Genomic DNA, 139,093 nt, shown 5'->3' with positions numbered 1-139,093 from the left:
GTGATCTAATTCTGTTCCTGTCCAGGTATTTTTAGAACTTGCAAGCAAAGAAGTAGATTTTTAGCAGAAGATATGACTGAGCACCATGTTGCAGGTGTGGGTTAGTGCTTCTGAATGCTTATAACAGAATGGAGGAAGGAGAACTGATTCCACAGTAAAATGTTTAAGCAAAAGGGAGGCAGAAAATTCTCCACCTACTTATTGGAGGAATGGGAAAGCCTGCTCAGGGAGGTGAAGAGTGTGAGGCCTGATGGCCTTGAGGCTGTCAGCCAGATCCCCTCTGTTCCCAAGAAGGAAGAATGAGCACAAAAGCATTGGCAAGCTTACCCAACAGTCTCTCCTGTCACAGGCCTACAGTTTCCAGGACCTTGAGGACAAAATTCTTTCAAATGTGGGGGCCCACCCATCCCACATGACACAGCTGGCCCACCACTCCACCACTGCACTCCTCAGCCGCCTTGGTGGTCTTCCCACGCCTCTGTGCTGTGTGCTCAGCAGCGCCGTAAGGGCAGGGGTGTCTAAGCCTACACTTCAGAGGGTCCCTGTGAGCTTTTAAAGCCAGGCACACCCGCTGCAGGAACCAATGCAGAAGGTCCCCATTAAAGCAACGCCCTACACAGCTGGATGGTAGCTGCATCTCAGACCGCAGACCATTGTCGCTGCTTACACAACATTTCAGGTCGAATGTAGACAGTCTGAGCCTCAAGTATAGACCTACTGTAGAGCTGGGGGTCCTCAGAGAACAGCCATACAGCAAGGCCTGGAACAGAGCAGTGGAGATATCCCGACACCTTCCCTTGCCCTGGGATATCAGCAACCCTACAATCAGAACAACGGGATATTGGTATATGGAGCCCTGGTCCAGTTCTAGTCTTCACCCAGAAGAGCTCAGGGCTGGGTTAACAAAGTGAGCTTGCAGTTCCCGCTAGGAGTTTTGATCACATTCATTTTCTCAGCCAATTAGAAAGTTTAAAGACAGAAGAAAATCTCCGACACAGTGGACAGCAGCGGGCACCGAGTGTTCCCACAAAGAGGGGACTCGGATTCTGAAATCTAGCCCCTGGGAGGGCGTGGGTCTTTTCAGTGGTTTTGGTGGTACAGGGTGGGTTCCCCTCTCTAATTTTGTATTGGTCAAGCTAAACAAGGAAAGACTCACAAGAGGTCTAGAGGGCTGACTCAGCAGGGAAGTGCCCTGGCTGGCTTCTCTGGCCGAGGACCTGGGTTCGATCCTTTGCTGGTCTTGCCCAGGTCATTTGTTCCATCTGCTAAAGTTAGGGTATAAGAATTATGTCATGTGTTGGAATACCCTCCTCTAGGCATGAGGAGGGCATTCCAACACTCTGCCCCTTCCTTTCGTTCTCTCATTCTTTCTGCCTCCTCCTCCCGGTGTTCTCTGAGTTGGATGCAGGGGTAGAGATGCTTCTTTTAGGGCAGAACATACAACAGTTACTTGTTCTCAGCACTTTGGCTAGCTATGAGTGCCTTGCTCTGGGGATGGAAGTTTCAATCCACTGCACCTGGGCTGAGGGGAAGCCTTTCCTTCCCAGGTCCTCAGTTTCCCACCTCTTGCCAGAACTTGTCTGAGAACCCATGTGTGGCAAGCCAGAATCCCCCTGCAATAAATCCCACCAAACAGCTTGTGAGCTTTTTCCCATTGTTACCGAGAGTTCTGTGTACTTTTAAGGGTCCTACGTCACTGGAAGAATGGCTCAGCAGTCAAAGAGCACCAGATGCTCTTCCAGAGGACCTGAATTTGATTCCCAGCATCCCCACAGTGGCTCACAACCCTCTCTAACTCCAGGTCCAGGGGATCCAACACCCTCTTCTAACCTCTGTGGGTACTATGTGCAGGTGGGGCACAGACACACAGGCAGGCAAACACCCATACACATAAAAATAAAGATAAAAATGAAACAGTTTTAAAGTCTTACACCTCAGGCTGGGGCTATAGCCCAGTGGTAGAGCACTTGCCTAGAATGTGCCAGCATCCGGCTATACAAAACACCTCAAAATTTGGGGAAAGAGTGGAATCGGGAGAAAGGAGCTCTGGACAGCTTTATTTTTGTTCAAAACATCAGTCTCAAACTTTCCCCTTGTTTTCTATTTCAAATGACATTCTTTAAATGCTGCAGGAAAGATAATATGCATAGCTTCCTTGGTTTCTCTGCCCTCTGCTGGTGAGGTCTCACCCTTGAACAGTTTGGAAGCCTGGTTCCCTCCCCATCAAGGTCTGAGAAAGAGTTTGCACAGAGGGCACTCCCCTGGGAATGGTAGTGTGCCCATAGTCTTCATCCCCGGCAGCCAGGGTCTCGCTGGTCTGTGTGGGACAGAGAGAAAACACATCTATGTTCCTAGTGATGACTTTACAGACAAGCCACTGTGCAAAAAGTGTGGGAGTGCCAGGAAAGACAGAAAGAGGCAGCTTGAGCTGCCCTTGCTGGCCGAGCACAGCCTGCAGCTGCCCAAGCATTCTGACCACATGCAGCCCAGCTCACCCTGTAAGTAATAGAGCCTATACCTGCTGTCGTAGTTAGGCTTACTGTCGCTGTGAGGAAACACCGTGACTAAAAGCAACTTGGGGAAGAAAACAGGTGTCTTTCACTTCCACTTGCACATGAAGAAAGTCAGGGCAGGAACTCAAACAGGAATTTCTTTCTCTTCCCACTGTGGTCGTGCTAAATACATCAGCTTTCTCTTTTCACTGCTCTTGTCTCTTTGTTGGTGTGAGAACCAAGGCTTGGGCTCTGTCCCTAACAGCTCTGCAACTGAGGGAGCACAGAGAGAAAGTAAATACAGGAGAAGGCTAGCAAGACCCAGGGCCCCAGGGGACAACCCCAGTGGCTCACTGTCTTCAGTCTTCTGCCACCCACCATGTCCCACCAACACCATCAGACTATGAACCCATCAAGAGAAGAAGCCATTGATTACATCAGGAACCTTGGAGTCTAACTGTTTGCAAACAGCACTATAGAGACACCCCCAAGGTGAGCTTTCCTAACCTCCAGGGCATTTCCTAATCTAATTAGGTTGACAATCAAAATCAACCATCACACACACTAAAACTTGTTTGGGAGAGAAATTCCAATGTTGATATTCATTCTTGTATCCAGGAAGCGCTTATTAGATAATTGTGACATCCAAATTGTCCAAACAGGGCCTTTGAGTGACTCAGCAGAGAACGGCACTCACCAAGCAAGTCTGGGCATCTCATTTCCATTCCAGGAGCCCACATAAAGATGAAAAGACAGAGCCAGCTCCGCAAAGTTGTCCTCTGACCTCCACATGGGCTGTGGCAATGCCCAGGATTGTGGAAGCTGTGTTTTTTATTTGAGGGAGGGCCAATTTAACATAAGATTTTTTTTTAAGAAAGCCAGTTCTTCTATATTTTCAAAGTTGCTATTATGAAGTTAAGAATGTTCCCTTATTAAGTGCTGTGTGTCCATTGATGGTTAGGGCTCCTTTTACTTACAAGGTGACTTTATGTGCTCCCCAAAACCCCCACCACTCATTTCAATACAAATAGGCAGACCACTACCAGAAGACTGCTCCCTTTGAGTATAGTTTTGAACTGCCAGATTTATCACGAATGAAATTCACACACAAGCCACAGTATCCAGAGACATAGTTGGTCCCTCCCTTTGGGACTTGCCACTACAGATGAGCCTCCCACCCTCAGATTTCCAGGGGAAGCAGCATTGCCTTAGAGGTGATGAAGTGACAGCCTTGTGGGACCCATGACCAAGGAGTGGGCCATGGAGAACCGTGAAGGACCACTGAGCATTCAAAGCCAGACATACTCCACCTGTTTTAACATAAGTTCGACTCTGGGCGATTTTACCCTGTGTCAGTCAGTGTGTGCCCTGCTCTGAGTCACTCCATATTATGTGAACAGTGGCATTCAGATCACACCATGTCCTTGCTGACTCCAATATACAAATAGCACTTGGTCCAACTTTGACTGAAACAGAGAGGCAGGTGTATTAAAAACCACACCAAAAACCAGGACTCAGAACTTACCCAACACATCAGACTGAGGGAGGGTACAGCAGTTTCACCCAGACCCCATAAAGAGGACGACTCCCATCCTGCCAGGTGACAGCCCTAACTGACCTGTCCTCGGACTACTGGGTGTGTGTACCAAAGCAGCAGCAGCCAGAGGCTGTCTCCAGGACTTTAGCTCAATGCCTGAAGCTAGTCTGGGGTCTCCTCACAGTGCCACTCGCCTGTCTATCTGTCCACCCTAACAGACCTGGTCCTGTACCTCACCTCCAGGTCCTACAACACTGGTTCTGCAGCCTCCATATGGGTTTGTTAATCCATCCATCTGCAGTCTTCTCTACTTCCGCTTCCAGGGAGCCCTCCTTGATTTCTTAGAACTCTTCATCACTTAACCCTTCTGGAGCTATTCTGTTCTTCTATAGGCAGATAGAGGGTAATTAGATAGATAGATAGATAGATAGATAGATAGATAGATAGATAGATAGATTAGACAGATAGATGATTAGTGTGGGAGACCAGTTGGGCGACCAGCTCCCACAGTTATGACAGTGTACTCTTGAGGAGTGAGGGATAAGAAATATTAAATAAAAGGATAGAGGAGAGAGAAACAGATAGAAACCTAGGATAGCCTCGGGAGGGCCTGGATTATTATCCACCAGCCCCCTTCTGTCTCTTCTAAAGGGCTATTTATAGGAATGCCAAGGGGTGGAACAAAAGACCTCCCCTCAGCATAGCTAAGTACAGACCCTTCCAATCACCTAGTAACCATGCACATGGTCAAACAATCCTCTAATGCAGCTCTGCTGGGTAAAGCAAGCTCAGATCTCACTAGGAAACCTCGGTGGGCTTCCACAGATTAGATAGATAGATAAATAGATGGATAGATAGATAGATAGATGATTAAATAGATAGATGATAAACAGACAGACAGACAGACAGATAGATAGATGTGGTATGTGATACTTGATCTGAGAATTGATATTAGTGATAGGTTAGAATGAAAGAGTCTGTGCTTGTTTCTGCCAGCTACCAAGGGAAGTCAGGACTACTTGGTAAATTATGGCTAACAAAGCTTACTTACCTTGTGAACCTTCTGTCATTCAATAAATTCTGACCTTGAATAAAGATACCACACATCATCTGTTTCTGGCATGGCACTATGTGTCATCTTTTCGACGCCTTGTCCGTTGTCCTGGCCAATGCTGAGATGGACAGTGAGGTTCATACATGACTACCCATGACAACGGGGTGGGGGTGGGGAGACAGAAGCAGCAGAACAGCTTGGCTGGGTGGAGTTTTCCCTTCACAGTAGCTGGCTGCCCACACCCACGCCTTCCCACCCCATGCCCCACTGAATACCCCATCAGCTTTACCTTCTGTCCCACTGGGAGCTCCTTCAGGAAAGCTCTGATTGCAACATCCTGAATTCCATCTTTCTTTCTCCTGTAGCCCTGGGCTGATAGAAGGCAAGCCAGCCACATGGCGTGACTCACAAGCCTGACATCTACTAATCATGGTCTTAGGTAACATTTTATTATCTGCCCTTGTTATGTGAAGTTTTGTTTTACTGTCTTTATTCCTTATATTATTTACCTTAAACCCAATTGCCGAAAATGCCTTGCTGGTTCCAAGAGGCTGCAAGACTGCTCTGGGGTCTTTGGTGGATTTTGTTTTGTTTTTCTTTGTTGTTGTTATTGTTTACCATGAGACAGAGTCTCACCATGTAGCTCTGTCTATCCTGGAACTTGCTATATAGACCAGCCTGGCCTCAAACTCATAGAGATTCGCCTGCCTCTGCCTCCCAAGAGCTTAGCGATATATTTGTCTTTTAAAGATAAAATGTTTACATTTGAGTAGGAGATTTCATGACAAGTGGCTGGTGTCAGCAAAATAAATAGTGCTCCCCTCCGAGGAACAAAAGAGATGGCTTATTCTGGAGCCAAATACAAGCAGTGATGGCCCCAGAACACAGATTTGCGTCTCCCCAAATGTCATATTCCAATGAGGTAAGAGAGAGGAAGTCATTAAAGAACACACTTTTTGCCGGGCAGTGACGGAAACAGCCAGGCATGGTGATGCATGCCTTTAATCCCAGCACTCGTGAAGCAGAGCCAGGCAGATCTCTGTGAGTTCGAGGCCAGCCTGGTGTACAGAGTGAGTTCCAGGAAAGGCACCAAAACTACATGGAGAAACCCTGTCTGGAAAAACCAAACCAAACCAAACCAAAACAAAACAAAAAGACAAACATAAAAAATAAAAAATAAACAAACAAAAACAAAAAAAACACTTTTCAAATACACTTGTGGTCCATCAGGCGGGCAGTTACAGAAACACGGGGAGAGCTCTGCTCCAGGCCTTAGGAGCTACCTGACAGCATTCTTAGCCTCTTGGTGGGGGAAACTGGGGTCTGTTCATACATCCCAAAGGATTTCCCTAATGGCCACAAAAGATGTTAGGCCATTTCAGCAAGAAATGGTTACTAAAGAAACCAGAGCTGCTTCGGGATAATTTGGCTCTAAACTTGCACTCTTCCAACCTTTCCACATTACTGCCTTTCTGGTCAGTCTGCCTTTGCAGACACAGCTTCTTTCCAGGAATTCTCATCCACACTGCTCAGTCTCTTCCTCCCATCTTTGGGATTAACAACCCTTATGCCTGTTGAGTGAGGTGGGGGCCACAGACCTGCCCATAGAAGAAAATAGAATAGGGCCTGCTTCTGCTTCTCTCTCCCTCTCTCTCTGAGCCTCAGTTTCCCCATCTGAATATGTTCTGGTAACTCCCTCATGTTCAGAAGCTTCTGCAGCAATGGGGGACACAGAGAGGCAGGACTCAGTGCAGAGCAGGAAGTGCTGTCTACACAGTCCTCGGTGTCTATCCAGTCCTTTGAACCAAGCTTCTGCCCCTCCTGCTTCATTGGGTCTGATGACGGACAGAATACGAAATGGCTCTTGTTAGAGTTCTTGAGTAAGGTTCCACAGCACTTGCCTTATCCACATTTCAAGTTCTGTTACTTGCATCCAACCACAGTCTCAAAGTATCAATTAGAAAATTCCAGAAATAATTCTGGGGATTCTGGCTAAACCACCCTAGACATAGTCTCATACCCTGGCCAGCGAGGTCTTCATCGGGGACCTGAATGGAGGACCGGTGAATGAGAGGGACAAGAGACACAAAGAATGAGAGCAAGACAGGATGTCTGATAAAGCTCCAAAATTTTATTTTCCTCTTAAGGCATATATAGGCAAGGGCAAAAAGGGGGGGTGCAGGAAAGGAGGGGACTTTAATCATGGGTTGTTCAGCCAACAGGGAATGTTGCTAGGGGGATTATCTATTCTTGCTTAACTGCCTAACTGCAGCACGGTCACCTGATTTCTGAGAAGAGGTTCTGGTATTTGTGAGAAGAGGTTCTGGTGCTACGGAGACTTAAGCAAGGCCTAGATCTAGAAAAAGAGGAGAGAAGCCCAAATATGGCGGCATGTGTGTCAAGGGTCGCTTAGGCTTATGGTTCCTGTCAGTCTCAGAAAAGGTAAGCCCGAGAGCTCAGGCCAGATGAGAGCTGGGGTTTTGGAGGACTGGGATATGACTCCATCAGATCTGGAGAGTGGTCAGGGCAATCAGGTGTGGGGGGTGAGCAGGGCAGGCCTTGACATACTGACTAGGTAAGGATCTAAGGGAATCTTAAAGGAAGTGCCCTGATAGACCCAGGAGAAAACTTGGAAGTAAGGCCATTGGGATTTTGACCACACACCTGCAACTCTCTTGATAAGGAAGAGCAGTTTGCCCTGCTGGGTGCTCATTAAAGGCTGCCTCAGCACTGGGCGGGGGTCAGCTGAAGAGGAACAAGTGGGTAGAGAGCCCCAGCCAGTGTCCTGCCCTCTGCTTCAGAGTCACTGTGAATCCATTTCCAAACTGGCACCAGGAACCCACAGTGGCAATCATTCTCAAAGTGGTGAGAGGGTGGCCTGGATAGGGAGGCAAGAGGGTCACTGAGACTTGTGATATGGAAGAACTGGAAAGCGACGGACCCCATCCCTTCTTCCTGTGACTATGACATCATGCTTTAAGGCTCTTTGTCACAACAACACCCCACCCACCCACCCCACACTGCTGCCATGCTTCTAAGGGACAGTTCACTGGTAGGCAGACAGTTGTGGGAGAGGCATGACTAGGTAATAAAGGCGATGGTTTTCCCAAATGGCTGCCTTCTTCCTCACCTCCTGACCTGAGACAAAAACCTCATGGCTTAAAACAAAGGCCTTGCAGGTTTTTGTGTCCCACCAACAGGCCCCCTGCTGATGAACTGGCTCAACAAGTCCCAGGCAAGGTCAAGACATCAGTGTGCAGTTGTGGGGCAATCAACCACCCTATCTTTCTTCAAAGCAACAAATCCTAAAATAGGGGAGGAATCTTTTCAGAGACATCCAAAACCAGCCCACTCTGCAAAGCAGAGGGTCTTTCTCTGTGTCTCTGCTACATGCATTGTCTCCTCACCCCTGGTAAACTCTTTCCTGCAACTCCTGAGCTGTTCCCTCCCTTTGCAGTATTCTGGGATTTCTCTGCTGCCTACCTGGTGTACTTGAGAGTTTCCCGCCTTTCTGTTCTTTAATAGGCAGAGAAAAGGAAACTCATCAAGACCCCTAGACTGTATCATTTCATGTAAAGTACACACAAGAGACTTGTACTGATGGGCCCTAACACCAATGGGAGGTGAGACAAGGAACTCAGATCAACATCATATAACAAGAGGTGATTTCAGTACCCCAATTTCATCTGGACAAAAAGTAAACAGAAAAACACCAGAATTAAATGGCATTATACATCAAATGAACCTAACATTTATCTACAGAATACTACACACACACACACACACACACACACACACACACACACACACACACACACACGAAACACCCTACTCAGCAGCACATGAAAGCTTCTCTAAAATAGACTTCATCTTAGGACACAAACAAATTTTAACGAGTTCAGAAAGACTGATGACACCAAGTACCCTATTTGATCACAATGCAGCAAAGCTTAAACCTGACAGCAAACCAATCTCTAGTAAACACACAAACTCATGGAGGTTAAACAGCTCATTACTGAATGATTAATGGGTCACAGAGAAATCAAGAAAGACAGAAAAAATTTTTCTGGAACTAACTGAAAATCAAAAAGAAAACAGCAAAACCTCTGGACACATTAAAAGCAGTTAGTCCTATGAGGACCTAACTTGACTTTTTCCTGTAAAATCATTCCTCATTCTCTTTTTTATATAAACAAAAGGCTGAGAACATTAAAATGTGATGCTAGAGTCCAGCTGCTGCTGAGGTCCCAGGTGCATACCCAGAGAAGCCCTTCTCCTCTCACAGGTATGACAGGCAGCCTAGAGACACTGTCTGTGGTCCCTAACAGACTTCCAGGTGCCAGTATTTATGACTTGCAGAAGTGAGTTTGCAAGAAAGCAGTCATTGGCAGCTACACCTCCAACAGGTGAACCTTGAAAACATTATGTCACTTCAAAGAGGTTGCATGTATGTGTGTGGGGGGGGGGGGATGTTATATAATACATGTAATATATATATCAATGAAATCAGTTATCAAAGACCAAGCGTCATTCAAGCCCAATCTAAGATAATGACCAGAACATAAAAATCTATAGCAACAGGAAGTGCAGTAGTGTACGGACAGCCTGGACAGTGCAGGACAGGGGTCATGAATGGCTGTAGTGAGAGGTCCTCCAGAGCATTGCATCTGGCTTGAATTCTGGAGTATTAGCACCTAGACTTTGAACTGCCTTTTGTGATGCTACCTTTGGTGATTTGCTACCTTTTATTTGAATCGTTTGATTCTTCTCTGAGTTCTTTCTGAAGGATTCAGAGCCTTTGCAAAACTTGGTTATGAGAGGACTTGGAAAACCAAGATGTGTCATGGCTGAGAATTGCTTGGGCAAATGGTTCCTCAACCAGCTTCAGATAAGAGGTCTTGAAGGCATCCAGGCAGTGGGACCCAGTCCTGTCCTCAGTGCATGAGTTGGCTGTTTGAAACCTGGGGCTTATACAGGGACACTTGGCTCAGCCTGGGAGGAGAGGACTGGACCAGCCTGGACTGATTCTACCAGGTTGAACTCAATCCTCAGGGGAGTCTTTGCCCTGGAGGAGATGGGAATGGGGGGTGGGCTGGGGGGAAGGTGGGGGGGGCGGAAGGGGGAAGAACAAGGGAATCCGTGGCTGATATGTAAATTTAATTAAATTATAAAATAAAAATAAAGATTAAAAAAAGAAATTGACTTGCTAACAGGTGTAAATTTTCTAACAGTAAAAAAGGTTTTCTTTTTTTTCTTCTTTCTTTCTTTTTTTTTTTTTTTTTTTTTTGTTTTTCGAGACAGGGTTTCTCTGTGTAGCTTTGCGCCTTTCCTGGAACTCGCTTTGGAGACCAGGCTGGCCTTGAACTCACAGAGATCCGCCTGGCTCTGTCTCCCGAGTGCTGGGATTAAAAGCGTGGGCCACCACCGCCCGGCGTCTTCTTTCTTTCTTAATTTATTTATTTTTATTTTATTTATTTTTGAGGAACAAAGAGCAGTCAGTTCACCAGAAGCTGATTCCCCCGATGTTTTGCTAAACCTAAACTTCATCTTGGAGTGACACTTTTCTTCCACAAACCTGCAAAATAGAACAACACTTGGCACCCAACCTCATGGGGCTGGGAGAAAGAAAGGATCCGGACACTCCAGAACTGGAGGTATGAAGTGTGCTCTCAGGTAAGAGGACTCCAGGAGTTGTCAGGGAAATGGGGAATTTAATTCCCCATATCAGGAGAGGCAGCAAGTAAAAAGGCTCCTGAGACAAAGAATAAATCAAGGAAAAAGGCCCTTCTCTATAGAAAAAGGGGAGATGCTTAATCAAGAAAAGAGAAATATTCCTGGTAGAAAAAGTGTTTATGTTCAGATTAGTTGGAAACCTCCAGACATGATCAGTCTGACGTGATGTAAAGAAGCAATGGTGGCATATGAAATGCATTCACCCTACATAAGACAGAATTGAAATAACTGGGCTACTCAGAACAGAATCATTCTGAAGGATTGGAAGAAATCAGTGAGAGCTGAAACTCAGAGCTCTCTGGTTGCAAACTGCCTGTCAGCTCTTTTAGGCCAGGGCTGACCAGCCCAGAGTGGCAGCACCACAATTCCAAAGAGGGAGAGCGGGGCTTCACTGAGGCAGCATGAGCTAGCACAGCCTGCCCAGAACTTAGAATTTGCTTGTTTGTTTGCTTAATTTTGGTTTAAATGTGTTCTGTTTTTCCCTCAGAGTGGGAATAACTCATTATCAATGGTCCCTTCCTGGGAGAAAGGAAAAATCGAAACAAGCCTGACTTCTAAGACAAAAGCAATCACAATCAGGGCACCAAGTTCTAAGCTAATGCTGTTTAAATTTCCAGAGGTTTTAGTCATTCATCATATGGAGGATGTTCTTTTCTCCTGATCATCTAGTGGATGCTCAAATTAATGCTTAATTTTCATGGCAAATAAACTCAAAGGCAAAATTCATAATTTTAAATTGTATCATTGGGTATGCTCTTATCTATCATTACTGAGGATTTGGCTCTGCTCTTTAAGTTGCTTTCTGGAGGCTCTTGCTTAAATTCTATACAAATGTAACACCTGAAAGAGAATGGGTTATTGACCCATTGGGTCAATTGCCTCTTGGGCTATTTGGCTGCTAAGGCAAAAGCTCATGGAAATAATCTCTTACTGATGGAGAGCCTACATGAATTATTTTTCTACTAAGTAAGATGCAGGTAAATTGTGTTAGACCCTAGGTTAACCTGTAAACCCCACCTGCCCAAGGACCAGTAACTTCCTGGGGTTCTGGGAATTGTGATTCTTAACAACAAAGCATCATGGGAAAGTACAGTGGCCTATGAGTTTTATTCACAAAAGACCTGACAGCACATGTCTGGGGGCCATTCAGGAGGAAAAGATTACAGATGATAGTCCTGACCAAATTCCATCTTGGTCAGTATTTAACATTTTGAATACAAGTTTGCTTCAATTCAGCCAAAATGGTGGAGCTAGTTTTTCTGGCAAATTTCAGGATTAACAATTGCTGTTCCACACTGTTAATAATTGACAGCTGGCATTAATAGGTCGCTTGGGATCTATAAAGAGGATCCTCTTTTTAAGATTTTATAAAAAATATCCTATGGGTATTGCCTAAAGTTACGTGTTAATATCCCATATAGAAGCTGGGTGGTGGTGGTGCACACCTTTAATCCCAGTCCCTCCAGGACAGGCACCAAAACTACACAGAGAAACCTTGTCCTGAAAAACCAAAAAAAAAATCCTAGATAGATTGCCTTTGATGGTTTTATGGGTGGCTTGTGTAAAAAGAACTATGCAGATTAAAAACTGGTGATTAAATTTCTCAATTGCTATTACTCCCATATCTTAAAGGAAATGCAGCTCCAATATGTAGGACAGAAGATTTTGGAAGTACTGGAAAGAAAGTATTTTGACAAACTGTTACTAATGATGAGAGGTCAAAGTGGAAATTACAAATAAATGGCATTGAGATTGGAGGTTTAATGGACACTGGTGATGATGTAGCTATAATTTCTCAAGAATCTTGGAATTCCAACTGGTCTTTACAAGAAGTCTCCATTCATGTTTTAGGCACTAAGACAACATCTCAGATGAAAAAAAGTGTATAGTGGATTAAATGCATAGGATCTGAAAGACCAGTAGGGATATTAAAGTCTTATGTGGCTGATATAGCCATGAATTTATGAGGGAGAGATTGGTTACAACATTGGGGAGCTCAGATTAATGTTTCTACAATTTCAGAAACAGCTCATAAAATGATGTTTAAAATGAGTTATATCTTGGAAAAGGTATTGGAAAGAATTATCCAGGAAAGTCACAGACTATACAGGTTGTCCAACAACAGGACAAGGCACAAATTGGTTATCCCAATTTGGAGTAGGGGCCACTGCCAGAAGCCCAACTGCTCTGCCTTTAAATGGTTAACTAAGAAGCCTGTATGGGTGGAGCAATGGCCCGTAACTGAAGAAAACTTGCAGGCATTTTGAGCAGCTAGTAAAAGAACAGTTAGATGTTAAGCACACAGAGGAAACTACTAGTCCTTGGAATTCTCCTGTATTTAAAAAAAAAAATCTGGAAAATGGAGATTGTTAACTGATTTGAGAGTTGTAAATAAAGTAATTCAACCAATGGGATATTTTCAGCCTGGAATTCCTTTACCTTCTTTATTACCTGTAGATGTAACCAACCGTCTTATTAAATAAGAAACACAGAACCAATACAAAGAAGAAAGCCAAGAGGTCAGAGCTAAGAGCTAAAACCTTACCCTTTCTCCTGTGGTGGTCCTATCTCTCCGAAAGAGAGCTCCTTCCTGTGTTAAAGTCTTTATAAAGACTTTCGTTTCTGCCTTCTCATTGGTTGTAAACTAAACCACAAGACCGCCTCATCTCTGCCTGTCTGTATAGACCTCCAGGTCTTCTATGGTTGGTATTGAGATTGAAGGTGTGTGTCTCCAATACTGGCTGTATTCCTAAACACACAGAGATCTACCTAGCTCTGCCTACCAAGTGCTGGGATTACAAGCGTACACCACCACCGCCCGCCCGGCTTTCCTATGGCTTGCTAATAGCTCTGACCCCCAGGCAACTTTATTTATTAACATACAAATAACATTTTAGTACAAAATAAAATATCACCATAATTACCTAAGACTAGCCTATTACAATTATTGATCTACAAAATTGTTTCTTCACTATCCGTTTACAAGAACAAGATAGAGAGAAATTTGCTTTTATAGTGCCTACCTATAATAATGCCCAGCCTGCAAAGAACTATCAATGGAAGGTCCTTCAAAATATTGACAGTCCAGTTTTGTGTCAATATTTTGTACTTCAACTACTAAATATGGTTCAAATAATTTCTTCAATCCATTATTTACCATCATATGGAAAACATTTTTATTGCTTGCTTCTGATACAGATACCTTAGAAAAAAAGTTTAATATAGTACAAAGGGTTTTACCTTGTTGGGGATTACAGATTGCTACTGAAAAATTACAAAGAGGACAGTCTCTTAATTCTTTAAGATTTAAATCAAGTAAACAGAATGCAGCCAGGAAGATTAGAAGGCATCAATTACATACTCTTAATGTGTTCAAATTTTATTGGGTGATATTAACTGGTTGTGGCCTACTATGGGACTAACTACTCAAAACTTAATTAATTTGTTTCAAATTTTGTAAGGTGACTCAGATTTAAACAGCTCAAGGCAATTGACAACTGAAACAGAAAGGAATTGGCTCAAGTAGAACAGCAATCTCAAAATGCCTATGTAGATAGATTAGATCTTACAAGTGAGTGTATTCTAGTTATTTTACCTTCTACCCATTCCCCTACAGGACTCATTATGCAAAGGGAGGATAATATTTTAGAATACATTTTTTTTTAGCTCATAAACAGAATAAAAAGTTCAAAACCTACATAAATAATATTTCTGAATTAATTATAAAGGGAAGAATGAGACTTTGTTAATTGTCAAGAATGGATCCAGCTGAGATTGTAGTACCCTATACTAATGCTGAAATTATGCAATTGTGGATGATTAATGGTGATTGGCAAAGAGCTCATAGCAATTTCTTAGGAGAAATTAACAACAAATATCCCCAAAGCAAGTGACTTGAATTTATGGAAAGAATAGAATGCATTCTTCCCCACATAGTCAAAAAACAAAAACAGCCGGGCGGCGGTGGCGCACGCCTTTAATCCCAGCACTCGGGAGACAGAGCCAGGCGGATCTCTGTGAGTTCGAGGCCAGCCTGGTCTACAAGAGCGAGATCCAGGAAAGGCACAAAGCTACACAGAGAAACCCTGTCTCGAAAAACCAAAACCAAAACCAAAACAAACCAAAACCAAAACCAAAACCAAAACCAAAACAAAACCCAAAAACCAAAACTTTCATTTCTGGGGCTCTTGCATTTTATACTGACCCAAATGAATTAGAAATGGCTGGCTATAAAGCAGGAGACATAGGTAAGGTAATTCAAAGTCCATATACTTCAGTTCAAAAATCAGAGTTATATGCCATTTTAGTGGGTTTTTTAGACTTTAATAAATCTCTTAATATAATGACTGGTTCTTAACACACAGAAGGGGTCGTGTTACATATAGAAACTGCAAAACTTATGCCTGATAATTCAAAATTAACTTCGCTATTCATGCAACTGCAATAAGCAATCCAGGACAGAAATTATTCGCAACATGTCCCACATATCCATCCTCATCCTGGATTTTCTGGGCCATTAGCAAACGGAAATGAAGAAGTGGATCAATTATTGATAGGAAAATTTAAAAATTTCATAAAAACATTCATGTTAATAGTAAAGGCTGGTGCCAGGCAGTGGCAGCGCTTGCTTTTAATCCCAGCAGTTGGGAGACAGAGGCAGGCAGATCTCTGTGAGTTCGAGGCTAGCCTGGTCTACAGAGCAAGTTCCAGGACAGCTAAGGCTACACAGAGAAACCCTGTCTCAAAACAAAAACAAACAAAGAAAACAACAAAAAGAAATAGTAAATGCTTAAATTTTGTTTCATTTACCGGGCAACAAGCTAAAGAAATTATAAAAAACTCTCCTACTTGTTCTTTGCATAAGCAAGTTCCTTTCCCCTGCAGAGAGTAATCCTAAAGGTACACAAAAGATAAAAATTTGTAAATGGATGCATTTCATTGAACAAAATTTTAAAAATTAAAATGTATTCATCATGTCATTGATAAATATTCTGGATTTCAAGGGCATCTGCTTTGAGCTCTGAAAAGGCTCATTATATGATTACAAATTTATTAGAGGCAATGGCTATAATGGGTATACCAACACAAATTAAAACTGATAATGTCCCTGCTTATGTTTTCAATAAATAAAACAATGTTTTTTGCATGATATAACATAAAACACATTACAGAGATACTGTATAATCCTACAGGACAAGCAGTTGTTGAAAGATCTAGTCACACTCCACCAGAGATTGTTTTTCATATTTATTTGTTTGTTTGTTTTTTCAAGACATGTTTTCTCTGTGAAGCAGTCCTGGCTATCCTGGAACTCATTCTGTAGACCAGGCTGGCCTCGAACTCACAGAGATCAGCCTGCCTCTGTCTCCCCAGTGCTGGAATTAAAGCTGTGCACCACCACCATCTGGCAAGAGATCCTTTTTAAACAGAAGGGGGATATGAGGACCCCCAGAGATAGATTGCATAATGATTTACTAATTTAAATTTTTTAAATGCTAATTAAACAGGGAGAAGAGCTGCTGAAAGTATTGGATTGTGGAATAAACTGCTGAATTCGGTCAGCCTGTGTATTGCAAGGATGTTTTAACATCAGAATGGAAACCAGAAAGGTGTTGTGCTGAGGCCGAGGATATGCTCATGTTTCTGCAGGAGACAAAAAGGTTGTGGTTATCATCAACATTGATAAAAATTTGACACGAGCGAGGGAAGTCTCTTGGATGTTTGGCCGCTGACATGGGTGAGGTGATTCTGGGGAAAAAGAGATGCAAAGCCTTTAAAATGGATGGCTGATCCTCCCACCTGTTTAAGAATTTGTGTGACAAAGGGGATGTGATAGTTCAACTTCCTGAGAAATCTTTAAATGCCACAACTTTGTTCCTTGATGTACTGTCTCTGGTAACTGTACAGGTTCTGGGAACGGACCATATATATTGGGCATATATTCCTAATCCTCCAATTAACATAGGAGTAAGTTGGAGAAATATGGATATTCTTGTGGTACTTAGTGAATTTTCTTGGCTTCCTAGTCCTTATGGCAACCAAGGACCTATTAAGCCTATGAAGGAGGGTAAGGAAATCACAAATTATACTGTAGGGTGCAAGAAATTCCTATTTGTATGGGTAATGGAATTCAATGTCTAAATATAACTTTCAAGTGTGGTTATCTGTAGTTGGTACTATCATAATAAGTTCTATATGCTTCATACATCTGGTTTCAGAGGACAGGAGATTAATGCCACTAGTTCTATAAATCTGCCATTTTGTGAGATGTGGACAAGGAATCCGACTGGGTACACATTGGCAACAGTGTACGAGTAAGAACCCTGGAGTGGTTACTAATATCTCCCATGGATACATTGTTGATTGGAGCCTGTATGGCTTCCTGGAGGAAAGTATTTTTCCTCAGAATTGAAACGGCACAGATATAGTTCGAATGGAATTATTGGAATTAGTTTTACTGTGAATGAACCTATCCAATGATATGGAGTTGGAATGTCAAGTCCTCTCCTGCAATTTGGCAATTCAGTTCAGACTAACTTGTGAAAATTAGCAAGTACCATCTGCCCTCTTAAAACATGGGAAAGAAGCTGGGCGGTGGTGGCACATGCCTTTAATCCCAGCACTTGGGAGGCAGAGGCAGGCGTATCTCTGTGAGTTCGAGGCCCGCCTGGTCTACAAAGCAAGTGCCAAGAAAGGCGCAAAGCTACACAGAGAAACCCTGTCTCAAAAAACAAAACAAAACAAAAAAACAAACAAACAAAATGGAAAAGAAAGTTAAACATCAAGTACGGTAAGTATTCTTTGTCTTTTAGATGAAATAAAGTTGCCTTTTTATAGCATGTATATCATTACTTTATTTGTTACTGAAAAGGTCTGTAAAATGGCAACCTAATAATTATAGTATCACTTGTGAGTGCTGACTCTTCATACCCATGTTAATTCTAGTAAGTCTGTAAATGTAATCTCTGTATGTTCAGACATTCTTAGAGCAAGGCTGGCAATCTGGTTAGTAGTGAAGTTGTCGAGGCCATGGCAAGACTCACCTGTGATGATCCTGGTACAGAAGCCCGCTGAAAGATTAAGAAGAACTCATCAGATGACTGGATTGATTATTGCACTGACTGCTTCTGCCGCTATGGCTGGACTGGCACCTCATGAGGAAATTCAAACTGCTGAGTTCGTTAGAGATGGCATAAGCATTCTACAGAACTTTGGACTCAACAAAATAACATAGTGAGATAGTTAATGAAATACCTGATTTGATACAAGCCGTTATACTATTGAGAGATCAGTTAGAAATATTGGGGGAACAGATGAAATAAAAATGTGATTGGACTGCTACATTCTATTATATTACATTTAAGGTTCATAATAGCAAGCAAGACTGGGAAAAGGTTAAGATGTGTTTGATGGGTCACTCCACTTCTTCTCAAATGATTTACGATTTACAACAAGAAATTAAGGAAACTTTTTCAAAAACTTTCCTTATCCGATGTGACAGGAAGGGATGTTCTGGAAAGGCTTATACATCAGCCTCATTCAATCCTGTACATCACTTTAATAGAGCTCTTGTTCTAGCAGATGTTACCCTTGTTCTAGCAGTAATGACTTTATTGGTTTTAAAATGTACTTTTGCTTATTTGTATAAGATTGTAAGACAAAAACTATAGAGAAAAGGCTGTGTTTACTGTACAGCTACATAACCTCCAACATAATTAATTGCAGTTTAAACAGAAGGGGGAGATGTAACTAGAGATCCCACAGAGCATTGCATCTGGCTTGAATTCCTCAGTATTAGTACCTAGACTTTGAACTGCCTTTTGTGCTTCTTTCCTTTTGTTTGAAATAGTTGATTCTTGTCTGAGTCCTTCCTGAAGGATTCAGAGAGTTTCCAAAACTTAGTTTTAAGAGGACTTGGAAAACAAGATGTCTCATGGCTGAGAATTCCTTGGGCAAATGATTCTGTCAAACAACTCCAGATAGGAGGTTTTGACTTGCTAAGAGGTGTAAACTGTATAACAATAAAGAAGGATTTTTTGCAAAGCTGTGGGCAACCATTTCACCAGAAGCTGAGTCCGCTGCTGATTGCTAAGCCAAAATTCATCTTGGAGTGATCCTTTTCTTCAACAAACCCACAAAAAACAGAACACCAACAAATGGCCGGGAAGTTTATTTTGAGGAGAAAGCATTTGAAAATTGACTATGGTGATGATAGGCATATCCATATACACAATATACAAAACACTTATACTTGCATATTAAGTGGGTGAGTTGTGCATTATGTGATTTGTAGCTTATAAAAAGCCATCAAACACAATGATTAAGTTGCACAAAACAGGCACAGAGCCCTTATCTGTGTTATGACATGGACGGTGCCACTCCAAAAAAAAAAAGGCTGACTGAGAGGCCCACAAGATCCTCAGTGTGATAACTGATAGTTCTTGTGCATGTCCACTTAGGTGTGGTACTAAGCATGTGAGGCACCTCAGTCAAAATGCTCTTGCAATGGTAACATGGAAATATGATTGACCTTTACATCTGTAGACTTCCTGACTATGGGTACCTCAGCCCAGTCTGTTGAGGGCCTTGTAAGCAAAGACTGAGGAACGTTGAAATGAGATTCACATCTGCACACTGCAACCTAGACAGTCTGTGCTTCTAGCCTGTGGGTTGAAGAATTTGAACTCACAGCTGCCTTGTCAGACCAGACCTAAACCCAAGCCTGATGCCCTGGTCCACAGGTTTAAAAAGAGCCAGACCTATCAGAGCCAATTCTTTTTTTTTCTTTCTTTTTGATTTGGAGACAGGGTTTCTCTGTGTAACTCTGGCTGTCCTGGAACTTGTTCTGTAGACAAAGTTGACCTCCAACTCACAGAGATCCGCCTTCCTCTGTCTCCCAAGTGCTAGAATTAAAGCCATGTACCACCTCCACCTTCAGAGGCGATTCTTTCAGGCAAATCTCTCCATCTATCTCGCTGGTTCTCTCTGCCTCTCTCTGCCATACTCTGTAGCTGTGCTGGTGTGCATGCATTGGCACTATTCCTGAGCACTTTAGACGTGAAGAGAACCCACACCCAAATAGGACCACATGCATGCACACATATACATAAAATATAAATGTAATAGAAATTTGAAAATTAGTGGCGACTGCCAGGGGTTAGCTATGGGTAACATCTTGTCACCTCACTGAAAGCAGGTGGTGTGGGAGAGACAAGCCAGGAATTTGTCAGTTCCAATTCTCTTAGTGCCCTTCCCTAGGGTTCTGAGCTCCTCTTCTAACCTCTCAGATTTTCAACGGTCTTTTGGTGCACTTCCGTTGAGCTCCGACTCTGTTTTGGTTTGAACCTTCCCACAAGGTTCCGACCTTCTTTGGTGCAGTTCCATCAGGATTCTGCCTCTCTTGGTGCTTTTTCCTTACGGTTCTAACACCTCACTACTCCATCTTTCTTTTGTTCACTGTGCTCCACAGCACTCCATCCCTGTCTTGGTGTGCTTCTCTCTAGTCTTCAACTGTTTGTTGGTGCCTTTCTATCAAAGTTCAGAACCTTTTGGTGAACTTCCCCTCGGGGATGGACCCTCTCTTGAAGTGCTTCCCTCTAGGCTGCGACCCTCTCTTATACTTCCTTGAGGGTTCTGACCCACTTCAGGGGCCCCACATTGAGGCGCTCCTTTTCTTTGCCGGTCCCTCAGGACTATGAATCTCTTCAGGCACTCCTCTCTTGAGACTTGGACTCTTCTTTTGTGCCCGTATTTCAGGGATTTACCTCTCTTGACACCCGTCCCTCAGTTTTCAGAGCCTCTCTGGGCGTCCTCCCTTGAGAAGATTGGAGCTTTGAAGGAAGAGCACAGAGAGTCGGAACCATGAGGGAAGAGCACCAAAGCAGGGTCAGAGGTCTAACGGAAGTGCACCAAAAGACCGTTGGCGATCTGAGGGATTAGAAGAGGGACTCAGAACCCTGAGGGAAGGGCACCAAGAGAGCTAGAAATCTGAAGGAGAGGCGCCAAGTCAAAGTTAGAGCCCTGAGGTAGGAGCATCAAGAGAGGTCTTAAGAGAGAGACTTAAAAGAAGTGCCCAAAGAGATGATTGGAACTCAGAGGCAAGGTTGACAAAGGAAGATCTGAACCCTGAGGAAAGGGAGCCAGGTACCCTGAAGGAGGGACATCAGAAGATGGTTAGAGCCTTGAGTGAGGAATGTGCCAATGGAGACTGGGGTTGGGGGCCGAGAAAGAGGCACCAAGACAAAGGTGGATCCCGTGGGGAGGGGCTCCAGAAAAGGTTTTAGGTCCTCCAGGGGGCAACCCCAGAGAGTTGAAGCCCTAAAAGAAGAGCTCCAAAGACTTTTGTAGGCCCGAGGAAGGGCATTAAGAGAGGTTGAGAGAGAGTTGGAGCTTTTAAGGAAGTGCATCAAGACATTGTAAGAGCCCTGAGGGATAAAGAGAGAGCCTTGATAGAGGGTCCCAAATAACAGCGTTCTGAGGGGTCAGAAGAGAGGGTCAGAACCCCGAGGGAAGTGTATCAAAGGAGTCCAGCCTTAAAGAAAGGACTCCAAAGACTGAAGAATCCCAAGAGTGGGTCAAAGTCTTGAGAGAGGGGTGCTTAGAGATCCTCAGTGCCATGAGGGAGCAGGAGCTATGCCAAGAAAGGGAGAGACTTAAAGGTAGGACCCCCATGACAGTCAGATTCCTGAGGGAGGAACTGCAAGAGAAGATCAGAGCCTTGAGAGAGTTTTGAAAACTTTTGAGGTCCTGCCTTTAGATAGTCTCCTTCCCAGGGCCCCAGAAGAGACGCTACCAACGGCAGCAATAATCTGCGGGAAGTGAGTCTGAGTACACCATGCTCTTATGTCCGTCCTTTAACTTTATTCCTTTAAGACAAAATTCTATCTACACAGCTTCAGTTCTGGTCTCACATTCAGCTCCTCTCTGTGATTTTTCTCCCTGTCCTCTCATTGTCCTAGATCGAAGCTCTTTTGCTCTCCACCTCATCTTAGAACTCTGATCCTCCATCCATTTTGTCCTTTTCTCTCCTACTCTCCTGATCCAACTCAATTCACCTGCAATCTACAAAAACTCTGCCTCTTCCTGGTCAGGTGGGGCAACCCTGCTGGGAGCTAGGAATTCTGCCTCAGTACTTCACTGCACCTGGTGTGCAAAAAACCCTTTTGCTCTAGAATGCCACTTGGTCTGTGAGAGGGGGAGGGTCTGAGCTTCATCTGCGCAAGAAACAAAGCTATGCACCTTGTCTCCAAGGCAGTGTCTCCAGAAGGATGTTTACCCCAATTCAGGAAACCTTTTGCCATCATGGCCTAGGATGCTTGAGAAGTATTTCAGATAAATACATTGTTAGGAGTTCTTGGAAGCATACACAGCATACAAGAAAATCATTGCAGGAACTGGCTAATATGTATACAAAAGCTAAAATATCACCCAGACTCTTTAAGCCATGGCTTGACCTTCAGAAAAGTCATTGGCCTTCCAAGTAGTAGCTTGTGTGACAGTAGCTGGATTCCATTCCATTTTCCTGCAGCTTGCAGAAAGAGAGAGTTGCCAAGAGAGCTTGAGAGCCCTAGGGAGAGGTGCAAAAGAGGAAGAAAACAGAAGGTGGGGCTGAGAGTTGATCAGAACACAAATGGAAGGGCACCAAGAGAGACTGATAGAGGGAGAGAGAGGGAGAGAGAAGGAGAGGAGAAAGAGACAGAAACAGAGAGAGAGAGAGAGAGAGAGAGAGAGAGAGAGAGACAGAGACAGAGACAGAGACAGAGACAGAGAGACAGAGAGAGTCAGTTGAAGCCTTGAGGGAAGGGCACCTGAGGGAGTTGGTCAGAGGCTTGAAAGAAGGACACCACTATGTCCAGAGACCTGAGGAAAGGGCACCAGGAGATGGTCAGGGATCAGAGCCTAGGAGCAGAGCTCCAATAGAAGGTCATCTGGAAGCAGAGGCACCAAGGTAGAGCTCCTGAGGGAGGAGCACCAGGAGAGTGCCAGGGTCTGAGGGGTGGCAACAATAAAGATTCACAGCCCTGCAGGGGGAATGCCAGGTGAGGGTTTTCAGTCTTGGGTGAATCACTCCAATGATGTGAGTGAAGGAATGATGCTCCAGAGCTTGGAGCCTGAAGGAAGGAGTGAAGGTACAGAGGCCCTTGTGTGGGGACAGTCTCCAGGATGGTCTCCAGAAAGAGGATGTTGCTCATCTTCCTCATACAGGCCCTTCTAGAACATTCCCCTGAGTACAGACAAGTCCAGTGGGGCCAGTGGCTGAGAGATGCTAGCAGAACTTGAGTAACTAACCTGGAACATTCCAGAAGGGCATATTAGATTCCAAGCAAGCATCCATGTTCCAGATATGAGATGATAAGATCCAGCCCAGTGGGACAATTCCATAAGGAAACCCCAGAGGATTCTGCAGGATGATTCTAGAATGGAAAAGCAAGAAGATGAGGAAAGGTTTCTAGCAAGGGTAGGATAACCTTAAATCCAATGTTAGGGTAGAGACCAGGTGGGAGGGGAGGATATGGACTATGCCCATGAGAGGAAGAAGGTCTAGAAGGGGGAAGATGGCAGACCCATCAGGACAGTTTTACAAGCGGGAAGCAGATTCTGAGTATGGAGCAGAGCAGGATGGAGGAGACAAGGACCTGAAGCTCCTGGGGTAGGAGCAGTAGGACAAGGTTGCCAAGGCCATGACCCGGGATGACTCCTCTGTGCCTTGATCCTCAGGACATGGACCTGGAGCAAGGAGCCTTGCCCTCACTGATGGACATGGCTCTCTTCACTTTCAGGTTCACCTGGTTAGAGATGATGCACCCCTTCTTCTTGATAATTCTCCTGGGACTCCCATGGGTGCACACCACTGTCAACAATACCAGTGGGTTGGACAACAGTACCAGTGGGTTAGACATGGTCATCAAACCTAGGCAAGGTCAGTATGATCTCAAGACTCCCAGTGTGTTGGATGGAAGGAAGCTCCACCTAGAGCTGAATAGGGTTATAAGAAGGCTTGTTTGGGATTGGGCTCACCAGAACCAGGTGGCATGAGTATTGTTAGGTTAACTTGAGACTCAAAGATACTCCTGAGATTGAACAGGTCTGAGGAGACTGAAGACTGCCACAGAGAGCTGCTGACTAGGAGACCCCAGGGAGCATCTGTCCATAGCACTTCCCAGCAGGGACAGCAGGTGCTGAGTCCAGAGAAACACTGGAGGATTGTGGTGTCCTGGGTGGTCACTGTTCCATGGAGGGATGGACTTCTTTGAAGTGCTCAGCTGTTTACATGTGGCCAGCCTTTTAGAAAAAGGAAAGGTTCCTAATGAGTCTGCTGCTATTCTGCTGATGGTCTGGCCTTGCCTTAGACTATGGCAGGATCTGAGCTCTTCAGGCATTGGGTGGCTTATACAGAGAACAGTATTGGGAAGCAGCTATGAGCAGAGGGGAGATGGGCGTATAATGGTGAAAAAACTTCTTGGGGGAAAAACCCAACAGTAGTTTTTTTTTTTCCATCTTCAGAAGTATTTCAATGCCATATGTGTGCAGCCACAAACACCTTCAATTGCCCATATATGTATACCTGTGAGGGTAATAACCGACGCTGTGCAATAATTGCCATACGTAAGTATCTGTATTCTGGTCATAGGGTGAGTAAGCCTACCTGCACAAGTTTGGGGGACAGGCTCAGTCTGTCCTCTCTGCAGCCAGATCCACCACTCTCCTGGCAGCTCCTTGAACTGAGAACCTGTTTACAGGTGCTGGGTTCAGCCCACTGATAGGGCAATGTATATCTGCTCATGGAGCCAAGAGCCTGTGGTTGATGGTAGGCTGACAGTCTACACATCCTGAGTATCCAGGGAATGAGACTACTGTGGCCCATCCATGACTTTGTCGCAGGGAGTCTCTCTATTCATATGGGCAGACACCTTGGTTCAGCTTTTGTGAATCTTTGCATACATGTTAGTTTCTGATTTTGTGCATTAGCATCCTGTATTAGTTACTTTCCATTGCTCTGATAAAACGGCCTGAACAAGAAAACATCTAAAATGAGGCATTTGATTGGGCTTCTGTCTTCAGAGGGTTGGAGTCTATAAGGGTGTAGGAAAGGCATGGTGGCAGGAACAGCTAAGAGCTCACACCTGGATTTACAAGCAGGAGACAGAACTAACTGTGAAAGGTGCTAGACTTTTGAAATCCCGAAGCCTGTCCTACACCCCCCCATGATACACCTCCAATATGGCCACACCTTCTGGTCCTTCCCAAATGGTTCTACCAACTGGGTAACAAATATTCAAACATATGAGCCCATGGGGGCCATTTTCATTCACATCACCATACACCCCAACTAGCCAGATTCAAGCAGTGAGATGCCCAGTTTATCAGGGTGATGCCTGCCATCTGAGATGGAAAAACTAGGGTTGAATCAGGGCACACAACAGGCAAAATAAATATTACTTACATGAGCAGTGATCTTTTGTGGAGGAGACAGGATAGATTGCAAAGAAGCTGTAATAATCTTCAGTCATGTACATCAAGTAACACATGATGAAAATAGCCACTGGGCTGAGGAATGGGCAGGGAATGGGATGGTATTTCTAAAATGTAGGCAATCAGGCAGCTCTGAAGTTCCCACTTAAATGCCCCCTGCCATGGTGTCTAGACTCAACAGCACAAAGGCTAAACTCATTACAGCTCTAGATGGAGGATAGAAGAACTTTGTCTGGAAAGAGCAGACAGCAATGGTCTTAATACTGCTGCCTCTGTCTAGGGGGAAGTAGCCCTAGTTAACACATCGCTGATTTGTTCCAACAGTGGTTTGTTTCCAGAGGCAGCTGAGGGACTGGACTTGCCCCTTAGGCTTTACTTTGCCAACATCCACCACAGGCAACCTGATAATACCATTAACAAATGGAAGTCACCATATGAGACCAAGGCAGAAACGGCCAAGTGCATACATTTTCCATGGTTCCCCACACGAGCTCATGGAATTAATGGAAGTATGTGATGTTGAGCATTGACAAGGTCCTCATAAATGGAGCTATGTGGAGTTATTTCTCCATCACAGTGCAATTGAGCTGTGAATTATTGTGAGGGAAGGACTTGCTGGCTCCTTGACAGGAAGGAACCTTTCTAAGCAGCCCAGTAGGCAGGGAGGCCACCTTGGAATGAGGAAATATTGGGAGTTGGATGATTTGTGAAGAGATGACTCATCAAAATTGAGTAGACATCCCTGACAGAGAGCTGAAGCTTAACTATGGATTGACACAGAGTTTATGTGGGGGAGGGGGCTGCTTGGGTCTTGATCACAAGGTCCTTCTGTTGTTGTACAGCAGACAAGTCTCAGGGCTGTGGATGGTAAAGCAGTCAGGGTGAGTCCCACATCAGAAGAACTAAATAATGGCTCAGGCTCCAAGGGGAACAAGCAGTAGCAAAGCCTCAAGCCTTCAGCCCAGGGATTCTGGCAGGGTGTTGCCAGTGGGGCTCACTTTACACAACTCCAGTTGGCTGAAACCAGAGCAGATGGCAGTCTCGTTCTCTATGGAGTCTTGCTTGGAATGGGCCATCTAGTCTGTGCTGGAGAACATGCCATCAAGGGTCCCTATGCTCTGTACATAGATGCCAAAGCTTGGAAAGCCAGGTGGGGGGTTAGGAAAGAATTTATCCTGAAGTCGTGAATGTGGGCACTTCTTTGTGCCCTTAATCCTCTCTGAAGTCTCAAAGAGCATAGCTTCTGGTCAGTGTTTCGTTCTAGACCTTGGTAACACTTAGGGTAATATTAGAACCAGAACTGAACAGGATATTTCATTTGCATAGCTGTGTGTCCTGAGACTAAAGTGTCAACTGGGGAGGGACAGTGACAGATGTAAAGATGGTAGCAATGCATAGAAAGGTAAGTGTAGAAGTTGGTACTGGAGCAATCAGGCCCTCTTGTGTACTTGTGTGATTTCTCTCAAGCATTCTTCACAATGTCTAGTTGTGAAATAATCATTTTGTACACTGTTTAAAAGTGTCACTCTGATTGGTGGAGTCACCAGCCAGAGGCAGAGAAAGCATGACATGTAGGATATGAGGTAAGAAGCCATGAGCCATGTAGCAGCAGGTAAATAATAGAAATGGTTTAAATTAAGTTATAAGAACTAGTTAGAAACAAGCCTAAGCTATCTGCTGAGCTTTCATAATTAATAAGTCTCCATGTGGTTTATTTGGGAGCTGGCTGGTGGGACAGAAATATCTGCCTACAATGTCTCAATTTAAGGTTATGGAGCCAGTTGTGGTTGACTGTGGTGGTGGATTTACAATGAAGATGTGAAGCTGGTAATTTTCCTCCTCTTTTCTTCTAGGTATGGACTCTCGTCAGCTCCTAGTCTACAAGAACTGTGTAGAGGAATGCTCGTTTGCACTTATTCAGCCTCCACCAACCCCTAGAAAGCTTCCACCAACCACTTACTTCTACTATACCCTGTGCTGCTCTGGTTATCTTTGCAATGAAGGAGGACCTTCTAATATAGAGAGGGACTTGTCACCCCCTGTTGTGATTGAGGAAGGGCTAATTGCAAGAGCTGTGTGTCGGGGCGAGTTCAACCTTCTCCTGAACATTTCCTTAATCCTCTCCAGCAGCATACTGATCTGAGAGCCCCTCCTTGGGGTAAACCCATCTTCCCACAGCTGAAAGCAACTTTGTTCTTTGTTGCTTCCTTGTGAAGCAGAGACTGTGTTCAGGGCATCTGATGGGCCCCTTCATAGCTTGTTGTAGGAAAGAAATAAAGACATTGTTGAAAATGTCCCTTGTTTTCTTGTTTTCTTGCTGTGTGAGAGCATTTAGCCTGGGTTCTCTACTCAGACAAGCTCGTTCCCCTTCTATATCCTTAGGAGTTCTTTTGTGGGATCATGGTTTCAGCTACTTGGCACCCTTTCAACACTGTAGGCTAAATACTCATCTCACTAGAAATAGCCAAAGCATTGGGCAGCCTTGGTTTATGAGTGTTTTGAACAGAAGTGTTCTGAGGTCAGTATGTAGGCTAATAAGTCAGGTCCCAGCTAAGCTGGGATGCCTAAGTCCTTGCCAGATCCTTTCAGTCCTCAGGTCAAGGGAGAAGGGAACAGGGAAGGTACCTGGCATGCAATGGCACCTGGACTGCTGGGCCTGACAGTCACCTCTGTGTTTTCCCTGTGCTGTGGGACAAATTCCTCTACAACTGACTTGTCTCTTCCACACCACCTGCTTTCAGTGAGGTGACAGGATATTATCCATGGCTAAGCACTGGCAGTCTCCACTAATTTTCAAATTTCTATTACATTTATATTTTATGTATATGTGTGCATGCATGTGGCCCTATTTGGGTGTGGGTTCTCTTCATGTCTAAAGTGCTCAGGAATAGTGCCAATGCATGCACACCAGCACAGCTACAGAGTATGGCAGGGAGAGGCAGAGAATCAGCGAGATAGATGGAGAGATTTGCCTGAAAGAATCGCCTCTGAAGGTGGAGGTGGTGCCTGGCACTTGGAAGACAGAGGCAGGTGGATCTCTGTGAGTTGGAGGTCAGCTTTGTCTACAGAACAAGTTCCAGGACAGCCAGAGTTACACAGAGAAACCCTGCCTCCAAATCAAAAAAAAAGAAAAAAAGAAAAAGAAAGAAAGAAAAAAAAAGGAATTGGCTCTGATAGGTCTGGCTCTTTTTAAACCTGTGGACCAGGGCATCAGGCTTGGGTTTAGGTCTGGTCTGACAAGGCAGCTGTGAGTTCAAATTCTTCAACCCACAGGCTAGAAGCACAGACTGTCTAGGTTGCAGTGTGCAGATGTGAATCTCATTTCAACGTTCCTCAGTCTTTGCTTACAAGGCCCTCAACAGACTGGGCTGAGGTACCCATAGTCAGGAAGTCTACAGATGTAAAGGTCAATCATATTTCCATGTTACCATTGCAAGAGCATTTTGACTGAGGTGCCTCACATGCTTAGTACCACACCTAAGTGGACATGCACAAAAACTATCTGTAATGATACAGTGGAGAGGCTTTGGTGGGTTTGGACCAAGGTGTCCTTCAACAGGTTGGCCACACCATGCAGACATGGCAGATGATGGCGTGATGGAGTGGAAAGTTACTCACACAGCAGACATGACATCTCCATGGATGATTTATTTTGGGGGGGATTGTACTGGTATTTGCTCCACCATGACCTTGAGGTATAGGGCCTGAAGGAGGAGGTGCTTCCTGCCATTGTATGTGACCTCTTAAAAGCAGAGGGAGAAGGGTCACATGCCCCTTTTCCAAGCTTCTGCCTAGGAGGCAGATTCGCTCCTGTTCAGATGTCTACTCTGTTCTATATTCACGAGTGTATTTCCTCAATTTACTTTAATAAATTTCCCTAATACTTCTTTAACAGACTCCTGTGGATTTATTGCTTTATCTGGTGCCCAACCACATGGATCTGAACCCCACACATCCCTACTGGGGTTACTCATGTGATCAAACCCTAAGGTATGTAGGTGGCTCCTGGTGAGTTTTCCCACCATGCAGAGCCTGCAGGAACCCCTGGGACCTGCATGACCTCTGCTCAGGTGACCATACGCATATAGTCATTGTGAGTGGAGCCTGTAGGCCAGGCAGCTCATGTGGCAGTGGTTCTCGTTACCACTGCCAGAAGCACAAGCGTTCTGCAGCCCATAAAGCACTGCATCAGAGAGAAAGGTGTCTATGCTAGGCACCTTTCTAGTTCCGTATTTGTAGTGGCCAGATTGGGTCACAGACCCCTACCTGGGTAGAGACTACCAGCAGACTGTTCCTTTACTTTTAAAACTGTTCCATGTAGCTGCTGTCAACTCCATCTTTTGAAATTCCCACTGCCACCACCACTTTGCGCGCAGCCACCACAGAGTGCATGTGTTGTACTCGTTTCTCGAAACCCCCAGAGACCACCAAGGAGCCGGTTTCCCATGCAAGCACATAAGGGTCCTTTTATTCAGGTTCAACCTGGGCCACCGCACAGCAGATGCAAGGAAATGTGGCGGCCCCCACGAGCCCAGGTGTAGAGAGTTTTTATAGGGAAAGACCAAAAGCCAGGAATTGGCAGCTTGGGATTGGGTAAAAGGAATATGGGGTGACGTGATTTTTTGAAACTATTGATCTAGACTTTGGGGCAAAACCACATTTGAAACCATTGGGTTAGACTTTTGGCGGGGAACTACAACCTGCTGAATAGGATTATCTGGACTGCTCAGCAGGGTTATCTAGATATCTTCAAGGGCCATAAACCACAAACAGGATGTCTGCAGGAGAATACTGCTCTGTATCCATTCAAGTTGCCATGGCACATTCCCAAGGTCCTTCCTGGAACCGAGTACAGCAGGTGGTCTGAGATGGTGGACCTTTCCCTAAAATGGAGCATGTAAAGTTAAGTCTAGGCCTTCACAGCACACACAGTCTGTCCTGCAGAGTGTCTGCAGGTGTCCCAGGCAGCACTTCTAATTGTTCATTTGGTGTATTGCCTCATCTGTTATGATCCCAGCAGCTCTGGCTGGTACTCAGAGGTACTAGGTGGGGCTTGCCTGGGTGACTGCTTAATTCACAGGAGCCCATTCAAGGATCCTGAGTCAGCTTGCACCTGACCTGTTTTGGTGTTACACCTGAGACACTTACTGGCCAAGCAATATACTACATCCAAAAACCAGCCATTCATCTAAGCTGATTAATTACACCTGGAACATCTGGACTCAAAAGATAATCTTTTGAGGATTTTTTGTAAGGAAATTATTTGATAATTTTACACTTTAAACTGATTAATAAATAAATTAATAAAAATTTTCTTTACACATTTTGAGTATTTCTCAAAAAGTGGCAGATAATTTCACCATTCAGGAATTTAAGACCTTTTTTTGCTTGTACTATGAATGAAATATTACAGGATATATATGACCTTCCTGGGATGTATATAATGTTCACCATAATAGCAATTAGCACAGTGATTCATCTCATATCATTGAAAAATTGGCTTAATAATAACAGCAAAAGTGAGACATTAATGGGACTGATAATGCTAATACAGAATGCAAAAGAATACTTACACCTTTAAAGTTCAGGTCAGCACCCTTAGAAGAATAGATTCAATATATAAATGGTGTTGAGTCTCTTAACTATGGTAATGAGACTTGTATAGAAGAGGCGATTTCCAAAGGTGAGAGGAAGCATCAAGGTAACAAATGTTTTAACTGTGGTACACCAGGTCATATAAGAAGAAATTGTACACAGGGTGCTCCTAGAAGCAATTCTTCTTATAGAAATAACCCAAAGAGAAGACCCCATCCTTCTGGATTATGCAGAAGATGTGGCAAAGTCTGACATTGGACCAATGAATGCAGATCAATAAGAGGCATACGAGGCAACCCTTTACCATGGGGAAGTGCCTCAGGGGGCCTCTTGTAGGCCCCCAAATCTAACATTGTCCTAACATTTCTAGTCACTGCAGAAGAAATTCCTCCTGAGGAAAATTAAATAACCCAGTGACTAATGTAAAGAACGATACTGCACTGGACGATACAGCAACTTTGATAGATGAGCCAAAAATACCATAAAATGAATATTTTGACAGATTTCCATAAATGAACAAAGACCAAAGCTTAAAGTGTGAATTAATAACATTGTCCTTGAAGAATTAGTGGACACAGGTGTGGATATGGCTGGAGTTATACCAAAATCATGGCATCCGAATTGGCCTCTTCAAGAGGTAGATGTCCAATTTCTAGGGATTGGAACCCTATCTCAGGTAAAGCAAAGTTTGAGATGGGTTCATTGCATAGGGCCAGAAGGACAAAGAGGAAGGCTGAAGCCATGTGTGGCAAATGTAGCAGTGAATCTTTGGGGCCGATATCTGTTATAGCAATGGAATACCCAGATTAAAATTCCTCCAATCTCAGGAGTAGAATATAGACCAATTCATGTTTCTTGGAATAATATTATAAGATACTATAAGAAACAGCCACCAACCATTCAGGCTGTACATAAGCAGAGCACAACTGCCATTGAACTCTCAGAATTACCAATGGCCCTATCTTTAAAATGGTTAACTGATAAGCCTGTCTGGGTTGGACAATGGCCTATGACACACAAGAGAAGCTACAAGCTTTAGAATAGCTGGTTCAGGAGCAGTTAAATGCTCAACACGTTGAAGAATCTACCATCCCTTGGGATTCTCATGTATTTGTTATTAAAAAGAAATCTGGTAATTGGAGAATGCTGACAGATCTGAGAGTCATAAATAAAGTAATACAGCCTATGAGCTCCTTACAAAATGGGATGCCCTTGTCCTCTCTGTTACCTAAAGAATAGCCTATTATAGTTATTGACTTAAAAGACTGTTTCTTCACTGTACCTATACGAGAAAAGAATAGAGAAAAATTTGACTTCATAGTACCTACTTATAATAATTCCCAGCCAGTCAAGAGATATCAATGGAAGGTCCTCCCACGGGGAATGTTAAATAGCCCTACTCTGTGCCAATATTTTGTGCAAAAACCATTGGAAATAATTCATGCAAAATTTCCACAGTCCATAATCTACCATTATATGGATGATATCTTATTAGCTGATCCAAAGTTAGGTACCTTAGAAGACATGTTTGAAGAAGTAAAGCAAGTTTTGCCTCATTGGGGATTACAAATTGCTTCTGAAAAAATACAAAGAGTAAATTCTATTACTTACTTAGGATATAAGATAGATCTACAAAAAGTTAGACCCCAGAAGGTAAAACTCAGGAGAGATGTTTGTGGACTCTTAATAATTTTCAAAAATTGTTAGGAAGCATTTTCAACTTACAGACTATCATTGGAATACCTAAAGATGGACTAGTAAATTTGGCCAATGCCCTAAAAAGGGACAAGGATTTAAACAGTCCAAGAAAATTATCAGCTGAAGTTGAGAAGGAATTGGCTTTAGTAGAAAAGAAAATATGAGAAGCACACGTGGATTGTGTGAATCCAGAACTTAACTGCATTCTGGTCATATTCCCTTTTAGACACTCCCCTGGAGGGATTTTGATGGAGAGGGAAGATATTGCATTGGAATGGATATTTCTACCATGTAAACTGCGTAAGAAGTTAAAGACTTATGTAGAAAAGATGTCTGATTTGATTCTAAAAGGAAAATTAAGACTTTGTCAGTTGACAGGAATGGACCCAGCAGAAACTGTAGTCCCTTTAACTAAGGAGAAAATTTCCTTTTTATGGAAAGAATGAATACTGGCAAAGAGCCTGAAGTAACTTTTTGGGAGAGATTAACAATTACTATCCCAAAACCAAGAGAATAGAATTCATAAAAAGAACTGAATGGGTCCTTTCTTACATTGTACAATAAAAACCAATCTCTGGAGTCCCCACATTCTATACTGAGGCAAATAAATCATGAAAGGTAGGATATAATTCTGGAGACTTAAGTAAAGTGATGTAAAGCCCCTACAATTCTACATAAAAGGCAGAACTGTATGCTGTTCTTATAGTACTGATGGACTTCAAAAAAACCTCTCAATATAGTTTCTGACTCTCAATTTGCAGGGAGAGTTGTTTTACATATTGAAACTGCTGAATTTATTCCTCATAATACAGAATTAACTTCACTATTTATTCAATTACAGGAAATCATCAGAAGTAGGGAACATCCTATACACATACTTATATGCATATGCATACATATACACATACATATGCATATACATACATATGTTACACATCAGATCCCATATGGGTCTTCCAGGTCCTCTAGCACAAGGTAATGATGAGATTTATCAGTTATTAATAGGTAATATACTACAAGCCTCATAATTTCATAAGAGATACCATGTAAATAGCAAAGGTTTGAAAAAGGACTTTTCCATCACTTGGGAACAATCCAAGGAAATTGTAAAAAAAAAAAAAGTCCTACTTGTTCTTTCTTTAGCCGAAACTCCATTACCTGCAGGAAGTAATCCTAATGATATACAAAAAAAATGAAATTTGGCAGATGGATGTGTTTCATTTTGTAGAATTTGGAAGATTAAAGTATGTACACCATACCATTGACACCTACTCAGGATTTCAGTTGGCAACTCCTATGAATTCTGAAAAGACTGACTCTGTGATTACACACCTATTAGAAGTTATGGCCATCATGGGAATAACTGTATAAATTAAGACTGACAATGCTTCAGAATATGTCCCAAATAAAATGAGAGGTTTTTTTGCTTATTACAATATAAAGCATGATACAGTTATACCACACAATCCCACAGGCCAAGTGGTCATAGAAAAATCCAACCAAATTTTAATGGATATGCTAAATAAATCTGTGTTGCTCCTGGCAACACAGATCTGATCCTGAAAGAATGTTGGGCTTCTAGAAATTTCTATTTGGAAGTTTGTCTTATTCTTAGCACAAAATAGCCTATTGGGCAAAGAAATGCCCTTGCCTCGACTGCTGACATTATGAACGCTGTCCTTTCCAGACGAGCAGGACACAAGGAAAAGTGACTACTGAACTCTGCCCAGACAGGGTGAGATGGTCTTTCAAAATTTCTGCTTCTGAAAATGGTCTGTCAGATATTCTAGGCCTGTAGCTAAATTGGATGCCCCAATGATGCTGAGAAACTTTAGGTTACTGTCCAGGCTGCCAGCTGTCTATGTCTATTTTCACAAGAATTTTGGAAATTGCTTGTTTGCATTTTCCATATTCTCAGGTATTATTACTTTCCTTCTCAGGTCTTTGATGTAGTTGAAGACTAGATAGTTACAGTTACAGTCTTCTTGTATCTTAGCTAGAACATATTTATACTAGAGTTAGAATCTTCAAGATAGGACAGCTATTGGAGTAATCTTGGTAATTTGCCATTTACCCATATTCTGGACATTTCTGGACATTTAGCATGTCTTTCTTGTTTGATGTTATTCTTGTTGGTTATAGTTCCATTTTTGTTTATGTTCTTACCATTTGTTTTTTGTGGACAGTACTTGACAATCATTCTTATTGTATATAGTTTGCATTAAGTTAAGAACCTTCAGCCAGGCGGTGGTGGCGCACGCCTATAATCCCAGCACTTGGGAGGCAGAGGCAGGCAGATCTCTGTGAGTTTGAGGCCAGCCTGGTCTACAGAGTTAGTCCAGGACAGGCTCCAAAGCTACAGAGAAACCCTGTCTCGAAAAAAAAAAAAAAGAACCTTCTTATTTAGACAAAAAGGGGAAATGTAGTGATATTCAGTAGTATTTGCTCTTCCCATGACCTTGAGCTATAGGGCCTGAAGGAGACAGTGCTTCCTGTCATTGTATGTGATCTCTTAAAAGGAGAGGGGTAAGGGTCACATGCCCCTTCTTGCTGCTCCTGCCTGCTAGGTCGATTCACTCCTGGTCAGATTAGAGGACAACTTCAGTTGTCTACTTCATTCTGTATTCATGAGTGTATTTCCTCAATTTACTTTAATAAATTTTCTTAATACTACTTAAACAGACTGTCATAGATTTTTCACTTTAGGGGAGAGGAGAGGGGATGGAGGGAAGGAGAAAGGAGAGAGAGAGAGAGATAAAGACTGACAGACAGACAGACAGACAGATGATAGATAGATAGAGGTGCACCCTACCTCTGGCAAAAAGAGGAAGAGAGAGAGCGGGGGGGGGAGTTTTTTCCTTAAAGGGGACTTCATATAGGATTATGTGAGGATGCTGGGTGGGTCCTAAGGGTGAGTACAGAATCCCAGAATTCCTCTATTTTGATTATTATAAAAAGTTGAGTTATGGATAGCAAGTCAGGGGGATGAGGGCATTGAATTCTTGAGACTGCTTCCTGCTGACAAGGGGCAAAGTGGGGGGGGGTTGGGAGTTGGGGTCAAGCAGGGTGGGAGGTGTGAGTGAAGAAGCATTCAGTTGGCTGTCATCGTATAGTCCTCAGTGTCTGTTCCTTGAGGGAGCAGAGAAGGCAGGTTGCAGGATTTGCTCACTTGGCATCCTCAGTTGGTGATTGGCATCTTTGGAGCTGGTACAGGGGTTTGCATATCCCCTGTGGATTGGCCTCGACACCAATCAGGCAGGAGGAGGGAAACTGCAAAAAAAATGTGCTCAAAATGGGTGGGGTCAAAATGGGCTCTGAAGACTGTTCATTTTCATCAGACCAGATTTCCTGATACAGCAGCAGAACTTTTTCTGGGAACCTGCAAGATAACTGGAACAGATTTACATCTTGGTGTCATAGCAAAAGGCTACAGCTCCGGGTGAAAAGGCATGAACATTTTCTGGCTTCAGTCCAGTGAAATATATCTTTAAATCTATAATCAGAGGAAATTTACTGGATGGAAGTGGTTGAGTGAGTGAAGGAGAAGGGAGGCTTTCCTAAACATTAGAGTGAATAGAAGTGAGACAGTTTTCCTATCTTCATATAAACAAACTTTAAAGCTGTTTTTTTTTTTTAAATCTCATTCTCCAGGAAATACTGAGAGCAGTCAATAATAAAATATTACATTGAAATCTGTTCTGTGAGTTTATCTGATCTGGTAACAAGGTAAATTGTGTCTAGACCTAGTAGTAGCCCTAGGAGAGGGGGACCTGTGAATTTTATATAGAGAACTGAGAAGGCAGCCGAAGTAAAGCCTGGTTGTTAAATGGAATCAGAGATCTGGGAAGGATAAATCATATCTGAGTGCAGACCAAGCAGCCTTGGAATCTACTAAAAATGACAGGGACCAGTCCATACTCAGTTAGCCATACTCAGGTCTCCACATCGTTGGAGGCAGAAGTATCAGAACAGCATCAATCTTCGGCTGCCTGGCCCAAAAAGTGGGAGTTTTTCAGATGTAAGAGGGACATAGGGAAGACTGACTTTACTTTGTATAAGCAAAAGGGATGCAACCAATTCTCTGATGTCTTGCTGTTTGTCCACAGTCTTAGCTGGATCCTGGTGGCAGGTGTGACATTGGGGTTTTTTGCCTAGAGGCCAGTGTTGCTATAATCCAGGGGGAGACATTGTAGTGCCTTGCAATCTTCTTTGGAGACCTTGGATCACTGCTAGGATCTAGGAGTCTCTGTCTGATATAATAAGCTTTTTAAATCAACATTTTAAATGATGTATTCTGCAGATCTCTGAGCATTTGAGGACTGCCTGTATGAATGGATTACTATCAGCTTATAGTCTCCAATATGTTAGCAGCTTCCATAAGGCTAGGACCTACTATCTCCTGAGAAGGCAAAGAAGATTGACAGGGGAAAGATCCCAGGGCTGAATGGGAACAGGAGAAAGGGGGCTTGTGAGTCAAGGTGTGACCCAACTCTGAGAAAAGAACCCACTGAGAAAAACCCTCTCGGGGTATCAGAAACTCCATCATAGAATATACACACATACATATATATATAATATTTAAATATAATATTTATATTCTCAGATCTTTAAAGGTGTTTGAGGACCAGAGGAAACAAAATCTGTTGGCTATAGGCTTAACTTTGAAAGCATATATAAATTACATCTGGGTATACAGTTTTCCCAATTAGTTACAGCTTACCAATGATAACAAAACCAAGAAGATTTAGTCTCCAGTTTTAAGCTGTGGTCCTAAGATATATAAGGCAAAATTAAGGTTTAATATTGTAAACAGCTTAGTTTTAATATAACAGAAAGGTGTACAAACTTTTCCTGGGAAACCATGTCAGAAAACAAACTTAAAATAAAATTCATTTTCCAGCTATAATGCAGCTTCTACCAAGTCATGAGGCTCACTGTCCAGAGAGGGCACTGTAGCTGCCAGACACATGGCTGTCTACTTCATGATGAGGTCATCAGCCAAGATGGAGGAGAGTCATGTGATTGCTGCTCAAAACATGTTTTTTTTTTTAATCTTTTAAATAGGTAAATCTAAGTCATAAGGAAGAGAGAAGGAAGAAAGTGGGGATTTTTTTCTCAGTTCCTTGACTATCTGGTCCAAGAAATACTGAGGCCAGTCTCACATCCAGGGGGATGGTCAGAGGCAGGAAGCTCTGCCAGAGACCTGAGTAGTGGTATTAAATGGAAGGCGAAGCTGCTGGTGAATGAGAAAGCAGACTTGTTACAGGCAAGAAGGAGCAGATCTGCCATGGGTAGAGGCAAGTCATCATTAAAAAACAAATTTCTCTCTATCTTGTTCTTGTAAAGGCATAGTGAAGAAACAATCTTTTAGATCAATAATTTTAACAGGCTCTTAGGTAATAAAGAAGGTAAAGGAATTCCAGGCTGTAAATATCCCATTGGTTGAACTACTTTTGCAACTCTCGAATCAGTTAACAATCTCCATTTTCCAGATTTTTTTTTAAATACAGGAGAATTCCAAGGACTAATAGTTTCCTCTATGTGCTTAACATCTAACAGTTCTCTTACTAGCTGCTCAAAGTGATTGCAAGTTTTCTTTAGTTAAGGGCCATTGCTCCACCCATACAGGCTTCTTAGTTAACCATTTAAAGGCAGAGCAGTTGGGCTTCTGGTAGTGGCCCCTACTCCAAATTGGGATAACCAATTTGTGCCTTGTCCTGTTGTTGGACAACCTGTATAGTCTGTGACTTTCCTGGATAATTCTTTCCAATACCTTTTCCAAGAATATAATCTATTTTTAACATCATTTTATGAGCTGTTTCTAAAATTGTAGAAACATTAATCTGAGCTCCCCAATGTTGTAACCAATCTCTCCCTCATAAATTCATGGCTATATCAGCCACATAAGGCTTTAAAATCCCTACTGGTCTTTCAGGTCATATACATTTAATCCATTCTACACTTTTTTTCCTCTAAGATGTTGTCCCAGTGCTTAAAACATGAATGGAGACTTCTTGTAAAGACCAGTTGGGATTCCAAGATTCTTGAGAAATTATAGCTACATCATCACCAGTGTCCATTAAACCTCCAATCTCAATGCCATTTATTTGTAATTTCCACTTTGACCTCTCATCATTAGTAACAGTTTGTCAAAATACTTTCTTTCCAGTACTTCCAAAATCTTCTGTCCTACATACTGGAGCTGCATTTCCTTTAAGATATGGGAGTAATAGCAATTGAGAAATTTAATCACCAGTTTTTAATCTGCATAGTTCTTTTTACACGAGCCACCCATGAAAGCATCAAAAGTAATCTGTCTAGGATTTTTTTTTGGTTTTTCAAGACAGGGTTTCTCTGTGTAGTTTTGGTGCCTGTCCTGGAGGGACTGGGATTAAAGGTGTGCACCACCACCACCCAACTTCTGTATGGGATATTAACACGTAACTTTAGGCAATACCCATGGGATATTTTTTATAAACTCTTAAAAAGAGGGTCCTCTTTATAGATCCCAAGCGACCTATTAATGCCAGCTGTCAATTATTAACAGTGTGGAACAGCAATTGTTAATCCTGAAATTTGCCAGAAAAACTAGCTCCACCATTTTGGCTGAATTGAAGCAAACTTGTATTCAAAATGTTAAATACTGACCAAGATGGAATTTGGTCAGGACTATCATTTGTAATCTTTTCCTCCTGAATGGCCCCCAGACATGTGCTGTCAGGTCTTTTGTGGACAAAACTCATAGGCCACTGTACTTTCCCATGATGCTTTGTTGTTAAGAATCACAATTCCCAGAACCCCAGGAAGTTACTGGTCCTTGGGCAGGTGGGGTTTACAGGTTAACCTAGGGTCTAACACAATTTACCTGCATCTTACTTAGTAGAAAAATAATTCTTGTAGGCTCTTCATCAGTAAGAGATTATTTCCATGAGCTTTTGCCTTAGCAGCCAAATTGCCCAAGAGGTCAATAACCCATTCTCTTTCAGGTGTTACATTTTTATAGAATTTAAGCAAGAGCCTCCAGAAAGCAACTTAAAGAGCAGAGCCAAATCCTCAGTAAAGATAGATAAGAGCATACCCAATGATACAATTTAAAATTATGAATTTTGCCTTTGAGTTTATTTGCCATGAAAATTAAGCATTAATTTGAGCATCCACTAGATGATCAGGAGAAAAGAACATCCTCCATATGATGAATGACTAATACCTCTGGAAATTTAAACAGCATTAGCTTATTACTTTGTGCCCTGATTGTGATTGCTTTTGTCTTAGAAGTCAGGCTTGTTTCGATTTTTCCTTTTTTCCAGGAAGGGACCATTGATAATGAGTTATTCCCACTCTGAGGGAAAAACAGAACACATTTAAACCAAAATTAAGCAAACAAACAAGCAAATTCTAAGTTCTGGGCAGGCTGTGCTAGCTCATGCTGCCTCAGTGAAGCCCCGCTCTCCCTCTTTGGAATTGTGGTGCTGCCACTCTGGGCTGGTCAGCCCTGGCCTAAAAGAGCTGACAGGCAGTTTGCAACCAGAGAGCTCTGAGTTCCAGCTCTCACTGATTTCTTCCAATCCTTCAGAATGATTCTGTTCTGAGTAGCCCAGTTATTTCAATTCTGTCTTATGTAGGGTGAATGCATTTCATATGCCACCATTGCTTCTTTACATCATGTCAGACTGATCATGTCTGGAGGTTTCCAACTAATCTGAACATAAACACTTTTTCTACCAGGAATATTTCTCTTTTCTTGATTAAGCATCTCCCCTTTTTCTATAGAGAAGGGCCTTTTTCCTTGATTTATTCTTTGTCTCAGGAGCCTTTTTACTTGCTGCCTCTCCTGATATGGGGAATTTAAATTTCCCATTTCCCTGACAACTCCTGGAGTCCTCTTACCTGAGAGCACACTTTATACCTCCAGTTCTGGAGTGTCCGGATCCTTTCTTTCTCCCAGCCCCATGAGGTTGGGTGCCAAGTGTTATTGTTCTATTTTGCAGGTCTGTGGAAGAAAAGTGTCACTCCAAGATGAAGTTTAGGTTTAGCAAAACATCGGGGGAATCAGCTTCTGGTGAACTGACTGCCCTTTGTTCCTCAAAAATAAATAAAATAAAATAAAAAAATAAAGAAATTAAGAAAGAAAAGAAAAAAAAGAAAACCTTTTTATTGTTAGACAATTCACACCTCTTAGCAAGTCAGTTTCTATACACCAAGACCTCTTATCTGAAGCTGTTTGAAGGAACCATTTGCCCAAGCAATTCTCAGCCATGACACATCTTGGTTTTCCAAGTCCTCTCATAACCAAGTCTTGCAAAGGCTCTGAATCCTTTAGAAAGAACTCAGAGAAGAATCAAATTATTCAAATAAAAGATAACAAATTAAAAAAGGTAGCATCACAAAAGGCAGTTCAAAGTCTAGGTGCTAATACTCCAGAATTCAAGCCAAATGCAATGCTCTGGAGGACCTCTCACTACAGCCATTCATGACCCCTGTCCTGCACTATCCAGGCAGTCCGTACACTACTGCACTTCCTGTTGCTATAGATTTTTATGTTCTGGTCATTATCTTAGATTGGGCTTGAATGACGCTTGGTCTTTGATAACTGATTTCATTGACATATATATCACATGTATTATATAACATCCCCCCCCCACACACACATACATGCAACCTCTTTGAAGTGACATAATGTTTTCAAGGTTCACCTGTTGGAGGTGTAGCTGCCAATGACTGCTTTCTTGCAAACTCACTTCTGCAAGTCATAAATACTGGCACCTGGAAGTCTGTTAGGGACCACAGACAGTGTCTCTAGGCTGCCTGTCATACCTGTGAGAGGAGAAGGGCTTCTCTGGGTATGTACCTGTGACCTCAGCAGCAGCTGGACTCTAGCATCACGTTTTAATGTTCTCAGCCTTTTTTTTTATATAAAAAAAGATATGGAGGAATGATTTTACAGGAAAAAGTCAAGTTAGGTCCTCATAGGACTAACTGCTTTTAATGTGTCCAGAGGTTTTGCTGTTTTCTTTTTGATTTTCAGTTAGTTCCAGAAAAATTTTTCTGTCTTTCTTGATTTCTCTTTGACCCATTAATCATTCAGTAATGAGCTGTTTAACCTCCATGAGTTTGTGTATTTGCTAGAGATTGGTTTGTGGTCAGGTTTAAGCTTTGCTGCATTGTGATCAAATAGGGTACTTGGTGTCATCAGTCTTTCTGAACTCGTTAAAATTTGTTTGTGTCCTAAGATGAAGTCTATTTTAGAGAAGCTTTCATGTGCTGCTGAGTAGGGTACATTGCCTGTTTGTGTGTGTGTGTGTGTGTGTGTGTGTGTGTGTGTGTGTATGTGTGCATGCGTGTAGCATTCTGTAGATATCTGTTAGGTCCTATTGATGTTTAATGACATTTAATTCTAGTGTTTTTCTGTTTACTTTTTGTCTAGATGAAATTGGGTTACTGAAATCACCTCTTAATTTTATATGATGTTGAACTGTGTTTTAATTACAGTAGTATACTTTTTATAAAATTGGGTGCATCAGAATATGGTGCATATATGTTTAGGATAGCAATGTCTTCTTATTTAACTGTCCTTTTGATTATAATGAAGTGTCCTTCTTTATCTCTTCTGATAAATTTCAGTTTGAAGTCTATTTTGTCAGGTATTAGGATAATGGTACCTGCTTGCTTCCTGATCCCATTTGATTGGAGTACTTTTAGCCATCTTTTTGTTCTAAGATACTTACTGTCAAAACAAAGGTGTTTCTTGTAGACAACAATTGATTTTCTGATTCAATCCTTTCAGCCAGAATATACAATCATAGATTAAAAAATAGTTTAAAATTAATGAAGTAGCCGGGCGGTGGTGGCGCACGCCTTTAATCCCAGCACTCGGGAGGCAGAGCCAGGCGGATCTCTGTGAGTTCGAGGCCAGCCTGGGCTACCAAGTGAGTTCCAGGAAAGGCGCAAAGCTACACAGAGAAACCCTGTCTTGAAAAACCAAAAAAGAAAAAAATTAATGAAGTAAAGTCTTTAAAAAAGAATAAAGTAATTAAAAATCTTCGAGGGATTATTCTATTTTTTAATTACTTTATTCTTTTTTAAAGACTTTACTTCATTATTTTTAAACGAGGGAAAAAGAGCTGGGGGGAGCGGGAGATCTCAGCTGGATCAACAACAGAGAGGGAGAACAAGGAATAGGAGACCATGGTAAATGAAGACCACATGAGAATAGGAAGAAGCAAAGTGCTAGAGAGGCCCACAGAAATCCACAAAGATACCCACACAACAGACTGCTGGCAATGGTCGAGAGACAGCCCGAACTGACCTACTCTGGTGATGGGATGGCCAAACACCCTCATTGTTGTGCTAGAAACCCCATCCAACTACTGAGGGATCTGGATACAGAAACCCATGGCTAGGCCCTGGGTGGAGCTCTGGGAGTCCAATTATCGAGAATGAGGAGGGTTTATATGAACAAGAATTGTTGAGACCAAGGTTGGATAAAGCACAGGAACAAATAGCCAAACGAATGGAAACACATGAACTATGAACCAATGGCTGAGGGGTCAACAACTGGATCAGGCCCTCTGAATGGGTGAGACAGTTGATTGGCTTGATCTGTTTGGGAGGCACCCAAGCAGTGGGACCGGGTCCTGTGCTCATTGCATGAGTTGGCTGTTTGAAACCTGGAGCCTATGCAGGGTCGCTTGGCTCGGCCTGGGAGGAGGGGACTGGACCTGTCTGGACTGAGTCTACCAGGTTGATCTCAGTCCGCGGGGGAGGCTGGGAGAAGGTGGGAATAGGGAGTAGGCTGGGGGGGGGAGAGAAAAAAAATACAATAATCCATGTAAAGATGGGAAGCACACAAGCAATCTGAATCCTGTATGTTACTGTGTTGTGTTTAATTTTTTTTTGACTGCTCATGAAGGAGCACTGCTAAGAGACTTTGTATTATGAAAGCTGCTAGATTAAACCAACTTATATATTTTAAGAATATCTTGACTTTAAAATGGAAGCCAAAAGGTGTATTGCTTTAGGGAAGAGGTTATGCTCTTATTTCTACAGGAAATGAGAGGCTACGGATTCATTCCACGTTGATATGGATCAGGTTTGATCAGGAAAGACCCCTTGAACATCCTGGCTGCAGACAAAAAGAAATAAACCTTGGAAAACTACAAAACATGTGATGTGTATTTTACCTGCTCAAACATAAAACAAAAAATCATCTTTGGCTAATTTGTGTACAATACACAGTCTATACTTGTATTAATACAGATATGTATATTATTTTTAAAAGTTTATATATTTTCAGAGCAAGTGGACAAAATACCACTGAAAACAGATGGCTCAAATGACCCAACATCTCAAAACACCTCGTTGCCATTTCCTCTGAGTTCTGCATCCAGAACAGTTTCAAGGCTGATAACTGAAATAGTCCAGCCCCACAGACTATTCTAGCCAGGACTTAACAATTATCCTGATTTTCTCAAGGTTCCCCCAAAGACGCCAGAACCTCCAGATAACAGGAAGCAGTTTAGAGAAAACAATGCCCACATTCCCCCAAATGGATTATATATGTTTGTTATCATTAAAAGGAGGTTGGTTACAAATTGTTATTGGTCATAGTTAAGAAAAAAGCTAAATGAAAGAGTTAAATTCAAAAATCTCTTTCTAAAGCAAAAAAGGAGGATATGACATAGGAATGATAGAAAAAAATGATAAATTATTGAACCTACTTTAATCCAAAAAACAACTATTAATCTCAAAATACTTTACATTGGTATGGATTTTGGTTTATTGATACAAATTTAATGTTATTTTTGCTATTATATATACATTATATATATTATATATATATCTGTACTCTTGTTTGGGGTATTGTGCTTATGCAACTCATTTAAAAATGTAATGTATAGTTTAAAACACAGGTTGGTAGTTAGTCATCTGAAATAATCAAACTTGAAGTCATATTACATATATTTTCAAGGTTAAACAGATGTATTTAGGTAGTTAGATTGTCTTCAAACACTTCAATGATCTACAAAATACAACATTTAATATGTTTAATAACCTGAGGCTTTTCATGGCAGTGACACATGTCTGCTTCTGACAGCACCCATTTACTTCAAAAGAAGATGACGGACCTCGAAGAACCTCTGTATAGATTTTGCTTTCCTTATGGCAAAAACCATTTGGGAAAAAAACTTCTCTTGCCTCAATTGCTGATAGTTTACTGTCCAAACTGGACTAGCAGGACACAAAAAAAGCTACTGCCAAACTTTTCCAAGGCAAGGTAGGTCAGTCCTTCAAAATTTCCTGCTTCTCAAAAATTTCTGTCAGATATGTCAGGCCTGTAGGCCAAACCTGTAGGCCAGATGTCCCTGTTGTTAGGTAACATTATACCCTTCTGGGGTCTTTGATGTAGTTAAAGACTAAACAATTAGATTTAAAGTTTTCCTTAGTTATGATTAAAGGTAAATTAAGTATAAAACTTTAGACTTACAAAGATAAGATAAATAATAAAATATTTTCTTTAAATTTACCATTTGGACTGGATATTGTAACTGTAATTCTTACTCAACAACTGTTTTGTTATATGTAGTTTTACTATGTGAAAGTTAAAACCTTCCTTTTTAATTAGACAAAAATAGAGAAATGGAATAGTCTTTATATACTGTAAGTATGTATCACTTTCATTGGTTAATAAAGAGCTGACTGGCCTATAGCTGGGCAGAAAGAGATTGGGAGGGAGAGCCAGATGAGGAGGACATTGGGAAGAAGAAGGGTGGAGTCTCAAGAGATGCCATGTGATGTAGAGCAAGAAGGATGGGAAGTATGTAGATGAGGTAAACGAGCCTGGGGCAGCACATCAACTAGTAGAAATGGATTAATTTAAGTTATACAAGCTAGCTATCAACAAGCCTAAGCTATTGACCAAGCTTTCATAATTAATAATAACTCTCCTTGTGGTTATTTGGGAGCTGACTGGCAGGACAGAGAAAGTCTGATTACAAGCCTGTATCTTTTGCTTAGAAACTTAGGTCATTAATATTTAAAATTATTATTGAAAGTGAATATTGATTGCAATCATTTTGTTGTTGACTTCTAGTGGTTTTGTTTGTATTCTCAGTGGTTATTTTATGTTTCAGTAATTATAGCTTTCTTGTCTTTCTACAGTCTCTTGGTTATGCTCACTTCTCCCTTCACCTTGAAATACTGCTCCCTATGTTTTCCTTGTATATAAAATTTTAGGCTGTATATATCATGGAAAGTTTTTCTCTCTACTTCGATGATGACAGTTTTGCTGAGTATATTACTATAGGTTGCCAGTCATGGTCTTTTAGGACTTGGAATGCATTGTCCGGTCTATTCTGGCTTGCCAACCACTGAGAAATCAGCTGTTAATTGAAGGGCTTTCAAATAACAAGGTGAATTTTGCTTGCAGCTTTCAATACTCCTTCTATGTTCTGTATACTTAGTGTTTGAACTATGATATGCCATAGGGGTTTTCTGTGGTGACATTCTGTTTGTACTGTAACAAATAAAGCTTGTCTCAAGATCAGAGGGCAGAACCAGCCACAGAGTTAGCCATAGAGGTCAGGCCGTGGTGGCATACATCTTTAATCCCAGCACTTGGGAATCTCATGCCTTTGCTCCCAGTATTTGGAAAGCACACACACCATTAACCCCAGCATTAGGAAGGTTGAGACAGGAAGTGACATGGCTAGGTGGAGAAAGGCATGTAAGGCGGGAAGAGACAGGAACTCAGCCCTTTCAGCTGAGGACTCAGGAGCATTTAGTCTGAGGATTCATGGAGACAGGATCTTCCCCTTTCTGTTGAGGAGTTGGCAGGTGAGAAGTAGCTGTGGCTTGTTTCCTCTGATCTTTCAGCATTTACTCCAATATCTGGCTCCCAATTTTTATTATAAGACCAATTAGGATTTGTGCAACAGTTTTCTTTTCTGGCTTTGTCTAGTTGGGGTTCTGTGTGTTTCTGTATGGGTATGTCTTTCCTTAGTTTGAGAATTTTTTTTTTTATGATCTTGTCTATGCCCCTGACTTGGGATTCTTCTCCCTCATCTATCTAGTCCTATAATTTGAAGGTTTGGTCTTTTCATGGTGTCCCATACTTCTTCTCTGTTCCTTTCTTGTTTTTTTTTTCATATTCTTTGCTTGTTTGATCTAGATCCTGCTTTGTCAAGCCCTGATATTCCATCTTCTGGTTGATTCATCCTCCTTGTAAGGCTTTTCCTTGAGTTTTCTACTTGGGTTATTGGAGTTTTGATTACATATTCATTTCAGTTTGAGCGCTCTTCAATGTTTCTATCTCTTTATTAAATTTTTGTTTTGAATTCCTGGACTGTCCTTGTCATTTCCATCAGCCTTATGTTTTTATCTTCTTGGTATTCACCCAGGTGTTTATTCTCTGTAAGTTCACAAGCTCTTTCTTCGTGTCTCTTTTAAACTCCTTAAATTCTTTGATGAAGTTTATGATTTTTCTTTCAAATTCTATGTCCTAGGCTTCATCTAGGTAATTCTCACTGGTAATAATTTCTGTAGAACTAGTGGATTTTACAGGGAAGATTCTGCCTTGCTTTTTCATATTTTCTATATTTTTACCATGAAGTTTGGACATGGGGACATATTTTCTTAGTTCTGTGTCTGATAAGGACAGAACAGGTTGGGCCAGAACACAGGATGTGTGGATCAGGTTGGATAAAACTTAGGTAGAATGAAGTGAAGTTGACACAGGGGACTGGGCAGGTGTTTAATGTCATCCTGGTCCAAGCCTAGACTTCAGGGCTAAATCTGGGACTTAAGGAGGAGGGTTATGGAGGAGAAGAGAACTCACCCAGTCAGACCATGGTGCAAGATTCACAGCATCTGGTTGCCCAGGGAGATTGAAATACAGTGCAAGAGGGACCTGTAGGTTGAGGGTGTTGGGGTGTGTCCTGGCCCAAGCCTGGAGGTTGAGGACCATGCAAGCAGGTGTGACCAGCCTAAGCCAGGGCACTTGATGAGGAACTCAGGCTATAGTAGGTTGTCTGGCAAGTTGTCATCACTGTGGGAAAACTCTTTCCTAATAGGCAAGTTCCTCCTTCGGTTGTCACCAAGCTTTAGTCTTTTCCCTTTTTTTTTTTCCAGCATGAGATTCCTGGGGGGCGGATTCCAGTTTCTTGGGGTCACTTGATTCAAGGGTCTGCTAACCAAAAGGAGAAACACAGATGTTTCTCCAATTTATCTTCATTCCTACCAGGCAGGTCACAAGGTCAGGAAGCAGTTTGGTAAGCCAAATGCTAGAGTGCCTCACAAGTTGTCTCCCAGATCCATCTTTTGAGTTAAACTGTCTTGAAATAGCCTGGGATCTCCACGCCAGGGCCGTGCTCTTTCTGATCCTGGAAGTGAGGACAACAGAAAGCCAAGATGAAGGCAAGAGCAAGCTTCAAATCCTGGTGTCTGTGACCTGCCTGACAATGGTCCTTGAAAGCACTGAAAGTGAGCAGGATGGGCATCTTCATCATGGCTGTGATTGGCTCACAAGAATCAAATGAAGTAGCTATGACCTAGCTGACCTGTGAGCAGAATCAACTGCTGTGGCTGCTACTGCAGTTTCTGTCCTGTCCTTTCAGGGAAGTGACAAAAAAGCCTGGACGTGTCAACAGACCTTCTGACAAGGCTCCCTAGTTGCAGCTTTTCTGACAGCACACACTGGCAACTGCACGTGGATGATGAGGCCAGAGGCCCGAGAGAAACACCTAGCGAATGCTGTCTTATGAGTGCTCAGGGTGTCATTAACATTCCAAGTGACAGGACCGGTGTTATAGTTTAGATACAAAACATCCCCCACAGGCTTATTAGTCTTTGGCTAGTGATGCTGTGTGAGGAGGTTGTAGAGTCTTTGTGAAGAGAGTTCACATGGAGGAAGCAAGTTGCTTGGGAGGAGAGAGCTTGAGGTTTATAGCCTGGGCCTAGTTCCTGTTCTTTCTCTGGACTCTGCTTCCTGTTCCTTGGAGCTGTGAGTCTCAGAGGTACACTCCCACCCTCATCCACCGAGCTTCCCCCTGCCCCACTTCACTGCACCTCTGCCAGCTGTGATCCTCTCTTCCTTTAGTTCAGTGGTTCTCAACCTGTGGGTCACAACCCCTTTGTAGGCTGAACGATCCTTTCACAGGGGTTGCTTAAAACCAACAGAAATAGCACATATTTTACATTACAATTCATCACAGTAGCAAAATCACAGTGATGAAGTGGCAATGAAAACAGTTTTATGGTTGGGGGTCACCACAACATGTGAAGAACTGTCTTAAAGGATCCAGGCGTTAGGAGGGTTGAGAACCACTGCTTTAGTTTATTTGTCACATGTTCTGTTACAGTAACAAGGAAACAGATGATCACAGGCAGGGAATTTTGGTTATTCCTAAATCTTTAGTTGGTCTCCATCAGTGGTTCTCAACCTTCTTGTAGCCCCACAGCAGGTTCTGAAGTGCTGTACCTCTGCTCTGGCTCACGCGCTCCAGAAGTTGTTTGAGCTGGGAGCTTCAGCAACTACAGCGGACAGATTTAAAAGGAAGGAGCAGCCTGTGGGCATTCCCACGTGCAGCGTGGTCGCTGGTGGGCAGGGGGAATGTATCAGCGACTCCTGCAGTGGTCTTGCGGGGCCACTGGAGCCTGCTCAGAGCCGGTCAGGGGCCAGTGGGCAGACAGCTGCCATTGTGCTCAGACTGCAGAGCAGGAGTGCTTTGCTGAGGGATTTGTGCCGCTGGTACCTACCAGGTGGGAGGCTGTGATCCCAGGCCATAGGTGGACCAAATACCCACTACACCTTCTTAATGCTTCTGCTCTTTAATACAGTTCTTCATGTTGTGATGGCCTCTAACGATAAAATTATTTTCGTTGTTACTTCATAACTTTACATTTTCAGCTGTTAGGATCTGTAATGTAAATATCTGATATGTAGGATGTATTTTCCTTGTTACAAATTGACCCAAAGGGGTTGTGACCCCACAGGTTGACCCAGCAGGTCTACATACTTCTGTTCCTTATTGACTGAAGGAATCTGTAAGAGAGAATTATTTCCCACTGTTTGAGAAATGTTTGTGATTACATTAGTTTGGGGGATACCAGAGAATTCGATAGTCAGTCCTGGGTCCCACATTCAAGCTGAGGATGTTCATCAGGATCTATCCTTCAGCATGGTGAGCATGGTAGCATCCAAATCCTGCAATGGCTGTGGCTTCAGTGTGGCATCCCTCAAAACTACACACACACACACACACACACACACACACACACACACACACACACATACACACACACGCGTGCGCGCACTGCCTTTGTGGTGGTATTGAGAGGTGGAGTCCTTGGAGACTGGTTAGGCCATGAGGGCTCCTCTCAGGCATGGGCTTACTGTCCTTATAAAAGGGCTGTTGGATGTGAGTTCAATCCTTCCTGCCTTCTACCATGTAATCAAACCTAGGTGGTGCCATCTAAAAGCAAGGAGCCCTCAGCAGACATAGAGTCTTGGCACCTTGGTCTTGGGGCTTCTCAGCCTCCACAGCTGTGAGACATAATTCTCTGTTGTTGGTACCCTCATCCACCAGCATTTACTAGAGTTGCCCAGGGAGGCTGGGACACATGCTTTCAAATAAACACATCTCCTTGTTTAAAGTATTGGCAGCAAATGGGAAGAGGAGGAGATGTGAATTTCTGTCATTAACAACAACAAAGTAATCTCACCATAAAGAAATGAATAGGAAAATGAGCCACAGACACACATGGAGGAGTCACCACAAATAGACAGACAAGCAAACAGACAGATTAGAAATAAAGATACGTGTTCAGCCCAGTTCATTAAAAATGGAGACTAAAAATTACACCAGAATCCTGTCTGAATTGATAAGATAATGAGAATCCAAAGGATGGATAAGAACGCTCTTTGCTTAAAAAAAAAATGCATGGACTCAGGCATTCGTTTATCATAACATAAAGGACAAAATGACCCACTGATACATGCGGCAACTGGGGAATACTGGCTTAAGTTGAAATGCACTCATCCCTTTGGCTTTATACCTGATTGCGGGGAATGTTGCCCTGTGTATACTTTCCTACACTGAGAGTGACATTCTAGACCATTCAGTACTGCACAGAACATTTAAAATACTGCCCCAACAGCTACTTTTATTTTCAAGGGCATGCTGTGCTAAATTTCGGCTACAGGATACATTAAACTGTGAAAAAAAAAAGGGGGGGGGACATTATCACAGGACTGTGAGGAGAAAGCAAGGTAAAAAGGAAGCGAGGGAAACTGGAGTGAGTTTGGCTGGAGTTCTGTACCGGACAGGTCGATGAGAAATCCACAGGAGGGCTTCTTGTGCCAAGTGGAAGGTGCTGTGTTCCTTAAACCCTGTAGTGTACGCATGCGTATTCATCATGGAACTGATCTGAACACAGACGGCTGGCACCACATCTGCCTCAGGTGGCATAAGGAAGGTCAGAGCGGGGGGCTCTCCGGTGTCCGGCTCCCAGAGGAGAAGAGCCCCACCGAGCGAAGACTAATTGCAGTGGGGTCAGGTATGGGGCGCTGTTTGCCGCGTATCACGCAGACCCTGAGTCGCCCCCCTCTGGACGGACTGCAATGAGACTGAGACCGTGGGACTGGCGGGAACTGGAATGTTCCAGAAGGAGCACCAGAGGCGCCCTGTAGGGGGCAGTGTGAGGAGAGCGACCCCCGGAGAGAGCCAGCTGAATCTCAGACCTCCCCGGGGCCAGTCAGATGCCAGGACTCATGGACACACCGAAGCACGGGCCGCCGAGGAAGTGAGTGTGGTTGTGGGGTGTGGGCAAATGAGCCGCTCCTCTCTCGGGTCCGCAAGCGGTCCAGAGCACAGACTAGGTGGGGCCAACGGTGTGAGGAAGGTTCCCTGAGGTGTGCGTCCTTGCCAACACCCCCCCACCCCCGACACACACACACCCCGCAGAACATGGAGTAAGGGTGGCCCGGGGTGGGAGTGGACTCGGGGCCCGGAGAGGGTTCTGTGGCACGCCGACCGGACCGGGGACACCAGTGTGAGCAGAGCTAGCCACTCACAGTCCTCCCCTGGACAGGACCAGGCGCCCTCTGGAGATGGTGGTCCTCCTGGTCTTGCTCACCGCCACAGGCTTACCGCTGACCGTCGAAGGTAAGTGCTGCAACCCCGCGCCCTATAAGATGATGAAAGTTAATGACTCCAGAGAGAGTCCGTTGTGGTTAGGGTAAACTGAAGTCCGGGAATGTGAAACCCGAGGTCATGAAGGCTACGGTGTGGTGGGGCAGTGGGGGGGGGGGGGTGGGGGGGGTGGGAGGGTAGGGAGTGGGGAGTGGGGGGGTGGGGGCACGGGTGAGAGTGGGGGGGGGGTGGGGTGGGGGGGGGGGCGGGGGCGGGGGGTGGAGGGAGGGCATGGGAGTAGGGAGAGTGCTTCTGATTTTGCGCTTCCCCTAGGGGCAAGCATGGGTTCCTCATTCCCCAGGGCTCCTCCTGGTCTGTTTCTCCCATCACCCTTCCTTCTTGTAAAAAAGTCCTAGAAAACCAAGGCCACCCTGACCTCAGAGCCTCAGCACTGTCTGCGGATAGGGAGTTAGCGGGAGAAGGTGCCTCTATTGTCTTCTCCAAACTGGAGCTGCTCTAATCCTGACCCAGGAGAGTTTGTAGTTCCTGTCTAGGATGGGACCTGGAAACAAGGAGGGTGGGCCAGGACAAAGGGTAGCTGTGGAACTCTGGGGCCGAAAGGAAAGGGCGAAGGACGGTGTGGAAATGGATGTCCTTCGGCATTTCTGGACACTAGCGTGTCTCTTTGAGGATATGGGTTCATGCAGTGTGCCCAGATGTGAGGGACCAAATGAAATACCTACTGGACAGGTGAGGGAGCCTCCAGACAGAGGCTGAGAATTTAGGTGGCATGCACAGACTGTGGGCATGGGGAGAGTTGGGGGCTCACTGGACTTGGCAGCCACTTGGAATAGGACGATAGCTTTGGTGCTGCAGGAGGAACAATGGTCCCATGTTTTCTCTTTCCCAATCCCTTTCTTCAGCTCTCAACTGTCATGTCTGTGAGCAAGAGAACAGCCTTAACTGCACGAATCCACAGACATGTTCTGATGAGCAAAAGTTCTGTGTGATGGTTGCCGTTCGTAAGTGTTACTTGGTTTGGGGTTCTTCCTAGGATCCTGTGGGCGGGACAATACATGCTGTCAGGAATAGGAGCTGTTGGCCGGGCAGTGGGGGGTGGGGGTGGGGGTGGGCGCCAGCCTGGTCTACAGAGCAAGATCCAGGACAGGCACCAAAACTACACAGAGAGAAACCCTGTCTCAGAAAAACCAAAAAAAAAAAAAAAAAAAAAAAAAAAAAAATAGGAACTGTCAATCAAAAGTGACCTTAAATAACAACAATAACAAACAACAAACAAAAAACCAAACCAAACCAACACACTGAAGGGGAAATGCCCTGAGAAGCAGGTGCAGGCCTCAGTGCTGGGAAGCACAAGCCAGGCAGAAAAGCATGCAACAGCAGCTGTCAGTCAGCAGTTTTAGGATGCTGGGAGAATAATATAGATTTATCTTTATCTATCTTTATTTTTAAAAAAACGATGTCAGATGCCTTATTGAGACTAGCATCTAGGCAGTTTTTATGAAGGACAGTTACAGCTTAATAGATATTCTCGGAGAAGGGGCCATGGCTTGGGTATTTGCAGACTGATCCACTGCAGAAATTCTGGATACAAGAAGGGTTTCCCAATGAGGATCCAGGGAACCCATAACATTCTACCTACAGTGAGGTGTTGTTTTCAGCACTTGAGCATTCAAATTCAGTTCTTATCACCACTACCACACATACATTCCTGGTCTCTCTGTGTTCTGGGAAGTTTGTAGGGTGGTAAAGCACTAGACAGGACTTGGCTCAGCTAATAGGAACTTTATTTCTTAATATGAAAAAAACCTATCTTTTTTATTAAGAAATTTTTTATTAATTTTACATACCAATCACAGATCTTCCCTCCTCCTGCTCCTCCAGCCTCCCCCCCCCCCCCCCCGCCGCCCCGACAATCCATCCCCAATTCCCCACTACAACAAGATAAGGCCTCCCATGGGAAGTCAGCAGAGCCTGGTACATTCAGTAGAGGCAGGTCCAAGCCTCTCCCCCTGCCTCAAGGCTATGTGAGGTATCCCACCATAGTAGTGAGCTCCAAAACGCCAGCTCATGCACCAGGGATGGATCCTGATCCTGTTGCCAGGGGGCCCCTTAAGCAGATCAAGCTATACAACTGTCTCGATTATGCAGAGGGCCTAATCCCGTGGAGGCTCCACAGCTGTTGGTCTAAATTTCATGAGTTCCCACTAGTTGGGTTTGGTTATCTCTTTAGATTTCCCCCTCATGATCTTGATGCCCCTGCTCATAGAATCCCTCTTCTCTCTCTTTGACTGGACTCCTGGGGGGAAAAAAAATTATCTTGTGCAATGAAAGATGCGGTTGGAAGACCAGCAGCTGAATCTAAGCCAGGATGGCCAGAGGTCCTTCCAATATGCTTCTGTCTGTTTCAGTCACTTGAGTCAATTCTGTGTTTTAAAAGTTGAGGATCAAGGATCCTGTGTTTCCAAATAAAGGCACAAATCCCCATAGCATGTGGAGGACCACACAGTCCACCCTGAAGTAGCCTGGCCTTTTTCTCTTGAATAGTGGTTCCTGCCCTCTGATTGATACTCTCATTGAGTAAAGGTCTCTGACAAGGTCTCAAGGGGTACACATAATTCAGAGGCTCTGGTATCAGGACTTCAAACTCGTATCTTTTTTCTTTCTTTCCTACTAGGATTGTTGGAACGTTTCTACATTTCATCAAAACAGTGCACCAAAACCTGTCTAGTCCCTCCATATTTCCCTCCTGTCCCTGAGGAACGTTCTGATGCTGGACCGCCCCAGCCTAAGAACTTTGTGGTCCAAAAACCCTTGCCCTTCTTATATTCAAAGTGCTGTAAATGGGACTTGTGTAATCAGCATGGGCCAAACCTCTTATATTACAAGGAGCAGCCTGGAAAAGCCAGTGAGAGAAGACACAGACACACTGAGCTGTTCCTGCCTGGCTTCATGGTCCTTATTGCTGCTGTGCTCACAGCCCTCAGCCTGCAGTAAGTAAGCTACAGATGGACCTGGAGCATGCCTTGTGGGGCATGAATTCCCCGGACCCTGCTGGACCCTTCTAATTAAATTCGTTTTCCTTTGTTCACCTCTTGGCTTGATTCCTGTGGACTCTGGATGGGCAGGTGGGAAGCCAGGTTCCATAGCTGCCAGTCCCAACAGCTCTTCAACTTCCAGAAGAGCTAGTCGCAGGCCTGGCCACAGTTCTGCTGGCCAGTGCCTCTGAAATTAAGTCTTGTCCCTCCCTTTTCTGTTCCACTGCCTCTGAGTTGATGGGGAGGAAGCCCACATCTCCTCCACAAACACAACGTGATCCCCCAGGATCAAAGGGGAAGATGGAGGTAAATATCCTGAAGGAAAAACTCTGCACCATCTAGCCCACTATCTGACATGTGTGCATCCGTTTGTAAATTTCCACCCATGGATTTTTCTGGCATTAGGTTGGACCAGATAGATGACAGCAGGTATATATCCTCCATGTTTCTAGTGAGCTGCAGTCATCCATAGGAGTTGACCTCTACCAAACAAGGACTTCCTGCCAAGGATTTTACCTACTGTCAGAGCAGGGTGTACTTATATACACTCCATCTTCTTTCTGGTCTTAGGTAGCTGGGCAGAGAAGGCCTGGAGAACCTTCTAGAAAACCTCTGTACTATTTCTGAGGCATCTCTGTCATAGGAGTCAAAGTCTATTTGGAGGACAGGAATCAGGAAGGACCCTTGAGGGATGGACAGTATCTTCAGGACTGGACCTCTAACTCCTCTGTCTCTCAAAGGCTATGAGTTCACACCCCGCCTTTGACCCACCCAGTAACGACAGCCAGGCCATTCCTATACCCCTGGGGTAAAGTTTAGGTATACTACTTTTATTAGGGCAAACAAAAGTTGAGAACCCTGAAGAAACAGGTTGGGGGAGGGAGTGGTGAACATATAAGAGAATTAATATGATATCCTGATAAGGGTTTTGTTTGTTTAGTTGGTTGGATTTTTTTTTGTCTATGTGTCAACTTGGAAGAGAAGCATCAATTGAGAAAATGCCTCCATCGGATTGGCCAGTGGGCAAGTGTATGGAGACATTTTCTTGATTAATGACTGGTGGGTGTGGGAGAGCCCATCCCACTGTGGGTGGTGCCACCCATAGGGTCCTGGCTTGTATCAGCAAACTGGGCAGTCCATAGGAGGCAAGCTAGGAAGCAGACATCCGTAACGGCTTCTACTTGAGTTCCTTCCTCTAGGTTCTTGCCTTCCCTACATGATGGACAACTTCAAACAGAACTTAACCTTTTCCTCCCCAAGGTGCTTTTGGTAGTGGCATTTCATCACAGCAACAGAAAGCAGACTAGGTCGCACGGCGAAGCGCTGCTGGAGGTTGTTTAAATGGGTGCAGTCTTCAGTGGAAAATAGGCCTGTAAAAGTAGACACAGAGTAGTCTTCAAGTTGGAACCTATGGACCTTCAGCCACATTAGGAAGAACCATTTTCAGCAACTTAATTGTGGTTATGATTGTACTGGACTGACATAGGGATTTCTAGAAGGGTCTCCGCAGAAGGAAGGAGATGCAGAAGTTAGTGTTTATGAAAGGCGGGGACCGGAGTGAGCACTACCTTATGTGAAAGCTCCTTAAGAGCAAGTAGACACAGCCCCATTGGTACAAGGGCAGGCTTTTATGCAAACCGGTTGGAATGGGGACAAGTCTTGGGCCAGACACCACAAGAAGGCCAGTGACATTCTCCCATCAACCTGGCAGAGTAACAGGAGCACACAGAAACCTCCTACCTGTAGGAGTAGGTGGGTGGGGATGGGGTAGGGGGTGGGTGATGTTCAGTAAATGACATTGTTAAACTAGATATCTGGAAAGGGGAGAGAATCCCCCTTCTCCTCGTGATAAGGTCTCATTCTATACTTAAGATTGGCTTGGAATTTGTTATGCAGTCCGACATAGCTTCAAACTTGTGACCCTCCTTCCTCAGCTGCCCAAGTACTAGAATTACAGGTGTGAGCCACCATACCTGGAAACTATATTCATTTCTGACAGCCATGTCTCTCTGATTGTCTCAGAACAAGAGTTCAAACGAGGCTGGTCTCTGAGTAGCATGATAGCAAACTGGAGCATTCCTTAAGGCAAGAGAGAAGGGAGGTCATGAGGTAGGAGGCAGGGAGCAGTCATAGGGAAACCCAGCACCGTGGATGTCACTGAGTACAGACTTTCCCTGGTAACAGCCCATGTACATTAGTGGGAAACCAGGTGGCTGATGTATCTAACTGGGAGCCACTCCACAAGGCCACAGAGTAAGAAATAACTGCCCTTGGTTTCAAAAAAAGTAGTCAAATGGGTTGGATGTGAGGGTGTAACAGCTAATGCTGTCGACTTGACAGGACCCATGATCATCTAGCAGACAAATCTCTCTGTGAGAGATATTCTAAATTAAGATAATTGAGCTAAGAACTACCTTAAATGTAAGCAGCTCCATTCCATCGGTTGGGGTCCAGGGCTACATAAAAGAAGACAAGCCCTGCGCCAGCATCCATCTCCCTCCACCCGCTGCCTGCGGATGCAGTGTGACAGCCGCCTCACCCTGCTACACCACATGTTTTCTCCCGCGGTCAACTGTATCGTCAAACCGTGAGCCAGGATAAACTTCCTTGCTTCCTGGAGTTGTTTTTATCGGGTAGTGTTGTCAAAGTAATAAGAAAAGCAACCAATACAAATCAGAGGTAGAGTGCTTGTCTGGTACGTGCAAGGCCCTACGCTCAGTGCCCAGCGCCAGAAAAATTAGTAACTAGAGAGCAGTAGGTGCTAGACTGTGGAAATATAGCTCAGTGGGCAGAGAAGGAAGTAAAAGCCATGTGGTGGCTGACATAACTAGAGCCAGTCGCTGGAGGCTGAAGGATGGGGGTGGCAGACCCCGTAAACTGTAAGAACCTAGTATGAATAAGCCAAGGAATGGACAGTCCAAGACAACACTGTGCAGCCGCTGCTAGAATGCGTGCACTGTGACAGGACAAGCCGCTCCAAGCCATAGTAACTCCAACAAGGTTAAAAGGTGGATTTGCTAGCAAAGGAAGCAAGGAAGGTGGGCAGCTGAGGATGGAGTGGTCCCGTTTGAAGGACCCCTCCTTGGACACTGCTGTGGTCTGAAACACACACTGAAGGCAGGAAGGTACAGGTTCTGTAACACACCATTATTCTCAGCATTATAAACTCTCCAAGTAGAAGAGCCCCTTACCAATATGTAAGCTTCCAAACAAAGGCAAGTGTACACTGGGTACAGAGGCATCTTGTAGGGAGAGCAAGTGTCCGGAGCCCACCGGTCACTTTACTGCTCTACGGATGAACTTAGAACCATGTAGTCACACACGGGAAGGATCCAGAGTCCTGAACTGTGAGCAGTCAAGTGAACCACCCCAAGACGCAGGTAATAGGGCTCATAAACTTCAGGCTCACAGGCTCTTGGAGCCTCCACACTGTTGAACAGACATGCTTATCAGCCACAAATGCTATTCCCAGTCAGGGGCATTCAGAAAACTCAGGATGGAGAGATGGCTCAATGGTTAAGAGACCAGGCTCCTCTCTTCCAGAGGTCCTGGGTTCGTTTCCCAGCACCTGAATAGCTGTGGCTCATAGCCCAGCCATCTGTAACTCCAGTTCCAGGAGATCTAGAGCCCTTTTCTGGCTTTGCATGTATGTGGTGCACAGACACACGCACACAAAACACTCACACATAAAACAAAAATACATAAATCTTTTATTTAAAAAAAAAGAATATAAGGGCTGGAGAGATGGCTCAGCGGTTAAGAGCACTGGCTGTTCTTCCAGAGGTCCTGAGTTCAGTTCCCGGCAACCACATGGTGGATCACAACCATCTGTAATGAGGTCTGGTGCCCTCTTCTGGCAGGCAGGGGTACATGCAGTCAGAACACTGTATACATAATAAATAAATCTTTAAAAAAAAAAAAAGAATATAAGAAAGAAAACTATTGCTCGGCTGACTGTGGTGGTGTGTGCCTTCAACCACAGCTTCCAAGAGAGGAAGCACATGATGGTTTCAATGAGCATGACCCTCCTAGACTCATATACTAGAATGCTTGGTCCCTACTTGGGGGAACTATATGGGAAGAATTATGAGGTGTGGCCTTATTAGAGGTGTGCCACTGGAGGTGGGCCTTGATGTTTCAAAAGCCCCTGCCTACCATGCTGTCTCACTCTCTCTGCCTCCTGCCTGTGGGTGAGATGTAAGCTCTCAGCTACTGCCCCAGCACCATGCCTGACTGCCTGCTGGCTGCCATGCTTCCCACCCTGATAGTCATGGGCTTATCCTCTGAAACTGTGAGCAAGCCCCCAATGAAATGCTTTATTTTAAAGTTACCTTCATCATAGTGTTTCTTCACAGCAACTTAGTGTTCTTCACAGAACAGGAACTGTGAAGACACAGAAGAAGGCAGATCTCTATGAGTTTGAGGACAGCCTAGTCTACATAAAGAGTTCAGCCGGGCAGTGGTGGCGCACGCCTTTAATCCCAGCACTCGGGAGGCAGAGCCAGGTGGATCTCTGTGAGTTCGAGGCCAGCCTGGGCTACCAAGTGAGTTCCAGGAAAGGCGCAAAGCTACACAGAGAAACCCTGTCTTGAAAAAAAAAAAACAAACAAACAAACAAAAAAAACAAACCAAAACCAAAACCAAAAATAAAAAACAAATGACAGAATCCACAGCACAGCTACAGTCTGAATACGTCCCCAATGTGCAAATGTTGGAAACTTACTCCCCAGCATGCCAGTGCTGTGTGTTGGGACGGAGGTTTCAGAAAGAGCAGTTAGGTCTGGGACTCTCCCTCATGAATGCTGTTATTGCAGGGGTGGGCATGTTATAAGAACACTTTTGGAAGTTGTAGAAATGGCTTAGTGGTAAATGTGCTTGTTGCTCCTCCAAAGAACCTAAGTTGGGTCCCCAGCATCCATGTCTGCCTGTATCTCCAGCTTCAAGGGATCCAACGTCTTAGGCACCTGCACTCACATAATTAAACACAAAATAATTAAAAAACACTTTGGCCCTCTCTGCATCCCTCTCTTCCCCACCTCCTACTCTCTCACCTTTTGGCTGTGGCAGGAGAATGAGAAACAATGAAAAGACCATGGCAATATAAACAAATACAGACTGTATACGCAGTAATAAGGTCTTTCCGGACTTAACCTAGTGTATAGAATTAAGGACTTGTGCAGCACATTTAATATAGTGAAGAACCATGTGGACCTGGTTCATGTATTAGCACACAGGTAGCAGAAGGAGGATTTGGTGTATGCCCACGGACAAGCATTGTACCAAGTGGCCACAGTCATGAAAGGCAATAGACATAATTTGTTCAAATAAAGCTTATTTATGGACATAAAACTTGGGTTTCACACAGTTTTTTTGTTTTTGTTTTTGTTTTTTTGAGACAGGGTTTCTCTGTGTAGCTTTGGAGCCTGTCCTGGATCTCACTTTGTAGACCAGGATGGACTCAAACTCACAGACATTCACCTGGCTCTGCCTCCCTCCCGAGTGCTGGGATTAAAGGCGTGCGCCACCACTGCCTGGTGGGTTTCACACATTTTAAGGAAGGTTTATACTCAATTCTGATACAGTTAAATTAATAAAATGCCATTGAGAATCAACATTGGGAAACAGTCTGCAGGCTACAGTTTCCCTATTCATGTCCATCCAGGAAAAGTAGCAAGGATGTGTAGACGAATTCATCAAACTTGAACCTTGGTGTTGTCCAAGAGGCTGGACCTCTGTGGAGGAGGGCTAGCTGCAGCTGGGGTCAGGTGACCTGAGTCACAGGGATGGAGTCTGAGGTATAGGAACTCAGGGTGGATGTGGGCAGAGAGGGATCCAGGGGTGGAGTCTGGGCTGGAAGGGGCTGGGGTGAGGGAGATAAAAAGGGAGCCCAGCTTCTAAGCTATAAGATAAGAGGGTAGCCGGGCGGTGGTGGCGCACGCCTTTAATCCCAGCACTCGGGAGGCAGAGCCAGGCGGATCTCTGTGAGTTTGAGGCCAGCCTGGACTACAGAGTGAGTTCCAGGAAAGGCGCAAAGCTACACAGGGAAACCCTGTCTCGAAAAACCAAAAAAAAAAAAAAAAAAAAAAAAAAAAAAAAAAAAAAAAAAGATAAGAGGGTAGATTTGGACCCTGACAAGGGACACAGCTGTGGAGTCTGAGATGGAGAGGTCCGTGGTAGATCTCTATTCTAAAGAGACAAGTCTAGGGTCTCAGGGGTACTGTGAGACCAAGTATGCATACTTGCAGACTTCTCTCAATGGGAGAGAAGAAAAGAATATGTTGGGGGAGCGGGGCTGGGGAATGGAAGGCAAGGAGCTGCAGCATGCTCCCTGGCCTTGCCCATCTCTACTTTCACCCAGGGCCTTGTAGACACGCTGTTTGCTTATCCTGGGCCCATCATGTGGATATTGGAGGGTGGGATGAGGAGGTGGAAGTGAGTCAGCTTAGCATTTGGCACTCTGTGTAGCCATTAAACAAAAGAAGTCAGGTAGAGTGTCTGCCATCAGTCACGTGGCTGCAACAGGAAGCTTTGCACAGTTGCCAAAGAGTAAATCAAACAGGGAGACGGAATCCTACATGTGCCTGCATCAGTTCACATCACCTTAAGATGTACAAGGCAAACACTAGCAAAATGGAAGGTCAGATGGTAGATTTCAACATACATTCCTATGATGGAATGAAGCAGAAAATTAGTGAAGATGATATGTAGCATTTGAGCATCCCATGAACCAAGAGATTAACCAAAAGAACGGTCTCAAAACAAGTACAGAACTTTTACCATGGGAACAGTAGCAATGGACTCTTGAGTGTTTATCTTAGAGAGAGAAAGATACAGTCGTATAAAACCCGTACATAGATGCTCACAGTAGCAGCATCAGTAATTGCCCCAAACTAGAAAAGAGCAAGATCTCCTTTGGTGAATGAGTGAGTGGCCAGACCAACCATAGCCCTTGTACACCACGGATAATTAGTCAGCAGAGTGCAGATGACCCTTGGATGCCTGTGATGGTCCTGGTCAGGATGGGTCTGCTAGCGGGGCAAAAGTACCACTCTTGGAGGCATGAGGCCTCCCAGTCTCCCGCCTTTGTGACTGTTCTAGTTCTGGGAGCCAGCAGAAAAGCTAAGTACTTAAGGTTTAAAGCACAGAGAAACCTCTAAGCTGGAGCAGGTCTTGACTTTGAGGAGGCAGGGCCGGGACCTCAAAAGTACCATGAAGCTGAATGTAGAAACCCAAAGTGTGAGTTTTGTGTGTGTGTAGTTGACTGCATAGTTAGAGTTCCTGTTGCTATGAAAAGACACCATGATGACGAGGGCAACTCTGATAAAGGAAACCATTTAACAGGGGTGGCTCACAGTTTCAGAGGTTTAGTTCATTATCATTATGGCGGTACATGGTGGCATGCAGGCAGATGTGGTCCTGAAGAAGGAGCTGAGAGTTCTACATCTTGATATGCAGGGAGTGAACTGTCTCACTGGGCGTAGCTTAAGCATAGGAGACCTCAAAGCCTGCCTCCACAGTGACACACTTCCTCCAACAAGGCCATACCTATTCCAACAAGGTCATACCTCCTAATGGTGCCCCTCCCTTTGGGGGCCATTTTCTTTTAAACCACCACAATAGGTAACAGTCAATTGTGTGTAAATGGGAGTATACCAGTTTGAGTACATGTGTGACTGTGTGCATGCCTGTGTGGATGTATTACATGCGTAGGAGTTTTTAGATATTTATTTATTTTTATGTGTATGTCTGTGTACCACATGTGTACATTACCATGGAGATCAAAAGAGGCATCTGATTGCCTGCAACTGGAGATACAGATAGTTGTGAGCTGCCACGTGGGTACTGGGAACCAATCCCAGGTCCTCTGGAAGAGCAGTCAGTGCTCTTAACCACTGAGACTGAGCTATGTGTCCAGTCCCAAATGTAAGATCGTGTATGTGTGTTTGTGTGTGTGTGTGTGTGTGTGTGTGTGTGTGTGTGTGTGTGTGTGCGTGCGCACGCATGCGATATGGTGAATGTGTCTGCGTGTGTGAGTGTGTGGTCAGGTGCGGATGAGCAATTGTGTGAAATGGAGAAGAGAACTTCCCCCACCCCCATGGGCAGAGGTTGATGGGCAGAAGACAAGGTGGGCCTCTCCCTGCAGAGGGACATGGAATGTCCTTCATGTTAGTTCATACCAACTGCTAGGATTCAGCTGCAAGAGCATTTTGGGAAAATTTTTATGAAAGATGGGAGGGTGTGAGAGTGAGGTCTGTGGGGCCATGATGCAGGTCTGGTGGATACAGGAGAGAGGTCCCTAGAAGTGGGGGGGGATCTGAGATGTTGGACAGACCCCTGGGGCTCTGGCCAGTTGTCCACAGATGGTTGCATGGCAGTCATCTGCTCAAAATTTGGAGGGGGCTGCTATTGTTTGGATGCAAAGTACTCTCCCCACAGGTTCATGTGTTAAAGCCTTGGTCCCAGCTAGTGGTAGATGGATTGGATCTCACGAGGATGCCAACCTCATCAGTGATTAATCTGCTGATATGTTCACAGTTGAATGAGCTGTTAGGAGGTCACCAAGAGAGCAGGTCACTGCGGGTACGCTTTTGAGGAGCCCCCAGACCCTTCTTCCATATGTCCCCCTACTTTCCTTGTTTTCTACAAGGTGAGTGGTTTTCATCCACCATGCCTTTCCACCGTGATTTTATCTTGCCACAGACCTAACTCCCATGCAGCCTTCTGACTGGTGACCAGTAACTCTGAGGTGGTAAGCCCAAAATAAACCTTTGCTTTCTTGAGGGGTCGGTTTGTTTGGGGGTTTTTGCCACAATGATGGAAAATCAATTAACACAGCACTTGGGGGATAATGGGCTGAGTCCAAAGGGACAGTAGCTGGGTTATCTGGCCACTTTGCTACCAAAGCTTGAAGGAGCCATAGTTGCCCAGTTAGGGTGCTGGTGGCCAAGCTCGATTCAGCTTTGCACCTGGCCTTTGCACTCCACTTAGGTTAACGTTTCTACAAGCCATGCTTCTGCTTGGCCAGCAGGGGGTGCTAAAGGGAGCCTGTACTCTGGTGACACCACCTGCCCTGCTCTGCTAACTAAGCAGGAAAACCCAGTGCCCTGCCCAGAAGGTGCCGACATTTTTATCTGGCAATGGGGGAAGAACCAGGGTGAGTACCATGACGTGAGAAAGGAACTCAGGCAAACATCCCCTAAGACACAGCTTCATTTACCAAATTCTCTGCGCTGGCTGGCGAGTTCTGTTTATTAACTTCCAAGGCTCCGAAGGAACAGCCTATGTATCAGGCAACTGTCAGGTCACCCCCAAAACGTGCTGGGAACTGGGAGGGCAGGCAGAATGCCCTTGTTTACACAGCTGTCTCCTGCCAAAATACTAGCTGCATCCCAGTCAGGAGCAGGACTGGTACAGCCAGTCGCCCCGGGCACCCGAAACGAATTATCTGTGTCCTTACCTCCCCACCCCTGTCTCCCCATCAAGAGCCAGCAACGCTCAGAAGAGTGGGCAATCAGGACATGCCTGGGCAGGCAGGAGTCAGTGTAGCAACTGTAGCATTGAGTGAACCTGGAACCAAGGCAGGATCCCCCAAGATGGGCTGGGGGAAGCTGGTGTCCACCCTTCCAGGAAGACAGAAGGCAGCCAAGATGCAATGCATGGGAAAGAAAGGAGGGGATGGAACAAGTTTGGCCAGGAATAAGCATCCGGATCCCCTCAACTGCCTACCTTTCAACCAACCTCATAATCTACATCACAGCTACCTTTTCAGTCCTTTGTGGGGTACTTTACACACCTTTGTTTCTCCCAAGCTGTTCTGAGATCTGAGATGACATCTCTCAATCTCCGTGACCTAGGCCAGGGCTCTCTGTGACAAGGATAAGGGCCAGTATGTGACCAGGATAAGAGCTTAGGGTGTGACCAAGGTCAGGGCCTGTGTGAGCAGGTCCCAGGTTCAAGCATACCTGCAAGTCAGGATATTCATTATGGATTAATTAGTGATGGCCTGAATTGTGGCCTTCGTTTCATTATCTCAACATCTTATCTGATAAAGCAAACAATTTCTTTGCCTTCTTCAGGTTGCTGGAGAGATCCTATCACTGCCTACAAAACAAAACCACTCCGGAGGCATCTTCTGGCTGCCAGGCCACTAACACTCTAGCCTGTTTGAATATGAGAAAGGTGGCCATTGCCCCACAGCTCATTTGAGGACACAACACACCTCGAGTCCCTGGCCTTCCATAGGCATTGCAATATTTTTAATGTCAACTTCCCCTTTTGTAACAGTTATAGATTCACAAAGAATTTGTAAAGACAGTATAGCTACATGGTTCCCACATCCCCCACTCCCAGCTTTCCCTACCCCCAATGTCTTAGATTCCTGTGGTCTGTTCATTAAAATTAATGACTCAGTATTGGCTCATATTTTTATGTAATTTTCTTTGGTTTTTCCCTAATGTCCCTTTTCTGCTCCAGAATCCTATTGAGGGCCCCACCTAACACTTAGTCATTATGACCCTTTAAGATTCCCCTGGAAAGAGGTGACTGGAGATGTTGCTTGGCTTTCTAGGACCTTGTCAGTGGCCAGTACTGGCAAATAGTGGAGTGTCCCTTAGTGTGGTGGGATGGTTGGGCTGGGGAGACGTTTTTTGAGAACACAGGGAGAAGCAGAAGAAATGTGCCTTTTCTGGTGCCTTCTTATTTGCAAGACTTTTCACAGTGGATTTGACTTAGGTCCCCAGAATACCAGCTGCTTCCAGGTGCTATCCTTCGGAGCTCTCATGGCATGCTCTTTAGAGCGTGGCCACTGAACGCAGCCACAACTGAGATGCCACTGGACTCTGCTCTTTCCGGGGCAGGATGTCACGTAACTAGGTAACTCACGTGGGATTCTCATACATAGATGTGTCTCCCCAACTCTGTTATTTATCATTTCGTTTGTTTGTTATTTATCACAGTACATATCACAGTACTGGGAATTGACTCCTGGGCCTTGTACATGCTAGGCAAGTGCTCTACCACTGAGCTATGTCCTGGGTTTAGAAACATGAGCCTCCCAAGTGCCGAGAGTGGAGGAACAGGCCACCACACCCAGCTTTTTATCATTTTCTTAACTGCTGTTCCCTCATGATGATGCATAACTTCATGTGCACAGTGTGGCCCAGTCCATCGAGGGAAGATTACTCTGTTATAAAAAGGGCTGGTGTGCTAACACATGCTGCAACACGGGTGAACCAAGGCCCACGTGTTGTATGATTCCGATAACATAGAACACCCAGAAGAGGCAAATCCTTAGGGATACAAAGTAGACCATGGGTTTCCAGGGGCTGAGGTAGGGGACTGTGGATGGGACAGGGTATGTTTCTGGGGCAGACATAGATGTTGGTAAGAGCTGCAGCTACCCAAGGGACTGAAGGGTATGTGGACATGTGAATTACATCTGAAAACAGACGTCCGAATAAAAATGCCTTGTGCTCATCACAGTCTGCCCTGTCTGACCTCTAGATCCACCATTTCTCTCACCACAGAGCAGTATCAGGAGTCAAGAGCACTGGAAGGGCTGCTGCCTGTTTGACCAGGTTATCTATCAGTCTCGCTGTCCAGTCTGCAGACCCTAACTGGTAGGTCCCTCTATTTGCCATTAGTATTATTATTGATCTTGATCTTTCAGAATACAAAGAGGGGTTGGGGAAACTGGGGACAGACCTAATACCCCATAGTGTGGGTGCATGTGAGCTCAGATCTCTAACTATAGGTATCTCTCAAGACTCTATCTCTCCCCTGAGGAAGAGCCTAGGTCTTCTGATCTTGCTCTGACTGAACCCAGTATAGGCCTTGCACTCCCAGGCTACCCTGCTTTCCTGAGAACAAGGGTCCCCTATGGGGTACCTTGACATAGGACCCCCACCCCAAGCCTACCTTCTCAAGTCCCCATCCAGGGTAGTCAAGACCTACCTGCTAGCTGAAGGTCCTGACTTCAGGTCCTGATTTCTTGCCCCAACTCACTCGGACTCAGTTTACCCCTTGTGACGGGAGCAGGAATTTTGTGCTGACTAAACTCCAGATCTTTCACTAACTAGACAAGGTCACCCTGCTCAGGTGCCCACTTTCTCCTTACTGGCTCTCCCGCTATGCCTGAGAGGGGTCCTGGCAGGTCCAATAGGTACAGAGAGGTCCGGGAGTGTTGGGAGGGGGGGGCTCAGCAGGTAGCAGGCAGAAGACCTGTGGGCATACAAGAGCCTGAGTTGTGGTTTATAAAGTGCATTTGGCCCTTAGTATCTGTGTCCACAGACTCTACCTCCATGCATGCAACTCACCTGGACCAAAACTCTAGGGTGTGTGTGTGGCAGGGGTAGGGGGGAGTGTATCTGTCTAAACACCCAGACCTCCTTCTTTGTTGCTGTTCCCTTAACAATTTTTCACAGTGTTTACACTGGATGGGACATTCTGAGCAACTGAAGGATGATTTATTGTGAATCAGTGGGCAGGCACGGGTCATGGCAAACACCATGTTATCTAACATAAGGGGTTTAAACTTTTGAAGCCAGCATGTGGAATGAAGCTCTGGGTGGTTGTGCTGGATCTGCAGCCTGGTTCCCACAGAGTGAGTTCGGACACTGTGAGCAGGCTACTCTGCCAAGTCCCCAGCACAGGTAGGAAAAGGCAAGGTAGGAAGGAGGCAGGGTTTCCAGACAGAGTATCCAAGAACAGAGCTAGGCCCTTGATTCCCAGGGAGGTCTTGGGCTTTTGACAGGGACGTAGGATTCTTTTGAAGTGGGCTTGAACTCCTCAGGACTAGCAGAGATGGCTGGCCTATGCCAACTTCTTTCATCTGCCCTGCACTTCCCAGGAGTGGGAGCCCTGTCCCCTGTTGGCATCTGGGAGTGGAGGCTAATGCCAGGCTAGAAAGATAAATGTTAATTATGGGCCAGCTAGGAGAGTCTAGGCTCTAACTAGCACCCATCCAGCTGCACCTGAGTGGGATTCAGGTGGCTCATTACCTTAACAAGAGGCCATCCCAGACAGCTGCAGCCCCTCCATACTCCAGCCCAACTCCAGCAGCTCCTACCCTATTTCTCTCCTCTTCACACTGGTGGACAGGGTAGCACCTCACCCCATGAAGGCTACAGAACCTTTGCCCCTTAAAAGCCCTTTGAAGGCTGGTTGGGGTCAGCATTCATCAGTTCCATCCTAGAGGACACACTGTCCTCGCAGTGTCCAGCAGCGAGCTCTTGGAAGCCATGAGATCCTGGCCTGTTTTCCGAGTCACACTGGCAAGCTTTCTACTTTCAAGATTCCGTTTTCACACTTTGCAGTGCACATGCCTTGCAGCTTCTCCAGGAAGTGCCACTGGCCCCCGGCCCAGCTGCCATCTGACCACGATCACTTCTGTTAACGTGGGTCCCACCACGCATGGGCACACAGGCGCCATCACGAGCCCCTCTGCTTGCATTCTGCATCAAGGGTTCCCAGCCTGGTACTGAGAAGTTGGCTCACTACCTAGAGCAGGCAGGGGTGTCAGTTTTGCCCACTCCTGATGCCTCTGCTGCTCAAGCTCCTTTTCTCTCTCTCTCTCTCTCTCTCTCTCTCTCTCTCTCTCTCTCTCTCTCTCTCTCTCTCATACAGAGCCCCATAGCTTCATGGGTACAGGGATAGAGAGAGGCTAAGAAGCAGGTCGGTCCAGGTTGGGAGGAGAGAGAACAGGGTTGTCCTATCAAATCACTTGAGGTGGCAGTGGCAGCTTACATATTCCTGGAGGTAATATGTCTCCTGCTCTGAGGTGCCCATCTGGGGTCCACCCATAGGAAATGTTAAGCTTGTGGGTACAGCCTTGGGCCTACCTCTTTTTCTCTAGGGCTATGACTGGGGTCCATGCATCCTGTTTTGTCCATCACACCACTCCTAATTGCCTGGGCGGCAGAGCAAGGAGACACCCAGACTTGGCAGATAGCTTGATGGCATCCCAGGAGGCTGAGTCCCAGCTCCGGACCAGGGACGGCTGAGGCTGCTATGTGCAGCTGGGCCCTGGACGCTTGCTCACAATCATTTCCACATGTAGGAAGTCCCAAGCTCAGAGGCAACATGAGCTGGTGGAGTGGGTAAGCAGAACGGTTGGCTGGGGAACACCAGGGTTCCCCAGCCAACACCACCTCCAATGTGCAGCCTATCGAGGCCCTTGTGGCAGGGAAGTGTTCAGAGACCAGTTCCCCCACAGCCCTCACAGGGCACTCTGACAGAGGCCAGTTCCTCTTGGCCGTGGGAGGCTGAGAAAAGTGGAAACAAGCATGCCCCAAACCATGGAGATTCTAAAGAATCCGAGAAACCATTCGAATAAGACTGCAGAGCTGCCTGGGGCACAGGGAGCAAGGTCAGATTCTGACTCTACAACCCTGGAGCTGAGGTGAGAGTCACTCCTCTGCACTCCAGCCTCCCTTTCCCGGGTATGCAACCTCACCTCCTCCCTCTGCTTGACCACTCCCCTTTGTCACTCTCAGCCCAATGAGGCCTCCAGCATCTTTATCCAGACTCGAGGAAGACACACAAGAGCCCCTTGGGCTTCTAGGCCTCTAGAAGACATCTAGAAATAGTTCAGGGGCTATGTAGGCACCTTCTAGGCACAGGCCAGGGCAGGGGCTGAGAAGAATGTTTTGATAAAGGCGATTTGCCTGAGGAGGTATGTTCTGGGCACAAGGCTAGGCCTGGATGAGGGTCTGAAGGTAGAGACATAGCCCAGTCTGTGGGCTAAGGGAGACAGAATGCACTTGGACAGGCACATAAAGCTAAGGGGGATCAGGATGTCTGGGCAAGGGGAGGCCTGGGCAGGGGCACCCATGGGATGGGACAGAAAAGATGCTAGGAAATGTGAACTCCCATCTCTCAGCCTCAGACTCCAGCAAGACCCCATAACCAAAAGTACAAGTCATTTCCCGTCTCCTCTGGGAACCCTGGTCATCACACAGCTCCGGAGGTGGAAGCCAGATACAGGGATAGGATATGCACCAGGCTGTCAGTACACCTTTGCCTTGATGAAGTTCCGTGATCCAGATCAGCCTCTACGTAGGCAGAGCCTCAGCCCCGACCTGTAAGTTAGAATTAACCTTTTGACCTGGTCCTCAGGAACTGTGCCTGCATTGAGATTGAAGGGGCCATATTCAGCCCACAATACTTCAGTTTCTCCCATTAAATTGGGTTTGGTGTCCCTCTGACTGCTTGCCTGATGTGAAGGAGAAGGTGCGCGCGCATGCGGGGGAGGGGGTGGTGGAGGTATGGGGATGGGGACCGGACCATGATACTCAGAGAGAAGCCAGTCTTCAGACCCCCAGGGGAGAGCCACATTCTTCTCAGACTACAAGACAGGGCTGTCACTGCAGACCTCCTTTCTTTTTCCTGGTGCAGCTGGGGTCTCTTGGTAATTGCCGGAAGTGGAGGCTTAGAAGGCCTGGGACCAAAGGGCAGGTCAAGGGGCACCTTGGAGGTGGGGCTGAGGAAGCCTGGGGGACATGAGTCAGGCCAGCCCTGCCACCCCAAGCTCATCCCCCAGCCAAATTACCAGGTTTCCCCAGGCACTCACTGGCCTTATAAAGGCACCCTCTCCCTGGTGGCTGCCAGTTGCTGGTGGACATCCAAGATGAGGACCCTCCTGGTGTTGCTGCTGCTGGCTGTTGTGTGTGCTTCTCTGGGTAAGGCCCTGGCTGCCCCTGGTTTGAAGGGAGGCAGGCAGCCTCTGGGAAGGGTTCAGGAGCATGGGGGGGGTTGGGGCTTCTGAGCTGAGAGGGTACCATTTGGGGCACTGGCCTGGTGAGGAGGCTTCAGGGAGTGAGGTAGAGGCACCTATGGTAGAGGCTCCCTGCTCAGCCAGACTCAGAAACCTCTTCCCTTTAGATATTATGTGGTACCTTTCTGGCTCTGTGTGTGTGTGTGTGTGTGTGTGTGTGTGTGTGTGTGTGTGTGTGTGTGTGTGTGTGTAGGGGGGTTAGTATAAAAATTAGGCCGGGCGGTGGTGGCACACGCCTTTAATCCCAGCACTCGGGAGGCAGAGCCAGGTGGATCTCTGTGAGTTCGAGGCCAGCCTGGTCTCCAAAGCGAGTTCCAGGAAAGGCGCAAAGCTACACAGAGAAACCCTGTCTCGAAAAACCAAAAAAAAAAAAAAAAAAAAATTAGGGTGAGAAGCCAGAGGTGCATGAAGGGGAGGTGCCCTGGGTACCACTTGTGAATACTGGGACCTGAGATTTAGCGAGAGTGGCCAATTATTCTTCCTCTTCCCAGGATGAGCTGCTCCTAAAATGCAGGATTCTTGGTGCTAAAAAAAAAAAAAAAAAAAAAAAAAAGGGAAGGAAGGACATGGACAAGACAGACTGCATGGGTCAACCTCTCTAGCACACTCTGCCCTGACCCTGATGACCTGGTTTAGGGACAGAAATGAGGCGGGGGAGTGGGAGGGATGGACCTCAGCCTGTGATTATCGGTGGAATAATTATCATCTCCAGGATAATTAGCCCCATCAGCTTCCCCTGAGCGTGGGGAGGGGGCGGAGGAAAGGAAGAAGGGCCTTGGGCAGCAGTCTAGCCATCGGGTACCCATGTAGGAAGGTGGGGGGACAGTGGGAGGGGCCTGGAGGCTGGCCTGGAGAACAGGGAGGAGGTCAGGGTCAGGGTCAGGTTGGGGTTGTCACTTAGAAAACATGGAGAGGAAGATACTAGAGAGACCTCAGATCAGGGACACCAATCAGGGACTACAGTCCCAGCTACAGGGCAGGAGGGTGGAAGGGCTGAGTCAGAAGGTGCGGGCACTGACTGGCTGGGGCACTTTTGTCCTCAAGGCTCAGTTTTCCTGAGAGGTTGAGCTTACAGCATTCTTGCAGAACCATGCCTGCTGGAAACTTGTTGGGGCTCTGAACGCTTAAGGAGGACAGCCCAGGAACTCTCACCAGCTCGTAGGGCAGAGGGTCTCTGGGGACCACAATGAGGAAACTGAGGTACTATGAGGTCCTTGCCTAGAATAACCTAGAAGCGTCTCCCCAGCCAAACAGGACCGGAGACTAGTATGCAGAGGTACTGCATGGGGTAGGAGAGGATCGTCAAGAGACGTTGCCAATGAGGAAGCCATTTTTCCTGAGAGTTCCAGAGACCCTATAACCTGAGAAATGTATATCTCTTATCCCAGAAAGGAGTGCTGCAGACACCTCCCAACTCTCAACACAGGGCCACCACAGCCTCAACACTGATGATTCTTATGTGGGAGGTGTGATCATCTAATTCCATCCAAGCAGGTGTGCATTGCCAAGGGCACCTGTTCCCTGACACCCTCACAGGAAAACCCCTACAGGACACTCCCCTGTATGACACCTCTACAGAACACATCTGCTATTCAATGCCCTTAAGTGAAACTCCTACAAGACACTCCTTACAGGACACCTCCCAAGGCCTGGCCACAAAGATGTCTGTCTCCACAGCCCCGCCTCTTGACCAGACCCCCTAGCATGTCTTGTTGCAGCTGAGAGGTCCTTGCAACCCTCCAAGCTGGCCTTGTTTCTGCCGTTCCATACCTTTGGCCAATGCAACTGTTCCCAGCCACACATAGAAATCCACCCGTGTGGGCTCAGATGTGGGGCCCTGCCCTACCCTCTCACAAACCATGTTGTCTCTCAGGAGTCACCATGGAGTAATCATTGTGCTTCTGCCCCAGCCACCCTTACAGGAGTCTCGCTGCCCACTGAATCAGCCAAGCCTAGGAAGCCTGTGTTCTCTGGCGGGCCTGTCAGTTTTTATCGTTAGACGCTGTGGCCAATGACACAGCATCAGCAACCACCCATCTCTGGAGTCTGCCCACTCACTCCCTAGCACTGGCAGCCTTTTGTTGAAGCCTCTGCCTTCAGCCTGGAGGTTAGGGCCACCAATAGGCCTTAGGTAGAGTGGGGCAGGGCCAGGCTGTTCCTGCCCTCCAGATGAACAGCTCTAAGTACCTAACGATGCTTAGAGACACAAGTCATTAGAGCCAGCCAGCCCTGGCAAGGAAGCCAGCTGTCTATAGCCCTTAAAGCTCCCTTCAGCCCTCTTCTAGGAAGGAAGGGCTAGGAGCCATGTGCATTATGAATTCTGACATTTTATCATCTGAGAAAGCCAAGAACACTATTATCCCATGTTATAGGTGAGGACACCATGGATCACAGTAGGGATAACGAGAATTAGAAGCTCTAAATCAGCCCTCTTTATATCTCTTCCTACTGCTCCATCCTTCTGCCATGCACCTCTACTTCTCCATTCATGCACCTAGCCATCAACCCACCTATGTGTTCATCTAAACATCCATCTGCCCGTGAACCCAACCATCCATGCACCCTTTCACTACCCAACTGTTCATCCCTCTGCCCATCCACCAATCCATCCATTCCTCTGCTCATCCACTCACACACACACACACACACACATACACACACACACACACACACACACACACACACACACACACACACACACACGCATCCATTCACTCATCTGTCCATCTAGCCATATAACCACACACCCATCTGTCCATCCATCCATCCATTTGCCCATCTGGGCATCCATGCTTCAACCCATTCATCCTTCTACCCATCCATCTATCTACTCATCCAACTGTACGTACATCCATCTTCCCATCTATCCATCCATTCACCCCTTCTCCAACCCACCCATCCACACAACCATCCATCCACCCACCCACTCATATGTACATACATACACCCATCTACCTACCTGTCTGATCTCCCTTTGGTTTAGCTGACAAAGCTCTCCTATATTCCCTAATGTTCCCAATCTCCTTGGCAGAGAGATAAATACAGAGCAGAGAGGCAGATAAGTGTGGGAGTTCATAGGTGCCAGGGAAGCTTTAAGCAGAAGGGCTTTGAGTCTAGCCTGAGGGTAGCATGCCATCACACCCCACACTTGCCTGTCACTCAAGCTGACACTTTGATACTGACACACACAAGGCCAGAGGGGACAGAGGGAGGAGCATGTCTGAATCACGACCATGAAGTTTCTAGCTTTTCAGACCCTCCCAGAGGACTGGGGGAACTCCTGGAGGGAGAGGAGGATCAGAGAATATGACCATGGGTGGGCCACTAGGCAGGCAGCTGGGCACTTCACCCCAGCCCTAGCCTCAGCCCAGACTGATGGCCTGTGCTTCCCCCCAGCCCGGGCCCTGTACTGCCATGTGTGCTGTGGGCACGAGAACTGCGAGTCTCTCGTGGAGTGCGCCTTGACGGACAAGTACTGTGTGATCACTCGGGCCAGTGAGTACCCTGGGCCACGCAGGCCCCATCCCGCCCCAGCAGCACTACACAAGCACTTTCTGGCCCCCTTTCACCTCTTTCCACCCTCCACGTCAGAAGCTCTCGGTATCCCCACTCCAGATTCTAGGGACACCATCATTCTCTAGCTCACAGTTTAAACTAGGCTAAAGATCAGGTGGGAGGAGGGTTGGATACAGGCTGACATGTTGAAGATACTGACATTACACCCTGGTATTCCAGGCCCCTCTGGACCTTTCCTGCTCACCCACATCCCTGTCTCCAATCTGCTGACCATAGCCTCTGCCCCTGGGTACCCTGCCATGACTCTAGAATTCAATCCTGCTGCTGACCAGAACTCTCTCTTCCCTGACCAGGCCCTCTCCTTTATGTCCCACCGTGCACCTGGTTCTCTCCTGAGCAGTGGGGCTGAGCTGGGGCCTAGAGCTTGTGTATTGGGCTGTGATGGGGTTCAGGCTTGGTGCTGGAGTAGCTGGAGACAGGGAGTCACTTACTTGAAGTGGCCCCAGAAGAAAGCATGGGCGTATCAGAGAGGCTGACAAACCTTTCTGACTCTGAGGACAGTGTCACATCTAGGTCTAGAAGGGTTTGGGGGACCTCTCTTTGCTGCTGCCATTTGGAACTGGATCATGAGACCCCTGGCTCCGGTGAACAGGAGTTGCTATGGTCACTAGGCAGCTTGCTCCAAGATCCTATTCTGGGAGGAGGGGAAGGAAACCAGGTGACTTCATGGTGGCCCTGGTCTGTCCATCAGATCACAGTTGCCCACAAATCCCAGTGGTAGCACAGGCACTTCTAGCTCAGACTTGGAGCCCCCCTAATTTACGAAGAGGCATTGTCCCGGAAGAATCACGCACTCACCCAGCCCAGACCCTACGTGATACTCTTGACTGTACCCTGGCTGGTTCTTGTGCTGCTCGGTTCAGGGGCTCTAGGAGGAAACGTCATATACTCCTCCACTGCCTCCAGGACCCTCCTTGCTCTGCAGAGGAGCATCCTGCCCAGAGGTAGCTGCTGTTAGCTATCCATAGTAGTGCTGCAAGAGACGAACAGCTAATGGGATGCAGGCCCAACAGTTGCCCAGGGCACAAGGCAAAAACAGTGAGGATGGGATCTTTGCCCAGCAACAGGTGAGTGCCACATCAGGAGCCCAAATCCAGCAAAAACCCAAGCAGAGGGGCCCTGCTGAGGCAAAGATGGTAAACAGTGAGGGTCTGCAGGTAACCAGGAACCAGAGCTCACCATAGTTCTATCCCTGCGCAAGGGCTTCTCCCCTGGGCTCCTGCCCTGTCCTTGTCCTTGCTGGCATTTGCCCCTTGCTGAGCATGTGTCTATCCAGCCTGTAGTCTGTCCATCCATCTCCCCAAGTATCTGCTGAATGCAGGAATACTGAGGTATGTGGAGGCATTCCTGCTGAGCATGTGTCTATCCGGCCTGTAGTCTGTCCATCCATCTCCCCAGGTGTCTGCTGAATGCAGGAACACTGAGATATGTGGGGGCATTCCTGCTGAGCATGTGTCTATCCGGCCTGTAGTCTGTCCATCCATCTCCCCAGGTGTCTGCTGAATGCAGGAACACTGAGATATGTGGGGGCATTCCTGCTGAGCATGTGTCTATCCGGCCTGTAGTCTGTCCATCCATCTCCCCAGGTGTCTGCTGAATGCAGGAACACTGAGATATGTGGGGGCATTCCTGCTGAGCATGTGCCTATCTGGCCTGTAGTCTGTCCATCCATCTCCCCAGGTGTCTGCTGAATGCAAGAACACTGAGATATGTGGGGGCATTCCTGCTGAGCATGTGTCTATCCGGCCTGTAGTCTGTCCATCCATCTCCCCAGGTGTCTGCTGAATGCAGGAATACTGAGATATGTGGGGCATTCCTGCTGAGCATGTGTCTATCTGGCCTGTAGTCTGTCCATCCATCTCCCAGGTGTCTGCTGAATGCAGGAACACTGAGATATGTGGGGGCATTCCTGTACTCCAGGACCTCAAAGGTCACAGTCAAGCAGAGTTCAAAGATAGCCCTCAGAAGGCAGCAGGGAGTTCCCTGGAGAAGCAACATGGGTTAGCAAGAGCCTTGGGTAGGAGAGTCCACTGTGGGTAGAAAGAGGCTTCTGTTCCTGCCCCTGTCCAGTGAAGTGACATGGGCAGACCGAGGATCTTCCTGTCCCCGAGGTGAGGAGGGAAGGGGACGCAATGACATGAGCAGTCTGCGGCGGCAGGCCCCATGTGTTAGTCCCCTGGGGTTAGGAGAAGCATCTAGCGGCTGGGTTTCCGGGGAGAGAGAACAGATTGAGTACCAGTGCCAGAACCTTCTCTCTAAACCCTGCCATGGCGTCCATATCTCCCAGCCATTTTCCACACACAGCCACTAAGGCTGCTTCTCTCCTGCTTCCTCTGGGACAGCAAAGGTCCCTACTTTAGACTTGGGCATTTACTGTAAGATGTGAAGAAGTCTAGCGTCCCTTTCGCCCCAGGAGGAGGCTGTGTCCTTACAGTACTTCCTAGGCCTGGACAAGTAGCAGCCACTAGCAGCACGTGCCAGTAGGGTTAAGTTCTCTTTTGTCCAGGAGCAGCTGCGATCCACTCTGGACCTCCGTTCCCTGTGTTGCCAAGGCCAGGAAAAGACTATTCAGAGGTGGTACTGAGCTGGGCCACTAACTACCGCCAACTAGTGATTAACATGTACCCATACTCTCTTTACACCAGCACAGTTCTCAAACAAGCCACACATTCCTCATTACTCTAAAGAAGGGCTGGGGCAAAGGTTAATTCCACCTTTGGTCTATGTTTTCCAAGTGGGGAAACTGAGGCATAGAAAGATCAAGCATCCTGAGTACTTATCCCACCTCCATCATACAGTGTCTGGGCTAACTGCAGGATAGAGGCCCCCTGCTCACAGGTCTGGAGTCACAGCTCCCAGAACCTCTGAACAGTGCAGATTAAGAGAAATTACTTGCTTTTCCGGGGGCCGTGTGTTCTCAAGAGTTCTGCTGTCCCCACTGTGTGTGTGTGTGTGAACACAAAGCAACTCATCCCTCTGATGAGCATGTAGACAGAAAACAAGTCTTGCACACTGGTATTTCCCGAGACAGCCTCAACTCAGGTCAACTTCTCCTCTCCCAAGGGCCCTTGCGAGCCCTGCCCCTGACTTTCTCACGGATTGTGAAACCTAGGGGCTGCTATGCAGGCTGTGGAGCTTTATGGTCACTTAGCCTTGTCCAGGGCGTCCCAGTCCCAAGATGTGTGAGAGCTAAGTGGGGCCCAAGCCTGTCTCCTGGAGGAGATGAGAAGGAAGGGGTGGGGAAAAGAGAGGAGAGGATTAGAGAACCAGATATCTCTCAGGGAAGGGAAAATGGAGTTGAGGGACTCAGAGACTGAGGGAGGGAGGAGTCTTCAAGTCAGTCCCTGGCCTCCGGTGTCACAAAGTCCAGTCCATCATAAAGAAGATATGTCCCCAAAGTCACCAAGGAAGGACACTCGTTCACAAGGTCCTTTGAGACGCCCCAAGCTGCCACTTCAAACACTCCAGAGTTCCAGGAATTACCTCAAAGCCCCAGGCTGCAGGTCCCCCAAGAGCTGGCTGGGTAGTGACAACTATGGGCACTGTGGCCATGATAACCATGGCCATTCCTCCTGTTTCCACAGCCAACCCTGGTGGCATCCTTGTCATGAAGTCCTGCGCGCCAACCTGCCCCAACAGCACCGTGTCTTCCGACGGCCGCGCTCTCTCTGTCTTCTGCTGCGAGGGCAACCATTGTAACCGCAGCGCTGCCTCAGGCCTGACCAGCAGCCTTGGGGCCCTATGGGCCAGTGCCTCTGCCAGCCTACTGTGGGCGCTGCTTCGAGCTGCCTGGTGAGGGCCTGGGTGGCCTTTCCCAGCTGTCGGGGGGGGGGGGGTCTGTTTGCAGCCTCAGAAGTATCCTACCCCCGCCCAGCCAGGCTGTTAACCTCTCTTCCCATTTCCCCCAAGACACACTCAGTCTTCCCTTCTCTCGCAGAAAGGAAGTAACAGCATCTGCCCCCAAAGGCTCCAGCTCTCTTCCTTTCTCAGGAAATGTTCCAACAGGGCACAAGGGCACACCTCCCCAAGAGCTGCCCACCCCTCTCTTCTATGAGACCTCAGCCCTTTGCTGAATCCTGGAAGTGCCTAGCAACCCTCAGTTTGAAGAGCCACTGTTTCCCTAACTCCCTCCACTCTCACTTCAGGAGCATCCAACAGTCCAACAGATAGTAGGCTTGGCTTTTGTATTACCCGCTCCTTGCCTGACAGGACCCTGAACATGGCCATCTGGACCCCTGGGCCTCTTCTATGCATGAAGTGATCCTGGTATGGTGACATGATTGTAAAGTTTGGGCACTGGATCCTTCCAGCTCTTTGTACTCTATGGTCACCAATATTCTCTCTGTCCATACAACCATTTACTCACACATCCATCCCTTCATCCATCCATCCCTTCATCCATCCATCCCTTCATTCACCCACCCACCCATCCATCCATCCATCCATCCATGCATACATACATCCAAGCATCTAGTTGCATAGACCAATTAAAGTCTGCCTACTAGGGCCTTCCAGGGTCTCCATCTTTTAGCCAAGTCCTACAGCCCCGGGACCCTACTAGTTCCTGTCCAACTGAACATAAGCTTTTAAAAGGTCCCCTAACCGCTCACTGTGTGTATGGGGGTGGGGGGCTGGTCACCTTGGGCTTGGTGTCAGGCATTAGAATAGGTGTCCATCCTCTCTAGGCATGGGGAAATCGCTTTGTCTCCCTGGAAGTACCATCTTGCCAACCCTTAACTGGTGCTGTTCCAAGAGAAAAATAAATGGGCAAGTCTGCTCGATCCAAGGTGTTGAGTCTTGGGGATTTCTGGTCCTTGGCCAGCCTCATCCTCAGAGGCAGGCAGGGGCACTTGAGAGAGGGCCGGGTGGAATTCTTAATGCAGAAGCCTACGTATAGGAGTGGTGCCTCTGCCTTGCACTCTGCCTCTTGGGTTTCCTTGGCCAAGACAGAGGGAACAGACTTCTACAACATCCCAAGTCGGGGGACTCACAGGGATCCCCTGAGAGCCCTTCTGAGCTGTGATGTCCCTGATACTGCTACTGGCAAGATGCTCACACCCTTCACAGTGCCCCCAGGACCCCACAAGTCCATACCCCTGGTTGGTAGCATAGGAAACCCTCATCCTTATGGACAATCGCCAGGACTCTGAGGCCACCCAATGCCACATCTCCTCTGGGCTTCTTCCCGAAGGGTAAAGCCAGAGCCCTTCAACTCTGGAGAGTTCTGTTCCTCGCCCCTGATGGTTTTTCCTGTTGCTGTAATAAAACACCCTGACAAGAGCAGCTGGAGATAGAGTTTACTTTGGCTACCAGCTCAAGGTCCAGTTCATCATGGTAAGGAGGTCAAGGCAGCCAGAGCTTAGAGTATCTAATCACATTGCACCCATAGTCCAGAAACAGAGCTCAATCTCCTTTCCCTCATCTGCTGTATCCCTAGGCAACCGGCCAGGACACACCCACTCATTCTCTGCTTGTTACCTCCCACCTACCCCCAGAGCCCCTCTACTTCCCTGTGTGTCTTCACACATCCCTGAAGACACCTCCTAGCTTCACAGAGCCACAGTCCCCTAGTGTCTAGACTCAAGTGCCCTGCCGTACATGCCCTCAAAGACTGCTCAAGTCAGAAGTATGCACTGGGCACTTGGGAACAGCACACGAGGGCGGTGGAGATGGAGCCCACCTTATCACCCACCTGCAGCTGTAGAGGACAAGAAGGTAGGAAAGGATGAGCACACTGAGTGAGCTGAGGGTGCTGAGCAACCCCCTCACCGGAACCTGGACATACCTCGTCCCCTGAACCTCTTCGTATGCCTTCCTTGAGTGGCCAACCTACTTCTACAGAGTCTGGAGGTCTAGGGCTGTGAGGGGCAGCCATCCAGGGACATGGAACGTTCTCCTGTCTGACCAGCTTTCCTGTCATCTAACCAGATGGGCCTCACCCTTCATGGCAGCCAGTCCTCATTGCGTGGCTATAAGTGTCTCATCCCAGGGTTCTGCTCTCAAAAGCTGGGTAGGGCAGGGGAACAGGTTGTTACCAAGCCAAGAATCCTTCTTAGTCTCAGAGGAGGGAGTGGTTGTGCGCGGAACTTTCTAGAGGGCCCCCAACCAACCTTTATGGTTCCTGGGGAGGTAGATGGTGTAGGCAGCCTGAGCTCTGTCCACTCCTCAGGGTGCCCACAGGTCTGGAGTGAGCACACTCGGGGAGCCTCCTGAAAACAGGCCTCCTGCTACATTTGGATCCCTTCATGACACCAGACTCATCCCTGCCCTGTGGCAAAAGATGGCAACTCCCATCAAAGCTGCAAATCCATGTCAGGGGTTGCCGAAGCAGAGGAAGGAACAGGCCTGCAGGGTGAGAGTGATGCAGACCGCCGTGGGAAAGCATCAGAGCTCCTGACCCACGGTAGCAGAGCACGTGCAAGGCTTGGAGGTGGCTTGAGGGGCTGCAGGAGAAAAGAAAGTGTCAGGAAAGGGAAACAGTGAGCAGAAAGTGGAGTGGCCAGCCCAGGCACTATTCATGGGCAGGGTAAGGGAGACTGGGCTTGACCTTAAGAGCACTAGGTCAACAGGAGAGGAACTCCATCCAGCAATGTTTGGGGCCAGGGCCTTGGCTCTAGGAAAGGAGTGAGGGAAAGATGGTAGAGCTGGGGATGTAGCCACAGTCCTCCCCAGCTTGGGAGACATGGGGTTGGCTGAGAGGTAGAGACAGCTGCGTATGTCCCTAGGGTCTGGAGATGGTGTAGATGGAGGAGGTTGATGCACACAAGGGAGTGTCACTGTTGGCACCATTGAGGCCCTGGCTCCCCAGCACAACAGCGGGTGAGTGGGGCAGAAGCATCTGGAACTCCCCAGGGCTCAGGTTACAATAAGAACTCATAGTGGAGCCAGAAATGGAAGGCTGGCTCTGGGGTTAAGCCCCTTGTGACAGCCAATGGAGAGTTCTGGAATGAAGTCAGTGCTGTTTGTGTCCTTTGCATCTGCCTAGCTGGCCGTCTGACCTTGCATGGTGCATCCCCTACTCTGGGCACTGGTGTCTCTGCACCCCAAGGACCGACCCATTCCTTGCTCTTATGTAACTCTGGGTACAGACAACACGCCTCTTGATCTCTTAAGCTTGTAGGATTGTGGTAGTGAAGCTCCCTGACAGGGCAGTTTGGGACCCTCCTCCCTGCCCTGGGGCTGTCTCCACACCCAGAGAAGAAAACAGCACCATGCAAACTCCTCTCAAGCAATACAGCCTTGCCACCTAAGGATGAAGGAGTGGAGCCCAGCCTTCCACTCCAGTCATGCCACATGAGGACAGCCACCTGCTCCAAGGGTAGCACTGATGACAATAAGGCAGCAGTGTGTGAGTCATCCCTTTCCCTCTAGGGTAGGACTGGCGATTCTCTCCTCAAGTCCTCTCCCATCCCCCACGTGACCTGTGTATCACAGGCCCCCCCGAGCTGTCACCCTCAGCCTTGCCGACTTGGACTCCCACCCTTGGCCAGCTCAGCTTTCTCTTGTCAGGGTAGCTTCTATTCTCCCTGCAGCAGAGCATGTCAGTGGAGAGCACAGGCTAGGGACGAGGTCGGGAAGGCAGAGATGCTGCTGCAGATCAAGTAGCCCTTTCCTGGGACAGGCTGAGACCTCACTTCCACTGTCCTTGTGGGACTCCACTGTGAGCAAGTCTACACTGAGTCATAGAGGAGGGGCTCCTGGGTGAGGTAGGAACTCACTCAAAGACTCTGGGAGTATCACAGGGATCGTCAAGGGCTCACCCTGCGGTTGGGGTACAGGTGAGAAACTGGCAAGCACTCAATGTAATCACCCATCCTGGAGTCATGAGTAACTCCCTTACCCTACAACTGAACTCATCACAAGTCTCTCCTCATTGTTAACAAAATCTGGCCCACTGGATATGATTCCTGGACCACTCAGTCTAGCACAGCCTCCATCACTCCACCTGCTGCCCTAACCTAATTGTCTTCATAGGCCTTGTTCATACTTGATGTCTCAAAATTTAGTTTTCTGTTATAACTGAATGGTGTCCTGAAAATCTGAGCTCTGTCATATCAGGACTCTGCCTAGTATGCATCTGTATTCCTATTTGTCTAGCATGGAGACATGAACGTGGCTGGTACTCTGCAAATCATATTTATGGTATGCATGTACAGATGAGTGGATGGACAGATGGATGGACAGACAGATGGATGGATGAATGGATGAATGGATGGATGGATGGATGGGTGGATGGGTGGGTGGATGAACAGATGGATATGTAGAAGATGGGTGGATGAGTGAATGGATGGATGGGTGAGTAGGTGTGGGAGCCCACAAAGGTTTTCTAGTGAGATCTGAGCTTGCTTTACACAGCAGAGCTGCATTAGGGGATGGCTTGACCATGAGCAAGGTCACCAGATGTTTGGGATGGTCTGCACTTGGATGTGCTGGGGGAGGTCTTTTGCTCCACCGCTTGGCATTCCTTTAAAAAGCTCTTTAGTAGAGACAGAAGGGGCTGATTGGTTTGGACCCAGGCCCTCTCAGGGCTATCCTGTGTTTTCTAACTGTCTCTCTCTCTATATATATACTTCTATCTACAAATTCCTCATGTCTTCCTGCTCTAGAGTACCCGGAGGGAATAAGAGGGAGCTGGTCTCCCTCAAATGGTGCCAGAAACAGGGACCCAGAGTATTTGGTGAAAGCTTGGGGAAAAAGCCCTGTGGGGAGCAGTTGGACTAGTCCATTTTTGTAGGGAAAGTAAAGGTGTGTGTGTGTGTGTGTGTGTGTGTGTGTGTGTGTGTGTGTGTGTGTGTGTGTGTATTCTCAGGAGGAAGAATGAGGAGCTGGAAGATGCTCTAGTAAGGCTGCAGCATAGATTTTTTTCTCTATCTAGGTCTCTCTCTCTCTCTTAAAATTCTATCTATGAAAAAATAAGGAATATAGTGTAAAAAAAATTAGGAATAAAATAAGCTACAAGAGAGAGAAACTGGGTCCTTAATTTTCTAACTATGGGGCTATAATGCAAACTGGGAAGAAAATCTATCTTCTTTGAGCTTAATGGGCAGAAAAGATTCCTATAGAAGTTTTTGGCCTGGGGACAGCTAGAATGCTAAGTCCAAGTAGCAGAGAAAAGAGATTTCCCCTGAGGCAGATACAGATGGAGAATTAGTTTCCTCTTGACTATGAAGTCAAAAAGTTTAGAGAACAGAAGTCTTGGGAAAACTTGGTAGTCTTTCTCTCTAAAGCTGAAAGCTTTCTTGGAAAAAAACTTAGTAATCTCTCTCTAAAAAACTAAAAATCCTTTTAGAACCAACTTTCTCAGTTTTTCTCTTTCAGTAAGGGCAAAATTAGATTTACCTGGAAGAATGCGGGAATTCACTGTGGTTCACTCCAAGAAAAAACAGAAAGACCTCTTGAAACAGGGCAAAACATCCCTCCTAGCCAGGAAAAGCAGCAGTCAGAATCCCCTGAGGTTAGATAGAACTTAGCCATAAATGCTTGGGAGAGTGCAGGCAGGGAACCACAGAGAGCTGAGTGGGGCAGGGAACTGCTGGCTCAGAGGAGGCAGTAAAGCCGAGCCTCTTGGCTGTGAGCATCTGTGGTGTCAGGGACTTTATAGCTGGGGGAGGAGTTAAGCCATGACAACTATCCAGGAGAAAAGCTCTCTCTTCTATCAGGAAAGGGGCTTTTCTCAAAAACGTTTGTTTCTATGGGGAGAGAAGTCCCTACCTTCAGATGCAGAGAAAGTCACCACATCAGGGGCTGTTTCCAGGGGAGAGGAGATGAGCTGAGACTAAACTGGGAGCTGACTGGGAGGGAGTCTCTCTGATGGATCTGTGGGAAAGCTCTGTTTTAAGTGCTTTCATTTCTTTTCATTGACTGGCTGGGGCAGATGAGAAAGCCCCTAGGGAATTTTGCTTTGGGCATGGAGGGACCTGCCTGCATGATTGGGAGGGCACAAGCAGCTCCAGGAACAGTGTCAGCAAGGGAAAACACCTAGCAATGCCAGCTCAGGGAGAACAGAAATCTCCCAATCTCCTGTGATGAAAAAGCAAAAAGCTCAGTTCAAACTTCCCATGCTGAAAGCAGAAACTCGTCTTTGGCTATGTAAAGGGAAATGGAAATGGCAGACCTGAAAGGAACTATGGGAAATGGAGTCTGAAAGGTAGCTCAATATAGAGAAATGCATTCTGGAAAAGGTAGTTTTTCAGCTCAAGATGGCAATACTGTCCAGAAACTTTTTTCAGCTCAGAATGAAGTTTCTTTTCAAAGCAATGCTAAAAAGCTTAGCCTTATCTCTTGAGAACTAAGACCAAACAAACAGCTTGCCTCTAAGATAATTAAAATGCTAATACTGTTTGTCAACAAGCCACTTTAAAATCCTTAAAAAAGCAAGGGAAAGCAGTCCATACATTGAACATTGTTTTAGATATGAAGAAATTTATGGGCAAATAAAACAGTTCTTTGCCTCTTGAACAAACGGCCTGAAATGAATGAATCCTTTGAAAATCTCATAGGGAGACAAGGAAACTGGCATTCAAAAGGATGACTGCTTTATAGATGGGGCTCAAACTCCAAAAAATTTAGCTATATCACAAAATAGAGTCGCTTCACGTGAAAGTTCTCTATAAGAAAACAATGCTAAATCAGAATGCTTGCTTAGTGAATTCCCTGATGTTTGTGAGAAGCTAGTGAATGAAGTGAAAATACTAAATCAAGAAAATGTTCTTCCTCTGCGTAAGCTAATGAAGAATGTGCTTCATGAAACAACATCTATGTTCCTGACTCCTTTGAATAGTAGCAGTTTTAGTGAACAAATCATCTTGCCAGAAATATTGGGCTAATTAAAATCTATCAGAAATATCAGCATTGTTTAAAAAACTCATGGCAAATACAGCTTTAAAAAAATTAAGAAGGGGGAAAGTTGTCTGAGTTTGGTGTTGAGTGTGGAACTGAAATGAAAAGCAGCTAAACCAATTTTCCTGATATTAAGGTTCCATCTCACAGTCTGGGGAGAGTAGGATAATAAGGAGGCTTCCAGACTGCTGATGAGTCTGGGATGAAGTTTCAGCAATGTTTTTGGTACACAGAGGAACCTACTGAAAGCTGCAGGTCTGGAACCCCACTCTGACTTAGACAATTATCTTCTCCTGATGGGAAATTGTCTGCTGAGCTGCCAGCTGAGCAACTCGGGAACAGAATATTCCTTAGGAGGTTTTTCTTCTCATCTCTTTTCTTCCTTTTTGAGTTTGCTGTAAACTGAGATAGCTCTTAATAGAGTGCATAAAGTACTGTTTAGCAACAACACTCACTAAATCCCAGGTTTGAGAGAGCCATTGATGAATTTGGCTCTTGTTTCCAACTGTCAGAAGAACTTTCAGAATGATATCAAAGCTGACTATAAACTCTGAACTTTAGAAATGATTTGTGTACTTCCTGTGTTGTTAAGAGAGTCTCTCTAATAGTTTTAAGAAAGTAGTCATATAGAATGCAAGTTTATATTAGGGTAGATATTGTGTGAGTCTTTCTAATAGTTCTAGGAAGTATATGTGCTAAGGTAGTCCTATAGAGCTTAGAGAGTCTTTCTAATAGTTCTTCTTAAATGGCTCCTTAAGAATATAAGCTTGTAAGAAATATAAATAAGTATATGTTGAATGTGAGTTTGTGAGAAGTGTAAATGTTGAATGTAAGTCTAAATGTTTATTGAAAGCTTACAAGAAGTGTAAATATGTATAGTGATAATAGTTAAGAGAGTTGTAAATATGTATGGGGATGTTTATACCAGAATTATGTTAAGGTTAATGAACCAGAGTTTGGTAAAAAGCTAAGGGAACCTTTAAGTTGGATATAGTTTATTGGATGCAGTTTGCATCAAGAGTTTTAGTTGAAAAGGGGATTGGCACAGCTAAAATTGTTATGGACATCTTAAGACCCATTCCAAAAATTAAATGCCATTTCTATCATCCTCTACTCCTGTACTGGGAGGTGTAGCAGCTATAGAGATCACTTTGGAGGTTGTAAGTGTTAGAATTCTGCCCTCACTCCAGCTACATGACTGCCTATGTGCAGTTCAAGAGTTAAGCAAAGGGTCTTGCATCTTATGTCATTATGTGCATGGCGTGGTCACATAATCAGCGCATGCATGGTGTAGCTCTGTAAGCCCACCTGTGCATGTTCACCAGGAACCCTTAAAGAGCCATGACTTAGACCTCTCTCTCTCTCTCTCTCTCTCTCTCTTCTGCTCTGTCTCTTCCCAACCATCTTTCCCTCTCCTTGCATGTGCTCCTTTCCCAGGCCTGGTTCTCTTGTACCCCCCCTTCTTCCTCCTAATAAAGTTGTCTGCTACTAGGCAGCCATGACTCATGACTTGTGACCTTTTTGTGCCACAACCAGTGCCATTTATCATTCATTTCAGTAAGCTCAATAGGAACCTGGGCCAGAGCTGAGTTAAGCTCAATACTCCCTTCTATCAGAGGCTGAGAGTTAAGGATGGACAATTTTCTCTTGATAGCTTCCAGCCTAAGATAGAGTGTGCTTGATGGAAAGCATATCGCCATGACGGGTAATGGAAGAAATAATTATAGAGAATGACCTAAAACAGAGCTCAGTCTATTCTGTGGGGCCTCAGGGGCTCTTTAAAAAATTAAGAGGAGGGACATGTGGGAGCCCAGAAAGGTTTTCTAGTGAGATCTGAGCTTGCTTTACACAGCAAAGCTGCATTAGGGGATGGCTTGACCATGAGCAAGGTTACCAGGTGTTTGGGATGGTCTACACTTGGCCGTGCTGGGGGGAGGTCTTTTGCTCCACCCCTTGGCATTCCTTTAGAAAGCCCCTTAGTAGAGACAGAAGGGACTGATTGGTTTGGACCTAGGCCCTCCCGAGGCTATCCTGTTTTCTGTCTCTCTATATATATACTTCTATCTACAAATTCCTCATTTCTCCCTGCTCAAGAGTACATTGGGGGAACAAGATGGAGCTGGTCTCCCTCAAGTAGGTAAGTAGATGGATGGATAGGTAGATGCATGGGAGGGTAAATGAATGGAAGGGTGGATAAATGGGTAGTTTGATAAGTGGGTAAAGGATAGGTGGATGGATGAATGAGTGGATGGATGAATGGTAGGATGGGAAGATAAGTGGTTGTATATATAATGGATGCATACATGGGTGGATGGCTGGATGCTCGGATTGATGTATGGGTGGATGCTGTGATGGATGGATGGATGGATGGATGGATGGACAGGGATAGATAGATGATAGAATGATACATGATAAGTGGATAGATAGTAAACAGGTGATGGACAAGTGGATGGGTGAATGAATGAGTATATGGATAAATGGATCGTGAGTGGATGGTTGATTGATGATTGATAGGAGAAGGTGCTTTTAGAGAATTGCTACTGGTGGCCAGGGTCCCAGGGAATAATTTAAGGTGTGGCGGGCTATGCCAGGTGCCAGACAGCAGATGAGCAATACCCATGTCTAGATTTGTGGCTCCATGTGTAAAGGTTACTCTTGTGCTAGAAGAAAGGGGTGTGGAGGAAGAGCCCCAGGCCCAGAGGCCAGGCCCAGCTACGGCTCCTCTTCCTGAGTGATGATGACCGAGGTTCTGCCCATCTCTGTGTCATCTGAGGCTCTACCTGTGTGATTAAAGACAGAACAGGCCTCAGGGAAACAACCCTCTCTCCATTGCCTGACTCACAGAGCATTTACATGGCTTTGCAGAAGAGGAGATAGAACCAGGGTGTGGCATGGGAAGCTGAGGCTCTGCTGTCCTGGTCTGGTATCCTCTCCACCGGCTGATGGCTACCTACCCTCAGGTCCCAGCTTAGACAAGTCTACTTAGGTCAGTCCTCCTATAGTGCCTCAGGGCACCTCACCCCCTCTCTAGTCACACTCATGCAGTGCATTCCTCACAGCAATGAGTTATCTGTGTCCTCTCTCTCCTACTAGTCTGTGGCACCGGCCCTGTCTCTCTCCTCCCTCAGTGTCCCTTATACCAGTAGTGACTGGAGTACAGTAGGTCCTTCTAAAATATTAGGAATGAGTAAGTGAAGGGCTTTGAAATACAGGGTAGCTTTAGGAGGCCCTGGGGTGTGCCTATCCTTATACCCCAAGGTGTTTGGACACCTTCAGCCTAGGGATATAACCTGCCTACTGAGTGCCTTCTTCAGGTCTGGAGAGGACCCAGGGCTGAGCTTTCAGAAGGGCTGAGGTATTACACTGTGCCTGTGCTCACTCATATGGCTTCCCCTCTGGGCCTCTCACACTCTCCTGATCTCTGTGTCACAGACATGAATGCAAGGGGGAGGGACAAGAGCAGGGAGACCTCTGCTCCAGACAGAGGTCCAGGCTTGTCCCTCAACTTCCTGGCCAGCTTGCTGAGGTCAGGAAGCGGGCAGGACAGAGAGACAGCATTCTCTGCCCTGTGTCCCTTTATTCCACTTCCTGGGCAATATTCTTCTGTCAGCATCTCAAAGGTAGCTATGAACAAGGGCTGGAAGGATCCGTGCTCTCAAAGCAGTGACTGTCTGCAGAAGAGGTACAAAAGGCAGATATAAGGGACGTGATGGCTCCTGTGCTCACTTTATCTTGGCTTGCCTTCATATCCTAACCTGGCCACCTCCAACAAGACCCTTGCTGACTGCCCCCGAGCCCCAAGAGCTCCTGCTGCCAGAATCACACATTCTTCTAAGGGTAAACTTAGTATGTTTTACACTTCTGCTGGGACCCAGCTGGGGATAGGTGACTGACACATCCTCCTAGCAATCCTGCCAAGGACAAAGGACCTTCTCACCATGGACCTCACCATGGACCCCACCATGGACCTCCTACAGCCTCCAGCTCCAAGATCGATGGCCACCATGAAGCCTGAGGTCCCTGGGGGCATGCCAACATGCAGATGCCTCCTCCTACCCTGGGTGTGTGTGTGTGTGAAGCCTTTCGTACATTGCTCTCAAACTCAGGCCCAGACCCCCACTTCTATTCTTCCCTTCATGCCCAGACCCCACAACTCTATCAAGCCCATAGGTAGCTCCAAACCTGTTTTTCCAGAAGTTTCCATACCTCTCCCAATGAGTCATCTTCCCACCACCTGCCAACTCCACCATCACCACCCTGTCATGGAGACCTACGTTCTGCTCCCTAGGCTGGAAATCACACTCCCTAACCTCCACCCACCCATTCTCCCTGTATCTGATGTATTCAGAGAGGCCCTGGAGGTGGGTGGGCCTTTCCAAGAAGGCCAGGACCCTGAATTTCAGGCCTTTCCTGTGACATTCCAGCTGTCCTAGGCAAATCCCAGGGAGCCAGGCACTGTCTAGCAAAAACAGGGGACAGCATGGGACAGAGATGGGCCTTCTTCAGGGGCTCCTATCCAAGCCCCTCCCAGATTCCAGGTCCTGCCAAATCTAAAATTCACCTCCAGGAGAACCACATGGAAGTCCTCAGGGTGTTTGATCCAGTCCTGGCTTTGCCTCCCCTTGATTCAGCTCAGGAGAGAGCTAGCCCAGGGGAAAGCAGAGAGGGGAGGCCCAAGGTCTATAGGGCTTCAAGAACTTCAGCCTGGCCCAGGCCAACCCTCCCTGAAGCAGGTCCTGACCTGCCCATCCTTGTTGGTGCTTGTCTATCTGCTTTGCACCGATAGCGGTGGGATAGGCCCAGGACTGGTCTCTGTCTGTGTCCAGCCCATGGCTAATAGCCTGGACCCCCCAGGACAGGGGCAGAAGGAGGACTCTATAGGGCCCACTCACACTACCCCTAGATGAGTAGACAGAACCAGCAGCTAGGGGGACAGTTACCTTTCTGCTAAGAACTAGAGTCACGGCAAAAAAAAAATGTCTCCTATGCATACAAACAGAACAAGGGTGGGGTTCCGACTGCGTGACAGAGACCTTCATCAGCACCTGCCTAGGGCCTTGGCGTCCGCCCTGAGATGTTCTCAGCCACAGGGGAGCAAGGCAGAGAGGCGGGAGATTGACAGTTCTCGTTACCATTGTGTGAGGGTCCGGCGTGGGGATTTGATGAGAATGGAGCCTGAGACCCAAGTGGAGGGAGGATGAAGTGGAGGGAAACTCCTATCTCTGCAGCAATGAGAGGCCCCCACAGCCTGCTGCTCCTCAGTTGAACCTGTCCTACCCTGTGCCCCGATGCCCAGTTTCCTGGGATGGCCAAGCTCCCATGATCTAGGGTCTCCATAGCCCTAACCTGGTTATACCCAGTACACACATAGACCCTCTCCTCCCTCCCCTCCCCCCGCACCCCACAGTCGCCTCCACATCGTCTGCAAGGACTATTTGCTTCCCTGGGGTTCCTTGCTCCAAGGTCCCACTGGATCAACCCAGAGCTGAGCTCAGAGCAGAGAGGAATGTAAGCTCTGTGCCTTCCGACCTGTGGGTATCGAGATAGCCAGCATGGGCTGTAGCTGGAGGCAACTACCCAGTGGTAGGCAGCAAGGAGGGTAACACAGAAGTGGAAAATCTATGACAATGTGACCCAGGAACAGGCAGGTAATCAACAAGGAACTGAGAGCCAGAGACAACCGTGAGGGAAATGGAGACTCAACAGCATCTGGTGTCCTGGAGCGGGAATTGGGACCACCTAGAAGACTTCTATCCACAGCCAACCCTGCTCAGGGAGGCCCCAGAGGTGAGGGGGTTAGGAACCTCAGTCCTTTCAGGTGGCAGGAAGCAAAGCTGTTCTGGGCTTCTGGGCTTGGGCCAGAAGGGTGGGGTGGGCCCCGATTTGCATGCTGCTGGCTGGCCTGCCCTCACTCCTCCCACAGCTCCTCCTGCCCCATCTATAAGGTCTGGGGAGAGGAAGAGCCCCCACTGCTTCCAGACGATACTTAGGATGAAGACGGCTCTGCTCCTCCTCCTTGCCTTGGCTGGGGCCACCAGCCCAGGTGAGAGGCTGCACCTGGGGGCTGGGAAGGGGTGGGTAACTTTGTCTAGATACTGGACCCTCAGCCTCCGGTAGCCCATGCCTGGCAGAAGGTCATCAAATACTGGAAACTGGAATTCAGGCTTAGGGAACACTGGTTTTGAGGGATGCTTGCCTCTTGGAATTGAAAACAAAATGACTTTCACATCTTAACTCGGTGAAATCATAAAAACGCAGTATTTCACAATCAGGGAATTTTAGCACTGACCCTTAGAACTGGGGGTGTTTTGAGAGGGAGGAGGGTTGGAGCTATTTAAGAGGATCCCCCTACCGCCATCCCCACCTCACATCTGTCCTGGATGGCCCTGGGCTGGCCAAGTCCCTCTTCCTCCAGGCTCTTCAGGAATTCAGACCTTTGAGGTGGAGGGCAGCAAAGACCAGGAACATCCTGAAGTCCTCGGAGAAGGGCCCTCTCCACTCTGTACTCCCTCTGCTTCCTCACCTCTTCCCAGAGGTGGCTTAGGATAGAACACCCTCTCTAGGGCTCCGAGGGATATCCAGACACCCTCTGAGCTAAACCCAAGACATGAGCCTTGTGGGGTCTAGGCCTGGAGTAGGGTAACAGATGGGAGAAGGCTCTGTCATAGCAAGGACCTTTATTTGACTGACTCTCTGACGCCTCATCCTCCAGCCTGGGCACTCCGATGCCACGTGTGCAGTAGCAGCACTAACTGTAAGCAACCTCAGACCTGCCCAGCCAGCTCCAACTATTGCAAAACTGTCGCCACAGGTGAGTCTCAGTCCAAGGCCCTCAGGGCCGAGAGAGAGCAGCCCTAGGCATGTTAACTGGGGGTGGGTCAGTCATGGTGATGATGACGGTCTGTCTAGAGTGGAGAATGCTGTGTGGGAGCCAGGGTGCGTGGTAAGCCAGGCCTGTTGCCCTTTTCCTCTCCTGTGTGCAGTGGACACTCTGACTGGGAACCTGGTGAAGAAAGACTGTGCAGACTCGTGCACTTCCAACCACAGCCAGCAGGGCCAGATCAGCAGCGGTTCCTGGGTCACACAATGTTGCCAGGGTGACCTGTGCAACGAGAAGCTGTACAACGAGGGACCTGCACGTGGCAGCGCTGCGCCTGCGCGTGCCCTGTTCAGCAGTGCCACCCTGGGCCTGGCAATGAGCCTGGGCCTCCTCGCTCTTACCGTTCTTGGCCTGTAACACGCTGCTTGGTATTTTCCTCGCCCCGTCCCAGGGACCCCATGGCTTCCTCCTTGGCCGTGATGGAGGCACCAGATGCTAAGACTGGGGGGCTGGGTCATGGAGGGCACCAAGAGCTGATGACATACCACAGTGCCTGCCCCAGAACAGGAAGGTTTGGCCTGCTCCCCAGCATGGAAGGTGGGGGACAGACAGGACTCCTCCATCCCCTCTGATTTTGTACTCGCTCCATTTATTTTTCTACCTGAACCTCTACATGGAAATAAATGATCTAAAATAAAATAAATCTAAAAACACTGTAGCTGTGTGGAGTGCTGAGTGGGACGGAGGAACCTCTGGCACACGTTACCCTGGACAAGCCTCGGCAGCATGTAGCACCCCCTAGCACCCGGCCTGAAAGACATCTCCATCCTGGAAGGGGCAGACTCTCCCATGTGGGGAGGAAGGACACTATACCCCAGGTCCCAACCCTGAGATTCTGCTTCCCCCAGGTTGTAAAGAGACCCCAGTCTTAGAGTTATGAGGGTTCTGCACACAGCCCTGGTCCAAGGTGAGTCTAACTACCAGGATGATCTCATTCCTTAGGAGGGCTCAGCTGGAACTCATCCAGATGTGGATGTTCGGGACGGGAGGGGTGGCTCAGTACAAGCCGATAAGAGACAGCCTAGGAGGAACCTAAGCAGAGAAGAGCCCTAGGGACCCCAGGAAAGCTCGCTGCCTACTTTTCCATCCCATTCAATGGATTCCTGCTGCTGCCTAGGCTCCCGTGTGCAACTTGGATTTAGGCAGTTTCCCGAGTGTGGCGAGGCTGTGAGGTTGAATGAGGGAGAGGTATTCAGCAGGCACCCAAACATGCAGTCCTCCTCGATGGCAAGCAGGCTAGCCCATTCCACTGCAGCCACTACCCTGCAAGCCCGCAGGGGTGGACACAGGGTTAACACCCTGGCAGGCATGCATGGCAAACCCTGCCCTTTGCAGATGTCAGAGGGATGGTGAGGGACCCTCCTCCTTTCATGCACCTACACCCTGAACCTTGAAGAATCCTCACCACCCTGCTTCCAAGAGAGGGTTGTGAGAGGTGGAGTGTGATGTAGGCTCCCTAAACTGAGTCTCAACGTCCAGGTAAGGCACTGCTTGGTCTGGGGTGAGCCCTGCTACCTCCACCCAGTCAGTCTCTTTTTTCTGGGCCCCTCCAGGTCCCCACTTGGAACAAGGTGCTGGACCTGCTGAGCCTGGGTTTTTGTTTTGTTTTGTTTTGTTTTGTTTTTTACATAGACTCCCACACCCAGTCACCACTGATTGTAATGGGGGCGGGTCTGCTGGAGAGCCACGACCCTGTGGGAAAGCAAGGAGGAACATGCTCCAACCCCAGAAATCAGGAAGTTTTCCAGGAGCCATGGGTGATAGATACCCTGAGCTGGCTGCTGGGTAGCATGCTGTTCCCTGGGGTCTTTGCTGGAGCTGAGGGCCAGGCCTGGTGCCAGCCCGCCCCCTAGTGGCCAATAAGTCAGGCAGCAGACGACAACTATCGGGAGGGAATTCTTTGCTATTCACGTTCCATCAGCCTCCTCTCCACAGGTGCCCCGAAATGCCCTGATCATAGAAAGCCACTTGTACGTGGGAGTCACGCAGAGAAGAGGGCTAGAGGAGCATAAGCTTAAATCCTAGCCATTTCCAAGTATGGAAATAGTCTGGGAGCAGGCTTCCCATGAGACACAACAGCATCTGAGGCTGGCAAGATGCCACAGAAAAGCTGAGAACAGCCAAATCTCCTAGCCCAGCTCTGTCTTCTAATCTGCAGTCTATAGGCATCTCAAACCCAGCTCCCTGTATGCCCCTGTATGATTCCACTGGACAGCTTCTCTGGTATGCCTAGCCCTAACCTAACTTCACCTCCACTGACTAGGTCACAGCCCTTGGCAGGGTATGCAAAGATGGGAGCCCTCTCCAGCTACATACAATCCTATGCATATGGACAGACTTCCAGGGCCCAGTGGTAAGACTGCACTCCTGCCCCTCATTCCTAGGGTTCCTCCTGCAGGAGCCCAGTCCCAAGGCCTGCACAGCAATGTGGTGAGGTCATGACAAAGACAATAATAGAGGTAAGAGGGGCCCCAGTGGTGACCCTAGTTGGAGGTAGCAGCAGGAGCCTAGGAACTCCAGGTGCGATCCGATCTGCAAAGCAGCAACCCCACTAAAGGTCTGGGCCGATCCCTGACCCACCTAGGATGGGGAGAGACACCATTCCCTTTGCATTAGCAAAACACATGCCATGTGTGGTAGTTTGAATGGAATTGCCCCCATAAACTCAGAGCAAGTGGCACTATTAGGAAGCGTGGTGTTGTTGGAGTAGGTTTGGCCTTGTTGGAGGAGGTGTTATCACTGTGGAAGCGGGCTTTGAGGTCTCGTATGTGCTCAAGCCACACCCAGTGTCTCAGTGCACTTCCTGTTGCCTTTGGATCAAGATGTAGCTCCTTTTCCACTCTCAGCTCCTTCTCCAGCACCATGTCTGCCTGTATGCTGCCATGTCCCGCCAGGATGATAATGGACTAAACCTCTGAAACTGTAAGCCAGCCCCAACTAAATGTTTTCCTTTATAAGAGTTGCTGTGGTCATGGTGTCTCTTCACAGCAATAGGAACCCTCACTAAGACACCACACAACCAAGCACAACTTCCAAATGGTGGTTAGGAGACTTCAAAAAACAGCTGCTCGTGTCTTCTGAGAGGGCCAGCCTACCCAGAACATCCATTGTCCTCGCCATCCTAAAGAGTGTGGCCTATAGCCTCGCTGGCAGCTCAGCCTATTTGCCTGTTTCTTACAGAGGACACAGGGCCGCCTATTGCCTGTTCTGATAGTCAGTCACTCGGGTCTGGCTTCTGATAAGCCCTCTCTCTGGTTGGGCCATGGATAAAAAGGGGCTGGGATGCTACCCCTCCTGGGCATTCTCCTAGAACTGGCCTTTGAATTAATCAATTCTCTTACTGTTTTGATTTTTGTATTTCGGCGATTTCTTCCCTTTTTTGCTTTTATTATGTATATATGTGTGTGTGTGTGTGTGTGTGTGTGTGTGTGTGTGTGTGTGTGTGTGTGTGCGTGCGTGCATGTGTAAAGCAGAGAGGCTGATGCTGAGTGTTTTCCCCTATTACTCTCTACCATTTTTTCTTCCTTCTTTCCTTCTTTTTTTTTTTTTTTTTTTTTTTTTTTTTTTTTTTTTTTTTTTTTTTTTTTTTTTTGACACAACGTCTCTCACTGAAAAGTGGAGCTCACCGATTTGGCTAGATTGGCTGGCCAGAGAATCTCGGTGACCCTCCAGCCTTCACCTCCCCAGCACTGTGATTTCAGGCAGATACCACCCAGCCCAGCTTTTAACGTACTTATTTTCTGAGCAACAGAACCTGTTTTGTTTCATCAAATACAGGAGTTCGTGTGTCTCCAAACATTACTTCAGAGTAGCATTTCTCCAGACAGCGCCTTCTGTTCTAATAGTGTGTCGACAGAGGTTGGTAGCCACAGTGTTTAGCCCGGCTTTTCCATGATGCTGGGGATCCGAACTGAGGACCTCACACTTGCACAGTGAGCCCTTTTCCCACTGAGCTCTCTCTCCAGCTCTGCTCATGTTTTACTGTATTTTGCCTCCTCGGGGTCTGATTTGCCCCTTTTTGTTCTAGTTTCTGAAGGTGGAAATTCAGGTCCTTATCAGGGACCTCATCTTTCTCCTAAGGCAGCATTTCTGTGGAATCTCCCTCCTGAACCGGCTGTCACTGCGTCCTACATCAGTGGCTTTGATGCACTGTGTCTTTATCATCTGCCAGGAATGTTTCTGACTCCCTGATGGATGCCACCTTTGCCCATAGGTTATTTAAAATGTGCTGTTACCCAGACTCTGTGCATTTGTAAATATTTTGCTGATTACTTTTAAACCTTTGTTGTTGTTGTTGTTGTTGTTGTTATTATTATTATTATTATTTTATTGGGGGTAGTGCAGGCACACCCATACTGCAGCAGAAGTATCAGAGGACAACTTTCAGGAGTTGGTGCTCTCCTTCCACTGTGGGCTCCAGGAATCAAACCCGGGTGTCAGACTTGTACAGCAAGGGCCGTTGCTCACTGAATCTGGCTAGCCCCATCATGCTGCGGATTTCCAAGTCCATTGCCTGTCCAAGAAAAGTGCTGTTTGGTTTCCATCCTTGCACATGTATGTCCTGGGATTCATTTGAACATGGTCTGTCTTAGCTACTTTTTATTGCTGCAATGAAACACCACGGCCAAGGCAACTTGTAAAAGACAGTATTTAATTTGGCTTAAAGTTTCAGAGGGTCAGAGCCCACGAATGATGGAGCAAAGGCGTAGCAGCAGGGACAGCTGAGAACTCAGCCTTGATCCCCGAGCAGAAGGCAGAGAGCTAACTGAGAATGACGTGAGTCTTTGGACACCTCAAACTCTGCCCCCAGAGGCACACCTCCAATAAGAGCACACCTTCTAGCCCTCCCCAAACATTTCCACCAACTGGAGGCCAAATACTAAAACAGATGAGTCTGTGGGGCCATTCTCACTCACACCTCTGCATGGTCTTTATTGATGAAGGTCTGGGGAAACAGGTGTGTTTTCCTGGGGACCAGAGTGTATTGGTTATTTGTCTCCGTTTTTTGTTTGTTTGTTTTTCTTTTTTTGTGTTGTTTTATATTCTGATTTTTGGAGACCGAGTTTCTCTGTGTAACAGCCCCAGCTGCCCTGGAACTCAAAGAGCTCCTCCTGCCTCTGCCTCCAGAGTGCTGGGATTAAGGGCATTCGCCTCCAAGACTTGTGTTTGTCTCAGTTGTAAGGCCCCTTGTATGTGCGTGCATGAGAATCTTCTGGAAGACTGGCCTCTGCACTCTCCACTGTCTCTGCACGTTTTCTTTATCTTCTTCCTCACAAAACGGGGTGGGGGAGAGTTTGTGAAAACATTAAATTTTGGCTGCTTGAAACAGAATAAAAAATAAGGCGAATTTTAGAGACATAAAGTAATTACTTAGTGGTGAACTTTTGATGGTGAGAGCAGCCTGTGAGCCATGGGATGCCTTTAAGACTGGCTCGAAAGTCTTCCTAGTGGATCCCATGTAAGGACAGAGGTGCAGTGATGTCCCTGTCCAGGTGGTACCTCTTCCCGGAGTCAGCATGCCTACCCATCAGTTTGGTCTGTGGGAGCAGGGCGGCAGGAGTGAGAAGAGCTTCGATGAAACGTGAGGAGAATGTCCAGGAAGTATACGCTCACCTCGGGATCGCTACTGTGTCACTGTGAATCTGCGCATGAGTGGGCGCATTCGGATGCCCATGGGATGCCCAGGCTTTGCTCACCAGAGGGCTCACGACTGAGACTACAGAAGTTAGCTTGTGGGCAGGGTTTGGGCGGCCTCGGGGGCGGAGCGTGTGGCCTGGAGGCGGGGTGGGGCGGGGCCAGTAGTGCGCTGGCACTGCGGGTCGGTTGCGGCTGCGGAGCCTACCCGGCCTGAGATGCCGTGCAAACGCAACACCAAGTGTGCACAGACTCACGGTCAGACCGCGGGAGGGACCTGGGAGCGGCCACGGGTGAGTTCCCATGGCGACAGGGATGGTGGTGGTGAAGGGCAAGGGCGAGGTCACCCCGCACCCAGCCTGCGCTGGGAGCCCTCCCGAAGCAAGACTGCAGTCTTTCGGGCGGAGCTCCCCGAGAGGGCTCAGGAGGGGCCGGAGCCTCAGGCTTGGCCTGATTCAGGACCTCAGAATCCTGAGCTGGCACCAGGGAAATGGGTCATGAAGGATGGGTTGTCTTCCGGGGAGTGTATTTTGGTACCCTCAGCAGGGGCCGGATCGCATCTGTAGGCAGGGAGGAGAATATTGGTCCACATCCCCCCAACAGTCCCAATCATCAGACCCAGCCTGTGGAACTCGGTCTTGGGCAAGCATCGTCTGGCGTGCATCCGAAGAGTCTTTAGGTAGGAGCTGGGTACTCATCATGGCCCCTTCCGCTGTGGCAAAGGACTCACACAGCGGAGGAGTCTACACTTTCCTGGGGGGAGGGAGAAGAGTCCACGCGGGGGAAGCAAATGCGAGAGGGACCTCTGCCCCAAGAAGAGACCAAGCCTGGGTTCCAGTCTTCTGGAGAGCCTCCTGCACTCTGGGCTCTGCCAGGAAGAAACTGCGTGCCAAGTTTCCATAACCCCCTCAAAAAAAAAAAAAAAAAAAAAAAAAAAAAGATCCGCTGGATGAAATCCTCTTTTTTTTTTTTTTTTTGGCATTCAAGGACCCCAGGGCCTCCCCATTTTCTTTGATGCTGCCCGTTCCTCCCCTTCTTTAGCTCCCTCCACCCTCACCTTTGCTTGCTTTTGGTCTTCTGTTGGAATGCCGCATATCCTGCTCCCTCCTCCCATCTCCAGGTAAATGAAAATCAGCAACACCCACTGAGCTGGGAGGCGCTTGCGCCTGGCCCGTGCCCAGCTGTGATCACAAGTCTTTGTCGTTGTCTGTGCAGGATTACTTTATCCTTAGGAGAGCAAGAGCTCAAACAGAGAAAGAGCCTGCCCTTTGGATCCCGGACCAGCCGCTGTCCACCTGTTCACTTCCACACTATCCTCACATCTCCATCATGACACCCCTGCTCCCGGTGTTCCTGGTGGTTCTGGTGGGCCTGCCTGTGGGTAAGGTGGACAGAAGCTAGAGGGACCTTGTGGGACAGGCAGGTAGAAAGTCAACAAGCTGGCCAGAGTTCTCCTGTCCTCTAACTGTCCTGACCTGGTGGTGCCTAGTAGGAGTGGGAGGTTGGCTGGAGACAGCTGGGGTCTGACTGGTAGGAAAAGGATTTCTTCCTGTTCTCTGACACCCATCATGGCCCACAGCCCAGGCTCTGGAGTGCCACGTGTGTGCCTACAATGGAGAAAACTGCTTCAAACCCATGCGATGCCCAGCCATGGCCACCTACTGCATGACCACACGTACTTGTGAGTTTGGTGTCCTGGAGCATTGGGATAGGAGTTGCACAGGGAGAGAGGCCCCCACCTGTCCTGGTGGGCCTACAAGCTGTGATTGAGCCGTCCAAGGTCCTGACCCTCTCTCACTGTAGCCTTCTTGTGTCCTGTCCCCTGTAGACTTCACCCCATACCGGATGAAAGTGAGGAAGTCGTGTGTACCCAGCTGCTTTGAGACTGTGTATGATGGATACTCCAAGCATGCATCTGCCACCTCCTGTTGCCAGTATTATCTCTGCAATGGGGCTGGCTTTGCTACCCCAGTGACCTTGGCCCTGGTCCCGGTACTCCTGGCCACCTTCTGGAGCTTGCTGTAAAGCTCTGTTCCCCTAGGCAGACCCACTCAAACGCAAAGCTCTTAAAAGACACAGTTGCATCCTCTCACCCTCTTGCTCCACCCAACCCTCTTCCCTCTGAGACTCCTCAGCCACAATGAGGGCCCATGGCTACCTACAACAGACTGATGACACCCAGATACCTCACTCCAAGGCCATAACCTTTTGTTTTCAGAAGGCTGATACACGGATCTAAATCTCTTTACCCAGGATCAGGGGCATCCGGGAGAGTGCTGTTTGCGGGGCGAGGGGCATCATTCAGTCAGTTAAGGAACACTGATTTGAAGGAATTAGTGGCCAAATTCCACCTTCATGGCATCAGGACCCTGCCTCAGTCTACCCAGCAGAGGATAGATAGGTCTGCTAGAGGGGGATGAAAGATCATGAAAGATCATGAACAAAGAAAGACTCAGCAGAGCTGTCTCCTACTGAGTCTAGCAGCTGCCCAGGGCAAGTATGAGACGGAGGCCATGTGAGAAAGCCTTTTGTCATTTCCAGCTAGCTCAGGAACTCTGCCAGACCTGGTGTCAGGACAGCTCTTGGCCAAGGGTAGCTAGCAATGGCTTTATTTCCATGGGCCACTAAGATCTCTCCAGCCCCAGCAGCTTAGCAGGCCCCTTGACCTCCACTACACCCCCTCACCCTCACACTGGCTGCTGGGTCTTGAGGCTGGCAGGGACATGGGGGCAGGTGGCCCATGCTATATTTTGTCTGGCCTGTACGCTGGCCAGAGCTATTCTGGGCATGGCCGAAAGGGAACAGAGGCAGGTCAGAGCAGGCTAGTTGGGGTGACTGGGACGGCAAGGCAGACTTCAGCAGGCTTCCCAGGTCCTGTAGGCAGCTTCTGTATCCTCTTGTCGCTTGGTAAATTATGGGGAGACAAATTCACAGGGAGCCAGCCCAAGTCCCGGGTGACTGCCTGTGAAGTTGATTGTGACTGAAGTCTTCTGGGTATCAAGACTCCAAAGAACCCAGCCCCAATTTAGGAGACACCGATCTGCCTTTCATGCCAGTGTAGTTGACCCAGGGAGCCTTACCCTCCTCTCTGACTCATGTGCCACTGTTCCCCAACTCATGTGCCACTGAGGAAACCCCCTGAAGCTGGCCCAGCCCAGGGGTCAGGATGTTGGCCAGCGTCCATGTAGTGGGATTACCCATGGCTGGCTATAGGAGAGTCTTATTGGTCACCACATCCTACTGGTCACACATCCTGAATGCTTTTCTCAGACCAACCAGCTGTAGGAGCTCAGAAGACAGAGGCCCATCCTGGGGACCTTCCTCTCTGTTCTTAGGCAGACCTGATCTCTGCTGCTGAGACTGATGTCGTTTTCTGCCTCTGTTTCCTCCTCTGGGGACAGGCTACTCCATGGGGAGATAGAATCCTGTTGGTGGGCTTGCCCAGATCCTCAGGAATAGGAACTGTGCGGCTCTATTACAAAGATGAATTGGGTGGGAAATGGCCCAGAGATGAGGAGACATTGACTACCCAGAAAGAATATGAGTCTCATGGGAGGTCACGAGTAGGGGGGTGGGGAGCACACGTGCATATGTACACACAGTGACGACAGAGGCCAGAAGGCAGCACTGGTTATGGTGTCCCCTGAGGTCCAGGCAGGCTGCTGGGAGGAAGCCAGAGCTGCCCCTACCCATGCTTACATACAACACACACACACACACACACACACACACACACACACACACACACACAGCAAGCAGCATTGGAACTGACCTATGGAAGCCACAGGGTTCTGGTAAGGAGGGTCAGAGGCAGGTCCCTGACTCAGTGGGTGAGGCCTGGGAAACATTACCCTGCTTGTGCAAGTCCATTGTCCCCAGTCAGGTGGCATCCTGGGCCAGAACTGGGCCAGAACTGGGAGGAGGCCCGAGACTAGGTCCTCCCTCCCACCACAAGGGGGCGATGTGGAAGAGGCCCTTGATTGAGAGACCTGTGGTTGAGAGCGTTGCGGTGTTAGGGGCAGTTTCCCATGTCTCATGACACCATCCCGACAGGCCCCAGAGTGTCCACACTGCCACCCCTCCCTAGCCTGTCCTTGGTGCTTAGCACAGAGCCCCAGAAGGTGCTCAATTAACACAGGGCCAAGCCTGCCAGTGGGAGGTGCACGTTAGGGGCACAGTGCCAGATGGCTTGTCCTAAAGCCTGTCTGCAGGTGACTCTGCACCCTCCACAACAGTTCTGCAAAGTGTGCACGTGCATGCGTGTGTGTGTGTGTGGGGGGGTCATTTTTGCACCCCTTTGACAGGTAAAGAAACTGAGGCAGAGAGGAGTGAAGCACTTAGTTTTCCCGGGTCACCCGGCCACCTCATCTGCTTAGTACCAAATCATTCTACTATGGGTGTTCTTCCAACAGCTGGGGAGGTCTTTGAGGCTGCAGACCCTCGGGATGACCATGGCTTCATAAACCAGAGAATCTCAGAATGCAAAGTTGTGAAAGCTTATGGAACGGAGGCCTTAGAAGGGGACATCAGAACTGGAGGTGGGGGGGGGGGGGCTAGAGAGTAGGCCAGGGGTGCCCAGCCCTGTGTGAGGATACGTAGAGAAGGAACGCAGGATGGAGTGAGACAAAGCAACCAAGTACCATCAGCCGTCACAGGCTGACCTTGCCTCTGTCAGGCACTAGGGCTCAAGGCAGTGGGTGTTCTCACACTAGGGTAGACAGCAGCCCTTCAACATGGATGGTGTCCGGGGCGGCTGGCGGTGGTTATCTACAGAGTTGCATTCTGGAAGCAGCTGGGAAGTCACTGGAGAGAGGCTGCTGGATGGAACCGTGATACCACAGAGTGTATGAGTGCATGTGGGGTTTGATGAAGCCAGGTCAACACATGAAGCTAAGGCATGCCACAGAGGTGTCTGCTCTAGCCCATCAGAGAGAAGCTGCCAGCAGTCACGCTCTGCCGCCCGCCATGTCTGTGGTTGGCTTCCCCAAAACGGATAAGGGGAAGGGGGTGGGGCAGACCACCTCCGTCTTCATCTTGTGCTGTGAGCATGGGAGTTCACATTCTGAAACTCTAGAATGATTTCCAGGAGTAGGGCGGCCCCTTGTTTCGGTGCTTGGTTACTTTCTAGCAAGTACCATGGCATCCTGCAGCATGGCTTGCCCTGGGTTCCTCGGGCACAGGCTCACACTCCAGCCATCTTACTGGCGAAAAGACAGTGACAGGACCCACTCAGCTGGCTCTTGGAGGCCAGTGTCAAGCCCGGGGCCTGCACAGAGGAGGCCCCAAAGGATGCGTGGATACATGCTGCCTGGCACTTCCCTGGGTTGTATCTCTGCCAACCCTAAGCTCTCACCCAGCAAGGACATGGAATCCACTTTTATGCCACAGGATCCCTCCCCCCTAGCCAACCCCATGTACCTGTACTTCAGAGTGGTCAATGTCAATGTCCCCCCACTGAATGAATAAACAAATGAAGGACATGTGTCTATCTTGATCTCCTACCCGCCTTCTCCCTGAGTTCAGACCTCACCCACCCAGATTGGCTTGGTAGGTCCTCCTGACCCTGAAGGTCCCTGGCTCCTGTCCTGATGTCAGAGCCAGCCAAGGCAAGAGAAGTATTAACAGGATTCCAGGGGCTTGATGAAAGTCACCCCCATTCTCTGGAAAAAGGCAGACCCACCAGTTCCCATCGATCAGCTAACAAGCCCAAGGGTAGGCTGAGGAACTGGGTGGGAAAAGACAGGGCCCCTCCTCCCCCAACAAACACACACCTGGTTACTTCTGCCTTCTTCTGGCTTTTTAATTTCTGGTCCCACTTTCTTGCTACTTAGTCCTCAGGAAGAATTCTCAGCCCCTCTCTCAGGATCTCTGGCCATTTGCCCTGCCCAACACCCATGTTTGGAGGCCCCATAAAGCATGGAGGTAAGTCAAAGCCACCTGGACAGCCAGAGTAGACACGTGGGGCCTCCTGCCTGGCCTGAGTGCCTGTACAGCCAGTCTATTGGCAGATGATCCCCGCCCTACTATATGTCACTTTGGTCTCTTACCCCAACCTAGAACCTTTTTTAGCACCAAAGGCTTTGCTTACCCGTCCTGCTGCCACTGGGCATGTACCACAGGACTTAGTTTCCTTAGTACCATGTCAGTACAGTCCCTTGATAGGTAACACTCACCCCTTGTCCCCAGGACTATGTGAATAGCCATGCTTCTCCTGACTTTCTTAGACTCGGGAGGGCCAGGACAGGACTGAAGCCTGATTTGGCAGATGAGAAAGCTCCGACCTCTCAAAATCTTGGCCACCGTGCTCCATGCAGAGTGAGCTGCTGAGGAAGACATTGTAGTTTCATCTGGACTCCGCTCCATCCACACTTGCAAGGGGAGGGGAGGGGAGAGCTGGTTTGCTTCTGCCGTGCCCTCCATGCAGCTGCAGGGTGAGATGGACCTGGACTGAGCTTCCAGCCGGAGCAAGGTCTTTCTTGAGAGCCTTGGGCCTGATGATTGGGACATCCCTACTCCATGGAGGAGGGAAGAAGGCTTGTGAAATTGTACCAGGCTCCCCGAGGCCACGCACAGCAAGCCCTGCCAGCACCCATCTGAGCCAGGTTGCAAGTGACTCAGGGCTGGGAGCCAGCAGCAATGGGAGCCAAGGGTGGAGTGGGAGCCACAAGCAGGTATAAGGGGGTGGCCAGGGAGTCAGCCTCATCCTTAACACGGAGAACATGAGGCTTCTCTTCTGGTTCCTTCTGGCCGTGGTCTTGAGCATGGAGCTAGGTGAGTTGGGGGCGGGGAGGGTGGCCACTTTTTCTACTGCCCTTACTTGTCACTGTCCTTCCAGCCTGGGCCACCACTCACCCTTGGGGGTACCCCTTTCTTGTCCCCTCTTCTCGTCCTGGGCACCAAGACCCTCTCTACCCACCAGCTTCTGTGCTCTGCCATTGACCTTCATAGATTCCTAAACCCTCTTCTCTGGATCCCACAACATTCAGCACCTTCCTCAGCTTACTTCTCAGTTTGAAATCCACCCCGAGGCCTCTCCAGTTCCATAGCAACACCCTTGCACACACACAAAGCAGGGTACACCTCTGCTGCTTTACCCTCCTCCAGCCCTAGAGCCCCGGCTAGTCTGCAGCCGTTCTCTCCCGATGCCCTCCTACCTCCTTGCTTAGATTCTATCTGTTCCGCCTTCCTTGGGCGACTTCATCCACTTGACTTCAGTCCCCTCCGATTTCTATACCCTAGCTTCCTTGGCTTTAGTAACAGGAGCTTTGACCCCAGCGCCTGCGGATGGCCTCCCAGGGACAACCTCAAATATCACTGCCTATGCCTGGCCTCGGCATCACTTAGTGGGGCCCGAGTTGTTCCAATATCCAACCCCAACCAATGCCTGTGCAAAGAAACAATTGCCCCTGTTGTCCATCAGCAACCCGTGCTCCAAACTCAGCCAGCCCCAGCTCCCAGAGGCCTCACCTAGTGAAACCTCAGTTTCCATCCATGGGTGGGAATGCTCTAGAACTTGGAGTCCTCCTGAAGGGAGGTGGGAGGTCCATGCATACATCTCTGGCTAGAGTTCACCCTTCGTGTCTTGGGCCTCATGGGGATTCTATGACCTGAGAAAGCCTGAACTATTGTCCCCAAAACCTTTAGGACAGACCGGATCCACTTTGGTGGTCCTGAGCTCAAAGTTGAGAGAACTGTCGCTGTCGGGGCTGAGGTTTCAGAGGGAGTGTTCAGTCATGGGCCAGTCATCCTCTCTGTTTTAACCGAGACCCTAGTATCTCGGGAGTGTCTGTGAGGCTGAGACCACACTCTGCACTGGGACTTCCCAGTCTCTTCCTCCATGGAAATCACACCTGCCCTTCAAGACAAAAACCTCAAGCCTGGACAGTTAGAAGTTGGAGGGAGCCAGGCTCCATGTGCCTCTCTCAGCATATCCCATGTCCTACATCTTTTCTGGGTGCGTGCTCTGTCACCCATGGGTAATGCCATCTCCCCAGGGCTCAAAGCAGAGTTTTGCTCAGAGTGAGCAAACAGGATCAGAGGGAGTCAACTGTACCTGGCAACATTGCAGTGGAACTGGACCTGGTGGACTCCACTGTCCCAAGGCTCAGCCCATTGTCTCTCTCACCCTCTTCTCCAAAGCCCTCCCTTTCTCTCTAAGCAAGTCCTGACCTGGGGTTTGTCTCCATGACCCTATCGCTGCACCCAGAGACAGTTTCTTTTTGAGAGCTAGACCTTCCTAGCCTCCTTGATGAAAATACAAAAACACCCAAGAGGGACGATTATTCTTTCTGTGAATGACCCAGCTCTTGCTCCAACTCCTAGAGCTCAGTCATTCATTTGTTTTCTAAACATCTCCTGTGACCCATCCGTGGAGTGCAGTGTGATGGATGCTTGGGGGGCGCTGGTGAATGGGGAAGGATCCCCATTCCTCTCCAGAACTCTGGAGAATAGGAGTGTGGAGGCAAGTCTTAATCGTGAAAATAACAAGGCCGCTGGGCGGTAGTGGCACACGCCTTTAATCCCAACACTAGGGAGGCAGAACCAGGCAGGTCTCTGTGAGTTCGAGGCCAGCCTGGTCTACAGAGTGAGATCTAGGACAGGCACCAAAACTACACAGAGAAACCCTGTCTCAAAAAACCAAAATATAGGGGCTGGAGAGATGGCTCAGAGGTTAAGAGCACTAGCTGTTCTTCCAGAGGTCCTGAGTTCAATTCCCAGCACCCATATGGTGGCTTACAACCATCTGTAATGAGATCTGGCTCCCTCTTCTGGCCTGCAGGGACACATGCAGACAGAACACTATACGTAATAAATAAATAAGTCTTAAAAAAATTAAAAATATATATATATATAACTAACAAGGCCAGCCCATGCATCAAAGGAAGACCTCTGCCCCAGAGCTGACTGAGAAGCTCCTTGGGAGGAGACAGCCTATGAGCTGGGGCTAGCTTGTGCAATATCGATGATGGAAAGATGAGTCTGGGCAAAGCTAGGAGGCATGGAGAGGAAGAGGAATGGGAGGTGGTACCGGTCCTATTCTCCCAGCACCTTGCCTGATCCCTTGGTGCCCCATCCACCTGCCCCTCCGTCAGCGGCTGTCTAAGCCCTTCTCTGTCCAGAAAACCCACGTGCAGTCTGTCTTTAACATCCATGGGACAGCTACAGGCTTGGGCGCTTTTGCTACCTGTTTGTGTCTCTGGCAGAGTCTCGGCTTTCTCTTCAGGGATGGTAAGCAATCAAGGCAAGTGGTGGGGACCTTGCTGGGGTATGGACTTCCTGTCTGTCACCTGCTCCATAGTTCATAGGATGAAGGACTGGCCTTTGAGGCTGCCCAGAACTGACCAGCATACTTACATGTGAGGTCTGGTAGAGGTGTGGCTGTAGAAGGAGCCCCAGGGGGGAGCTCTCCTCTCCAGCACTACTCAGTGGCCCAGGCAGGATGGGACAGGGCCTAGGAGCTTCCCCACTCGGTGTCGGCTCTGGACTTGCACAGAGCCATTGTGCAGCAGCGTGATTGGTACTGGAAAGGGCAGGCCATGGGGTTAGGGATTTTATAATCCAGGGAAGGGAGCCTAAGGAAGCAATAAAGAGATGCAGGGAGGCAGGGAAGAGGCAGGGAGACAGATGAGGGGATCCAGGGAAAGCAAGAGAGAGCATGGTAGGCCACTTGCCCGACTGGCACCCCCTGGGCTGGATGCAAGACGAGTGATGTAGTATTTGCCAGGAAAATGGCAAACAGAACTCAGTGGGCTCCCACCATCCTTCTGTCTGGCCTCGCCATGGACTCCCTACTAATTGGGTAAAGGCCCCATTGTCTCAGACCGCAGAACATTTATACCAAGGGGTATAAATGATCCTTCTCAGGTCCCTGGAGGTAAAGAGGGCGTGGCTAAAGTCTCAGGCCCCCACCCCTCCCCCACCCGGGTCTTCAGGAGCCTGAACCTGCACTCCTCTCCCCCAGGAGGTCTCACCTCTGCTCCATCCAGCCCTTGGTGCTCTGAGCAGAAGGACGCAGGCCGGGCTGGTTCCAACATGATCCCTTGTATCTCACACAGTGGTAGGCCGAGCACCAGGGTCTCACTTAGCCCTTCCTCCAAGGTCTTAGAGGGGCTTTGTGCCCTAGATGAGGGATTGGGAAGCTGGGCTACAGAGACGTGGGGCTGGCGGAGAAAGGAAGCAGGGTGCTGGGTACAAGAGTGGGTGTCACCCTCTGCAGAAGTTGCTCACCGGCTGCCCCTCTCTCTGTCTGCCTGTAGCTGTAACACAGGGCATGCGGTGCCACCTGTGCAAGGGCTTTGGAGGATGTTCCAAACCGTCCAACTGCCCAAGGAGCTCCACCCACTGTATCATCATTGGCACCCGTGAGTGTGGTGGGAAGGGTGGGCTGGACACACCCTTCTTGCACGGAGAGCTGGCTCACTGGGCAGGCAGAGCCCAGAGCCCATGTGGTGGCCCAACGGATCAAAAACAGAATAGAAACATGTCTGGCAACCTCTGTCTAGGGCAGAGACCAGGCAAGGGCTCTCAGTGCCTAGGGGTGAGGTGACGGAGGTTTGGGCCGCTCAGAGATGCAGGAAGCATGGTCTCTCTCTTATCCCTCAGGATCTCCCATCAGCTTTACAGACCTGCCTCTGGTGACGAAGATGTGCTACAATGGCTGCCCTGAGGTCTCCAAACTGGGCTTAGGCCCTCATGTGTCCCTCGTGTGCTGCCAGTCCAATCTCTGCAACAAGGACTGATGACACTCCGTCGCTACCAGCTGGCCCCACAGAACCATGCCCAGACCTGATCCTTGGAGGTTATTCCAACCTGGCCAGCCCAAAGCACCCTACCCCAGACTCTTACTTCCTCCGGAAGTTCTAAGTGAAGTCCTGTGTGAATCCATGGGGGTACAAACTTAAGGCCCTAATTCACTGTGGGCCCCTCTCAGTGTCAACGAATCTCCCAATAAAAAGCAGCTGGATCACATGGTATGAGCTGTCCAATGGAAGTAGTGTGTCGGGCACGGGATTCAGGCAATTCCGTAGCCCCGCCCCCACCTCTTGTCAGTCATGGCCTCCGTGGCCCAGGCTGTCTGCGACAGCCCCCACTGATCTTTCCTCTTTTACCAAGTGCCTGCCTATTTCCAGGTAGACACAGGGCCTGAAAGGCACAGGGGGCGGCAGATGGCTGCTCCTGCTCTTGAGCAGGCGGTGAGGAGGAGCTGAGTCTGTAGGCACTTGAGCAGCACCCCCAACTTGAGTCTGGGGCAGCTGAGTATCACCCTGACCTGGGGCTGATATGCAGAGGAGTGCCCCAAACTTTGGACTTGGGGGTGAAGGAGCACCCAGACAAGGGGCTGAGGGCTAGGGAGCACTCCATCTTAGGGATGAGAATACCCTTGATCTGGGGTTTGGGACACTTGAGGAGCGCCCCAACCTGGGCTTGAAGGCTGAAAGGAACTCTGACTCAGAGCCAATGAGCACCTTTACTCTGAATGAGACTCCAGAAGCCTCCTACAGACCCACAGTTGAGCAGGTGAAGGAGGAGGCCTCTACAGAGGGGAGATGGTGCTCACTAACCACAGCCCTTTGGGGACTATCTACCTCTGTTGTTAGTAGTTCCTGGGGAACTCTGCTACCGTCTCAGCCTTATGTTTCTGGCACCTTGTCCTGTTCTATCTTTCCTACCATGTCCTTGCCCAGTTTGCCTTGCCTTTGTCTCCCAGAAGGCTGCCCATCTATCCAACCCTAAGGGGATAATTCCACCGAGTCTATTTGATAGTCAAAGGAGTTTATTTGGGGTTTAACTCACAACAAGAATAAAGGAGTTGGTCTCAGAATCCTGGAGGGGTGGGGCATTGCCCAACACGGTTCTCGGGAGAGCTCTGCCTCGATCCGCAGCACCAGCATCCAAGACCATGAGGTAGCAAGAGAGAAGAGGGGCGCACGTATGTGCATCCCAGGTTTTAAGGGTCTCCATCCGGGCCACACTAGGGGTGGTGCACAACCACCCACTACACAACCCTGTATGGCCCTGGATAGGAACTCTGCCTCTAGGCACCCATCAGAAATCTGCAGTGGGAAGGCTGTGCCCTGAGGCAGTTAGATAGAGCCGCCCAGACGGCATAACCACTCATCTTAGTATGGACACAGGGGTTAGACACCCAGAATTTGTGGAAGCCACTCGGTAAATATTTACCCACTGGCTCCCAGCCAGGCCTAGAGATAAGTTTCGGGCTCTCAGTTTTGGAGGCACAAGGCAAGTCACAGTTGGTACCCAACAGGAAACACGGAGGCAGGCCCTGACCTCAACTTGCCTATTCTCAGCTTGGCAAAGTTCTCATGAAAACAAACACTTCTAAAAGGTGACACTCATGAGGAGGGTAGTGTCCAAACAGAGAGTGACTGACAGAAAGCTGGGACCTCAGCATCAACCAAAATGCAAAAAAAAATGCCTGTAATGAGCAATGGTGTTGCTCAGGGCCAGGGAAAGGACAGCTGGCAGCTTACTGGTCCCCAGATGTAAAGTCAAGAAGAGATGGATCCAGACCTCTCTCACCAGTTCAGAAGACATTTAAATTGAATCAGAAACTTCAAAGTAAAAACAAAGACCTTTTGTTTGTTTTGAGAACTGATCTCACTGTGTAGCCCAGGCTGGCCCAGCTTCCTGCATGATGGAAAAGAAATTCTTTAAATGCTAACCCATTTAGAAGAGAAAAGGCCCTCCAACATGACTCTAGGCTCACAAATGATTAATTGGATCATTAAACCCAGGTAATGGTATGACTCAGAAGGGGTGCCCCGGGACTTACACACAGAAGTAGAAACAGGTCCACTGAAACTGGCCCACAATTGCTCAGAACAGAGCTATATTCACACACAGCATCCACAGGGTGGAAACCCACAAACCCATCACTGTGAATGAACACACGCAATATGACATCCTTCAGGCCACAAAATCCTAGTCACCAACATCTAGGGGTGAGGAACTGACCCACACTCCTCTAGAGTTGACCCTTGAAAACACGACAGAATACTGCGTCCTCTAGGACTCTGCATGAGATGGCAGGGATTTAGGGCAGACTGGAAACAGATGAGGGAGAAAGGTGTACAGGGCAGAAGGAGACTTCCAAAACATTTCCTTCTGCTGCACCATTTAGCATCTCTGATCACCAAAATGCTTGTACATTTCTTTGGTCACTCTAAATATCAGAAAGATTCTCCAAGAGTAGTATTTATTTGGGGGATGACAGAGCACTAGGATGGGAACACATGTCCTAGTGACAAAGGCAGAGAGAAAGGAGAGTGGAAGAAGTGTGCCTACGCTGTTTGGGCAGCCGTCTGCTGGTTTGGGAAACATGGGAAAGGGCTTGGCCACTGTGGTCAGGGGTGAGTCTGCTGTGATGGCCAAGGCATGTTGTCCGAATTGCGGCAGTTACCGAAATCCGTGTCTTGTGCTGGGTGTGCAAAGTACTGGCGGGCTCTTGAGACAATCATTGTCCCAGACAGGACAGGAACCTTCCCGTCACAACCTCCTGCCTCTGTCTAGTTTTACTAGGTCTGACAAGAAAGTTCTCATCCTGGGATCATTAACTTTCAGGCTCTTTGCCAGCCAGCCAGCCAGCCCATCTCACATCCTTCATTCTCTGTGTCTTTCCATATGGTGTTTTTGGCATCTTTGGTCATGGCCTTGATTTTAAAAAAATGGGTAAAAGTGTCACCTGAATTCCCGGGGTCCACTAAGGAACATCAGAGCCTCCATGCCTCTCCAGGCATGAGTATTTTCTCAATATTTTCCCAAGAAGCCCAGAATCTCCCGTGTTAAGCAACCCAGAGGCTGAGAGTCCTGTGCCTTCGGGGTTTTATGGAGGTTTCATTATATGGGCATGATCGATGACATCATTGGCCACGGGTGATCAGCACAACTTCCAAACCCTCTCCTGTCTCCAAAGGAGACTTGGGGTGGGGATAAAAGTCTCCACCCTCTAATTTGCGCAGGTATCTCTTAGGTGACAGTCCCATCCTGGAACTACCGAGGGGCCTCCCTCCACTGGTCATTCATCAACTTATAAAAGACACTCTTATTGCTACAGGGTTTCCAAGAAGTTTAAGGAGCTGCGTGCCAGGAAACTTGGCTGAACACCAAGAGTATCTTTCACAATGCTGCAGGAATGGAGGGATGGTTCAACAGCTAGGGGCAGGCTTCCTTTCTGAGATAAGGGAACGTGTCAACCTAACTAGTAGCATTTGCAGCTACCTGTGGCTATGCCAAAACTATTGAGCTCAGTAGTGGGATCTCCCCCAACTCTCTCTCTCTCTCTCCAGCGTGTCACTATGTATCCCAGGCTGGCCTCGAACCTATGGCAATCATTTCTCAGCAGGGATTTGCAGGTGGGTATCACCATACTCGGCAATTGGTACACTTTGAAATGTGTGAGCTGCCAGGTATACTCAATAAAGCCGCTGAAAATTTAAAAGAAAAAGATAGCCAGGCAGTGATGACACACACCTTTAATCCCAGCACTTCAGAGGCAGAGGCAGGTGGATCCCTGAGTTCCAGGCCAGCCTGGTCTACCGAGTGAGTTCCAGGACAGCCAGGGCTACACAAAGAAACCCTGTCTCACATGCCAGACTATCCAAAATAGCACTATTCACAATAGATCTGAACTGGAAGTTGCATCTGTCCACAGTAGGACTGATACGTTATATGTAGAAAATAGCAGGAACACTGAAATCTCATGTAACAGGAGTGAATACAGGCAATGGGAATGAAGGAAGACAGGAAAACACACACGGGACACACAGGATGTAAACACATTTATACAACATGTAAACACAAACAAGTCTGTGCCCATACGAGCCTGGATAGTGGGCTAGAGAGATGGTTCAGCGGTTGGTAGTGATTGCTGCTTTTGCAGAGGCCCCAGGTTTGGTTCCCAGCACCCACACGAGGTGGCTCACACCCACCTGTCACTCCATCTCCAAGGGATCCAGTACCCTCCTCTGGACACACACATGCACATAATTGAAAATAAAATGAAACGTTAAAAATGAAAAAAGAAAGAAAGAAACCCTGTCTCGAAAAACGAAAACAAGCAAACAAACAAAAACAAAACAAAAAGATAAACACGATGCAAAATCTAAATGGAGAGTCAAAAATTACGATAAAAGAATCTATAAAATCATACACATGGAAGCTTCCTAGTACTTGGGAGCCTGGGACTGAAGGTTCAGGCCACCCTGGGTTCCGTAGGGAGACTTGGGAGAGGGGACTGTTAGCAAACTTGAAAGGCAGAAGACCAGGAAGGAAATATTTGTCTCACATGCCAAGAAGCACGCCACCCTCCATGTGTGCCCACAGGGCAGTGCCACAGGAAATGCTCAGAGGACATGCACAGGGAAGCCAGGAAAAGAGGAGTGCTGAGGTAGGGGTGACAGGAGAGAGCCTCATCACCCTTATTATCGAGGCTGTGACACAGGCACTAAAGAGCACTCGATGAAAGATGCCGTGGGTGAGGCCTGTGGGAGGGGTGGCCTCCGGTGCTGCTCCTTGGAGGAAAATTAGCAGACTCTGAGGTATCCCTGAAGTTGGCCGGATGCCGCTTCTGTAGACACCTGTGTGAACTAAATTCAGTGCATCTGTGACCACTGCTGTGTGGCCATGGCCATGTGCAGTGACTGATTTGCAAAATCAGAGGCTTCAGGGCAGACTTTCAGGAGAGGGGCTGGATAGTAGGCTGAAGTGCAGTTTGGGAGCCTGAGACCAGATGTCTGAATATGGGGTGCGCTTTAATGCTTTCTTCTGAGGACTCCATAGGTCCTTTGGGAAGGGCTTGAGTTAAACCACAAGTACTGCGGTGTTTACCTTCCTGGACACCTCCTGGAAAGATTGCACTAGAGCAGTGAGGACTAAGGTGGTTTCTGATTTCAGGGACAGTGAGCCTGTGGAGGGGTGGTTCTAGTTTCCCTGAGACCAGACATTGCCCTTCTAGAAACATTCCTCTGACATTTAGCTGGTGGGTGGAAAGGGTAGGTATGGAAAAGATGTCTACTGCCCCCCTTTCAGGATGAAACTGTGAATATCTAACACTCATGGGTCCAGAAGCTGGAGCACAGAGGCTCATGCACACCAGCATCCTTCTAGAAAGATTCTGGAGGAACAGGGCACAGTGGCCTCTTCCCAGAGCCACCCTGGGTCCTGTTTGTGAGCTCACTTTCTTTTCAGTGTGGGAATTTTAAGAGCCACTCATCTGGCTGGGCAGTGGTGATGCACACACCTTTAATCCCAGCACTCAGGAGGCAGAGGCAGGCAGACCTCCAAGATCAAGGCCAGCCTGGTCTACAGAGTGAGTTCCAGGACAGCCAGGGCTACACAGAGAAACCCAGTCTTTAAAAACAAAACAGAACAATAACAACAACAAAAAAGAGCCACTCATCTGCTCTCCTGGATTCCCCTTTATGGGGGACAGAAGAGCTAGAACCCTTTGGCCTTCCTGGAGTCAGCAGAGCCTGGCTGCAGGGGGAGGGCCCATGGCTGGCTAGGGAGGAAGACATGTGGGTATTTTTCCCTCAATGGAACATTCTGGGTTGAGGGTGAGTATGGCCAGCATAACCCTGAGTGGCTGTGGGTGGGGTACAGGATTACAAATTGCCCCAGCATGACCTGCTCTCCTGGTGAGGCCAGGGCACCAGTCCACAAAGCAGAGGTACTTACGGGGTATATGGATGTTCTCTCGGAGATGGTATGAGAGGATGAAGGAAGGAGCCACAACATTCAGTGAGGACAGGGAAGGCAGAGGCAGGGCTTTCTTGAACTTAAGAGAGCATCTGTCTAGACAGACCTCCCTCCATAGCTTCTCCTGGGCTTCAAGTGGTAACCAGTGCTCCCTTTCCCAGACATCCGGAGCCCAGTCTCTGCTGCTGATCTCCATTACCTCGAGAGGCAGAGGCAGGGATCAGTGCAGAGTCCCTGCTCAAGGGCTTCTTCCCATCCCTCACACCAGTGCATTCTCTTAGTGCTGCGGCCAGAGGGAGGTGGACTGGACAAGGTCTGGAAAGAGTCTCTATTGCAAAGTCCCAGTAGAGCAGTATGAAAGGGGCAGGAAGGTGGGATCTGACTGAATCACAGTTCCAGCCTGACTTCTCAATGTCAGTAGCCCCAGAAGAGAACCCACAATGTCCTAGCACAGTAGCAGTGTTGTGGAGGTCCTCCATGGTCACCCTTTGAGCCTGAAGCCCAGACATACATAAGGCCTGCCTCTAGCCATACTCTGAACTGATCCTGGTTATATACTAACCCCTGATCCTAATCTCCAGGCCTTATTCCTGGTTACACTCTGAGACCTGATCTTGTTCACACTTTGAGCCCTGACCATGGCCACACACTGAGCCCTGATCCTGACCCTGGTCATACTATGAGTTTTTACTCCAATCATATTCTGATCCCTGACCCTGACCACAGGCTCTAAGCCCTGATCCCTTTATACTCTGAGTCTTGATCAGGTTACACTCGGAGCCTTGATCCTAGTCACGCATTAAGCTCCGATCCAAAGGTTCCTGGAACTGAGAAGTGAAGGGTGTGGGCCTCTCAGAACAGAGGCCTCCCAGAGAGAGCCAGCCCAGACCCTGGCTGGGTTACATTCCTCCCTGCCCCATGATGGAAGCTTCCCAGGTACAGCCTGGGTCTCCCAGTGCAGTGAGTGGAAACTCTAGAGGCAGTGACGCTTAGGGGCCAGGTATATTCCAGGGGGTAAGGCAGAGGTGGGGCCCCTGGGCCTGAGGACAGGAAGGAGCTGAGCTGAGCTGGGTGTGGTGGAGGGACTGGGTTCGACTGAGTGTAGAGTGGGCTTTCTTATCCAGTCAACTTCAGCCCATCTGTGCCCGCTGCCGTGTGGTCATGGCCACGCGTGGTGAATGATTTGCAAACTCAGACAGGCTTGGGATGCTGCCTGGCTTGCTAGGTGACCTTGTCTCAGTCAATTAGCTTCTGAGAACCTTGTTGCTTTATCCACACTAAAATTAATTAGTACCCTGTCCCTCCAGAACTGTCAAGAGGAAAAATACAGTTGGTAGGCTGAGTCTCTGACTCATTCTAGGCTAGGAAAGCCCTGGAAAACACAGTGGTTGGTCCGGTGCCTAGGCAAATGTGGATCTCCACTGCAGGGTGAAGCCAGACCCCAGTGGAGCTGCTTGGCAGGAAAACCCTGGGACCCTAAAAGGACCATGGTAGAGATTCACAAAGATCACTTTAACTGGATGGGCAGGGGAGAGGCAAGAATGGACAGCCCTTGCTGTGGGGCAGCAGGAGCAGAGCCGGGACAGGAGTGAGGTTTGGATGCCCCCGCCCCCACAAAGCCTCCTGGGAGGTCCAGCAACAGTGTGGTCTTGACCACTAGCAAAGAATCTGGCAGCTGCGCCCCCACCCCCACACTTCTCAATCGAAATAGGGTACTCTAGGGAGATGCCTACGGGGAATCGGGGGGGCAGCGGGTGGTGCCAGGTCATGGGGATCCCTGTCACAGCCTCCTGTCTGGGGCAAGGACACCACACAGACAGACAGACAGACAGACAGAGAAGAGAGAGGAGAGGGAGAGAGAAGGAGAGACAGAGAGAGAGAGACAGAGATAGAGAGAGACAGAGAGAAAACTTCTTTCCCTCCAACCCAGTGGTTCTCAACCTTCCTAATGCTCTGACCCTTTAATACAGTTCCTCATGTTGTGGTGAGCCCGACCATAAAATTACTTCCGTTGCTACTTCATAACTGTAATTTTGCTATTATTATGAATCGTAATGTAAATTTTTTGGAGATAGGGCTTGCTAGCCACAGGTTGAGAACCACTGCTCCAACCCCTTGACCTTCAGGGGAGGGAGGTGGAGGGATGGAAATGGGCCTAGAGAAGTCCTGCCCAAGACCAATCCATGGGCCATTTGAGATCAAGGTCTACAGACAAGCCCAGAGTGGATGGCCCTCCAGGAAACATGGGGTAGTGGTCCCCAAAGCAACCCTGGGCCCTCCCCATCTCACCCTCCCTTCAGAAACCTTCCTGTGGAGCAAGCAAGGTCTGTCTTTGTCCCTTAGGCCTTTGAGCAAACTCTGGACTGGTTGTCAGTGGCAATTCAGCACACCCCCACCTTCCCACTGACGACTTCAGAGGAGCTGGGAGGGCACAAGATCACCTTGGAAAGATTCTGGCCCAGAGCTGACAGGCCATTGCTCTGCTCTGCAGACAGTAGCTGGCCACAAGGCAAAGGGTCTTTAAGAAAGCTGGGAGTGGGCAGGAGACCCCAAGCCCCACCATCCCATTCTGTGCATCCTGGAAACTCCTGACCTGTCCCAGAGGGAGGAATCTGGAAGATTCCCTTGGCTAGGAGTTTGCAGGGGTGGTGTAGAAGGGCCCCTGTGGGGGGAGGAAAGCAACCCCAGGACCAAGGAGACAGCTTTGAGTGGTGGAGCTGAAAGAACAGTCTGAGGGGGGCTGGGTATGGTCAGGAAGGAGCCTGAGGAGTGCCCTGGAGAATGGGGTGTTGGTAAGGAGGCGGGGCAGGCCCTCCAGAAATCTGATTCCCCTTCTAATCTGCTTTGCCAACCGGTCAGACCACCACACCACTGTAGGCATTCCAGCATCCCCACTTGGCAGGCCAGAGTGAGCACTGGGACTATGCAGGGGACCTGGATGGTGCTGTTGGCACTGGTATTGGCCACCTGCGGGGAGCTTGGTGAGCATGGGGGAGTATGGGGGCGGCAGGTTCGTGCTTCCCAGGACTGTCCTCAGAGACAGTACCTCACAGGGAGGGGGAGGGGGAGGGGGAGTTTCAGAGGGGATGTGGGCAGAGCTGGGGCCGGCCAGATGGGCAGAAGGCAGTAACAAAGTCCTAGGTGCCAGCTGGGAGCTACAAGCGGTCAGCATATTTTCTAGGGAAAGCCTTTGAGCTGGGGGAGAGGGGAGAACTGTGACACTGGGGCAAATTGCCTAGGACTCTGGGTACAATGGAGATGTAGTGGGGGAAAGGCGACCCAGAAACATCCAGAGATGGGGTGACCACTGGACTCGGGGTTCAAGAGAACACGCGGTGCCTACATGATACTGGCACTCAACCAGTTAGGCTCTCTGTGGTGTGGACCTAAGCCAGATAGTTCCATACATTTCTAGAGATTTTGAGTTTGCCAGAGACAGAAGCCCTGCCGGGTCACTGGGGGAGAGGGGAGGTGACTTCCCTGTGACTCTGGATTGCTTGGACCAGTTGGAGACAGTCAAGCATATCGGGGGGGGGGGGGGGGGGGCGGCTCCTGGGATTGGGACTGGGATGCTGCCGAGATGAAGCACAGTGCCTTTCAGCTAGGCTCTACACCTGCACCCCTGCCCTCAGGGAGGACACCTGTGCCAAGCGGGTACCTGTGAGCTCCTAGGTGCAGCTCCCACCCCAGTGCTCCAAGGACCTGCTTGCCTGACCCCAGGACAGGCAGCACTTCAGCAGAAGGACAGTTGGTGATGAGGAAGTGGAAAAGTACCTGCCTTAACAATGTCTGCTTGAAACTGGCCTGTGGCTGTGGTCTCGGTGTGTGTGTGTGGTGTGTGTGTGTGTGTGTGTGTGTGTGTGTGTGTGTGTGTGTGTGTGTGTGTGTGTGTTGATGATCATTCCAAACCAGCTGTCCTCATCCCGGCCCCAGGCTGAGCCCGTTGTTCCAGAGGCACATTCTGTAAGACCCTAGTTCAATGGTTGTGGTGTCATCCCTGAGCTTGGTCAGTGGGCAGCTAGCCTCTGGTTAGTGTCCTTGTCTCCTTCTACTAAGCCTCCGTGACAGAGCTGGGCATTACCCGCAGACGGTTGCTGGGGTTTTGGAAGAGCAAGGCCTGTTCACTGTCCTCTCATTGTCTCTCCCAGCCCTGGCCTTGCAGTGCTATACCTGTCAGGATCCTGTGAGCGTGTCCAACTGTGTCACCGTCACCACCTGCCGAATCAATGAAACCATGTGCAAGACCACGCTCTATTCCCGGGAGATTGGTCAGTAGGTTCTGGGTGGGACGGAACTGGGGTCCGTCCGGTGTCATAGCCCCTCCAGACCAGTGATCTCGGCCAGCTGGGTTTCCACACAACCCGTACCACCATTACACCATTTCCACTAAAAGACTTTCTGTCCCAGCCATCAGGCCTTCCTCCCCTTCTCCCCTCGTGATGGGAGGCACTTGCAGAAGCCCCTGGGAAGGGCTGGCTCTCTTACAGTTTGGGTTTTACATTCTGGATTACATGCAAATCACCCAACAGACCAATGCAAGATGCCATCGGCGTTCTTTGTATGTCATAGTCACTCAGCGGTCCTGGTGAAAGAGGGATGTAGGCCAGTGGGGTGGGTGACCCCAGAGCGGGAGGCCCCTGGGCTTGGGGCATGACCCTTCTGGTTGACACTTTTCCCATCCTACAGTGTTCCCTTTCTTGGGGGACTCCACGGTGACCAAGTCCTGCGCCAGCAAGTGTGAGCCCTCAGACGTGGATGGCATTGGGCTAACCCGGCCAGTGTCCTGCTGCAATTCTGATCTATGCAACGTGGATGGGGCCCCCAGCCTGGGCGGTCCTGGTGGCCTGGTCCTTGCCCTGGTCCTGATCTTTCTCTTGGGGCTCCTGCTGTAAAGCCATGGCCATCTTGCTCTGCCCCCTTATCCCTGACAGCCCAGTTCCCTGACGCCTTGAAGAAGTACAACGGTCACTTGCATCAGCCTCTTGAGTCTCCTTTCTGGGTACTGACCTGCCTTGTGGGCAGGGAGAGGGGCCTCCTTGCTACATCTCTGACTCCATCTCTATCCCTCCATTCTCTCCTGTCTCCTAAAGTTTAAAATCATAAGCAAGGGACAGTCAGTCACCAAGCCGGGGACACCCACGCAGACCAGGTAATTGCTGCCTTCTAGGTCGTAGGGCCTGTGGGGAGCTTGATAGGTGGGCAGAGGCTGGGCTAGAGAAGTTCACCGCCAAGATGCCTCCTCTCCTGCTGGAACCCACCTCTCTCCTCCCTGGCATGCAGATGGCTCTGCTGCCCCTCACTAGCATGCCTCACTTACCTTCCCTGCTCTGGGCCTCTGGAGGAATCAGCCTCTCATTCAGCTGGTGGCATCTTCAGCTAGGCTGAGATGGAGTGGCATTATCTTGCTTCCATTGTTACTCCAATCCTTGACCCTGGATCCAGGGCCCTTCCTCCTGGTCATAACCTCTGGTTCCAGGCTAGGGTCCCATGACCAAGTGCCACTGAGGACACCCCATACGCGGAGAAGAGGATACTGAAGATCTGGGGGGCTCCCTGTCCCTGGGACCCAGGGGTCCCCATCCTTGTCTCCTGTGGAGCTTTTCACTTCTGGGCCGGCTCCTGGGGTCAGGGCTCCAACCGTCTAGTGAGACCCTCCGCACGTCTTGGGGTAAAACCAATCCCAAGCGTTGTGGCTCTCTATCTGAAGGGAGACTGGGGGTGGGGGGTAGACTTCTGGAATGTGGATAACGAAAACCTACGGTTCTTGTGCTAGCTTGGGTACCCACATCTGGGTGTGTGATTCTGAGTTCTAACTTTGTCAACAGGAGGGCATGGTCCTATCATCCTAGCACACTTTCTCACCTGACTTCTCTTGTCTAACACGAGCCCTTACAAATGTACAGGCACTCCACAGACCACCACAGAGACTGAGGACAAGGCTCATCTGTGATGAGAGATCTGGGCTGGCTATCACCAGAGAGCAGGGCTCAGTCTATGACCAGAGAGCAGGGCTCAAGCTATGACCAGAGAGTAAGTCCCAGTTTATAGCCAGGGATTAGGAAGCTGTCTAAAACTAACATTATTTTTGTCTGTGACCAGGATCAGGACCCAGTGTATTGCCCCGGAGGGGTTTCAGTTTGTGGTTTTTTCCCCCAGGTATCAGTTATGCGGAACCCAGAAAATTCTTTGACCTCAGTCTCATTGGCTGTGAGCCTCTCTTCCGGAGACTTGTCCCTGTCTTTGGACTAGCTAAACCCGAGCCTGTCAGCTGGTCCCCTCTCTAGTTCACTGGTCAGAAGTGAGGTGCTTCAGCAGGTCCCCATCCTGACCAAGGGCCTGACCAATGTGGCAATCCAGCAAATTTATCAGGCAGCAGGAGGCAGATATGGCAGAGTTTGGCCTGATGGCCTCTGACTTTAGCTGGAAGAAGATTCAGCTCCAGGCAGAGAAGGGAAAAGTGATTTGGGCCTTCAGTGGCCCACTCCAACCCAGGGCTGGTTGATAGGGTAACTTCTAACCCTTTCCTGGGGCCTGGCAGCTCCAGCACACACACACCCAACACACACCTCTGGCCTTGAAATCAGAAGTAAACAGACCACCTCTCTGCATCCCAGCCTTGCTCTTGCCCTGAACACAGAACCAGATTTAAGTTCCCAAGTGACACGCTCGGAGACAGATTTCTTTTAGGGAGCAGGGGCAGGACTGAAAGGAGATGAGCCCTTCAATCCCGGGGTTTCCAGGCCTGTGACAACTGAGCTCTGCAAAAGCTACGAGACAGGCCATTTGTACCTTGGGGAGAGGCCAGTCTGAGGTCCAGGCTGGGCTATAGACAGCATTATCCTAGATCTCTTTGGAAGAAACAACAAACCCCTAACTTCAACTGCCCACAAACCCCACCACTCATCCATCCACCCTTTTATCCCTCTGTCTACCACCCCATCCATCCATTCATCCATTCTCCCATTCATCTGTTCTAGTACTCATTGATTTCCACCCATCTTATATTTTCACACTTGCCCATCATCCCATCTATTTATCCATCCTTTACTCCATCCATTCATTTATCATCTTGTCTATCCACCTCTCCATACATTTAATCACAACACATCCTTCCATCCATCTCTCCTATCACCTATCCATCATCCTCTAATCCATACACCCATCCATTCTCCATCCCTTCAACTATCCATCATTTCATCTCTCCATCCATTTCTTGAGACAGGGTTTCATGCAGAGCAGGATGATTTCAAACTCACTTTGTAGCTGAAGATGACCTTGAACTCTTGACTCTCCTGCCTCCACTTTCCAAGTACCACTGTGCGGGGTGGCTACCCATTCTTTAATCTATTCATCTACTTGCCCATCCCATCCATCTTACCTATCACCTGTCCACCATCCCCGCATCCATTTACCTATCCATCCTCTGTCTCTTCAACCATCCATTCATTTACCCACCCACCCACAATTCCATCTATCTACCTACCATTTTCTTCATCTTCCACTCATCCATCTATCCTCTCACATCATCTATCTATTCTATTATCCATCCAGTCACCCCCTGTCCATCCCTCCTTCCCTCCTCCAGAAAATGCTCTCAACAGTCAGCATGGCCAGGTCTGGGTTGGGAGTAGGAAGGGACTCCGAACAATGGAAAAAAATGTTCCTCCACATGCAACGCCGATATTCCAGCACGAGGCAGGAAGGGCGAGCATCAAGTACCAAGGGTGGAACATTCTGTCCCGAAGGCAGTAGAAACCCAGGGGAAGTTTCTGAGAAGAGTAGTAAGTGGAGTGATTTGCATCTTAACCAGTGCCTTTCAGTGGAAGGTAGGAGGATATGGCCAAGGAGGAGGAGCCAGACTCCTAGAAACAGACAGGGTGATCTGACAGACGGCTAGGGCTGGACGGTAGCCAGCTGGATGGGAGGGAACAGGAAGAGGCCATGGTTCCAGCTTGCATAAAAGGTGAGGGTTTCCTCAGGTGCCTGGACAGACCAGGAGAGGAACCTAGGGGTCCTTGTCAGGGCAGGTGCAAGAGAGATAATTTGGGGGGATCTTGTCAGAGCCCCTGTTTGTTTCTGCAGGCAGTCTTGCTTGGCCTGGGCAGGTTTTACAGACATTCCCTCGTTTCAGCATTCTAGCAACCCCAAGGGCTGGGACCGTCGTCACTCCAATTTAAAGATTAGACGGGCTCAGAGAGGAAGAATGGCTGGCCCACGGCCACACCACAGCAGCTGCGGCACTCAGGTCCGTGGAGCAGTTCTGTCCCCGGCTCCGAAGGGCGAACTAGCCCTCCAAGTCACACACTGTCCTGTGCTGGGCTCAAAACCGGTCTCCAGGTTCTAGACCTGGGACCAATGGCGAGGGTGTGGACTGGCACGAAGAAGCTGGCAAACAAGGGCATAAATTTTGCCCTGCCCAGCAGTGTCTATCCAGACACAATGCTACCAATTGGGGGGGGCAGGGCGACTAGAGGAGTGGCAGGGTCCCCCACGAGAATGCTGTGTGCCCTCTCCTGGCTGCCGCTCCACCCAGCACCTCCCCTGCCATCACTGACCGGTAAGGTCATCCCTCCTTTCCAAAGCCAGGACAAGCAGGCCCTTCAGGTGACCTTGGGTCAACCTCATGTCAGTATGGGCTGTCCACAGTACAAAAGCCTGCACTGTGCATCAACACTCTCTCCCCAGCCCTGGGCTCCAAGTTCACCTGCACTGTGGTTCAGAGGACCTTACGGGACCATAAAGATCCACTTTTGCTGAGCATGGTACCGTAGATGCTCATCCGCCCAGTTTACAGATGAAAGAAGGGGAGGCCAGAGTGGGTGCCTGGTGAGCAGGCCTGGGTCACCCAGCAGGCCAGATCTAGGCTCAGTCTCCCAGGCTTCAGAAGCAGACATTCCCTGGCTCCTCTCCCAACCTCTAGGTGTGGTCTGTGGACAGAGCCTCAGGGATGAGTGGCCCCACTATTTAACTTGTAGGAACTGCAGTCCCTCCCTCTGTAAGCCACACCTTCTCTTTACTTTCATGTCAACCTTGTACAATGGCCTCACCCTACAGAGCCAGGTCACTTCTGCCCTAGCAACCCATAAACAGGAAACCAAGGTCTGGGGACCATCCCAAGGCCACACATAGAAAGACCTGAAAAGCCAAAAGAAAAACTCATCCCTGGCCCAGAGCTCCTTCTCGGTTCCCATCCTATCAAAAGGTCAGGCTATAACTCTGCTCTGACAGTCTGTAACAGGTGGCCCAGTCACCAACCCCTGACAGAGACACACATGCGGGCTGCCACCCTACCTATGCAGTCATCTATCTATCATCACTTATTTTTAGCCAAGTATTATCCATCCATCCACCCATCCATCCATCCATCCATCCACCCACCCATCCATCCATCTATCCATCCATCCATCCATCCATCCATCCATCCATCATCACTTATTTTTAGCCAAGTATTATCCATCCATCCACCCACCCACCTACCCATCCATCCACCCACCCATCCATCCATCTATCCATCCATCCATCTATCCATCCATCCATCTATCCATCCATCCATCTACCCATCCATCCATCCATCATCCATCCATCCATGAAGTTAATCATTCATTCATTGTGCATCTATCCATCTACTTGTCCATCCATCACCCATCCTCCACCCATCCATCCATCCATCCATCCATCCACCCACCCGTCCATCCATCCATCTACCCATCCATCCATCCATCCATCTACCCTTCCATCCATCCATCATCCATCCATCCATCATCCATCCATCCATGAAGTTAATCATTCATTCATTGTGCATCTATCCATCTACTTGTCCATCCATCACCCATCCTCCACCCATCCATCCATCCACCCACCCACCCATCCATCCATCCATCTACCCATCCATCCATCTACCCACCCATCCATCCATCATCCATCCATCCATCATCCATCTATCCATGAAGTTAGTCATTTATTCATTGTGCATCTATCCATCTACTTGTCCATCCATCACCCATCCTCCACCCATCCATCCCAACATCCATCCATCCATCTATCCACCTGTCTTTTCACCCTTTTTCCCTTCCTTCATCTGCCTCCCTTCCCACACACATCCACCTACATAGCCACACATTAGAACCTTGGAGAACAGAGAAAAAGCAAAGAGCCCTCAACTTGGTTGGGCTGTAGAGGATGAAGGCCCAGATGGTCCTTATGACATGGGAAAACAGCCAGTGTGCCCATCATGTGAAAGGCCCAGCACAGGAAAAGTCATAGGAAGTCAGGAGAGACTGTCAGGCCAGGAGGCTAGGGGGTAGGTGGAGTCCTGTTGCCAGAACTAAACCCAAGAAGCTCAAGCTTGGTCTACAAGCCATTCATTAATGGTCAGGGGTCTGGTGGTAGTGGTCAGTCTAATGCCCCATATCTATCTCCACCCTCCAAGCACCTACACCTCACCAGCCACTCCCCGCTCTCCACACTGGCTCAGCCTCTACTTTGTGGGGACACAGTACATCAGTCTTGGGCACTGCCTAGGCAGGGGGGGGTACAGTTCCTGTGAGGCTCCCTGTATCAGGCAGCTCTAAGGCAGCCTTGCATCTAAGCCTCAGGGGTCCTCAGAACTGGGGCTATGTGGCCTACTGGATTCACTCAGACAGTTGAGGCAAGAGGTTCATCAGAGGGCCAGTTGAGCCAAGCTCTAAAAGGCTTCCTCATTTGGAGTTGTTCCAGAACAGCAGGGCAGGGTGTCTAGTCCTGGAGGTCTGCCAGCAGATGTAGGACCGGGGCTCCCAGACAGGGGCTCCCAAGAAGTCCATAGAGGGGCCCCACCCCAGGGTGGTAAATGATGATGGCTCCCATCCACCACCCACATCCCCAGCCCTGTGCCGCCCTACTGAGTCACACTGGTTCTGACAACACCCAGGAGCCGAAGCCGGAGGCTGAGTATAAATCCTCAAATATGAGACCGGCCAGGGCTCCCAGCTTCTGGGTACTGAAGAATGGCCTCTCGCTGGGCCATGTGGCTGCTGCTCTTAGCAGCCTGGAGCATGGGCTATGGTGAGTGGCTGGGAGTGAGACTGGCAGGGGGACTCTGCTGTGAGCCTCAGTTCACTCCATCTCCCAATAAGAGAGAGGTGCTGGGAGGCTTTATGACCAAGGCATCCTCTGGACCCCTGGTGAGCCTCCTGGGTCTTAGATCTCACCTGGGACAGGTGTCATGGCCATGGCCTGTTCTCCAGGGAGGGAAGACAGATTTGGATGGTGGACACGGTGTCTGTCAGCCAGCCATCTGGGTCCTGAAGAATCTCAGGAGGCCACTTTCACTCACATCTACCTGGCTCCAATACGGGCCCCTGGAGCTAGGTGGTGAGACTGTGCCCGCCCCCAACCCTTGACAGGTGAGGCCTTCAGGTGCTATACCTGTGAGCAGCCCACGGCCATCAACTCATGCAAGAATATTGCTCAGTGCAAGCTGGAAGACACAGCCTGTAAGACCATACTGGAGACAGTGGAAGCCGGTAAGGCTGGGCGCAGTCAAGGGTTGGGGGGGGGGTCCACCTGGGGTCAGGTTTACCTTTCTCCCATGCTTCTTTTCATCTACCATTGTTCTGCTCAGCCTAGGAGGCAGAGGGGCAGGAATGATGTGCGCACGTGTGTGCGTGCATGTAGAGGCACGGCCCCTTAAGCACCCGCACTGAGATAACTGCAGGGGAATAAGGGGAGTGGAGATAGGTAGAGGTTAACCGTTGGCTTAAACCCTGGCTCTGTCAGGGTTTGCTACTGTGACTTGGGCTAGAGCGCCCACTCAGGACCTGGGAGTGCGCATGCTCCACAGAGGCTGCTGCTAATATGAATAGACGTGCCACAGCTGGGGTTTGGGCGGATCTGGGATGCGGGCTACGGGAGGAGTCGGAGAAGGCAGAATGACACGGGAAGGGCTTGCAGGGCGAGACAGGCGCTATCGTGACTTCGGGCTCTGACGTCCGCCCGTCTTGCAGAGTTCCCCTTCAACCACAGTCCTATGGTGACCCGCTCCTGCTCCAGCTCCTGCGTGGCCACCGACCCTGACGGCATCGGGGTTGCCCATCCCGTCTTCTGCTGCTTCCGTGATCTCTGCAACTCGGGCTTTCCGGGCTTGGTGACCGGCCTCTAGGCACACGGGGAGCCTCGGTCCTCTTCTAGCTACTCTCCTGGCAGGGCCTGGTGCCTCCTGCAGTCATCTCTGCCTGCACGGCTCTGTGAGCAGAGCTCGCTGGGCCTCAGGCCACTCACTCTGTCCCCCCCCCCCCAAATTGTGGAAAATAAAATAAGCCAAGGGTGAGGGGGCTTCTGTCCTTGCTGGGCACTGGGAACCCAAAGATAAGCCTGCAGGGAAGACAGGCTATGTTCTGGCATGTTCCAGGCCGACCCTCATTCTCATGCAAGGCTTTCCCTGACTCATTCTCATGCAAGGGTTTTGTTGTTGTTGTTTTTCTATGTCTCAGACGAAGAGACATAAACTTAGAGGAGGAAAAGGTCTCCTGGGTCACTCTTTCTGCACACTAGCCCGTCTCAGTCAGTCCAGGGCAGGTTCCTCAGCCCAGGAAACCCTCCCCTAATAATCTCCCCCTGCACCCTGGACACCATCCTGTCCCAGAAAGGAAGCTTGAGGTTGGGATTTGCTTCCAGGAATTTGTGGTCTGTCCAAATCTGCCAGGAACGATACAGGAGGGCACAAAGGGAGGTAGACGGAAGATCAGCAGCCTCTCTACCATAGTCTTTTTGGGGTGTCCATCTCCACAAATCTGTCATCGCCACCACCCCCACCACCCCACTCTTAGAATGGCCTGCCCACTCCTTCAGACAGCTGGGGGTTAATTCTGCAGCCAATGTTTACTTATCTCCAGGCCCAACGCCAGGCTGGACCCAGAGCACTCCCAGGGGCAGTGGCCCGGACTGCTCCTGAGGGCACAGGGTGGAGGACAGTGCACACTCAGGGGCTGCCTCCCCAGCCAGGAGCCCACGTTCCTTAGGACCCAAGAGCCCTTACCTTGTGGCTGCTGCTTCCCCAAAACCAGTGTTGCCTCTGGCTGTCCCTTCCACAGTGCTCTGCCATCTGTGAGGTGTGTGGCCGCTGTGGAGCCTGAATGACCCCAGGCACTAATGCCGCATCCCTGAGCACTTCCTGGACTCTCCCAGCTGGGGGGGCGGCGGGGGGATGGTCCTGGAGTCTCATCTGCAACCAGGACTGCTGGGTTGGGTACTGTGAAGAAGGTAGCAGGCTGTCCAACAGAATGCAAGGGCAGGGGAGAATTACCGGGACAACAACAGGGTCCCTCAGGACCCAAGGGGTGTGTGAAACACCTCTTCCCCCTAACATTCTGTGCTGCCAACCTGGCCCCTTAAGTCACCAGCTAACACCATTTCTAGGGCCAACTCCATACATGCAGTTCCCCCAGTGGGGCAATTCCCCTGCACTGTAGCTTAATTTCAGAGGGCCTCACGGAGCTTCGGATTTGGAGGCAAGAGGCCAGGGCGATCGGTTCGCTGTGGAGACTGGGCAGATGTCACCCCCTAGTGGAGAAGCTGGGGTACTGCCTCAGCCCTCTTCAGAAAGGCAGTTGGTAGGAATGGTAGAAACCAGTAAAGCCTAATCCTGGTCTTGAGTCCATGGGGGGAGGCAGGAGAGCTGTGGCTTAGCACCCGAGGGACCAGCTCGCTGAGACACAAGCTCGGCTCAGCTACCGGGTCCCCAGTGACAACAGAGGACTGCAAAAGCCCTTGCCTCATGGGTGACCTTGAAGCTACCCACCTATGAACACATCCGGATGCACGACTACCATCTAGGTCATTAAGCAGGGAACTCCACCTCCAGGCCCCTCCAGCCGTGACGGCAGAGACATAGAGGCATAGTTGGTCCTACCGCTTCCTATCTGGAGTCCCAGTGGGACCGTCTGGCAGCGCTCCAGATGCCTGCTATGATCCAGCCATACATCCTCCTAAGGACCCTCACCTCTAGATTGCCCTTGGCCCTTTACTCTCTGCCCATCTCCTACCCTCTACTCCACTAAGCCCTGAAAGGGCAAAAGCCCTCTCCAAAGCTCCTGAAATTAAGACAATGAGTAGCCACCCACATGACTACAGATTCAGGGTGGGAGGTGGGGAGGCAGAGGTGTGGGACAGGTCTTCTCAGCTGCACACGACTGGCTGACTGCACAACCTCTCCGCCCCTCCCCCACCACCGAGTACGTATTTAAAATTAACCCACTCCCCCCCCCCCCATAAAACATCTGCTCTAAGTCCCGAGGATCCTACTGGCCCTGCTCGCAAAGAGCATGAAGAGCCCAGTGCTATCTGTACCCTATTTTCCTCCTGACTTCCTGGGGCCTTCCTGGGACTCTACGGAAGGAGACAGAAAAGGCTGGGCTGGGTCCATGTGACTAGAACTGCAAAGTTCTCAGGCTGGGGGTAGACAAGGAGGGGATGAAGGTAGGCAGGCAGGCCAGCTGGGGCTCTAGCCTGCTCACGCTTGGCCTCAGTCCCACGACTCCTCAGGCTTTGCCCTGTGTTCAGAGGCACCCACAAGCTTGGGCACCCTAGGCCACCCACGTTCCTCCAGAAGACATATCCAGGGAGTGGGTAGGTCTGTGCAGGGGTGGTAGGGCTGCAGAAATGAGAACCTCCCCCTGCATTCGTGCCTTTTAAACTCTTTAATCTTGTGCTTTCTTTAAATAAAACAGATTGCAGCTTCCCCTTGATAGTACTAAGGCAAGCACAGTAGCATGGGAGGCTAAGGGGGGTGCAGGTGAGGGTCAGGGCATCACTGAAGCTCTTGGCTCTGGCTCTAGGTATGGTTCCCAGAGAGGTAGCAAGGAGGCAGTGCCTAGTTTCAAGCAGCTGTTCCCCCTCCCTGAGCTGACAGGGCAGGTGCTCAGCATGGTCATGGGACCCCCTACACCAGGGCTCCTGGCCTTGGTGACCTGGCTAGACAGGGTGCATCCTCTTAGTGGTGGGCATCACCAGAATCTTAGCCAGGGACCAACTTCCATTCGCCCTTCTGTGTTCCAAGGGGCCCTTTGGGCTGGTCCTGGCCCGATCTTCCCTGGTCTAAGGTGACCCTCCAGAGGGCCCGCTGTCCCTGAGTAAGCTGCAGGTCCCAGCCACACCCAGGACTACTGTGGCCTGCCTGGCCACAAGCAGCCCTGGCTTTGGGCTCTGTGCTGGCCCTTCCGCTGCTGCAGGATCCTGCTCATCTGGGCACACGAACAGTCATGCTATGGGGACCCAGGAGGCAGAGCTGGGCCAGGACAACGTCCACCCCAACAGCTGCCCAAGATGAGGTAAGCACAGAGGAGTGTCAAGCGGGTAAAAGGAGCCAGGCTTATCCGAGGCCACTCCGGCTAGGAGTGCAGCCCAGGTGGCCCACTTTGTGGAATGGACCGGCTGACAGGCAGGGTAGGGAGGGCGCAGACGTGGCAGTCACTGGTCCTTTGGGGTGTCACTGAGCCCACTCTCAGCACGGAGCAGCTGGCTGCTGGTCTCATTGTAGGCGATCCAGTGCTTCAAGTCTTCTGGTAGCTCAGGGGGCTCCACCTGCAGGGGAACAGGAAGTTAAGGCTCCAGAGAGCCACCCGCTGTCGTGGTGAGGGAGCGGCACCACAGAGGGACAACCAGCCAGGCTGCTGCCCTCCTGCCTCTGGACCTCTGCTGATCTCATGCTCCAGCCTGTGACCTTGCGGGGCACCATGCCCCATTATGACACCTGCCCAGTACCTCCCCAATTCCCTCTTAACCTATTTTCTCCTTCCTAGCTCTTTCCATCCCATTTACACTGGCTAGGCCTCATCCGCAGAGCCATGCTGGAGTCCCGTCTCCAGAACCGGACAAAAGCCTGTGAGGTTGGCTGGTGGACCAGCTACCAGCTGCCTGGGGGAAATCGGGATGAGGGGCAGGGAATGGGAAGGCACTCCTCCAGGAGTGCCAAGCAAGGCTGCTTTCTGTGAGTCCTGGCAGATGGGTTCTGAGGACTGAAGGGTGAGGGTAGAGGCTGAGCAGAGGCTCTTACCTCTCATGATGAGTGCCACACAGCAGGTGGGAAATGCTGGCCCATAGCCTGGGTCCTTTCTGGGTACTTGCTACCAATCCATAGTCGGGGTTATTCCTTCCTAGCACATGGCCCCAGGCTAGCCCCTCAGATTACAGGACCCAAGCCCAGACTCAGCCTGTCTTGAACCATATCTGCCTCTCCCTGGGACCCAATTCAACCCAAGACATAGTTCCAGTAACCAGGGCAAGTCCCAGCCAACCCCAGGCCTCCAGCTGAGCTGGGTTGCCCGGGTGCATGGGTTCCACCTCCTCCACACTGTCACTGCTTTCTGTGACTGTACCTCCGGTCCCCTCACATGCACTGTACCAACCAGTACCAACAGCCCCTAGGAGTTCATGACTCAACAAAGGCAAAAAGCCAGGGAGCCATGTCTACTACCAATCGCTGTGCAGACTGGGCGAATTGGCCACCATCTCTCTGAGTCTGTGTGTCTCTACAGATATAGCTCCTAAGCATGGATGTAAGGTCATTCCTAGGCCCTAGAGGAGGCACCTGTCTAACTAAGGCCAGAGAGGGCACAAAAGGGTGGGGCATGCCCTGGCACCTTTCAGGAGCCTGCCCTGGCAACCATCACTACCCTGGCTGTCTCCAGGGTCACCGTTGCCATACTAAAGGAGCTGGCTCTGCCACCACGCTTGGAGGAGTGGGCCCTGGGGAAGGGCCTTGGGTCCCAGCAGGTATAGGGCTCTCCTCCCTCTAACCTTGGAAAGACACGAGGCTTGTGGTCTCCTGGGGTCAATCCAACCTCAGGCTTCTCAGCTGCAGGTTGAGCAAAAGAGGGTTTCAGGCCCCCTGGAATTCCCAGCAACTGCTTCTAACTGACCATACTTCTATCTCATGCTCAAAAAGAGGCACCTGTCGAAGACCAGAGAGGGTGACTCAGCACTCTAGACCTCACAGAACTAAGACTCAACTCCTAGTAGAGAGATGTGCTCTGAGCATCTCAGTTCTACAAGAGAGGGAGGGAACAGAAACCCTGGGGTGAGGGGCAGGTTCAAAAATGGCTAAGCCTAACTGTAAAGTCTTAATTCATAGATAGCGGGGACACAGAGGAAACGTGCCAAAGTGTTCCAATACAAGACCAGTCCCAGAACTTAAAAGAGGTTTTCCTCGCGGGAGGGGGCTGGGTGTGGCACAGGGCAGGGGCATCGGGGTGGGGCTGCTCACCCTGCGCTTGCACAAGTGCTGCACTACGCGATCCGGCGAGGTGCCCAGCACGTGCTGCCGGGAGCGCAGTAAGGCGCACAAGAAGCCGTCGCGAAGGCTGACAAAGCGCGCCTCCAGGTAGAAGGCGCGGTCATCCCAGCCTAGCAAGCGGGTGCGCACCTCGAACGGCTCAAACAGGCGCAGCGAGCGGCGATAGCGCGCGCACGAGGCGGCCAGCACCGTGTGCGCGCCCAGGTCGCGCAGCGCCCCCAGCACACCGCAACGGGTCAGGTGCGCGGCGCGAGCCACATCGGCCTCGCGCAGGTAGCGCGCGTTGTTCATGTGCAGCAGCAGGTCCAGATCCGACGGCAGCACCCGGCCCGCGTACCGCTGCTCGGCCAGCAAGTCGCGGACGCGCGGCTGCAGCAGGCGTGCGCGCAGAACAGCACACGGCACGCGCACCAGGTACCAGCCGTCCAGCAGCGCAAAGAAGGCGAGCGCCAGGGCTAAGGACGCTACCAGGAGCCCCAGCATCTTGGCAGCGGGCGCCGGGTGCCCAGGAACCCGGTGCTCAGGTGCCTGCTGCGGGCCTGCCCGGGAGCCTGGGAACTCCGGGAACCGCTCGGAGCGCACCACCTCTTCCAGCAGTCCAAGGGGGAGGCGCGCCGGAGGCAGCAGCGCCGCCGGTTGGAGTCGCGCGCACGGCTCCCGGTCATACCCCCCCCCGCGCGCGCCCTTGGTGGTGTGTCCCACGTCCTCCGCCAGAGCCGCTTTCGCTTTTCCCGGGGCGGGGCGCGGCGGGACGCGCGGAGCAGTACAGCGCCACCTGGCCGCTGCGCTCGGCGCTGCAGGTGCAGGAGCGACAGCGAAGCCTGCTCGCTTCCGTGATCCAGTCATTCAGATGAGCCTAGCCAAAGATTGCCAGAACTTTCCCGGAGCAGCTGAGGAACTTTGCAAGGAAAACGGACAATGCATCGCTAAAGGTGCTGCTTCTGCGGGGCTGCCCGTGACCTCACAAGCCTGTCCAGGCATCTTGCTTTCGCAAGGCCCCTGGGGCGTTCGCTGCGGGTTAGAGAGAAGTAGAACCCGGCTTCCGGTTGCATTTCAGTCCCAGTCTGCAGACACTTGTCCTCCAATACTCACCCCCTGTCCGCCAAAAATCCTGATCACCCGCCTTGCACAGCCTGGGTGCAGTGGGAAGGGGCTTGGACCTGCCTAGGCTCAGTGTGCTGGGCCTGGCTGACTCCCCGTGGGAGACCTCGATTTGGGGGATGTGGAGATGCGGGGTAGCTTGGGAGAGAGGCCTGGGGGGTGGGAGGAGGGGGGGGATCTGTGGGTGGTATGTGAAGTGAGTAGAAAATTTCTTAATAAAGGAAAGTGAAAAAAAAATCTTGATCACCCTAAATGCACCCCAATCATCCCCACCCTTTACCAATTTTAATGCAAATAACATCCAAGGTGGAGGAGAAGTGGGGCGTGGAGAGGAGTGCGATGAATGTAATTTTTTTGGTGGAATGTCAGTCCCTTTTTCCTTCAGCGTAGAGGAAGGTTTTGCGGTCGCGTTGGCTCTCCTGGAGAGCCTCCGGGACTTTGATAATCCTATGTGCAGATGACGACAGGGAGCCCAAGGACAGGTGGACCGATGATGCTCCAGATCCAACTGTCCCATACTGGGCTGGGTGGGTCTGCTGTGGGCTGTCCAGAGCAGAGTTCTTTTCTTTTTCGGTTTTGCTTCCGAGGCCAGGAGCTGTGGCACAGTGGGGGCCTGAGGTCTTCTTGGATACTCCAAGAGGCAAAGAACTCACTGCCAATCAGGGTGGCTCCAAACTACCGGAAGAAGGACCTTTCCCACACATTGCTTCCGCCTGAAACACCTACCTTCTCCGGCTTCACTCTGGCTGGGGGAGGGGCAGCCTCTGAGGAGGAAGAGACTAAGGAGTACTCTCTGAGTCCATTGCTCAGAGAATGGGCCTTCGGCTAATTACTCTGTCCACCTTGTCTCTTGCCTCCAGGAAAGAGACCCGCCACAGGTAGCCAGGCCTTTGAGACAAGGAAAGACGTGAATGAGCACCACCCCCCCCCCCCCCCCCCCCGGGCCTCCTCTGCTCCTGTCACCTTGCTTCGTTTTGAGCCTCTCTGCTGGCTGCTCGCCACACACTGTTCACTCTGCTTCCATTTTTCTCTCTCCTACCCTAGACCACATTGCCAGGGTCCTCTCAAAGGGATCTGAGCACACCTCGCTGTAGTTTCGCGTAAAAGTCATGCATGTCTGTCTCACAGAACTCTGACTGGAGGATGGCCTGGTCGCCCTAACAGCCCTGGGTGTCTACAGGATTGCTCAATACACCTCTCTGTGCCAGCACTAGCGAATAAGAGTCCTGGGTACAGAAGCTCCGCTCAGGGACTCTGGGCTCTTCGAGGGCTCCTGTGTTTGCCCTGGAGCCCGGCGTCACCTCCCGAGGCAGGTTGGCAATCCATTTTGGCCACCAGGGGGAAACACAAGGCTTGGGGCGGCAGTGCAGGCCCCAGCAGGATGACTTGCCCTTGACCTCGCCCCGCCCAACTCTGGTCCCTCCCCTTCCTCCCCTGGCTCCGCCCTGTTAATTGAGCGGGGGTGGGGGGGCACGCTGGTGGCACTATGAGCGAATTAGAGGCCCATGCCAAGTCATAGGTTTGGTCTTGGCACCCAGGGGCCCTCCTCGGGGCACCTTCTGCCTTCTTTCCTCACCCTAACTCTAATAATTCATTGCAGAGAAGTCTCCAGGGTAGGGTTCGAAGGCCCTATTGTCCCTCTGCCCCTGGGCACCTTTGACCTGCAGGCAAACAACCACAGGGACAAAGAGACTCAGCTAAGGGGCAGCTGAAGTGTGGTCCCTGGTGGGCTCTTCTGCACAAGCCAGCTCTGACATCCTCTTCCCTGTGTTCTCCCAGCTCTGTATTAAGAGCACAAATACTTCCACGTTTCTCGTGTTTATCTGAGTCTGCTGTCCTGCAGGCTCCATGCTGTGGGGTGGTTTGGGGGTGTCCAGGAGTGCCAAGGAGAACCCAGCCAAGCCTAGGTAACTGCTGGATGTGGTGTGCCATGAACAGCCCTCAGGAACCAAGCAGATGCCCCGTAACTGCTGAGCAGATGAAGCCGGGCAGGGTCCTGCAAACTGTGCCTTGTCCTCTGCTATCTCCAGGGAAGACAGCACGCCTCAACCAGAAGGTTCCCAAGACAGTGCTGCCAGAGGTACCACCCTGAGCAACCCCCCACCCCCCAACCTCCACCCCCCAACCCCGTGGCTGCTGTTACCACCACTACCACCACCACCACCCGTGGCTGCTGTGGGCCCCAGGTCCTGCACCATGTTCGTAGTAGATGTGAGGTCCTGCTGGATCTTCAGGGTTCTCCTGAAAACACAGGGCCTCCTAGAGCCTGGACTCAACCTTGGATGCTCATTTTATCCTAGGCTTGAGAGGGATGTCTCCTACTTGAGGTCATACACGAAGGCTGAGGGCATCAGCTTTGAAGACAGCCCTGCAGCTTCTGGCCAGGCTCACCCTCAGCACGACCCCTGTCCCACTGGTCCCCAAGCTCCCGCTACCACCACTGAACTCTGGGGCTCAGGTTCTGACACCCGGCTCAGTACACAACTGGGTGCTTCGCCGATCCTCTGTGTCCCCTGTGTGGGCACCCAGAGCCCACAGCCTGTGCTGTTACTATTTAGGAATTTATGATCCTCTATGTCCCCTGGATGGGCACCCAGAGCCCACAGCCTGTGCTGCTACTCACTATTCAGGAATTTAAAGCTTTAGTAAATGCCTGTGATCCCTGAGAGAGGGGTAAGAGGCCCCAGGGACTGGTCACACATGGAAAAAGCCCTGCAGGGCACTAGGCTCGAGGGGGGTGCAGAGAGACACTTCCTTAACTTCCTCATGCTACTGTAGTGAGTATTTGTCACTCTCTCTCTTGGATGGTAAAGATAGGGCCAGGCAGCATGCTCCTCAGGTCTTAAGCTAGTCAAGCGGCCACGCCCTAGGAGCTGGTACCCCAAAGTCATAGGTGGAACGAATACCCACTACATGCTATCTCAATATTGACGCGGGGAGGGGGGGGACATCAGCTGTAGAAATGGGGTCCCTATGCAGATCCCCACCCAGGATCCAGGTTCTTCCCAGGTGTAAGATGGGCTTCCTTCAAAAGCTTTCCCCAGGAATGGGAAGGGTGGGCATGTCCTCCTGTAGATGGCCTCTCCCAAACTTCTAATGGCATGGACACAGACTCGGGAGAAGGAACTCGGGAGTGTGGGCTGGACACACTCCTGCATGGGGTGGGGTGGGGGCAGCTGGCTGCCTTCCCTGAGACGCTTGTGCTTGTATTTCCTGTGTGCCTGCAGTATGCAATGAAGTTGTTTGTTTGTTTGTTTGTTTTGGGACAGGGTCTTGCTATGTAGCTCTGGCTGGCCCGGAACTGCTATGTAGACCAAACTGGCCTCAGAGGCACAGAGAGTTGCCTCCCTCCGAGCCTCAAGCTCTGGGATTAAAGGTGAGTGCCACCATGGCCAGCTAGAATAAAGTTTTGTGTAGTCGATTCCCTAGGGGTAGAGGAAGCTGCAGAATGCTCTCCTTCCTGGGGGCTCCTCTTATCCATGGAAACTCAGGGCTTCCTACACTGAGAAGGTCGTAGAGGAGCACACAGGGTTCTGAGAAGCTTGGCAATGTGCCCGAGTCTGTACAGCAAGGGCTGGGTGTCCTGAGATATGCAGTCCTACCTCCTGCCAGGTGCCACATATGTGTCCTACCAAGACCAGGCCTCTAACCCTTAAAGTCAATGGCATGTCTATGACCCTTGATAGGCATTGCCCAGGTGGAGGCTAGGCTCATCACAGGCTGCTTAAGGATAGACGCTCTCTCCAACGTACCCAACAGGTATTTATTACAGGCCTACTGTGTTCCGGAGCTCTACAAACATGTGGCAGGTCCACCCACGCCCACCTCCCCCCCCACCGCCCCTGACACCCACAGCGGGTCTCATCTCCTAGGACTCCCAGTACCTCACACCCACCTCCCAGCCTCATTTCTGCCCAGTCTGTCTCATCTCAGCCTTCACCAGACCCTTCCCAAGTGCCGCTGTGCGCTGTGCGGACAGGCTCAGCTCCTGGAGAGTAGGGTGGCGAGGGAGTCCTGCAGCAGAAGCGTGCAGAACTGGTAGGGCACAGTGCTGATGGGGGCGGGGGGGGGGGGGGGGGAGAAGGGGCGCGGGGCAAAGCGCCAGCTGTAGAAATAAAAGCAGCAGAGAGGAGAGTGCACCACCAGGAGAGGCAGGATGAAGGCCAGCCCTTGTGTGGATGCTAGGAGTTGTGGTGGTTGCAGGGGCGGGGGGGGGGGGGGGGGGGGGGGGGGGCGGGGCATCCCTGCACAGTAGAGGCTGTAGTAGAACTCTCCTAGAGCCTATAGATGCCTGGAACCCCACAGCAACAGGCTGCAGAGCACAGTGAGCAGCCCCAGGGTGCTGGCTGGCTTCAGGGTGTGGGCCCCATTGACGTTGCACAGGTCGGTGGAGCAGCACGTGACGTTCTTCTTGCCCACGTAGTAGTTCTCCGAGTCATCCTCACAGTTTGAGCTGCAGCCCTTACTGATAACTGTCACGAGTCCAATGGCCCCTGGGAAGACAGGGTGACACTTGGACTGAAGCCAGGCCTTGCTATTCACCTCCCTGCCCCTGCCTCAGGGCCCCTTCCTGAGCATGCTAAAGCTCTGAATGAGTGAGCAGGGGGAGGAGGGGGAGGGTAGGAAGGTGGAGTTGAGGGTTGGGGTGGCCGAGCAGGAATGTGCAGATCTATGGATAGGTGGGCAGATGGACAGAGGGAGAACTGTGGCAAAGCCCAAAGTCGAGATTCTTTGCTGCTTAGCTGGAGAGGGGAGGGATGCTGAAAAGGCAGGATAGCAGAGTGGCTGGGCAGCAGAGCAAGGGCCGCGAGAACTGTGTGGGGCAGCGGGGGACTCACGGACGCGTGATGTCCAACAACTGTTCTGGCCCTGGCTGCAGTTCTGCACATTCAGGCAGTCTCTGTTGCTCACTTGCGCGGTGCATGAATAGCACTGCAGGGCGGCACCTGTGGATGAAGCGGGAGGCTTGGGGCTCAGAGGCTGGCCAGCTGCACTTCAAGAGAGCCTTCCCAGACACTCTCATCCCCACACAGAGTGGAGAGACACATCTCGGTCCCCTCCAGACTCCTGAAGCAGAAGTCCAAAAACCTCTGACACCCTTCAGAGAGGGCTCTGCGCCAGCCTACCTCACCTCGGTCACCCAAAGCCCACAGTCTGCGCTGTTACTATTTCAGGAATTTAAAGCTTTATTAAACACCTGTGATCCCTGAGAGAGGGGTAAGAGGCCCCAGGGACTGGTCACACTTGGAAAAAGCCCTGCTGGGCACTAGGCTGGAGGGAGGTGCAAAGAGACACTTCCTTAACTTCTGCATGCTGCTGGTCACTGAGGTCATCTGTCTTGGTTCCCTAAACCCAGCTTGCCTCTCAGCCCCTCCTAGACCTCCACGATGCTGTGTGGCAATGGTAGGACCCCTGGGTCCATCCTGCTCTGTGTCTGGGGCAAGTGGCCCCAGATGCCAGGATGTGTTGGTTGTCTTCTCTCTTCAAAAAAATGACAAAGCCAGGGTTCAAGTCACACCTGTAGGAACAGATGCTGAACCCCTAACTTCAGTGGCTACAACCTTTGTGCTGCGTAGGTCTCCAGTGCCTTACAGGCAGCCCCTCCCCCACCCCTGTCTAATGAGGAAACTGAGGCTTTGAGAGTACAGTGACCTTTTTGGAGTCACTTGACGGGAGGGCCCAGCACACTCGATCATCACAGACCGACCACCCAGTGGACTCTCACACTGGAGGCAAAAGGAGATAGACCCTTGAGTCCCCTCTCAAGACATCCTGAATACCTTTCCTGCTCCATTCCTCCCTCCTTACCCCTGTGCCACTTCTCAGCTTGAGACTTTGGGCCCCTGGGCCTCCCTGACGAAGAAGGCCCAGTAGCCCTGTACATCTGTCCCTCAGTGGCTTTTCCGGGAGCCCTTCTGTTCCTCCCAGCCTGCCTCTCACAGGACGATAGAGTCCTCTCTGCAAAGCTGCTCAGGCTCCTTACTCTTCTCTCTCCTATTCCCTCCTCTTAGTCCATCAGCCCCTTTAACATTTCTGCTTCACTCTTCCCTAGCCCTGCCCCATGGCTGTCCGAAGCTTACCGGGCTGCAGGGCCAAGCAGGTGGCCAACAGGACGAAGAGGATTGCCTTCATGGTCGCAATGCGCAGCTGGGAGTGTGCCTCCAAAGGCTTTTTTTTTTATATGGCTTCAGCTGGTGGAGGAGGGTCTGTTACCTACAGTCAACAGTGACAGGTTCCCTGGAGCCAGTGAAAGCCCAGGGACCGGCCCATTCCAATCTGATCTCCCACACCACCCCTCCCACTGCCTGTGTCCTTCTTTGTGGTGCTGGAGGGCACAGCCTATCCAGGGTGTGGCCACTGCCTCTGCTAGAAGCCCTTTCTCAGCCACCCACAAAACAAGGGCTGGAAATCCTAAGACACCCACACTGTGCCTGCCCTTCTCAGGGGAGTGAGGCCAGTTCTGAAACATTACTTTCTTGAGGTTCTCTACTCCCCAAGTCATTTTGGCCAAGACAAAGGTGCATCTGTGGGACCCAAGTGCA

The 139,093-nt window shown here is 48.9% G+C and overlaps 10 protein-coding genes across 13 annotated transcripts; 8 read left to right on the top strand and 2 right to left on the bottom strand.

The window, feature by feature from the left end:
• Positions 1 to 23,611: 23,611 nt before the first annotated feature.
• Positions 23,612 to 27,431, top strand: Gml (glycosylphosphatidylinositol anchored molecule like). The gene is made up of 2 exons (XM_052749217.1): positions 23,612 to 23,735; positions 27,142 to 27,431. The coding sequence occupies exons 1-2, from the start codon at positions 23,612 to 23,614 to the stop codon at positions 27,429 to 27,431; spliced, it is 414 nt and encodes a 137-aa protein (XP_052605177.1).
• A 23,801-nt stretch (positions 27,432 to 51,232) lies between these two features.
• Positions 51,233 to 56,121, top strand: Ly6k (lymphocyte antigen 6 family member K). Its single transcript, XM_052749216.1, has 4 exons — positions 51,233 to 51,396; positions 51,668 to 51,741; positions 52,632 to 52,730; positions 54,404 to 56,121. Exons 1-4 carry the CDS (start codon positions 51,233 to 51,235, stop codon positions 54,721 to 54,723), a joined length of 657 nt encoding a protein of 218 aa, XP_052605176.1. The 3' UTR covers positions 54,724 to 56,121.
• Positions 56,122 to 70,389: 14,268 nt separating this feature from the next.
• On the top strand, positions 70,390 to 77,908 carry LOC128117228 (lymphocyte antigen 6E-like). Its single transcript, XM_052749215.1, has 3 exons — positions 70,390 to 70,441; positions 73,933 to 74,031; positions 77,697 to 77,908. Exons 1-3 carry the CDS (start codon positions 70,390 to 70,392, stop codon positions 77,906 to 77,908), a joined length of 363 nt encoding a protein of 120 aa, XP_052605175.1.
• Positions 77,909 to 90,939: 13,031 nt separating this feature from the next.
• On the top strand, positions 90,940 to 92,235 carry Ly6d (lymphocyte antigen 6 family member D). Its single transcript, XM_052747436.1, has 3 exons — positions 90,940 to 90,994; positions 91,664 to 91,762; positions 91,935 to 92,235. The coding sequence occupies exons 1-3, from the start codon at positions 90,943 to 90,945 to the stop codon at positions 92,186 to 92,188; spliced, it is 405 nt and encodes a 134-aa protein (XP_052603396.1). The 5' UTR covers positions 90,940 to 90,942; the 3' UTR covers positions 92,189 to 92,235.
• A 5,354-nt stretch (positions 92,236 to 97,589) lies between these two features.
• On the top strand, positions 97,590 to 102,945 carry Lynx1 (Ly6/neurotoxin 1). 3 transcript variants are annotated; one of them, XM_052748015.1, is made up of 6 exons: positions 97,590 to 97,758; positions 98,032 to 98,144; positions 98,507 to 98,585; positions 98,681 to 98,830; positions 99,045 to 99,146; positions 99,294 to 99,388. In XM_052748015.1, the coding sequence occupies exons 1-5, from the start codon at positions 97,684 to 97,686 to the stop codon at positions 99,132 to 99,134; spliced, it is 507 nt and encodes a 168-aa protein (XP_052603975.1). In that variant the 5' UTR covers positions 97,590 to 97,683; the 3' UTR covers positions 99,135 to 99,146; positions 99,294 to 99,388. The 3 variants fall into 3 exon arrangements, with proteins under 3 accessions (XP_052603975.1, XP_052603977.1, XP_052603976.1); XM_052748017.1 differs by having other exon boundaries at positions 97,715 to 97,758; positions 98,069 to 98,144; positions 98,681 to 98,846; positions 99,294 to 102,945; XM_052748016.1 differs by lacking the exons at positions 97,590 to 97,758; positions 98,507 to 98,585 and having other exon boundaries at positions 98,049 to 98,144; positions 98,681 to 98,846; positions 99,294 to 102,945.
• Positions 102,946 to 103,035: 90 nt separating this feature from the next.
• On the top strand, positions 103,036 to 108,436 carry Slurp2 (secreted LY6/PLAUR domain containing 2). The gene is made up of 4 exons (XM_052749214.1): positions 103,036 to 104,389; positions 106,689 to 106,693; positions 107,589 to 107,826; positions 108,068 to 108,436. Exons 1-4 carry the CDS (start codon positions 104,185 to 104,187, stop codon positions 108,202 to 108,204), a joined length of 585 nt encoding a protein of 194 aa, XP_052605174.1. The 5' UTR covers positions 103,036 to 104,184; the 3' UTR covers positions 108,205 to 108,436.
• An 8,429-nt stretch (positions 108,437 to 116,865) lies between these two features.
• Positions 116,866 to 119,073, top strand: Lypd2 (LY6/PLAUR domain containing 2). Its single transcript, XM_052747435.1, has 3 exons — positions 116,866 to 117,162; positions 118,330 to 118,449; positions 118,868 to 119,073. The coding sequence occupies exons 1-3, from the start codon at positions 116,928 to 116,930 to the stop codon at positions 119,071 to 119,073; spliced, it is 561 nt and encodes a 186-aa protein (XP_052603395.1). The 5' UTR covers positions 116,866 to 116,927.
• A 6,093-nt stretch (positions 119,074 to 125,166) lies between these two features.
• Positions 125,167 to 126,444, top strand: Slurp1 (secreted LY6/PLAUR domain containing 1). Its single transcript, XM_052748014.1, has 3 exons — positions 125,167 to 125,224; positions 125,566 to 125,685; positions 126,166 to 126,444. The coding sequence occupies exons 1-3, from the start codon at positions 125,167 to 125,169 to the stop codon at positions 126,318 to 126,320; spliced, it is 333 nt and encodes a 110-aa protein (XP_052603974.1). The 3' UTR covers positions 126,321 to 126,444.
• Positions 126,445 to 128,841: 2,397 nt separating this feature from the next.
• Them6 (thioesterase superfamily member 6) lies at positions 128,842 to 132,642 on the bottom strand. 2 transcript variants are annotated; one of them, XM_052748013.1, is made up of 2 exons: positions 131,580 to 132,642; positions 128,842 to 129,739 (listed from the first exon to the last, which is right to left on the bottom strand). In XM_052748013.1, the coding sequence occupies exons 1-2, from the start codon at positions 132,294 to 132,296 to the stop codon at positions 129,626 to 129,628; spliced, it is 831 nt and encodes a 276-aa protein (XP_052603973.1). In that variant the 5' UTR covers positions 132,297 to 132,642; the 3' UTR covers positions 128,842 to 129,625. The 2 variants fall into 2 exon arrangements, with proteins under 2 accessions (XP_052603973.1, XP_052603972.1); XM_052748012.1 differs by having other exon boundaries at positions 131,421 to 132,617.
• Positions 132,643 to 136,832: 4,190 nt separating this feature from the next.
• Psca (prostate stem cell antigen) lies at positions 136,833 to 138,683 on the bottom strand. Its single transcript, XM_052747434.1, has 3 exons — positions 138,632 to 138,683; positions 137,390 to 137,497; positions 136,833 to 137,044 (listed from the first exon to the last, which is right to left on the bottom strand). Exons 1-3 carry the CDS (start codon positions 138,681 to 138,683, stop codon positions 136,833 to 136,835), a joined length of 372 nt encoding a protein of 123 aa, XP_052603394.1.
• Positions 138,684 to 139,093: the final 410 nt, after the last annotated feature.

Source organism: Peromyscus californicus, unplaced genomic scaffold (assembly GCF_007827085.1).
Source record: "Peromyscus californicus insignis strain IS unplaced genomic scaffold, ASM782708v3 Scaffold_20__1_contigs__length_68692818, whole genome shotgun sequence".
Classification (NCBI taxonomy): Eukaryota; Metazoa; Chordata; class Mammalia; order Rodentia; family Cricetidae; genus Peromyscus; species Peromyscus californicus.
The sequence above is the reverse complement of the archived record's forward strand: the minus strand, read 5'-3'. Positions and strand labels throughout refer to the sequence as shown.

Coding starts and splice junctions, on each gene's coding strand:
- Gml (XM_052749217.1), top strand. CDS start 23,612: ATGATGCACCCCTTCTTCTTGATAATTCTCCTGGGACTCCCATGGGTG. Junction 23,736..27,141: donor GGTCATCAAACCTAGGCAAG/GTCAGTATGATC, acceptor CTTTTCTTCTAG/GTATGGACTCTCGTCAGCTC.
- Ly6k (XM_052749216.1), top strand. CDS start 51,233: ATGTTCCAGAAGGAGCACCAGAGGCGCCCTGTAGGGGGCAGTGTGAGG. Junction 51,397..51,667: donor GAAGTGAGTGTGGTTGTGGG/GTGTGGGCAAAT, acceptor TCCCCTGGACAG/GACCAGGCGCCCTCTGGAGA. Junction 52,731..54,403: donor CTGTGTGATGGTTGCCGTTC/GTAAGTGTTACT, acceptor CTTTCCTACTAG/GATTGTTGGAACGTTTCTAC.
- LOC128117228 (XM_052749215.1), top strand. CDS start 70,390: ATGAGGACCCTCCTGGTGTTGCTGCTGCTGGCTGTTGTGTGTGCTTCT. Junction 70,442..73,932: donor TGTTGTGTGTGCTTCTCTGG/GTAAGGCCCTGG, acceptor GCTTCCCCCCAG/CCCGGGCCCTGTACTGCCAT. Junction 74,032..77,696: donor CTGTGTGATCACTCGGGCCA/GTGAGTACCCTG, acceptor CTGTTTCCACAG/CCAACCCTGGTGGCATCCTT.
- Ly6d (XM_052747436.1), top strand. CDS start 90,943: ATGAAGACGGCTCTGCTCCTCCTCCTTGCCTTGGCTGGGGCCACCAGC. Junction 90,995..91,663: donor GGCTGGGGCCACCAGCCCAG/GTGAGAGGCTGC, acceptor CTCATCCTCCAG/CCTGGGCACTCCGATGCCAC. Junction 91,763..91,934: donor TTGCAAAACTGTCGCCACAG/GTGAGTCTCAGT, acceptor TCCTGTGTGCAG/TGGACACTCTGACTGGGAAC.
- Lynx1 (XM_052748015.1), top strand. CDS start 97,684: ATGCCGTGCAAACGCAACACCAAGTGTGCACAGACTCACGGTCAGACC. Junction 97,759..98,031: donor GGACCTGGGAGCGGCCACGG/GTGAGTTCCCAT, acceptor TCGCATCTGTAG/GCAGGGAGGAGAATATTGGT. Junction 98,145..98,506: donor TGCATCCGAAGAGTCTTTAG/GTAGGAGCTGGG, acceptor CCCCTTCTTTAG/CTCCCTCCACCCTCACCTTT.
- Slurp2 (XM_052749214.1), top strand. CDS start 104,185: ATGAGGCTTCTCTTCTGGTTCCTTCTGGCCGTGGTCTTGAGCATGGAG. Junction 107,827..108,067: donor CTGTATCATCATTGGCACCC/GTGAGTGTGGTG, acceptor CTTATCCCTCAG/GATCTCCCATCAGCTTTACA.
- Lypd2 (XM_052747435.1), top strand. CDS start 116,928: ATGGTCAGGAAGGAGCCTGAGGAGTGCCCTGGAGAATGGGGTGTTGGT. Junction 117,163..118,329: donor GGCCACCTGCGGGGAGCTTG/GTGAGCATGGGG, acceptor TGTCTCTCCCAG/CCCTGGCCTTGCAGTGCTAT. Junction 118,450..118,867: donor GCTCTATTCCCGGGAGATTG/GTCAGTAGGTTC, acceptor CCCATCCTACAG/TGTTCCCTTTCTTGGGGGAC.
- Slurp1 (XM_052748014.1), top strand. CDS start 125,167: ATGGCCTCTCGCTGGGCCATGTGGCTGCTGCTCTTAGCAGCCTGGAGC. Junction 125,225..125,565: donor AGCCTGGAGCATGGGCTATG/GTGAGTGGCTGG, acceptor AACCCTTGACAG/GTGAGGCCTTCAGGTGCTAT. Junction 125,686..126,165: donor ACTGGAGACAGTGGAAGCCG/GTAAGGCTGGGC, acceptor CCCGTCTTGCAG/AGTTCCCCTTCAACCACAGT.
- Them6 (XM_052748012.1), bottom strand. CDS start 132,296: ATGACTGGATCACGGAAGCGAGCAGGCTTCGCTGTCGCTCCTGCACCT. Junction 129,740..131,420: donor AGCACTTGTGCAAGCGCAGG/GTGAGCAGCCCC, acceptor GTTCCCCTGCAG/GTGGAGCCCCCTGAGCTACC.
- Psca (XM_052747434.1), bottom strand. CDS start 138,683: ATGAAGGCAATCCTCTTCGTCCTGTTGGCCACCTGCTTGGCCCTGCAG. Junction 137,498..138,631: donor CTGCTTGGCCCTGCAGCCCG/GTAAGCTTCGGA, acceptor CTTCATCCACAG/GTGCCGCCCTGCAGTGCTAT. Junction 137,045..137,389: donor TTGTTGGACATCACGCGTCC/GTGAGTCCCCCG, acceptor CTGTCTTCCCAG/GGGCCATTGGACTCGTGACA.